The sequence below is a fragment of the Ranitomeya variabilis genome, chromosome 5 (genome assembly GCF_051348905.1).
Source record: "Ranitomeya variabilis isolate aRanVar5 chromosome 5, aRanVar5.hap1, whole genome shotgun sequence".
Classification (NCBI taxonomy): domain Eukaryota; kingdom Metazoa; phylum Chordata; class Amphibia; order Anura; family Dendrobatidae; genus Ranitomeya; species Ranitomeya variabilis.
This window is the reverse complement of record NC_135236.1, coordinates 506,138,222-506,282,400: the sequence shown is the minus strand read 5'-3', so window position 1 is coordinate 506,282,400 and position 144,179 is coordinate 506,138,222. Positions and strand designations below refer to the sequence as shown.

General features: G+C 45.4%; 3 protein-coding genes across 4 annotated transcripts; 2 read left to right on the top strand and 1 right to left on the bottom strand.

The window, feature by feature from the left end:
* Positions 1 to 64,297: 64,297 nt before the first annotated feature.
* ZNF346 (zinc finger protein 346) lies at positions 64,298 to 108,317 on the bottom strand. Its single transcript, XM_077265719.1, has 7 exons — positions 108,183 to 108,317; positions 103,857 to 103,960; positions 103,661 to 103,762; positions 91,589 to 91,736; positions 80,117 to 80,368; positions 75,083 to 75,176; positions 64,298 to 66,245 (listed from the first exon to the last, which is right to left on the bottom strand). Exons 1-7 carry the CDS (start codon positions 108,238 to 108,240, stop codon positions 65,918 to 65,920), a joined length of 1,086 nt encoding a protein of 361 aa, XP_077121834.1. The 5' UTR covers positions 108,241 to 108,317; the 3' UTR covers positions 64,298 to 65,917.
* A 33-nt stretch (positions 108,318 to 108,350) lies between these two features.
* LOC143776384 (uncharacterized) lies at positions 108,351 to 131,243 on the top strand. Its single transcript, XM_077265720.1, has 3 exons — positions 108,351 to 108,474; positions 129,878 to 130,031; positions 130,117 to 131,243. Exons 2-3 carry the CDS (start codon positions 130,018 to 130,020, stop codon positions 130,748 to 130,750), a joined length of 648 nt encoding a protein of 215 aa, XP_077121835.1. The 5' UTR covers positions 108,351 to 108,474; positions 129,878 to 130,017; the 3' UTR covers positions 130,751 to 131,243.
* A 5,133-nt stretch (positions 131,244 to 136,376) lies between these two features.
* Positions 136,377 to 143,482, top strand: LOC143776382 (uncharacterized). Of its 2 annotated transcripts, XM_077265718.1 has the most exons (3): positions 136,377 to 137,676; positions 138,235 to 138,381; positions 138,586 to 143,482. In XM_077265718.1, exons 1-3 carry the CDS (start codon positions 137,494 to 137,496, stop codon positions 138,817 to 138,819), a joined length of 564 nt encoding a protein of 187 aa, XP_077121833.1. In that variant the 5' UTR covers positions 136,377 to 137,493; the 3' UTR covers positions 138,820 to 143,482. The 2 variants fall into 2 exon arrangements, with proteins under 2 accessions (XP_077121833.1, XP_077121832.1); XM_077265717.1 differs by having other exon boundaries at positions 138,235 to 143,482.
* Positions 143,483 to 144,179: the final 697 nt, after the last annotated feature.

Sequence of the window (144,179 nt, the reverse complement as noted above, 5' to 3'; positions counted from 1 at the left end):
TCAGAGGTTTAGCAACGCCAGAAAAACCAGCTATAAATCGACGATAAAAATTAGCAAAGCCCAAGAATTTCTGGAGACTCTTCAGAGAAGTAGGCTGCGTCCAGTCGTAAATAGCCCGAACCTTGACAGGGTCCATCTCAATAGAAGAAGGGGAAAAAATATACCCCAAAAATGAAATTTTTTGAACCCCAAAAACACACTTCGAACCCTTTACACACAAAGAATTCTCCCGCAAAACCTGAAAAACCCTCCTGACCTGCTGAACATGAGACTCCCAGTCATCAGAAAAAATCAAAATATCATCCAAGTACACAATCATAAATTTATCCAAATATTCACGGAAAATATCATGCATTAAGGACTGAAAGACAGAAGGTGCATTAGAAAGGCCGAAAGGCATTACCAAATACTCAAAATGGCCCTCAGGCGTATTAAATGCGGTCTTCCACTCATCCCCCTGCTTAATTCGCACCAAATTATACGCCCCACGAAGATCAATCTTAGAGAACCACTTAGCCCCCCTTATGCGAGCAAACAAATCAGTCAGCAAAGGCAACGGATACTGATATTTGACTGTAATTTTATTCAGGAGACGATAATCAATACAAGGCCTCAGAGAGCCATCCTTTTTAGAGACAAAGAAAAAACCGGCTCCTAAAGGTGATGAAGAAGGACGAATATGTCCCTTTTCCAGGGACTCCTTAATATACTCGCGCATAGCAGCATGTTCAGGTACAGATAGGTTAAACAAACGACCCTTTGGAAATTTACTGCCAAGAATCAGATCTATGGCGCAATCACAATCCCTGTGAGGAGGGAGTGAACCAATCTTAGGCTCTTCAAAAATATCACGATAATCAGACAAAAATGCCGGAATCTCAGATGGAATAGATGACGAAATGGACACCATAGGAGTGTCCCCATGAGCCCCCCGACATACCCAGCTTAACACAGACATAGCCTTCCAGTCAAGGACTGGGTTATGAGACTGAAACCATGGTAATCCAAGCACCAAAACATCATGTAAATTGTACAACACAAGGAAGCGAATCACCTCCTGATGGTCTGGAGTCATACGCATAGTCACTTGCGTCCAGAACTGTGGTTTATTACAAGCCAAAGGTGTAGAATCAATACCCTTCAGAGGTATAGGGACTTACAGAGGCTCTAAATCAAACCCACAGCGCCTGGCAAAGGACCAGTCCATAAGACTCAGAGCGGCGCCAGAGTCCACATAGGCATCCACGGTAATAACTGATAATGAACAAATCAAGGTTACAGACAAAATAAATTTGGACTGTAAAGTGCCAATTGAAATGGACTTGTCAACCTTCCTAGTACGCTTAGAGCATGCCGATATAACATGAGCAGAATCACCACAATAGAAGCATAACCCATTTTTACGCCTATAATTCTGCCGCTCGCTTCTGGACATAACTCTGTCACATTGCATTTTCTCTGGCGTCTCTTCAGAAGATACCGCCAAATGGTGCACGGGTTTGCGCTCCCGCAAACGCCGATCAATCTGAATTGCCATTGTCATGGACTCATTCAGACCTGTAGGCGCAGGGAACCCGACCATAACATCTTTAACGGCATCAGAAAGGCCCTCTCTGAAATTTGCCGCTAAGGCGCACTCATTCCACTGAGTAAGCACAGACCACCTACGAAATTTTTGGCAGTATATCTCCGCTTCATCTTGCCCTTGAGATAGGGCTATCAAAGCTTTTTCAGCTTGAATCTCCAAATTAGGTTCCTCATAAAGCAACCCTAAAGCCAGGAAAAACGCATCCACATTGAGCAACGCAGGATCCCCTGGTGCCAATGAAAATGCCCAATTTTGAGGGTCACCTCGCAGCAAAGAGATTACAATCTTAACCTGCTGGACAGGATCTCCTGAGGAGTGAGGTCTGAGAGAAAGGAATAATTTACAATTATATTTGAAATTCAAAAACCGAGATCTATCTCCGGAAAACACCTCTGGTGTAGGGATTTTAGGTTCAGAAATAGGAGCATGTATAACAAAATCTTGTAAATTTTGAACCTTCGTAGCAAGATTATTTAAACCTGCAGCCAAACTCTGAGGATCCATCTTTAAACAGGTGAGCTCAGAGCCATTCAAGGATTATAAGGAGAGAAAGGCAAAGGCTGTAATTAAAGCTGAAATACAACTGATCCAACTATGGAGCAAGCATAGAGGAAAAAGGGAAAAAAAAAAAAATTTACAGACTTCTTTTTTCTCTCCTTTCTTCTGCCAATAAGTTTAACACTGGCCGGTCATACTGTCATGGTTCCCAATGGCAAGGGAACGTAAGAAACATATAAGTAACGAACGAGCTCTCGGGTGATGGAAACTCGAGTTGACCGTGAGCTAAATCTACCACACAACTAACAGTAGCCAGGGAGCATACCTACGGCTTCCTATATGCCACGCGCCAGCCGGAGGACTAACTACGCCTGGTAGAGGAAGAAACAGACCTGGCTTACCTCTAGGGAAATCCCCCAAAAGATGATAGCAGCCCCCCACATGTAATAACGGTGAATTAAGAGGAAAAGACATACACAGTATGGAAGTAGATTTAGCAAAGAGAGGTCCACTTACTAGATAGCAGAAGGATACAAAAGAGGACTTCATGGTCAACTGAAAACCCTTTCAAAAACCATCCTGAAATTACTTTAAGACTCCTGTGTCAACTCATGACACAGGAGTGGCAATTTCAGCCCGCAAGAGCTTCCAGCTACAGAGAATTACAAAAACTGCAAACTGGACAAAAGGTACAAAACAAAAGGACAAAGTCCACTTAGCTGATCAGCAGACTAGTAGCAGGAACATGCAACCGAAGGCTCTGGTTACAATGATGACCGGCAAGGAAATGACTGGAGAGCAAGGCTAAATAGGAAACTCCCAAACACTGATGGAAGCAGGTGAACAGAAGCAGCAAAGTGCAAACAAGTCACCAGTACCACCATCAACCACCAGGGGAGCCCAAAAATCGGATACACAACACTAAACGCGGTCGTTCTCCCTGATGCCAGGAACACTTTTTGACATAATGACCAGCCTGCCTACAGACGAAGCAGATTGGTTGTGGGTGTACGGAATGCAAGTTAGAGTCCACCCGAGAGACCTCCTCATGATCAGAGCCGGGGATTAACAAATTTTGGGGATAACCGAATCCTTTGTCTATAGTGGGCTCGCTCTAAACTTTGCTCAGTGTGTCAAAGATCGATGCGAGTGGGCACAGATATTAAGTCCTCAAGAGGAGTAGGAATCTCACTAGTGACCAAGGAATCCTTTACATGGTCATCAAGGCCCCTCCAAAATACGGGGATCAGGGCCTTATCAGGCCACTCCAACTCAGAAGCTAAAGTCCGGAACTGGATGGCCAACTGACTGACCAAAGTAGAGCCCTGGGTTAACGCCAAGAGTTGGAGTGCAGCATCATGGGTAATCAGAGGTCCCAAAAAGACCTTTCCCAGAGCGTCCAGAAAATGAGAGGCATTCTGGACCACCTGATCGTTATGCTCCCATAATGGCGTAGCCCACTCCAATGCCCTGCCAGTCTAAAGGGACACCACAAATCCCACCTTGGCCCACTTGGATGGGAATGGTCAGGCCAGTAGCTCCAGCTGAATAGAGCACTGGTTCACGAAATCCCTGCAAGCCTTGCTGTTCCCTGAGAACTTATCGGGCAGCGAATAGCGAGAAAAAGGTGGGTCAAGGGGCACAGCAAAAAGCATAATGGTGGCTTTGCTGGCTGCTTGTGCTGCCACTGCGGTAAGATCCACAGATGAAGTTGCCCACTCGAGAGTAGACAACCTGCCCTCTAACTGCTGGATGTACCGCTGAAGCCGCTGCTCATCTGCCGTTACTAGCCAGACCCTGGTGCTAATGTACTATTAGGGTTGGTGAATTGCACTAAATAAAATATAAAAATAAAGTGCAATCGCAACCCGGGGTCCACCTTGCAGAGAAGAACCCTGCTACTAGTGTGAATAATGACAGAACACAACAGCAAGCGTTACCTTGAACACACTGAGTTAACACCGCTCAGTGTGAACGGAACACTGAGTAACAAGCTCAGTTACTTCACCGAGAGGTACAGCACGAGTATGAGAAGTGCTATACCCTGTTAGCATCACAGGGAAAATAGCACGTGGTTTGGGCTAGCTCTGCAACTAAATAGTGTTAACCGCACATACGAATGAAGAGATGCTGAGACAAGAGAGAGAGGTACTTGACGCTAGGTACTATACCATGTCGCTTTCACTGAGAAGTATAGCATAAGGATTGAGATTGCTCTGTAACTGAACTGTGCCAATCGTGCACATGTACGAAACAGATGCTAAGCAAAGCAGCTAGTTACCACAGTCCTGACACTACTGAACCTACAGTACAGACCAAAAGTTTGGACACACCTTCTCATTTAAAGATTTTTCTGTATTTTCATGACTATAAAAATTGTACATTCACACTGAAGGCATCAAAATTATGAATTAACACATGTGGAATTATATACTTAACAAAAAAGTGTGAAACAACTTAAATTATGTCTTATATTCTAGGTTCTTCAAAGTAGCCACCTTTTGCTTTGATGACTGCTTTGCACTGCTCTTGTCATTCTCTTGATGAGCTTCAAGAGGTAGTCACCGGGAATGGTTTTCACTTCACAGGTGTGCCCTGTCAGGTTTAATAAGTGGGATTTCTTGCCTTATATATGGTGCTGGGACCATCAGTTGTGTTGTGCAGAAGTCTGGTGGATACACAGCTGATAGTCCTACTGAATAGACTGTTAGGGTATGTGTCCACGTTCAGGATTGCATCAGGATTTGGTCAGGATTTTTCATCAGTTTTTGTAAGCCAAAACCAGGAGTGGAACAATTAGAGGAAAAGTATAATAGAAACATATGCACCACTTCTGCATTTATCACCCACTCCTGGTTTTGGCTTACAAATACTGATGAAAAATCCTGACCAAATCCTGATGCAATCCTGAACGTGGACACATACCCTTAGAGTTTGTATTATGGCAAGAAAAAAAGCAGCTAAGTAACGAAAAACAAGTGACCATTATTACTTTAAGAAATGAAGGTCAGTCAGTCCGAAAAAATTGGGAAAACTTTGAAAGTGTCCCCAAGCGCAGTGGCAAAAACCATCAAGCGCTACAAAGAAACTGGCTCACATGAGGACTGCCCCAGGAAAGGAAGACCAAGAGTCACTTCTGCTTCTGAGGATAAATTTATCTGAGTCACCAGCCTCAGAAATCGCAGGTTAACAGCAGCTCAGATTAGAGACCAGGTCAATGCCACACAGAGTTCTAGCAGCAGACACATCTCTACAAGAAATGTTAAGAGGAGACTTTGTGCAGCAGGCCTTCATTGTAAAATAGCTGATAGGAAACCACTGCTAAGGACAGGCAACAAGCAGAAGAGACTTGTTTGGGCTAAAGAACACAAGGAATGGACATTAGACCAATGGAAATCTGTGCTTTGGTCTGATTAGTCCAAATTTGAGATCTTTGGTTCCAACCACCGTGTCTTTGTGCAATGCAGAAAAGGTGAATGGATGGATTCTACATGCCTACATGTACATGTGATGGTGTTGGGGGTGCTTTGCTGGTGACACTGTTGGGGATTTATTCAAAATTGAAGGCATATTGAACCAGCATGGCTACCACAGCATCTTTCAGCAGCATGCTACTCCATCCGGTTTGCGTTTAGTTGGACCATCATTTATTTTTCAACAGGACAATGACCCCAAACACACCTCCAGGCTGTATAAGGGCTATTTGACCCAGAAGGAGAGTGATGGGGTGCTATGCCAGATGACCTGGCCTCCACAGTCACCAGACCTGAACCCAATCGAGATGGTTTGGGGTGAGCTGGACCACAGAGTGAAGGCAAAAGGGCCAACAAGTGCTAAGCATCTCTGGAACTCCTTCAAGATTGTTGGAAGACCATTCCCGGTGACTACCTCTTGAAGCTCATCAAGAGAATGCCAAGAGTGTGCAAAGCAGTCATCAAAGCAAAAAGTGGCTACTTTGAAGAACCTAGAATATAAGACATAATTTAAGTTGTTTCACACTTTTTTGTTAAGTATATAATTCCACATGTGTTAATTCACAGTTTTGATGCCTTCAGTGTGCATGTACAATTTTCATAGTCATGACAATACAGAAAAATCTTTAAATGAGAAGGTGTGTCCAAACTTTTGGTCTGTACTGTATGTCTGACCGGCACCCTAATCATGTAGCAGACCAGAGACTAAGGCGCTGAGTCAAGTGTACAAAACCACATAAGTGTGCAACCTGCCTGCCAACGTGTACAATCTCTGAGCAAAGACACACACACAAAAATGTGCAGACAGAGTTGAATAGTAGCCACCCACACACACCAAACATAAATGTCACTAGCGTGCCTGAGTGCGCTGCTGAGAGCCTTTTATATGCTAGGCTCCACCCAAAACACTCATGCCCAGTTGGTCAAGACATTGCCTGTGGACCAATCCGAAGCTGCCACATCACCAGAGCAGCTAAGGTCCGACCACCAATAAGAAGACGCCACATCACGGACATGCTCAGAAAGGTGATCTCTGGACTTAGACTCCAGAGCGCAAGGCTGCACCTGCATATCACTGGTTACCATAGACTTGGCTGGAAAGCCAGAGGTAACCAAATACCATGAGCCTAAGCAAGATGCTGGGACCAACGTCTGTGCTGAGCAGCAACCGCAGCGACTGGACCCAAATGGGAGACCACAGCACCAGACAATGCTTGAGATCTATCCCACACAGTGGGAGAATCCTGACGCCTAACACATGGCTCCATTCATTCTGCCATTGATGCGTTGAAGTAGTCCTGTGCCCTTAGCAAAGAAACACCCCAAAACATGTTTCCACCTCCATGCTTGACAGTGGGGATGGTGTTCTTTGGGTCATAGGCAGCATCTCTCTTCCTCCAAACAAGGCAAGTTGAGTTAATGCCGAAGAGCTCATTTTTTGTCTCATCTGACCACAACACCTTCTCCCAATCACTCACAGAATCATCCATATGTTCATTGGCAAACTTCAAACAGACCTGCACATGTGCCTTCTTGAGCAGGGGGACCTTGGGGGCACTGCAGGATTTTAAACCTTTAGGGCGTAATGGGTTACCAATGGTTTTTGTAACAACTCTGCCGGCATCACTGCATGGCCTCCCATCCCTCACACACCATCTTACCCACTGCTCCAGGTCATGTTGTGGTCTCTGTCTGCTGCCGGCTCCATGCTCTGTGTCTTTTGCTTTCTGCCTGCTCTCTGCATGCTTCCTGGCTGTGTGCATAGGGGGGCGGTGCTAGAACTCTCTGGTTTTTATGGAATCAGGGTGCACCTGTCTAATGTGTCCCTGACCAATTACCAAGAGGCCTCCAGTATTTAGGGCAGCTCCACCCTGTGGATTGGGCCTGTGCAATATCTAAACTCAGTTAGTGTCTATCTTCTGAGCTGCCAGGCCTTGCTCTGTGTTCCTCCTTCTCTGGAGGCTCTACTCTTAGCTTTTCCTTGTTCTTGTTGGTCTGCCCTCTAGGAGGCTGTATATCCTGGTCTCAGTGTCTGTGTCCTTGCTTTGCCTTGTTTTGCTCTGTCTGCCCTCCAGGAGGCAGAATATCCTGGTCCATGTGTCTTTGTTCTTGTACCTTGTCTTGTTTCATTACTTTGTCTGAACTTTGTCATACCTCTGTCTCCTTGTCTGTGGCTTCTTTCCCTGCTGTGTCTTTCCTTATGTTCTTTCTGTTAGCTCTCTTGCAGCCTTACCTCTACTCCGCACTCCTGCGGTTCTGCTCCATTCTTTTCTGCTCTGCTCCTGCAGAAATCTCTTGCTGCATCTCCTCTCCGCATTCCTTGTGGTTCTGCTCTGCTTAGCTTCTGCTGCTGCAGAAATCTCTTGCTGCAGCTCCTCTCCGCATTCCTTGCGGTTCCGCTCTGCTTAGCTTCTGTTGCTGCTCTATCTCTTGCTGCTCTACCACTCCTATCCGCAGCATTGCGGTTCTCTTCCTGTGTGAACAGGTCCCAACATGTTCCTTCATAATTCTTTCCTTCCTTTTTGTTTTCATACCTGCATCTCCTGTGTGAACAGGTCCCAACCTGTTCCTTCATACTTCTTTCCTTCCTGCTTGTTTCCGTACCTGCATCTCCTGTGTGAACAGGTCCCAACCTGTTCCTTCATACCTGTTTCTTCCTGCTTGCATCCCTACCTGCACCTCTTGTGTGAACAGGACCAAACCTGTTCCGTCATTTACCACTCCTTCCTGTCTGTTCCGGTACTAGCATCTGCTGTGTGAACATGTCTCTACTTGTTCCCTCATACACCACACCGACCTGCCCTGTGTCTCAGCCGTGCCTGTCTACCCTGTGTCTCAGCCGTTCCTGCCATCCCTGTGTCTCAGCCGTGCCTGCCTGCCCTGTGTCTCAGCCATGCCTGCCTGCCCTGTCTCAGCCGTGCCTTCCTGCCCTGTGTCTCAGTCGTGCCTGCCTGCCCTGTGTCTCAGCCGTGCCTGCCAGCCCTGTGTCTCAGCCATGCCAGCCTACTCATCCAAGTTTCAGCCGTGCTCATCTGCCAGTCCTGCCTGATGCCCGCACCTGTCCTAGAGTTCCTGTTCTCCAAGCGGGATCAGCAGCCACAGCCAGACACCACCCTGGAGTAGCACCTGGCATCTGCCTGCCGCACAAGTCTGACCTCACCATTAGAGGCTTCAGAGAAGACCAAGGCAGATGTCCAAGTCACACCCCTTCCAGGGTAGTCTAGTTTGTGGCACAGTGGGGCCACAAACCCCCTGGCTCATGCTCACCAGTCAGGGTGTGAGCTTGACAGTTTGCACAGGCCATGGTCCCCGCTGAGTCCCATGTCCTTCCACTCGCATAGCATCATGAACTTTTTTCTTGCTCATATGAGCAACCTGGAAAATTTGTTCCACCAAGGGTGGTTCAGATTGAGGAGACTTCTGACCCAATCATAGTCTCTAATGCGCTCTACAAGCAACTTCTGGCCTATGAGGAGGAGCACGACCCAGCAGACCCGCCTAGGTTTTATGGGAATCCAGAAGAATGCCAAAGCTTCCTGGAACAGTGGTTGCGCTACATCCTGCAGAATGCAGCTTGTTTCCCCTCTGACCGGTTTAAGGTGGGTTAGATTATGTCCTACCTAGCAGAAGATGCTTTATTATGTATTTGTCCCCTCTGGGAAGCAGGGGATCCTATCGTCATGAACCTAGGGGCATTCCTGGTGGCCTTCCGTAGGGTCTTTGACATGCCTCGTCCTGCTGCTCATGTGAAGTCTTCCCCATCTAGATCCGAGAGGCGCTACAGATGGGTGAAACCCATGAAGAAACCTCCACGTCAAGCCATGACCGTCTGTGATCCTCCAGTTCCTCTACTCGTTAAGGTAGCTACCCAAGTGAAGCCTAAGAAGGTTGAAGAGAGTGGGCTGGCAAAGCAGCAGCCCTAAATCAGCCGTAAGAAGGGCATATGGTTTCACTGCAGTCATGAGGAACACCCAGACAGCCTCTGTCCAAAGTATCTAAAGCTCCAGAACCTTGGGCCAGTAGGAGAGACTGCCCTTGGTGAGAATAATTCCCTTCCGTTAAAGTCTGTGTCTGTTCCGGTCCCTTGTGGTAGCTTTGGCCCTGCAGATGTATTCAAGCTGCTAACCAGACAGAGTCTAAGTGTGGTTCCTGTTCCACTGCTCCAGAATCCTGTGAAGTTGTTTGGTGATGGCCGAGCCCTACTTATGAACAGTCCAGTGTCGAAGGGACAACTACAGCTCCAAATCAGAGCATTATATTCGAAGAAATTTGTTTTCCACTTGTTGACCAGTCTGCCCATCGGTCGTTCTGAACCGGATACTCTACTGCCCATTCCGGTCCAAAGACCCAGCGTGGTGTTGTGTTTGGAACTATCTATTCTCCAGAGGTTTCTTGTTCCTAAACTGCAAGGTCAATCTACAGTGTTGACATCCTCTCCACCTGATCGGCTGGCTATTGAGTCACGGTGTGCTGACTTCACTGAAGTAAAGGAAGCAGTGGCGCCCTCTCCGCACACCTCCAGTGACAATACCACTGACCAGTTCCCAGGAACATCCCTGTCTCTTAAACATTTTTCTCTGAACTATGGGCAGATGATGCTTCCTGTAAATATGCCTTTGAACTCCATTTGGCTGGTGGAAGAAGAAGTTGGAGCAGAAGCTCTTGTATCTCTGTTTTTCTCCGATCCGGTGGAAGAGGTGGTCCAGTTTGGTCAGGGTACCAGGCTGAAGATGCTACCTAAATGTATGCCTTCTGCTTGCAAGTGGCTACTTGGTGAAAATACCAAGACAGAAACTTACTGTCCCTCTAATCCGGAAGAGGTGGTCCAGTTTTTTCAGGGTACCAGGCTGAAGATTCTACCTGTATGTATGCCTCCAGCTTCCATGTGGTCATTGGGTGAAGATCCCAAGGCAGATGTGGGCTCATATCTGCTTTCCACCAGTCTAGAGGAGGAGGTCCAGGTTATTGTGGAGATTGATTCCGTCGGGCACCAAGAAATTTGGTACTCTGTGATTCCTGATGACATGCTCACTTCTTCCTACCTAAGGGATGTCGTGTCTACCTGGACTGTGTGTGGTCCCATACTCCTTCTACAGGTCATTTTAGCAGACTTGAAGAAGAGGGGCCGTAAAGGGGGGGTACTGCACAAACTCTACTGGCATCACTGCATGGCCTCCCATCCCTCACACACCATCTTACCCACTGCTCCAGGTCATGTTGTGGTCTCTGTCTGCTGCCGGCTCCATGCTCTGTGTCTCTTGCTTTCTGCTGCTCTCTGCATGCTTCCTGGTTGTGTGCATAGGGGGCGGCGCCAGAACTCTCTGGTTCTTATGGAATCAGGGTGCACCTGTCTAATGTGTCCCTGACCAATTACCAAGAGGCCTACAGTATTTAGGGCAGCTCCACTCTGTGGACTGGGCCTGTGCAATGTCTATCTTCTGAGCTGCCAGGCCTTGCTCTGTGTTCCTCCTTCTCTGGAGGCTCTACTCTCAGCTTTTCCTTGTTCTTGTTGGTCTGCCCTCCAAGAGGCTGTATATCCTGGTCTCAGTGTCTGTGTCCTTGCTTTGTCTTGTTTCGGTCTGTCCGCTCTCCAGGAGGCAGAATATCCTGGTCCATGTGTCTTTGTTCTTGTACCTTGTCTTGTTCCATTACTTTGTCTGAACTTTGTCCTACCTCTGTCTCCTTGTCTGTGGCTTCTTTCCCTGCTGTGTCTATCCTTGTGTCCTTTCTGTTTGCTTATACTCTGCACTCTGGCGGCTCTGCCTGCTTTGTACCCTAGTGACTTTGCCTGTGCTCTGCGCTCTTGCAGCTTTACCTCTGCTCCGCACTCCTGTGGTTCTGCTCCATTCTATTCTGCTCTGCTCCTGCAGAAATCTCTTGCTGCAGCTCCTCTCCGCATTCCTTGCGGTTCCGCTCTGCTTAGCTTCTGTTGCTGCTCTATCTCTTGCTACTCTACCGCTCCTATCCGCAGCCTTGCGATTCTCTTCCTGTGTGAACAGGTCCAACCTGTTCCTTCATACTTCTTTCCTTCCTGCTTGTTTCTGTACCTTCATCTCCAGTATGAACAGGGCCCAACCTGTTCCTTCATACTTCTTTCTTTCCTGCTTGTTTCTGTACCTGCATCTCCTGTGTGAACAGGTCCCAACCTGTTCCTTCTTACTTCTTTCCTTTCTGCTTGTTTCCGTACCTGCATCTCCTGTGTGAACAGGTCCCAACCTGTTCCTTCATACCTGTTTCTTCCTGCTTGCATCCGTACCTGCACTTTTTGTGTGAACAGGTCCAAACCTGTTCCGTCATTCACCACTCCTTCCTGTCTGTTCCGGCACTAGCATCTGCTGTATGAACAGGTCTCTACTTGTTCCCTCATACACCACACCGACCTGCCCTGTGTCTCAGGCGTGCCTGCCCTGTGTCTCAGCCGTGCCTGCCTGCCCTGTGTCTCAGCCGTGCCTTCCTGCCCTGTGTCTCAGTCGTGCCTGCCTGCCCTGTGTCTCAACCGTGCCTGCCCTGTGTCTCATTCGTGCCTGCCAGCCCTGTGTCTCAGCCATGCCTGCCTGCCCTGTGTCTCAGCTGTGCCTGCCTGCCCTGTGTCTCAGCCGTGCCTGCCAGCCCTGTGTCTCAGCCATGCCAGCCTACTTGTCCGAGTTTCAGCCGTGCTCATCTGCCAGTCCTGCCTGATGCTCACACCTGTCCTAGTGTTCCTGTTCTCCAAGTGGGATCAGCAGCCACAGCCAGACACCACCCTATAGTAGCACCTGGCAGCTGCCTGCCGCACAAGTCTGACCTCACCATCAGAGGCTCCAGAGAAGACCAAGGCAGCTGTCCTAGTCACACCCCTTCCAGGGTAGTCTGGTTTGTGGCACAGTGGGGCCATAAACCCCCTGGCTCACGCTCACCAGTCAGGGCGTGAGCGTGACAGTTTTCTTGGTGACTGTGGTCCCAGCTGCCTTGAGATCATTAACAACTTCCCCCCATGTAGTTTTAGGCTGATCTCTCACCTTACTCATGATCAAGGATACCCCACGAGGTGAGATTTTGCATGGTGCCCCAGATCGATGGCGATTGACAGTTATGTTGTATTTCTTCCATTTTCTTACTATTGTACCAGCAGTTGTTTTCTTCTCACCCAGCGTCTTACGTATGGTTTTGTAGCCCATTCCAGCTTGTGCAGGTTTTTGATCTTGTCCCTGACATCCTTATAAAGCTCTTTGGTCTTGACCTTGTTGTAGAGGTTAGAGTCTTACTGATTGAGTCTGTGGACAAGAGTCTTTTATAAAGGTGACTGTGTAAGACAGCTGTCTTTAATGTAGGTAACAAGTTGATTAGAAGCGTCTAACTGGTCTGTAGGAGCCAGAACTCTTAATGGTTGGTAGGGGATCAAATACTTATTTATCACCGCAAAATGCAAATAAATTTATATAATTTATACAATGTGATTTTCTGGATTTTATTTTTGATATTCTATCTCTCAATGTTAAAATTAACCTACCCTTAAAATTATAGACTGTTCATGTCTTTGTCAGTGGGCAAACTTACAAAATCAGCAAGCGATCAAATACTTATTCCCCCCACTGTATGTGCTATTTGCCTGGTTTGTGGTTCAATAAAGTATTGCCACACTGTTTTACCCTCACCCTGTGTTGTCTGAGTAGTATGAGGCTACGTTCACACGCTGCGGATTTTGCTGCGGATCCGCAGTGTTTCCGCAGCTGCGGGTCCGCAGCAGTTTCCCATGCGTTTACTGTACAATGTAAACCTATGGGAAATGCAATCCGAAGTGCACATGCTGCGGAAAAAAACGTGCGCAAACGCAGCGGTTTACATTCCACAGCATGTCAATTCTTTGTGCGGAATCCACAGCGGTTTTACACCTGCTCCATAATAGAAAACCGCAGGTGTAAAACCGCAGTGGAATCCGCACAAAAACCGCGGTAAATCCGCAGGAAATCTGCAGGTAAAATGCAGTGCCTTTTACCTGCGGTTTTCACAAATCCGCTGCGGAAAAATCAGCAGAACTCAAGAATACGTGTGCACATACCCTTGTGCCCATGGTAAAAGGAGAGAGGGTGTTCGGTGGGATGATCCCTGGTCCATGTGATTTCGGCTAGCGGACTAGAGCACCCACTGACCCTCTGTGTCTTCACAGTATCAAATGCTTATTTTCCCCACTATATATGTATGGGCAACTAAGACTGATTTCACGTCTGTGAAACAAAGACATTGTTTGGATTCCAATATCCGGTCTTCTGACCTGAGCTAACTGCCTTAGGCTATGTTCACACTTTGCGGTTTTTGCTGCGGATCCGCTGCGGATTTGACGCTGCGGATCCGCAGCAGTTTTCCATGCAGGGTACAGTACAATGTTATCCTATGGAAAACAAAAACCGCTGTGCCCACTTTGCGGAAAATCCCTTTAAAAACCGCGCGGAATTGCTGCAGAAAAAAAGAAGGTGCATGTCACTTCTTTCTGCGGGTTCCGCAGCAGTTTTCAACATGCACCAATAGGAAAGTGCTGTTGGAAACCCGCAGAGGAATCCGCAGAAGAAACCGCAGGAAAATCCGCAGGGAAAACCGCAGCGGATTTTCAATGCGGTTTTTCCAAATCCGCTGCGGAAAAATCCGCAGCAAAATCTGCAAAGTGTGAACATGCCCTCAAAGGCATAAATGACGCAGATAGCTCAGGTCCGGACACTTGTTGGTCAGTCAAGGTATTGCAATCCAAGCATAAGGTGTCACAGATGCAAGAAACTGTCCCTAGAAATAGTAATTTTAAAAACTTGAGGGAAGAAAAGAACTTAAATAACTCATATGGTTAAATAGCACATTTTATTTCATCAGGAAATGCGCTTGAAATATTGTGCTGATCCAATTAAACAAATTACTACCAAAGTGTGCAGTATATATATATATACAGTATATATATATATATATATATATATATATATATATATATACATATATATATATAATTACATTACACTGAGAAAACCACATTCCAGAAATGAAAAAAAAATGTTGACATAGCATGTGATGTTTATATCAGCTGTCAATCATTCTGTAGGCCTCTTTTTCAGAAGAAGTTAAGAAAACAAGGATTTGCTCTACACCACAAACTATAGACTCAGGTTCACACAAGGACATTGAGGGCAGCAGAGAAATGCACAATCTATTGCAAAATTAAAAATATATTAAGAAGTGTAAAATGTGCAAGTGGTGGGTGTTCCTATTAAAATCATTGTGGGTCCGTGCTACACTGATTCCCATACAGTCAGTGAAAAAGTAATTAAAATTATTAACTAACTTCATAAAACTTAAGATTAATGTTAAGAAACAAGAAAGTAATACCTCTAGGTCCTGGTTTTAGGTAGAAAGATATTGGGAGTGAATATTTTTAGGATGCAACTAAAAACACTGATCATAATAATGTTTCAGATCACAACATGACAAATCAAACTACAAGACAGGTTCTGGACTTGCTTATTGCTGGAAGACACATGCCTATGACAGAGCTTAAAATACTTACCGTATGTGACTCAAGAACAAGCAGTTGTCGTACATAGTTGATTCTTTTCACAGTTGGTCATGGCTGTCTTCTCCAAACCCAGTTTATCTGTCTTTGAAGGATCCATTTCTTGATTCATTTAACCCCTTAGTGACAGAGCCAATTTTGTACTTAATGACCAAGCCAATTTTTACAATTCTGACCACTGTCACTTTATGAGGTTATAACTCTGGAACGCTTCATTGTATCCCACTGATTCTGAGTTTGTTTTTTCGTGACATATTGTACTTCATGTTAGTGTTAAAAATGTCTTCCATACGATGACGACTTGCATTTATTTATGAAAAAAAATGGAAATTTTAATTACACAATGTTCCAAATTATTATGCAAATGACATTTTTCTCAGATTTTCCTAAATGGTCGGTGCAAATGACAGTCAGTCTAATAAAAGTCATCACCCGTTAGAGTATACATCGAATTTTATTGAAGAAACCTTCCAATGATAGTATAATCTCCAAAATGAATAAAAACTCAAAATGCACTGTTCCAAATTATTAGGCACAGTAGAATTTCTAAACATTTGATATGCAAATTGCCTCTTCCGAGAAAAAGAGGACTTAAACTCTATAGCGCTACCTGTTGGAAGTAGCGATCCTACAAGTCACAATCAACCTTTTAATGAGTCGTGCAATATGACTTAGGATAAAAGCCAAATCAGTATCTCAATTCGCAGACACGGTGTTTTGGGCTGTTGGCCCTCCTCAGTGCGAAGCATGAGAACTGATTTGGCTAGGTGAGAGGCTCTGGACTGAGGTCTGAGGGGTAACGTTTCTCCTTATGGAGAGTGACATACCAGATGGCTTGTCACTCTCCATAAGGAGAAACGTTACCCCTTAAACATTTGATATGTTTTAAGGAACTGAAAATGCTCATTTGTGGAATTTGCAGCATTAGGCCGGCGTCACACTGGCGAGTTTTACGGACGTAAGAGCGCAGAAATTACGTCCGTAAAACTCGCAAAATAAACGGCACAATTATTCTCAATGGGGCTGCTCCTATCAGCCGTATATTACGGTTCAGTATTATACGGCTTTCTACGGCCGTACAAAATCGCAGCATGCTGCGTTTGTCAGCGCATTGCGCAAAAAAATCGCCAATGAAAGTCTATGGGGGCGAGAAAAATACGGATTCCACACGGACCAGCAGTGTGACTTGCGAGAAATACGCAGCGGTGTTAGTGAAAAGTCGGTAATTCAATTGCCGGCTTTTCATTTCTCCTGCACAAACCCGACAGGATATGAGACATGGTTTACATATAGTAAACCATCTCATATCCCCTTTTTTTTTGCATATTCCACACTACTAATGTTAGTAGTGTGTATGTGCAAAATTTCAGCGCTGTAGCTGCTAAAATAAAGGGTTAAATGGCAGAAAAAATTGGTGTGGGCTCCCGCGCAATTTTCTCCGCCAGAATGGTAAAGCCAGTGACTGAGGGCAGATATTAATAGCCAGGAGAGGGTCCATGGTTATTGCTCCCCCCCCCTGTGGCTAAAAACATCTGCCCCCAGCCACCCCAGAAAAGGCACATCTGGAAGATGCGCCTATTCTGGCACTTGGCCACTCTCTTCCCACTCCCTGTAGCGGTGGGATATGGGGTAATGAAGGGTTAATGCCACCTTGCTATTGTAAGGTGACATTAAGCCAGATTAATAATGGAGAGGCGTCAATTATGACACCTATCCATTATTAATCCAATTGTTTGAAAGGGTTAAAAAACACACACACACATGATTTAAAAGTATTTTAATGAAATAAACACAGCGGTTGTTTTAATATTTTATTGCTCTCTCAATCCATTTGCAGGCCCTCGCTTGGCAAAATAATAAAAGTAAAAAAGTAAATTATGAAAGTCGGTGCCAATCCGACCAGTGACGCCTTTGTGGCGTCATGGAGGGATCGCGTCCCTGCAGATCGGGTGAAAGGGTTAACTCCAATTTCACCCGATCTGCAGGGACAAGGGGAGTGGTACTTTAGCCCTGGGAGGGTGACTTCACCCCCTCGTGGCTACGATCGCTCTGATTGGCTGCTGAAAATGAAACAGCCAATCAGAGCGATTTGTAATATTTCACCTATGAAAATGGTGAAATATTACAATCCAGCCATGGCCGATGCTGCAATATCATTGGCCATGGCTGGAAACCCTGATCTGCCCCCCAACAACCGATCACCTCCCCAGTCCTCCGTCCTGTGCTCCGCTCCCCTCCGTCCCCCTGTCCACTGTTGTGAATTCCGTTCTTGGGCTCCCTCCGGTGGTTGTAAGTAGCACTTTTGTGAATTCTGCTCTTGGGCTCCCTCCTGTGGTTTTGTGTTGTGTATCCGCTTTTTGGGCTCCCCTGGTGGTTGCTGGTGGTACTGGTGACTTGTTTGCACTTTGCTGCTTCTGTTCACCTGCTTCCATCAGTGTTTGGGAGTTTCCTATTTAGCCTTGCTCTCCAGTCATTTCCTTGCCGGTCATCATTGTAACCAGAGCCTTCGGTTGCATGTTCCTGCTACTAGTCTGCTGATCAGCTAAGTGGACTTTGTCCTTTTGTTTTGTACCTTTTGTCCAGTTTGCAGTTTTTGTAATTCTCTGTAGCTGGAAGCTCTTGCGGGCTGAAATTGCCACTCCTGTGTCATGAGTTGACACAGGAGTCTTAAAGTAATTTCAGGATGGTTTTTGAAAGGGTTTTCAGTTGACCGTGAAGTCCTCTTTTGTATCCTTCTGCTATCTAGTAAGTGGACCTCTCTTTGCTAAATCTACTTTCATACTGTGTATGTCTTTTCCTCTTAATTCACCGTTATTACATGTGGGGGGCTGCTATCATCTTTTTGGGGTATTTCCCTAGAGGTAAGCCAGGTCTGTTTCTTCCTCTACCAGGCGTAGTTAGTCCTCCGGCTGGCGCGTGGCATATAGGAAGCCGTAGGTATGCTCCCTGGCTACTGTTAGTTGTGTGGTAGATTTAGCTCACGGTCAACTCGAGTTTCCATCACCCGAGAGCTCGTTCGTTACTTATATGTTTCTTACGTTCCCTTGCCATTGGGAACCATGACAGTATGACCGGCCACGTGTTAAACTTATTGGCAGAAGAAAGGAGAGAAAAAAGAAGTCTGTAAAAAAAAAATTATTATTTTTTCCCTTTTTCCTCTATGCTTGCTCCATAGTTGGATCAGTTGTATTTCAGCTTTTATTACAGCCTTTGCCTTTCTCTCCTTATAATCCTTGAATGGCTCTGAGCTCACCTGTTTAAAGATGGATCCTCAGAGTTTGGCTGCAGGTTTAAATAATCTTGCTACGAAGGTTCAAAATTTACAAGATTTTGTTATACATGCTCCTATTTCTGAACCTAAAATCCCTACACCAGAGGTGTTTTCCGGAGATAGATCTCGGTTTTTGAATTTCAAATATAATTGTAAATTATTCCTTTCTCTCAGACCTCACTCCTCAGGAGATCCTGTCCAGCAGGTTAAGATTGTAATCTCTTTGCTGCGAGGTGACCCTCAAAATTGGGCATTTTCATTGGCACCAGGGGATCCTGCGTTGCTCAATGTGGATGCGTTTTTCCTGGCTTTAGGGTTGCTTTATGAGGAACCTAATTTGGAGATTCAAGCTGAAAAAGCTTTGATAGCCCTATCTCAAGGGCAAGATGAAGCGGAGATATACTGCCAAAAATTTCGTAGGTGGTCTGTGCTTACTCAGTGGAATGAGTGCGCCTTAGCGGCAAATTTCAGAGAGGGCCTTTCTGATGCTGTTAAAGATGTTATGGTCGGGTTCCCTGCGCCTACAGGTCTGAATGAGTCCATGACAATGGCAATTCAGATTGATCGGCGTTTGCGGGAGCGCAAACCCGTGCACCATTTGGCGGTGTCTTCTGAAGAGACGCCAGAGAAAATGCAATGTGACAGAGTTATGTCCAGAAGCGAACGGCAGAATTATAGGCGTAAAAATGGGTTATGCTTCTATTGTGGTGATTCTGTAACCTTGATTTGTTCATTATCAGTTATTACCGTGGATGCCTATGTGGACTCTGGCGCCGCTCTGAGTCTTATGGACTGGTCCTTTGCCAGGCGCTGTGGGTTTGATTTAGAGCCTCTGGAAGTCCCTATACCTCTGAAGGGTATTGATTCTACACCTTTGGCTTGTAATAAACCACAGTTCTGGACGCAAGTGACTATGCGTATGACTCCAGACCATCAGGAGGTGATTCGCTTCCTTGTGTTGTACAATTTACATGATGTTTTGGTGCTTGGATTACCATGGTTACAGTCTCATAACCCAGTCCTTGACTGGAAGGCTATGTATGTGTTAAGCTGGGGATGTCGGGGGGCTCATGGGGTGACTCCTATGGTGTCCATTTCGTCATCTATTCCATCTGAGATTCCGGCGTTTTTGTCTGATTATCGTGATATTTTTGAAGAGCCTAAGATTGGTTCACTCCCTCCTCACAGGGATTGTGATTGCGCCATAGATCTGATTCTTGGCAGTAAATTTCCAAAGGGTCGTTTGTTTAACCTATCTGTACCTGAACATGCTGCTATGCGCGAGTATATTAAGGAGTCCCTGGAAAAGGGACATATTCGTCCTTCTTCATCACCTTTAGGAGCCGGTTTTTTCTTTGTCTCTAAAAAGGATGGCTCTCTGATGCCTTGTATTGATTATCGTCTCCTGAATAAAATTACAGTCAAATATCAGTATCCGTTGCCTTTGCTGACTGATTTGTTTGCTCGCATAAGGGGGGCTAAGTGGTTCTCTAAGATTGATCTTCGTGGGGCGTATAATTTGGTGCGAATTAAGCAGGGGGATGAGTGGAAGACCGCATTTAATACGCCTGAGGGCCATTTTGAGTATTTGGTAATGCCTTTCGGCCTTTCTAATGCACCTTCTGTCTTTCAGTCCTTAATGCATGATATTTTCCGTGAATATTTGGATAAATTTATGATTGTGTACTTGGATGATATTTTGATTTTTTCTGATGACTGGGAGTCTCATGTTCAGCAGGTCAGGAGGGTTTTTCAGGTTTTGCGGGAGAATTCTTTGTGTGTAAAGGGTTCAAAGTGTGTTTTTGGGGTTCAAAAAATTTCATTTTTGGGGTATATTTTTTCCCCTTCTTCTATTGAGATGGACCCTGTCAAGGTTCGGGCTATTTACGACTGGACGCAGCCTACTTCTCTGAAGAGTCTCCAGAAATTCTTGGGCTTTGCTAATTTTTATCGTCGATTTATAGCTGGTTTTTCTGGCGTTGCTAAACCTCTGACGGATTTGACTAAAAAGGGTGCTGATGTTGCCAATTGGTCCCCTGCTGCCGTGGAGGCCTTCGGGAGCTTAAGCGCCGCTTTTTCTCTGCCCCTGTGTTGCGCCAGCCTGATGTTTCTCTTCCCTTTCAGGTTGAGGTCGATGCTTCCGAGATCGGAGCGGGGGCGGTTTTGTCGCAGAAAAGTTCCGACTGCTCAGTGATGAGACCTTGTGCGTTCTTTTCGCGAAAATTTTCGGCCGCCGAGCGAAACTATGATGTTGGTAATCGGGAGCTTTTGGCCATGAAGTGGGCATTTGAGGAGTGGCGTCATTGGCTTGAGGGTGCCAGACATCAGGTGGTAGTTTTGACTGATCACAAGAATTTAATTTATTTGGAGTCTGCCAGGCGCCTGAATCCTAGACAGGCACGTTGGTCGTTGTTCTTTTCCCGGTTTAATTTTGTGGTCTCGTACTTACCGGGTTCTAGGAATGTGAAAGCAGATGCTCTTTCTAGGAGTTTTAAGCCTGATTCTCCTGGGAATTCTGAACCTGCTGGTGTCCTTAAGGATGGAGTGGTTTTGTCTGCTGTCTCTCCAGATTTGCGACGTGCTTTGCAAGAATTTCAGGCGGATAGACCTGATCGTTGTCCGTCTGGTAGACTGTTTGTTCCTGATGAGTGGACCACTAGAGTCATCTCGGAAGTTCATTCTTCTACTCTGGCAGGTCATCCGGGAATTTTTGGCACCAGAGATTTGGTGGCTAGATCCTTCTGGTGGCCTTCCCTGTCTCGAGATGTGCGTGTTTTTGTGCAGTCTTGCGATGTGTGTGCTCGGGCCAAGCCTTGTTGTTCTAGGGCTAGTGGGTTGTTGTTGCTCTTGCCTATTCCGAAGAGGCCTTGGACGCACATCTCTATGGACTTTATCTCGGATCTCCCTGTTTCTCAGAAGATGTCTGTCATCTGGGTGGTGTGTGACCGTTTTTCTAAAATGGTTCATTTGGTGCCATTGCCTAAGTTGCCTTCCTCATCTGAGTTGGTCTCTCTGTTTTTTCAAAATGTGGTTCGCTTGCATGGTATTCCGGAAAACATCGTTTCTGACAGGGGTACCCAGTTCGTGTCTAGATTTTGGAAGCAAGTCTGTGCCAGGTTGGGCATTGATTTGTCCTTTTCGTCTGCATTCCATCCTCAGACCAATGGCCAGACGGAGCGAACTAATCAAACTTTGGAGACTTATTTGAGGTGTTTTGTGTCTGCGGATCAGGATGATTGGGTTGCCTTTCTGCCGTTGGCGGAGTTTGCTCTTAATAATCGGGCTAGTTCTGCCACTTTGGTTTCTCCTTTCTTTTGCAATTCAGGGTTTCATCCGCGTTTTTCATCTGGTCAGGTTGAATCTTCGGATTGTCCTGGAGTGGATGCGGTGGTGGATCGGTTGCATCGGATTTGGGGACAAGTGGTGGATAATTTGGAATTGTCCCAGGAGAGGACTCAGCAGTTTGCTAACCGTCGTCGTCGTGTTGGTCCCCACCTTCGCGTTGGGGACTTGGTGTGGTTGTCTTCCCATTTTGTCCCTATGAGGGTTTCTTCTCCCAAATTTAAGCCTCGGTTCATCGGTCCTTATAGGATTTTGGAGATTCTTAACCCTGTTTCCTTTCGTTTGGACCTCCCGGCATCTTTCGCTATCCATAATGTGTTCCATCGGTCGTTGTTGCGGAGATATGAGGTACCGGTGGTTCCTTCTACTGAACCTCCTGCTCCTGTGCTGGTGGAGGGTGAATTGGAGTACGTCGTAGAGAAGATCTTGGACTCCCGTATTTCCAGACGGAGACTTCAATATCTGGTTAAATGGAAAGGCTATGGTCAGGAAGATAATTCTTGGGTAACTGCCTCTGATGTTCATGCCTCGGATTTGGTTCGTGCCTTTCATAGGGCTCATCCAGATCGCCCTGGCGGTTCTTGTGAGGGTTCGGTGCCCCCTCCTTAAGGGGAGGGTACTGTTGTGTATCCGCTTTTTGGGCTCCCCTGGTGGTTGCTGGTGGTACTGGTGACTTGTTTGCACTTTGCTGCTTCTGTTCACCTGCTTCCATCAGTGTTTGGGAGTTTCCTATTTAGCCTTGCTCTCCAGTCATTTCCTTGCCGGTCATCATTGTAACCAGAGCCTTCGGTTGCATGTTCCTGCTACTAGTCTGCTGATCAGCTAAGTGGACTTTGTCCTTTTGTTTTGTACCTTTTGTCCAGTTTGCAGTTTTTGTAATTCTCTGTAGCTGGAAGCTCTTGCGGGCTGAAATTGCCACTCCTGTGTCATGAGTTGACACAGGAGTCTTAAAGTAATTTCAGGATGGTTTTTGAAAGGGTTTTCAGTTGACCGTGAAGTCCTCTTTTGTATCCTTCTGCTATCTAGTAAGTGGACCTCTCTTTGCTAAATCTACTTTCATACTGTGTATGTCTTTTCCTCTTAATTCACCGTTATTACATGTGGGGGGCTGCTATCATCTTTTTGGGGTATTTCCCTAGAGGTAAGCCAGGTCTGTTTCTTCCTCTACCAGGCGTAGTTAGTCCTCCGGCTGGCGCGTGGCATATAGGAAGCCGTAGGTATGCTCCCTGGCTACTGTTAGTTGTGTGGTAGATTTAGCTCACGGTCAACTCGAGTTTCCATCACCCGAGAGCTCGTTCGTTACTTATATGTTTCTTACATTCCCTTGCCATTGGGAACCATGACAGTTTTGAGTGGTATAGCTGCTTCTTGGATTTAGCATCAGCAGCTGCTTCCACTGATCGTCTTTCTGGCTCGGCTATTTTAGTCTGGCCTTATCCCTCAATCAATGCCAGTTGTCAATTGTTCCTGCTTGGAGTCACTGCTCTTTTGGATTTTCCTGACATTCTGACCCTTTCAGCAAAGATAAGTCCTTGCTCGTCCTTTTGCAGTCCATTTGTTGTGGACTTTATTGTTCAGCACATTCTATGTTTTGCTCATTTGTCCAGCTTATCAGTATGGATCTATTCAGCTAAGCTGGAAGCTCTGGGCAGCAGATTTTGCCCTCCACACCTTTAGTCAGGTGTGGAGATTTTTGCATTTCTCTGCGGTGGACTTTTTCTAGTTATTATTACTGACCGCACAGTGTTCTTTCCTGTACTATCTATCTAGCTAGAAGTGGCCTCCTTTGCTAAATCTTGTTTCATACTGCGTATGTCATTTCGTTCTCCTCTCACAGTCATTATTTGTGGGGGGCTGTCTATCCTTTGGGGATTTTCTCTGAGGCAAGATAGCTTTCCTGTTTCTACCTTTAGGGTTGCTAGTTCTCCGGCTGTGACGAGGTGTCCAGGGAGTGACAGGAACATCCCACGGCTACTGCTAGTGTTGTGTTAAGATCAGGAACTGCGGTCTGTATAGTTACCACCTGCTCAGAGCTAGTCGCATGTCGCTCCTAAATTACCAGTCCATAACAGTCCACTCCCCCGTCCTCCTGTCCGCTCCCCTCATGCTCCGATCCCACCCCCGTGCTCCGATCCCATCCCCCGTGCTCCGATCCCCCCCTCATACTTACCAAGCCTCACGGTGTCCATCCGTCTGCTCCATGGGCGCCGCCATCTTCCAAAATGGCGGGCGCATGCGCAGTGCGCCCGCCGAATCTGCCTGCCGGCAGATTCGTTCTACGTACATTTTGATCACTGTGATAAAACCTATCACAGTGATCAAAATAAAAAAAATAGTAAATGAACCCCCCCTTTATCACCCCCATAGGTAGGGACAATAATAAAAATAAAGAAAATATATTTACTTTTATTTTGACACTAGGGTTAGGGTTAGAACTAGGGTTAGGGCTAGGGTTAGGGTTAGAATTAGGTTATGTGCACATGCTGCGGATTTTGCTGTGGAACCACAGCGTTTCCGCAGCTGCGTGTCCGCAGCGGTTTCCCATAAGTTTACAGTACAATGTAAACCTATGGGAAACGAAATCCGCAGTGCACATGCTGCAGAAAAAAACGCACGGAAACGCAGCGGTTTATATTCTGCAGCATGTCAATTCTTTGTGCGGATTCCGCTGCGGGTTTACACCTGCTCCAATAGAAAACTGCAGATGTAAACCCGCAGCGGAAACCGCACTAGAAACCGCGATAAAGCCGCAGTAAAAACCGCAGCGGTTTTGCATTGCAGATTTATCAATTCCGCTGCGGAAAATTCCGCAATGGAATTTGCAGCGTGGGCACATACCCTAAGGCTATGTGCACACGGTGTGGATTTGGCTGCGGATCCACAGCGGATTGGCCACTGCAGATTCGTAGCAGTTTTCCATCAGGTTTACAGTACCATGTAAACCTATGGAAAACCAAATCCGCTGTGCCCATGGTGCGGAAAATACCACGCGGAAACGCTGCATTGTATTTTCCACAGCATGTCAATTCTTTGTGCGGATTCCACAGCGTTTTACACCTGTTCCTCAACAGGAATCCGCAGGTGAAATCCGCACAAAAAAACGCTGGAAATCCGCGGTAAATCCGCAGGTAAAATGCAGTGCATTTTACCTGCGGATTTTTCAAAAATGGTGCGGAAAAATCTCACACGAATTCGCAACGTGGGCACATAGCCTTAGGGTTAGGGTTGGAATTAGGGCTAGGGTTGGAAATAGGGTTAAGATTAGGCTTGTGGTTAGGGTTATGGCTAGGGATATGTTGGGGTTAGGGTTGTGGTTAGGGTTGTGATTAGGGTTAGGATTAGGATTAGGGGTGTTGGGGTTAGGGTTGTGGTTAGGGGTGTGTTGGGGTTAGGGTTGTGTTTAGGGTTATGGCTAGAGTTGGGATTAGGGTTAGGGGTGTGTTGGGGTTAGTGTTGGAGTTAGAATTGAGGGGTTTCCACTGTTTAGGCACATCAGGGGTTTCCAAACGCAACATACATTCCATCAAAGTCTGCATTTCTAAACGTCACTACTTCCCTTCCGAGCCCCGATGTGTGCCCAAGCAGTGGTTTACCCCCACATATGGGGTATCAGCGTACTCAGAACACAAAGGGCAACAAATATTGGGGTCCATTTCTCCTGTTACCCTTGTGAAAATAAAAAATTACTTACTAAAACTTAATTTTTGAGGAAAGAAAAATGATTTTTTATTTTCATGGCTCTGCATTGTAAACTTCTGTGAAGCACTTGGGGGTTCAAAGTGCTCACCACATGTCTAGATAAGTTCCTTGGGGGTCTAGTTTCCACAATGGGGACACTTGTGGAGGGTTTCTACTGTTTAGGCACATCAGGGGCTCTGCAAACGCAACATGACGCCCGCAGACCATTCCATCAAAGTCTGCATTTCAAAACGTCACTACTTTCCTTCTGAGCCCCGACGTGTACCCAAACAGTAGTTTACCCCCACATGTGTGGTACCAGCATACTCAGGACAAACTGGGCAGCAACTATTGGGGTCTTAAGTTCTCCTGTTACCCTTGTGAAAATAAAAAATTGCTTGCTGAAACATAATTTTTGAGGAAAGAAAAATGATTTTTTATTTTCACGGCTCTGCGTTATAAACTTCTGTGAAGCACTTGGGGGTTTAAAGTGGTCACCGCACATCTAGATTAGTTCCATGGGAGGTCTAGTTTCCAAAATGGGGTCACATGTGGGGGAGCTCCAATGTTTAGGCACACAGGGGCTCTCCAAATATGACATGGTGTCCGCTAACGATTGGAGCTAATTTTTCATTCAAAAAGTCAAATGGCGCTCCTTCCCTTCCAAGCCCTGCCGTGTTACCCCCACATGTTAGGTAACAGTGTACTCAGGAGAAATTGCCCAATAAATTTTAGGATCCATTTTATCATGTTGCCCATGTGGAAATGAACAAATTGAGGCTAAAAGAAATTTTTTGTGAAAAACAAGTACTTTTTCATTTTTACGGATCAATTTGTGAAGCACCTGGTGGTTCAAAGTGCTCACTATGCATCTAGATAAGTTCCTTGAGGGGTCTAGTTTCCAAAATGGGGTCACTTGTGGGGGAGCTCCAATCTTTAGGTACACAGGGGCTCTCCAAACGCGACATGGTGTCCGCTAACGATTGGAGCTAATTTTTAATTCAAAAGTCAAATGGCGCTCCTTCTCTTCCAAGCCTTGCTGTGTGCACAAACAGTAGTTTGTGACCACATATGAGGTATCAGTGTACTCAGGAGAAATTGCCCAACACATTTTAGGATCCATTTTATCCTGTTGCCCATGTGAAAATGAAAAAATTGAGGCTAAAAAAAATTTTTTGTGAAATTTTTTTTTTCATTTTTACGGATCAATTTGTGAATCACCTGGGGGTTCAAAGTGCTCACTATGCATCTAGATAAGCTCCTTGGGGGGTCTAGTTTCCAAAATGGGGTCACTTGTGGGGGTGCTCCAATGTTTAGGCACACAGGGGCTCTCCAAACGCCACATGGTGTCCACTAAAGATTGGAGCCAATTTTTCATTGAAAAAGTCAAATGGCGCTCCTTCCCTTCCGAGCCCTGTTGTGCGCCCAAACAGTGGTTCCCCCCCATATGGGGTATCGGCGTACTCAGAACATATTGTACAATAACTTTTGGGTTCCAGTTTCTCTTTTTACCCTTGGGAAAATAAAAAAAAATGTTGCTAAAAGATCATTTTTGTGACAAAAATAAAAAGTTAAATGTTCATTTTTTCCATCCATGTTGCTTCTGCTGCTGTGAAGCACCTAAATGGTTAATAAACTTTTTAAATGTGGTTTTGAGCACCTTGAGGGGTGAAGTATTTAGAATGGTGTCACTTTTGGGTATTTTCAGCCATATAGACCCTTCAAACTGACTTCAAATGTGAGGTGGTCCCTAAAAAAAATGGTTTTATAAATTTAGTTGTAAAAATGAGAAATCGCTGGTCAAATTTTAACCCTTATAACTTCCTAGCAAAAAAAAATGTTGTTTCCAAAATTGCGCTGATGTAAAGTAGACATGTGGGTAATGTTATTAATTAGCTATTTTGTGTCACATAATTCTCTCGCTTAACAGAATAAAAATTAAAAATTTGAAAATTGCGAAATTGTCAAATTTTTCACTAAATTTCCATTTTTTTCACAAATAAATGCAAAAATTATCGACCTAAATTTACCACTAACATGAAGCCCAATAGGTCACGAAAAAACAGTCTCAGAACCGCTAGGATCCGTTGAAGTGTTCCTGAGTTATTACCTCATAAAGGGACACTGGTCAGAATTGCAAAAAACGGCCAGGTCATTAAGGTCAAAATAGGCTGGGTCATGAAGGGGTTAAAGTGCACACATATAAATAACAACTCAAGAATAACAAGCAGAGAAAATGACTACTAGGTCAGTCAGTGCTCCTTCTCCTCAGTACTTGAAGAAGGCCGTTGGGTCGATATCGGTTGTACTTCATAATAACGTTTTATTGAGATTCTGCTCCAATTCTACATTTTCCTTCTCCTCCTAAAAAGTACGGCATAATTGACCTTCTAAACATTTGTTGATTCGCATTTCAGGCATCGTCTTTCATTTACGGCGGTACATTGCCCACACAAAGACTTACGGCAAGTCATACAATAGCCAGCAGATCTATTATTTTTGCATTTTTCTTTTATCTGGCAAATTTTTTTTTGAAGCATCACATCTGAAGATGTAGCAACTTGGGACATGCCACCCTTTCCCCTAGATATAACATAAGGACCACTCAGCTCTGTAACAAGCTTTTGCAAAAATGCCTTGCGTGACATTTTTTCGGGGGTCATCTCCTTGTATACTATCCAAGCATTTATACCCGCTAAGTCTAAGGTATTTTCAAATGCGTGAACAGGCCATCTCCTAGTACATGTTCTTGCGGTGTATTTGCGTGCCATCTCATCTACATCTACTCCATATTTTGTTTCATTATAAAACTTTACATTTTCTGGAGTTTTGTTAGCAGATTCAGAAGCAACAAGAACATCGGGATGGACGGAACTCAAAATTATCACATTTTTTTTTGGCTTACCTTGATACATGGTAAGGGTAAAATTATCTTCATTTATAAAGGCTATAAAATAATAACTGTTCTGCCACCTTCAAGCGTAGGTGGGCTGAATCAGTTGACAGACAGCTAAACTCTTTCCTAACAATTCATTGTGGTAGATGCAGGGGGTCCTTTACATCTTTTATTGCTAGGATCATTGTAAAACTACAACAGAAAATAGCAGTACTGGACATATATACAGTATATATTCATATAACACAGCATACAATGAGAATCACCAGTAACATATCCCTGCTGTTCTGTTCGCTACCACTATACAAATATAATGTTCGGTGCTCAGTCAGTGCAGGAAGCGGACGGCGGGGGACGCGAAGGTGAGTATGTACCGTTTGTTTTTTTACATTTTACACTGGTAACCAGGGTAAACATCGGGTTACTAAGCGCGGACCTGCGCTTAGTAACCCGATATTTACCCTGGTTACCATTGTAAAACATCGCTGGTATCATTGCTTTTGCTGTCAAACACAACGATACACGGCGATCTGACGACCAAATAAAGTTCTGAACTTTAATCAACGACCAGCGATATCACAGCAGGATCCAGATCGCTGCTGCGTGTCAAACAAAACGATATCGCTATCCAGGATGCTGCAACGTCACGGATCGCTAGCGATATCGTTTAGTGTGACGGTACCTTAAGGCCATGTGTACACGTTCAGGATTTTTCGAGGTTTTTTCGCTTTTTTTGCTATAAAAACGTGATAAAAACGCGAAAAAACGCTTACATATGCCTCCTATTATTTACAGGGTATTCCGCATTTTTTGTGCAAATGTTGCGATTTTTTCCGCGAAAAAATCGCATAGTGGAAAAAAAAGCAACATGTTCATTAAAAATGCGGAATTGCGGGGATTCCACACACCTAGGAGTGCATTGATCTGCTTACTTCCCGCACGGGGCTGTGCACACCATGCGGGAAGTAAGCAGATTATGTGCGGTTGGTACCCAGGGTGGAGGAGAGGAGACTCTGCTCCACAGACTGGGCACCATATAATTGGTCAAAAAAAAAGAATTAAAATAAAAAATAGTCCTATACTCACCCTTTGATGGCCCCCGGAGTGTTCCCGCCTCTCCGGTGCATGCTCTCTCTTCGGTTCCTATAGATGGTGTGGTTCAGGACCTGTGATGACGTCACTGTCTTGTGATTGGTCGCGTGACCGCTCATGTGACTCACGCGACCAATCACAAGCCGCGACGTCCTGAACCACACCGGCATCTATAGGAACGGACGCCGCTGAGGAGATCGTCTGGGTGAGTATAACCATTTTTTATTTTTTTTTTATTTTTAAACATTCTATCTTTTACTATAGATGCTGCATAAGCAGCATCTATAGTAACAAGTTGGTCACACTTGTCAAACAGTATGTTTGACAAGTGTGACCAACCTGTCAGTCAGTTTTCCAAGCGATGCTACAGATCGCTTGGAAAACTTTAGCATTCTGCAAGCTAATTACGCTTGCAGAATGCTAAAAAAACGCGAAAAAAACGGGAAAAAAAACGCAAAAAAAAAATGCGGATTTCTTGCAGAAAATTTCTGGTGTTCTCCAGGAAATTTCTGCAAGAAATCCGGACGTGTGCACATACCCTAATAGAACCAGGTAACACAAGGAAAATGTGAAAAGTGGACATCTGAATTGAACTACATCTATATGAACATCAGGGTAAATAAGATACAGTGAAAAAATTATGCACAAAACTTTACAGCAACATTTAGTGACAAAAGGACAGCAAAATAGTAGATAGTCAAAATGACTACCTTTAGTAGTTAAAGGTAAATTTTGAAAAAAACGCACAATTTTTTTACCAAAATTATTTATTGTCGCAAAATCTTTTTTCAAATCCTATTTGAGGAAAAGTCACCGAGTCTCAAGCCGGAATTCCGAAAAATGTAGTCACAGGAGAGAAATAAAAAGTGCAAGTAGTCAAAATGACTATACCAGTAGTCCTAGTGTTTTTAATAATGTGGAACATCATTTTTAAGTAGTTTTCATTTAATTAGAATCACCTGGAAAACTAATTATCACGTGTGTTTAAGATTGATTTCAGTGATCCATTGAGCCTTGAGACACAATACCATCCATGAGTTTATTTGAAAGACAAAACAATTAAATCTTTATGACACTTAAATCCAATTTGCATAATAATTTGGAACACAGTGTATTGTGCCTTTAAATCAGAGAGTCATATCGCGCAAAATAGCTAATAAATAACATTTTCCACATGTCTACTTTACACCAGCACAATTTTGGAAACATCATTTTTTTTGCTAGGATGTTATAAGGGTTGGGCTATGTTCACACTTTGCGGTTTTTGCTGCGGATCCGCAGCGGATTTGCAGCTGCGGATCCGCAGCTGTTTTCTATGCAGGGTACAGTACAATGTTACCCTATGGAAAACAAAAACCGCTGTGCCCACTTTGCGTTTTTCCGCTTGAAAATCAGCGCGGATTTTCTGCGGAAAAAAAGAAGTAGCATGTCAATTCTTTCTGCGGATTCCGCAGCGGTTTTCCACCTGCACCAATAGGAAAGTGCAGTTGGAAACCCGCAGTGGAATCCGCAGTAGAAACCGCACAAAAAAACGCAGAGAAAACCACCGCGGTTTTGCACTGCGGATTTGTAAAAAAATCCGTAGCAAAAAAAGGATAGTGTGAACAAGCCCTTGAAAATTGACCAGCGAGTTCTAATTTTTCCAACAAAATTAACAAAATGATTTTTCTGAAATGAATTTGGGGGGTCAATATTACAGAAAATACCCAAAAGTGACACCATTTTAAAAACTGCACCCTTCAAGGTGCGCAAAACCATATTCAAGAAGTTTATTAACCCTTCAGGTGCTTCACGAGAATTAAAGCAATGTAGAAAGAAAAAAATGAACATTTTACTTTTTTATTTTCACAAGGGTATCAGGAGAAAATGGACTCCAAAATTTGTTGTGCAATTTTTCCTGAGTAAGCCGATACCCCGTATGTGGGGGAAAGCCACTGTTTGGGTGCATGGCAGGGCTCAGAAGGGAGGGAGCACCATTTGACTTTTTGAATGCAAAATTGGCTAGAATCAATGGCGGGTGCCATGTCGCGTTTGGAAACCCCCCTGATGTACCTAAACAGTGGAAACCCCACAATTCTAACTCCAACCCTAACACAGCCCTAACCCCAACAAAACCCATAACCTTATTCCTAACCACAACCTTAACCCCAACACCATTACCCTAACCAACACAACCCTAACCCCAACCCTAAAGCCAACACTAACCCTAGCCGCAACCTAACCCTATCCCAACCCAAACCCTAGCTCTAACCCTAGCCCCAACTCTAGTCCTAGCTCTAACCCCAACCCTAGCCCAAACCCTAATCCTAGCCCCAACCCTAACCCTAGCTCTAACCCTAGCCCCAACCCTAGATTTCTTTTTGCGGTTTCCGTGAATAAACAGCAATCACAACACTGTGGACAGTAAAAACCGACCCAAATCATGTTCTCCGGGGTCTCAGCTACCCCAGGTAACCAAGACTCCAGAGATTTTCCGACGCTGGGGGACGCTATAACCTTATTTCTCAGCACCGTTAAAAAGCAGAGCTGAGGAATATGTACCCATAACTGCCACCATTATAAGGCATATAGGCAGTCATTAACCCTTTCACCCCCAAGGGTGGTTTGCACGTTAATGACCAGGCCAATTTTTACAATTCTGACCACTGTCCCTTTATGAGGTTATAACTCTGGAACACTTCAACAGATCCTGGTGATTCTGACATTGTTTTCTCGTGACATATTGTACTTCATGATAGTGGTAAAATTTCTTTGATATTACCTGCATTTATTTGTGAAAAAAATGGAAATTTGGCGAAAATATTGAAAATTTCGCAATTTTCCAACTTTGAATTTTTATGCAATTAAATCACAGTGATATGTCACACAAAATACTTAATAAGTAACATTTCCCACATGTCTACTTTACATAAGCACCATTTTGGAAAAAAACATTTTTTTTTGTTAGGGAGTTATAAGGGTTAAAAGTTGACCAGCAATTTCTCATTTTTACAACACCATTTTTTTTTAGGGACCACATCACATTTGAAGTCACTTTGAGGGGTCTATATGATAGAAAATACCCAAGTGTGACACCATTCTAAAAGATGCACCCCTCAAGGTGCTCAAAACCACATTCAAAAAGTTTATTAACCCTTCAGGTGTTTCACAGGAATTTTTGGAATGTTTAAATAAAAATGAACATTTAACTTTTTTTCACACAAAATTTACTTCAGCTCCAATTTGTTTTATTTTACCAAGGGTAACAGGAGAAAATGGACCCCAAAAGATGTTGTACAATTTGTCCTGAGTATGCTGATACCCCATGTGTGGTGGTAAACCACTGTTTGGGCGCATGACAGAGCTCGGAAGCGAAGGAGCGCCATTTGACTTTTCAATGCAAAATTGACTGGAATTGAGATGGGACGCCATGTTGCGTTTGGAGAGCCACTGATGTGCCTAAACATTGAATCCCCCCACAAGTGACACCATTTTGGAAAGTAAACCCCCTAAGGAACTTATGTAGAGGTGTGGTGAGCACTTTGACCCACCAAGTGCTTCACAGAAGTTTATAATGCAGAACCGTAAAAATAAAAAATCATATTTTTTCACAAAAATTATCTTTTCGCCCCCAATTTTTTTTCCCAAGGGTAAGAGAACAAATTGGACCCCAAAAGTTGTTGTACAATTTGTCCTGAGTACGCTGATACCCCATATGTGGGGGGGAACCACCGTTTGGGCACATGGGAGGGCTCGGAAGGGATGGAGCGCCATTTGGAATGCAGACTTAGATGGAATGGTCTGCAGGCGTCACATTGCGTTTGCAGAGCCCCTAATGTACCTAAACAGTAAAAAAAACCCACAAGTGACATCATTTTGGAAAGTAGACCCCCTAAGGAACTCATCTAGATGTGTTGTGAGAGCTTTGAACCCCCAAGTGTTTTACTATAGTTAATAACGCAGAGCCGTGCAAATAAAAAATATTTTTTTTTCCACAAAAATTATTTTTTAGCCCCCAGTTTTGTATTTTCCCAAGGGTAACAGGAGAAATTGGACTCCAAAAGTTGTTCTCCAATGTGTTCCGAGTACGCTGATACCCCATATATTGGGGTAAACCCCTGTTTGGGCGCACGGGAGAGCTTGGAAGGGAAGGAGCACTGTTTTACTTTTTCAACGCAGAATTGGCTGGAATTGAAATCGGACGCCATGTCGCGTTTGGAGAGCCCCTGATGTGACTAAACAGTGGAAACCCCCAATTATAACTGAAACCCTAATCCAAACACACCCCTAACCCTAATCCCAACGGTAACCCTAACCACACCTCTAACCCAGACACACCCCTAACCCTAATCCCAACCCTATTCCCAACCGTAAATGTAATCCAAACCCTAACCCTAACTTTAGCCCCAACCCTAACCCTAACTTTAGCCCCAACCCTAAATGTAGCCTTAACCCTAGCCCCAACCCTAGCCCCAACTCTAACCCTAGCCCTAACCCTAACCATAGCCCTAACCCTAGCCCTAACCCTTGCCCTAACCCTAGCCCTAACCCTAACCCTAATGGGAAAATGGAAATAAATACATTTTTTAAATTTTTTCCCTAACTAAGCGGGTGATGAAGGGGGGTTTGATTTACTTTTATAGTGTGTTTTTTAGCGGATTTTTATGATTGGCAGCCGTCACACACTGAAAGACGCTTTTTATTGCAAAAAATATTTTTTGCGTTACCACATTTTGAGAGCTATAATTTTTCCATATTTGAGTCCACAGAGTCATGTGAGGTCTTGTTTTTTGCGGGACGAGGTGACGTTTTTATTGGTAACATGTTCGGGCACGTGAGATTTTTTGATCGCTTTTTATTTCGATTTTTGTGAGGCAGAATGACCAAAAACCAGCTATTCATTAATTTCTTTTTGGGGGGGGGCGTTTATACCGTTCCGCGTTTGGTAAAATTGATAAAGCAGTTTTATTCTTTGGGTCAGTACGATTACCGCGATACCTCATTTATATCATTTTTTTGTGTTTTGGCGCTTTTATACGATAAAAGCTATTTTAAAGAAAAAATAATTATTTTGACATCGCTTTATTCTGAGGACTGTAACTTTTTTTATTTTCTCGCTGATGATGGTGTATGGCGGCTCGTTTTTTGCGGGACAAGATGACGTTTTCAGCGGTACCATGGTTATTTATATCCGTCTTTTTGATTGCGTGTTATTCCACTTTTTGTTTGGCGGTATGAGAATAAAGCGTTGTTTTTTGCCTTGTTTTTTTTTTTTTTTTTATTACGGTGTTCACTGAAGGGGTTAACTAGTGATATAGTTTTATAGGTGGGGTCGTTATGGACGCGGCTATACTAAATATGTGTACTTTTATTGTGTGATTTTTTTTTTTTATTTAGATAAAGAAATGTATTTATGTGAATAATTTTTTTTTTTAATTTATTTATTTAGGATTTTTTTTTTTTTTTTACACATGTGGACATTTTTTTTTTTTTACTTTTTTACTTTGTCCCAGGGGGGGACATCACAGATCGGTGATCTGACAGTTTGCATAGCACTCTGTCAGATCACCGATTTGACTTAGAGCACTGCAGGCTTACCAGCGCCTCCTCTGAGCAGGCACTCGGTAAGCCACCTCCCTCCCTGAAGGACCCGGATGCCGCGGCCATCTTGGATCCGGGACCTGCAGCGAGGAAGGAGGTAGGAGACCCTCGGAGCAACGCGATCACATCGCGTTGCTGCGGGGGTCTCAGGGAAGCACGCAGGGAGCCCCCTCAATGCGCGATGCTTCCCTGTACCGCCGGCACACCGCGATCATGTTTGATCGCGGTGTGCCGGGGGTTAATGTGCCGCGGGCGGTCCGTGACCGCTCCTGGCACATAGTGCCGGATGTCAGCTGCGATAGGCAGCTGACACCCAGCCGCGATCGGCCGCGCTCCCCCCGTGAGCGCGGCCGATCGTGCTGGACGTACTATTCCGTCCTTGGGAAGTAGGGCCCACCCCACATGGACGGAATAGTACGTCCAATGGCAGAAAGGGGTTAAGGGGTTAAACAAATTAACTTTTTTCCCCTCCTATGTCTGTATATTTCTATGTAGTTCATTTTCAGTGTGTTAATATACTCACCTATCGCTGTCTTCTCTGGCATGCAGAATGTTACAGTCTTACTCTAAGTAGAGATGGGCGAACCCGAACAGTAAAGTTCGGCGTCCGGCCTGAACACCTACCATTCGGGCAAGGACACTGAACATGGACTTCACAAGGAAGTCCGAATGCTGTTTGGGCTCGGCCCCCAAACACTGGGTGTTTGTCACATTGTCATGTGCATGACAGCGCAGCAAACACTGCTTCTGATCTCTGGTGAAATCATCACCTCTGGTCAGACAGTCACGTTCCCACTGTCAAATGACAGCGTAACCCAGCAGCTATGATCAGAGGTATAAAGTTTACCTCCGTCATTGGTGTCGACTGATGGGACTACTGTTCCCATGAGCTGCCACTAATAACAGTGAGAGCAGGAATGGCTGATGGGATTATTCATCAGCAGGCGCCTGCGCTGGAAATAAATATCCATTACTAATCCTATATATGTATGGTAAATAAAGACACAGCCAGAGTAAAGTCTTTTATTTGGAATAAAACACACTTTTACTTTTTTACTTAAAAATAAACACAGTTATACTTACCTAACACCCATTCCATTGAATTCCTAGTCTCCTGTAATAAAACAAAAATAAAAAAAACAACAATATCCCTCGCCTATCCGTTGTTCTGTCCCATGCCATAATCCATATCTGGGGATAAACAGTTTTCAACCTGGACAGTGCCAAGATGCGACCGTCCAGACAGAGAACCACTGGTGAATGAGCTGCTGCAAACACAGCATCAGTGACAATGACTAGCAGTGACTCCATCAAGGTTACTGCCTGTCACTGAGGCTGCTTTCCCAGCTGGGAAAATTAACAGGAAATGAGGGATTCAATGGAATGGGTGATGACGTGAGTATGACTTAATTTAGAATCATTAAAGGAGTCTTTATGATTTTTTCAATTATAAGCCTTTTTACTGGCTGTTTATTTACACTATAACTATAGGATTAGTGATGGATAGGAGTATTATAGGCTCTTTTCCATTACTAATCCATGGGCTGACAATACAAAGGTGACATCAACCCTACAAATATGACCCAATTGTCACTGATACAGGGCAAGTGGAAAGAGCTGGGCAAAGCACCAGAATTGGCACATCTAATAGATGCTATTTTAAGCTTGGGGCCAATATCCATGGCCCTTACCAGTCTGAGAATACCAGCCCCTAGCTGTCTGCTTTAGATTGTCTGGTTATCAAAAGTGGGGGGACCCCACATTGTTTTTTTTAATTATTTATTTAAATAATTTAAAAAATTGAATTGGGGAACCCTCTATTCTTGATTACCAGCCTTCCTGAAGCTGATAGCTGAGGGTTACAGCCCCCAGCTGTGAGTTTTTGCCTGGCTGGTTATCAAAAATACAGGGGAACCCACGCCAGTTTCTTTTTTAACTATGTATTTACATTGCAGACGCCGGCTGATGAATACTCACATCAGCAGCTCCTGCTCTCACTGTTATTATCAGCAGAAGGCGTAGGCTGATGGGAGCAGTAGTCTCATCAGACTGTGTTAGTGACCCAAGGTAAACTTGATACCTCCGATCACAGCTGTGTGCTCACACTGTCTTTTGACAATGTGGGAACCACGTCTGCCTGACCGGCGGTGATGATTTTACAGCCGATCAGAAGCAGTGTTTGCTGCACTGTCATACACATGACAGTGTGGCAAACACTGGATGTTCGGACCCCCCATTTAAGTGAATGCGGTCTGGGTCCGGGTACTGTTCCGGTACCTGAACCCAAACATTTTATAACTGTTCGGCCAATCCCGAACATCCAGGTGTCCGCCCATCTCTACTTCTAAGTCATGTCACCGCTCTGCAGACTCTCTGAATCACATTTTACTCTGAGTGACCCAAACGTGTCTTTTAAAATGTAAGCCTATGGAGTGTCAGAACAAGGCTCCATTGACTTACTGTGTAAAAGAGACTTCCAGTTCACACATAGAGTGATGCGAAGCATCTGAGCGGTGACGTCACGGAGAAGAGGAAAGGAACAGTGCTGGATCCTGCAGACGATGGCAGTGACGCTACACTATATACACATGTGTACAGATTTAGGGGAAAAAGTTAATGGGAGCCCTTCTTTAATGAATTGTGGGTACTCACCTCGTGCATAGTAACAAAATTATACAGCTACACACAAATGTGAAAGGGTGAAACACTTAAAGCTAAGAAAAAGCCACCAGTGGAGCGTGCATAGCAGTCATCCGGTAAAATAGTCTCCTCAATATTGAAAATGGAACACCAACTAAGAAAAGTCGTGGAGTTATTGAAATTTCAGGATACATCTGTTAATGATATGTAAATGATGAAAAAATGGAAACAAAATATTAAAACATCTCAATTTATTCAGTATGGCGTATGAGCGCCACGTCCAAAAATTCACATACTTACATGCCTTGTCATATTATTATTGAGGTTATTATTGGTTGTCTGCGAAACATTCTGCCACGCTGAATGAAGTTGGGATACGGAAATCATCATCCGCAGCTGGCAGCTCCCTTTTCAATTGCTGACCAATAATGTGAATGGGTTACAAGTGCTGAGAGTCTGAAGGCCTTAGAAACATATGCAACATACGGTCTGGCATTGTTATTTGGAAAAACTGCTTTTTGGACATTTTTGAGAAATGGCTATACCACTGGTTCAACGATAAATTTAATTTGCAGTACAGAATTAATCAGACGTCACATACCAAGTCTAAGGCATCAAACAGTGTCTACACAAACCATCAGAAGGCATTTGCACGACATTGACATTGGGCACCGAGCCAGACGACCAGCTACATTTGTTTCATTGACCTCATGCAACTGCTCTCAAAGTCTCTTATGGTGCAAAGCGAGACATCAATTGAGGCAGTTATTGAGGTCTATCCCTTTCAGCAACAAGTCCTGCTTTTGACTTGGATGCAATAATAGCCAGTGATTGGTCTGGATCCCACATGGGCTACACTAAAAGGAGGCTTTTATGAAGGACTGTCATACTGGTCCTACTTTCAAGATTATGGTGTAGGATGGCATAATGTACGGTAACTTGACCCTATTAATCTTCATTCCAGCTACACTAATAAAACAGTTTTACATTAATTTGGCAGTAAAAACAGTGGTATGGTAATTTCTCCAAAGTGCTTCAGGATCTGTTTATCAATGCAATGTCAAGGCTACTGTTGTTTGCCAATCATGGCCTGCAGCGTGTCTAGACTGGTCTCCTATTGAGTACATCTAGGATGCCATTGCTCAGAAATTGCAAAGGGAGCTGACAGCAGCGGATCTTGTGCTTTCACACTCGTGGTAGCATGAGAAGGACTCTACAACCCACACAAGTGGCTCAGGTAGTGCAGCTCATCCAGGATGGCACATCAATGCGAGCTGTGGCAAGGTTTGCTGTGTCTGTCAACATAGTGTCCAGAGGCTGGATGCGCTACCAGGAGACAGGCCAGTACACCAGGAGAAGTGGAGAGGGCCGTAGGTGGGCAACCCAAAAGCAGGACCGCTACTTCAGCCTTTGTGCATGGAGGAACAAGAAAAGCACTGCTAGAGCCCTGCAAAAATACCTCCAGCAGGCCACAAATGTGCATGTGTCTGCACAAACGGTTATAAACCGACTCCATGAGGATGGTCTGAGTGCCCGACGTCCACAGATGGGGGTTGTGCTCACAGCCCAACACCGTGCAGGATGCTTGGCATTTGCCACAGAACACCAGGATTGGCAAATTCGCTACTGGCACCACGTGCTCTTCACAGATGAAAACAGGTTCACACTGAGCACAAGTGACAGACGTGACAGAGTCTCGAGACGCCGTGGAGAGTAATCTGCTGCCTGTAACATCCTTCAGCATGATCGACTTGGCAGCAGTTCAGTAATGGTGTGGGGTGGAATTTCTTTTGAGGGCAGCACTGCCCATGTGCTCACCAGGGGTAGCCTGCCTGCCATTAGATACCCAGATGAGATCCTCAGACCCCTTGTGAGACCATATGCTGGTGCGGTTGGCCCTGGGTTACTCCTAATGCAGGACAATACTAGACCTCATGTGGCTGGTGGGTCAGCAGTTCCTGCAAGATGAAGGCATTGAAGTTATGGACTGGCCCGCCCGTTCCCCAGACCTGAATCCGATTGAACACATCTGGGACATCTGGCACCATCTACCAACGTCATGTCGCACCACAGACTGTCCAGGAGTTGGCGGATGCTTTAGTCCAGGTCTGGGAGGAGATCCCTCAGGAGACCATCCGCCGCCTCATCAGGAACATGCCCAGGCGCTGTTGGGAGGTCATAGAGGCACATGGAGGCAACACACACACAACCGAACATCATTTCCTTGTCTTGAGGCATTTCCACTGAAGTTGGATCAGCCTGTAAATTGATTTTCCATTGAAAAACCGGCGCCAAACAATCAAATGACGTCTAATTTCAAAGTTCATGATGAAAGTCTTTACCCCGGATAGGTATAATATTGTTTTAAATTTGTTGAACTGATTAATTAAACAATGCACACAATTTAATCATTTAATAATATTTTAATAATATTTTTATAAGACAAATAAATGTATTGTTAGACCAGTGAGGTTCAGACAGGAGGCAGAAAGGCTTTATCTGAGGTGCAATGTGAATGAAATTATAACAGGATCGATTTGTTAGTATGTTGGTTGTTTGCTGTTTTCGATCAGACCCCCTGTGAAGTAAATGAGGTTTATTTACTGGTAATTTTATTTTTAGCTCCAGTTTTCCATAGATTTCATAATGATAAGAGTAACACAAATCGCAGGATAAGAACCACATCCATGGATGCGGTGGTTTTGTTGGACTAAGATAGGTAGAGAGGTTTGTGTTCAACTAGGCCCTTGAAGTTCAGCGGTTAATTGTTTTTGTTTGTTTGTTCTCCTGTGCATCTTAGGGTACCGTCACACAGTACCATTTTGATCGCTACGACGGTACGATTTGTGACGTTCTAGCGATATCGTTACGATATCGCAGTGTCTGACACGCAGCAGCGATCAGGGATCCTGCTGAGAATCGTACGTCGTAGCAGATCGTATGGAACTTTCTTTCGTCGCTTGATCACCCGCTGACATCGCTGGATCGTTGTGTGTGACAGCGATCCAGCGATGTGTTCGCTTGTAACCAGGGTAAACATCGGGTAACTAAGCGCAGGGCCGCGCTTAGTAACCCGATGTTTACCGTGGTTACCAGCGTAAACGTAAAAAAAACAAACAGTACATACTTACATTCCGGTGTCTGTCCTCCGGCGTCTCAGCTTCTCTGCAGTGTGAGCGCCGGCCGGAAAGCACAGCGGTGACGTCTGACGTCACCGCTGTGCTTTCCGGCTATGGCGCTTACACAGTGGAGAGAAGCAGAACGCCGGGGACAGACACCGGAATGTAAGTATGTACTGTTTGTTTTTTTTACGTTTACGCTGGTAACCAGGGTAAACATCGGGTTACTAAGCGCGGCCCTGCGCTTAGTTACCCGATGTTTACCCTGGTTACCGTGGACTTCGGCATCGCTCCAGCGCCGTGATTGCAACGTGTGACCGCAGTCTACGACGCTGGAGAGATATTCATACGATCGCTGCGACGTCACGGATCGTGCCGTCGTAGCGATTAAAATGGTACTGTGTGACGGTACCCTTAGATTGGATAAAGGTTGTTGTTACGTGAACTAAGACAGGCGGAGAAGCATGGACAGATAATGGATGTACACGATGGAGTGTCGTGTTATACTGTGTGCTTAGACCTTGAAGTTTGGATGGATAGCATGGTTTAGTTTAAAACGTGATGCAGGATACAATTAAAAAGAGTGTACCTTAGTTTTACATTTAGTTTTTTTAAGGGTGTTGAGGTTTTTCCTTTAATAATAGAGCCCCATCCACGGATGCTCTGATTTTGTTGCTTGAACTAAGATTGGTAGAGGGGTGTGGGTTCACCTAGGCCTTGAAGTTTAGCAGTTAAAAATGTTTTTTTAGTTTTCTGTGCATTTTGGATTGGAGAAAGGGTGTTCTTACGTGAACTAAGACAGGCAGAGAAGCATGGACAGATAATGGATGTACACGCTGGAGTGTCGTGTTATACTGTGTGCTTAGACCTTGAAGTTTGGATGGATAACATGGTTTTGTATAAGAGCTGATGCAGGATACAACTAATGTCAGTGTACCTTATTTTACGTTTAGTTTTCCTAGTGTGTTAAGTAGCTGCAAGGGTTGTATGTTACTCTTTTTAACTGTGGAAAACTGGAAGGGGTGTCTGTATAGGAAACAGAAGCAATTGACTAGGATTGTACTAAAGGAGAATTGCATTTAACTTTGTGGCATTCAGGGGAGTCGAGACATTAGCTAATTACTGGGCAGCTCAGGAAAGGTTAACAGGGGGAGGTCACCCTGAAGTTAAAGCATAAAGAATGAGTGAGTTTGGTGGGACAGGGAAGCATAAAATAAGGATGTTTATTAATTGCACTGGGAGATCTCCCAGAGTGTATTGTTCCCTTTGTCCCATTTTAGGTATCGATGTAGAAGAGCACCTATCACTCCAGAGAAGACATGACCTTTGTCCAGATGCCCCTAAGAGACTCCAGAAGATCCCTATTACGTTTGGTGCCGAGCTGAAACATCTCCTCTTAGATTTCAGTCATGAGGAGGAGAATGTAATAAAACCCAACACCACTTCTTCCTGTCATTTTCCTCCTGGTCACTATTTTATATATATTGGACTGTTTATGATCTGCAGGAGGACCAAAACACTGGACACCCAACTGCACGGAAGTCAGGCTGAGCACCATTAACTCAGCCGAAGAAGGGGGTTAAGGACATAAGAAAAATCCTGTCCTTTACCCCAAATCCAATATATATACACTCCCTGACAGAAGTTATGTCGCTTATCCATGTTATGTAAATATAAGCTTATAACCTGACGTTAAATTCATCCATTGGCTGTATAAATTATTCTTTTGAAAGCTGAAAAGGTGAAGAAAATAAATTGGCATCAATGCAGAAATATTGATCAGTTAATGGACACAGAATGGTCAGATTTTGGCAAGACAAAAGTTTTGTCACCTGTCATTTAATGCACCCAATCCTAGTTTACATCCTTACCTGTGCTCAGTAAATGATCGGTTAATTAGTGTGTGTATAAAAAGAAACCCGGCACCCCAGACCTTCACTTGAACTGCAACTTGAGCTCTGACAACATGCCAAAAATCCACCCTGCGACCAAAGCCTGGATTATCAAGAGGCTGAAGACCAGATCCACTGCAGAGGCGGCTGGCACCTTTAATGTGTCTCAGAGTTAAGTACAAACAATTAAAAAAAGATTTGAAGAGACTGGAGATGTGTTTGACAAGCCCAGGTCTGGCAGACCCCGCAAGACAACTGCTCAGGAGGAACGTTTGTTGGTTAGAAAATCCAAAGCAAGCCCCTCTTCCACCTCAGGAGAGCTCCAACAGGCCTGTCACCTCAAGTCCCTGTGTCAACTAGAACAGTTTGTAGGATTGTCTCGAAATGGCCTCCATGGTCGAATCAGTGCCCAGAAGCCAGCACTAAACAAAAGGCAAATAAAAAACCGTGTGGCATTTGCAAAGTCCCACAGCCTGCTAAACAGATGGATGCTGGAAAAGTGGCAGAAGGTCGATTTCTCTGACGAATCTTCAGTAGAATTATACCACAGCCACCGCAAATACTGCAGGAGACCTACTGGAGCCCGTATGGATCCAAATTACACCCAGAAAACAGTTAAATTTGGTGGTGGAAAGATCGTGGTCTGGGGTTACATTCAGTATGGGGTGTGCAAAACATTTGCAAGGTGGCAGGCAATATCAATAGCTTAAAATATCAAGAAGTATTAGCTACCTCTTATATTCCAAATCATAAAAGGGGCCAAATTCTGCAGCAGGATGGTGCTCCATCTCATACTTCCATCTCTACTAGGGTTGAGCGAAACGGATCGTTCATTTTCATAAGTCGCCGACTTTTGGTAAAGTCGGCGTCTCATGAAACCCGACCCGATCCCTGTGTGGGGTCGGCCATGCGGTACGCGATCTTGGCGCCAAAGTCGCGTTTCGTATGACACGTTTAGCGCCATTTTTACAGCCAATGAAGGAGCGTGGGCAGAGTGATGACATAGGGGTTAGGGCGTGCACGCCTATCATCATTTTATCGCTTGTGCGCAGTAGCGATTTGGAATGTGTAAAACGAAATTTTCTGTGCTGGGACGGAGGGGGAGAGAGAGAGAGAGAGTGAGAGAGAAAAACAACAAAAAAAACCCATTGACGTGCATAGGGTTTTGTGTTCCGGCCGATCCTCGACTTTGCGCAGTAATCGGCCGATTTCGCCCGACTCGACTTTTCCAACAGTCGGGTTTCGTGAAACATGACTCGACCCTAAAAAAGTCAAGGTCGCTCAACCCTAATCTCTACAACCAAGTTCCTCCAGGCAAAAAAGATTAAGGTGCTCAAGGACTGGCCAGCCCAGTCACCAGACATGAACATCATTGAGCATGTTTAGGGTAGGATGAAAGAGGAAGCTTGGAAGACAAAACCAAAGAATCTAGATGAACTCTGTGAGGCATGTAAGACTGCATTCTTTGCTATTCCTGATGACTTCATTAATAAATTGTATGAATCATTGTTGAACCGATTGGATGCAGTCCTTCAAGCTCATGGAAGTCACACAAAATATTAAATATGACTCTAATAGCACCACAACTTCATTCACCAATGTTATGCAACATACATTTGTATTTTAAATTAATTATTTGTTTGAATATCACATTACTTTCTGTGGGCGACAAAACTTTTGTCTTGCCAAAATCTGACCATTCTGTGTTCATTAACTGATCAATATTTCTGCATTGATGCCAATTTATTTTCTTAACTTAAACCACATTTTGGAGTGTTTCAGCTTTCAAAAGAATAATTTATACAACCAATGGATGAATTTAACGTCAGATTCTAAGCTTTTATTTACATAATAATAATAATAATCATCTTTATTTTTATATAGCGCTAACATATTACGCAGCGCTTTACAGTTTTCACACATTATCGTCGCTGTCCCCGATGGGGCTCACAATCTAAACTCCCTATCAGTATGTCTTTGGAATGTGGGAAGAAACCCACGCAAACACGGAGAGAACATACAAACTCTTTGCAGATGTTGTCCATGGTGGGATTAGAACCCAGGACTCCAGGCTGCTGTGCTAACCACTGCGCCACATAACATGGATAAGCGACATAACTTATGTCAGGGAGTGTATATTGTATATAAATAATTATGTCATATTCATTGCAGTGTTACGGTGTAGTAAATTCCATATGTGTGCATATAGACACTTTAGGTGTAAGTGCAGGGCTACCTGTACATGGACATACTCAGTAAGTGTGTTCATGTGAAGGTGTCCATGCATTTACAGCCAGTAGATAACTCCAACTGCACATGGATCAATGATCTGCATGTGCATTATGGATCGTTAGCAGCCATGCTATTTTAGCTTAAAGGGAACCTGTCACCCCGTTTTTTCAATGTGAGATAAAAATACCGTTAAATAGGGCCTGAGCTGTGCTTTACAATAGTGTATTTTTTGTCCCCTGATTCTCCACCTATGCTGCCGAAATACCTTACTAAAGTCGCCGTTTTCGCCTGTCAATCACGCTGGTCCGGTCAAATGGGCGTTGTGAAATCACTGTTTCTCCCCCACCTCTTGCTTTTCCCTAAGAAATTTCTTCCCGGCGTTGGCATAGGGTTTTGCGCCTGCGCATTATGCTTTGCCCAACTGTGGGCATAGCATACATTACATACTGCGCATGCGCAAGAGCCGAATGCACTGCGCAACTGAAAAAAAAAGAGCGCGATCTGTGGTATTCACAGATCTATTTATGTCAGACACGCCGAGGAGCAGGGGGAGAAACAGTGATTTCACAACGCCCATTTGACCGGACCAGCGTGATTGACAGGCGAAAACAGCGACTTTAGGTATTTCGAGTCCAGTCGTGTGAAGTGCCTGAGTTCCCAAGGCCCCCCCCAAAAAACAACCTGTGACATCCAGCAGTCTCGTCTCCCAGACATAGTAAAAATCCTGCTGAATTAAGCTATAGGAGAGTAACGTGAAGTCTGGCAGGGTGACGGGTGCACACAGGATGATGTTGACTGGCCTATGGACTATGAGGGTGAAGCCGTTCCAGAGTCTGACCAGTCACAACTGGAGAAAGATGGCTTTGGGAAAGGTGGACACCTGAAGAATGACAATGACATGAATGCAAAAAAGACAGGAACAAAGAGACTGAAGACTGCAATAAAGGTACCGTCACACGAAGCGACGCTGCAGCGATAGCGACAACGATGCTGATCGCTGGAGAGCTGTCACACAGACCGCTCTCCAGCGACCAACGATGCCGAGGTCCCCGGGTAACCAGGGTAAACATCGGGTTGCTAAGCGCAGAGCCGCGCTTAGTAACCCGATGTTTACCCTGGTTACCAGCGTAAAAGTAAAAAAAACAAACAGCACATACTTACATGCGTCCCCCAGCGTCTGCTTCCTGACACTGACTGAGCTCCGGCCCTAACAGCACAGCGGTGACGTCACCGCTGTGCTTTCACTTTCACTTTAGGTCCGGCGCTCAGTCAGTGTCAGGAAGCAGACGCTGGGGGACGCATGTAAGTATGTGCTGTTTGTTTTTTTTACTTTTACGCTGGTAACCAGGGTAAACATCGGGTTACTAAGCGCGGCCCTGCGCTTGGTAACCCGATGTTTACCCTGGTTACCAGTGTAAAACATCGCTGGTATCGTTGCTTTTGCTTTCAAACACAACGATACACAGCGATCGGACGACCAAATAAAGTTCTGGACTTTATTCAGCGACCAGCGACATCACAGCAGGATCCTGATCGCTGCTGCGTGTCAAACGAAACGATATCGCTAGCCAGGACGCTGCAACGTCACGGATCGCTAGCGATGTCGTTTCGTGTGAAGGTACCTTAAGACTCCAAGAAAGAAGAGGGTGTACTCTGTGGATAGAGGTGTGGGTTACGGTGAACGGCAGGGAAGAGCTGATGGTCATGTGGATGATGTCTAGGTACCTAAGTGCCTAGGAAAGAAAGGAAAGAAATTCCAGCATCCGCAAAATGTGAAGATATTAAAACATGACTCTAAGGCTATGTGCGTTTTTGATGCGTTTTCGCTGTCTTTTTTCCGCACCCAAAAGGGCCAAAAATGCTATGGAATCCTTATGTAAGCTTATTCAATGACAACCCTGAAGTGTTGTTCACATGATCAGTAAATTTTCGTGCGTATTTGCAGTGTGTTTTTTTTCTGCAGCATGTCAATTCTTTTTGCGTTTCCACAGTGTTTCTGTACCCATTGACTTCAATTGAGTCAGTCAAATCCGCAGCAAAAATGCAGGTATGAAAATGTTTGCGGATTTGCGGAGTTCTTGTTTTGCGTTTTACCATCTACCTATGGTGTTTGCCACGCTGTCTTCTGTGTGACAGCGTGGGAAACACCAACGCGATGTTTCCTATCGGCGGTAACACTACTGCCGGTAAGAACATCGGTCAGAGCGCTACGGGATCATGCTGTCAGATGTCAGCATAACCCCGCAGCTGTGACTGTGACCCGCTGGCTTGGGACATGAGACTACTAATTCAATCAAGCTACATCTGCTGTCACTGATAACAGTGACAGCAGGTGCCGCTGATGGGAGACGTAGTCTTATCTGCCGATGCCTGTGCTCACAGTTTACAAAAAAGTAAAATTACATACCTGTTCAAATGAAAAAAAATTATACTCACCTTAACACCCAATCCCCGATGCCCTCGTCTCCTAGAAATAATGTAAAATAATAAACCAACATATACTCATCTGTCCGTGATAGTCCAGGTAATAAAGAGTGTCCCACTGCGATCTCACGTGTAAAACAGTCACATAGGAAGATGTGACCGCTCTACCCGGCCGTGGGAGATACACTGACAGGAAGTAATCGCTCCCGCAGTGTATCACTGAGCTGCCGTGAGAGTTTACCGGAGTTCATCAGCTCCGATGCTCTCACTTATGGCACCGCTGCGTGAAAACTTTCCCACACAGCATTGGTGCCATAAGAGATCACAGGTGCTGATCAGCTGAGGAACTCTCTCACGGCAGCTCAGTGATACACTGCAAGAGCGATTACCTCCTGTCAGTGTATCACCGGCTGTCTTTGAGAGCAGTCACATCACTGATGTGACTGCTCTCAAAAGTGATCAGGATCGTCGCAGGACATTATGGATTATCTTCTCTGCGGACAAGTGAGGAATATTGTGGTTTATTATTTTTTGTCGCAGGAGACGTTGGCATCGGTGGATTAGGCGTTTGGGGAGTATGGTTTAATTAAGATTATTAACCCCTTCATGACCCAGCCTATTTTGACCTTAATGACCTGGTCATTTTTTGCAATTCTGACCAGTGTCCCTTTATGAGGTAATAACTCAGGAACGCTTCAACAGATCCTAGCGATTCTGAGAATGTTTTTTCGTGACATATTGGGCTTCATGTTAGTGGTAAATTTAGGTCGATAATCTTTGCAAAAACGGAAATTTGGCGAAAATTTTGAACATTTTGCAATTTTCAAATTTAGAATTTTTTATTCTGTTAAACCAGAGAGTTATGCGACACAAAATAGTTAATAAATAACATTTCCCACATGTCTACTTTACATCAGAAACACTGACGGCGGCTGCAGATCGCCGCTGTGAGTCGGTGGGGGGGTCAGATCGGGGTCTCCAGCCATGGCCGATGATATTGCAGCATCGGCCATGTCTGGATTGTAATATTTCACCAAGTTTCATTGGTGAAATATTACAAATTGCTCTGAATGGCTGTTTCACTTTCAACAGCCAATCAGAAGTACCACTCCCCCTGTCCCTGCAGATGGGGTGAATTTGGAGTTAACCCTTTCACCCGATCTGCAGGGACGCGATCCCTCCATGACGCCACATAGGCGTCACAGGTCAGATTGGCACCGACTTTCATGACGCCTACGTGGCGTCACAGGTCAGGAAGGGGTTAAAGGTGTCTATGTAATTATTTAAAATAAAGGACTTTATTCTGGGTGTCTGTGCTTGTATACACTATCGCTATGGGGTTAGTAATGGATAGGTGTCTTAAAGAGCCTTTCCACTACTAACCTCTGGGTTTGATGCCACCTGACAATACAAAGGTGACATCAACCCCACAAATATGAACCCCACTTGCCACCACTACAGGGCAAGTGGGAAGAGCGAGGCTAAGTGCCAGATTTGGCGCATCTTATAGATGCGCCTTTTCTGGGGTGACAGAGCTGATGTTTTTAATCTGGGAGGGGCCAATATCCAAGGCCCCTTCCTAGGCTATTGATATCAGCCCGCAGCTGTCTGCCTAGCCTTTGCTGGTTAGATTTTATAGGGGGGCATTACGTCCATTTTTTTCTGGGGTTCCCCTGTAAACTAGCCAGTAAAGTCTAAGCAAACAGCTATGAGCTGATATTAATAGCCTGGGAACCTTTATGGCTATTGGCTCCTTCCCAAAACATAACATCAGCCCACAGCCGCCGGCTTTCCCTCTGCAGGTTACTAAAATTATGTTGGAGCCCACGCAGTTTCTTTTTTCTTTAAAATTAACAGTTGCTGTATGGTTACAGCCTATGTACGATCGTTCTGTTAACGCTCCTACTTTGGCTGGTGACAATGTGTGTGTAGGTTTGTGTTTACCTATCAGCTTAGGGTACTGTCACACAGTGCCATTTTCATCGCTACGACGGCACGATTCGTGACGTTGCAGCGTCGTATAAGTATCGCTCCAGCGTCGTATACTGCGGTCACACGTTGCAATACACGGCGCTGGAGCGATAATTTCATGACGTATTTGCGATGTAGAAGCCGTTGGTTACTGTGCGCACATCGTATACAACCTGTGTCACACAATGCAATCATGCCGCCACAGCGGGACACCAGACGACGAAAGAAAGTTTCAAACGATCTGCTACGACGTACGATTCTCAGCGGGGATCCGGATCGCAGTAGCGTGTCAGACACAGCGATATCGTAAATGCATCGCTGGAACGTCACGAATCGTGCCGTCGTAGCGATCAAAATTGCACTGTGTGACGGTACCCTTAGTAATGAGGGTGAGGGGCTGACACCTTTTCATTACTAAGCCTAGAGCTAGGTGTCAATGACAGCTGCAGACACCAAGCCCTACTACTGCATCAGCATGAAAAAGGTGGTGTTGAACAAAGAAATATTGCAAAACCTTTTTTGAAAATATTTTTATTTAGCTCAAAAAAGAATTTATTGCTGTACAAAAACGCTGCAAAAATGCACTCAAAATATGGCAAAAACGTGAGTTTATTCAGCAGCTTCTATCCTGTCGAGAGATGCAGAAACTTTGCAGAAATTTCTGCAAGCAAATACCATGCGCACATAGCCTAATAGTGACATTTAAAATATCCAAGATAAAAAAAGTCAAGACTAAAATAAAAATGGGGGAGGGGAAGTCTATGCATTTAAGGCTCACCATCCCTTAGTCCTGGACTGAGGATTTGTGAGACTGAAATGCGTAGACCTGTGTCCTCCCTTTGTCCTTGCCCACCCGTTATTTTATTCTTGATCTTAGATATTTTTAATGTTGCTAATAAAAGTCATATTTTAATATCTTTACCTTTAGCGGATGCTGGAATTTCTTTCCTCGTGCTATTCCTGTCCAGAAGTCAGTCTAGAGTCCATGCACTGCTTCATTTATAGAAGTAACATTTTTTTTCCCGCTCTTGGTGAGCGGATCTCTCTTTCACCTCCCCCCACACAATCAATTTGGAGAGCCCATGTTTTGCAAATTGTCAATTCTACGTTGCTTGATCTTGGATAGGTAACCCCAAAAAAATTTTATATGCACCTGAAGGTAAAACGAAAGACATTTACCAAAAAGAAATACAATAGACAGCTGTGTATCTATAAATCAATCTTACGCCTTTGTCCGTTAGCCACAGTTGCACTATACTACCCCCTCTTAATTTGTTGTTGTGAAAGGAGAGTAAATTTTAATTTTTTTTTCTTTTAAAAAGCAGTTGTCCGCCTCAGTGTTACGACAAATTTGTAAAAATAAACTGTTTAAGACAAGCAAAAAAGAACAGTTTAAAAAAATATTACTCTGAAGATGTCAACTTCAGGGTAAAACTGAAAATGTAACCCTAGCCAGCGTAGCCAACAACTTAACATACAGTAGGTAAAAAAAAAAGTATTTGATACACTGACAGTTTTCTATTGCACAAATCAGGGCACAAATAAGGCCTTCGTGGAAGAGTCATCAGAAGGAAACCTTTCCTGCGTCCTCATCATAAAATTCAGCATCAGTATGCAAAAGAACATCTAAACAAGCCTGATACATTTTGGAAATTTGGAAATTTTTTTGTTCAGAAAACGATCGCCAAACATAAATTCGGCACGAATATTGCACATTACGATTCGTGATCGGAAACCCGAGCAAAAAAAGTGCGGGAAAATATTTACATTGCCACAAAATGTATTTTCAGCACTTTAGCAACGATAATGGTGGTGTATCATGAGCAACTGGCACGTGTTTGATGAGGGGAGGGGGTTTGCAAGGCTCAGAGGTACGGCGTTCTTGTAAAGTCATTTTTTTCCTAACTTTATGTGTGCACATTGTGGCTAGCCAATAAGTGTGCATGAAATACCCGCAATGTCCTGACACAACGGCTTGTCATTGGCTGCTGAAATCACATGTCCCTCTCCATATAAATAGCGGACAGCGCAGAGAGGCTGCTCCTGACACTGGCACTGTTAGCAGCAAGATTTTAGCTAGTTAGCTAGGCGGTTGTATATCAGTCAGATATTGTAGCTAGCTAGTGGCCAGTGTGGCTGTTAAACATACAGTACCTTCCAGCATTTTTTTTTGCCATTACGGAGGTCCACAGAAAGCCAGCAGGGCACTATTCACACAAGTGTGCTGTGCAATGCTTCTATTGTGCTCCTTGCATAAGTATAGCAAACTGTCTGCAGATCTAAGGCACATAAAAAAAATATATAATTTTTCAGTTGAAAAAAGATAGACAGCCTTCGGTATCCCACTTTGCCATTTTGTTGGGTTGAAATTAAGCTGTAGCGGCCTGATCCAGAGGCCACCCAAAAATTCTTGAGTTCCTAACGTCATACAGTAGGGGACATCTGACTTTCAAATGTTTGTAGCATATCTTTGTCATACAGGCCTCATCCACACTCAAACAATTCTTTCTTCTGTGACTAACACGATACAGCACGCCATATTTCACCTTGGAATTCTCTGTCGCTGAAATTCAGCTGTTTGCAGAGGTGGTGCAGAGTTTAAAATCTATTTCTTTGTTGCTAATACTGTGCTCCTACCACACTATCTGAGCAACATGACAGGGAAAAAGCGAGGCCATGGCGGAACGGGAATTAGACTTGGTGTTCAAGGTGTACATGTAGGCGGTAATATTTGTGAAAGAACTAGTGAACCAACGTCACATCCTATGCAAAGACAATTGACAACTACTGTTACTGGATGGACTACTCCACTACCTTTCTTTGTCAGACGCACAGCGGAACGCCTTGTTGATGAGGTCTAGAAAGAGCATGTGCTCGAGTGGATGGCATGCACAGCTTCAAGTGGCCTCTCCTCCTATTCCTCCACCTCAACATTGGCACCAAAATTCCCCTTACTTCCAAAATCTCCAACCGTACAACTGACTGTACGGAACCACAGATGAGTGAGTCTGAAGAGCTGTTCACACATTCTATGAAATGGTCATCAGAAGTGTGCTCAAAAGCTTCAGAGTCAAGAGGAGGAAATCTGAACCAATGCTCAAATTTTTTTTTAGCTTGGATGCGGGGCAGGATGAAGTAGGGTCCGAACAGCATCCTGACCCTCGTCATTAGACATTAACCCCTGGGGGGTGATCCTGATGAGACTGAAACATCTGAGGCTCACATGGACTGTACTGTGCTGTCAGGACAGGAAGAGGGTGACTCCAAGGGCAAGGAATGTGATAACACAGAGGATGATGATGTGTTAGATCCCAGTTGGCGTGAACATAGAGGCAAATCACTCACTTGTCCAGCTCATGCAAATATTGAATGGAGCTGAAAATAGAATAAAATATTGTCCTTTATTAGTGCATCATATAAGCAAGCTGACGCGTTTCAGGCAGTACTGGCCTTAGTCATGACTAAGGGGAGTACTGCCTGAAACGCGTCAGCTTGTTTTTATGATGCACTAATAAAGGACAAGATTTTATTCTATTTTCATCTCCTCCATTCAATATTTGCATGACCTGGACAAGTGAGTGATTTGCATTTTCACCTGGGAGTCGGCCGGCAGGAACTTGGTGGTGATCCATGCTCTGCACATGTCTATTGACAATTGGACTCTAATACGTCTGGTTAGGTGAGCTGATGAAATCCTAGTATTTGCTTGAGAACACAGAGGCACACAGTTGGGTAGGTCATCTGAGAAGGAAGACGAAAAGGTTATGTTGCGCCGTAAGTTGCTGACACATAGTGATGCAGCCACAATGAGCAATGCATCCTCAGCCACAACTGTGGCTGTGACCAGCAGCGTCCGTGGGTTTGCAGCTCGCAGGGGTGGCAAGGGTTGCCTAGCCTGGGCCTTTTTAGATACTGCAAAGGATGAGAAACTAGCAAAATCTGCCAACTTTGCAAAACAAAAAAAAAGAGTTAAGGTAAAAAGTGCAATAATTTGACTACTACATGTATGAACCTTCACATGGGCAATCAACATGCTTTACTGTGGGAATCTCACTATGCTAAAATGCGCACCAGTGGACCTCAACAACCATCAGCCTCCCCCATCAATCGCATCTGCTGCTTCTTCCTCCTCCTCTATTACCGTGGAAACTATTAAGACGCAGGTCTTTGACTGCAGAACCTTGGATTCTATGCCCGCTCAAGTCATTCTGACAGAGCCCACCATCAGCTGTAACGGAAGTGGACAAGACTACTGGTTTTGACAGATCTCAGAGAACGAGCACACCACAACTTTCTCAATCCCCCGTAACATCTCCGCCTGCACCTTTCTCACGGTCCAACAGTTTATCCAGTTCACCATACTCCATCCTCTCTCAGCACTGCAGCCAGCCCACGGTTACGAAGTTGTGGTCACGTAAAAGATTGTTTCCTCCTACGCATAACAAAGCTAAGAGGTTGAACTCCACCATCTCCAATCTGTTGGCCACGGAAATGCTGCCTTTCCACCTAGTAGATAGACAGTTTCCAAAAGCTGATGGCCATCGCAGTCAACCAGTACCAACTGCCCAGTCACTATTAGTTTTCTAAGATGTGCCTGCGCTACACCAGCATGTCGCAGACATCACCCGTTCCTTGACTAACTATCTGTCTGCCAGGGTGCATTTCACCACAGACACTAGGACAAGTAAGCATGGCCAAGGGAGTTACATCTCGATGACTGGGCACTGGGTGACTCATGTGGTTGTGGGGGCAGGCGCTGCTCCCTAAGTCTTGGAATCCCCAAGGATTGCAGGACAAACCTCTACGTTTAACACTTCCTCCACCGCTTCTGCCTTCTCCATCTCCTTTAGGGCCTCCCACCTGCACCCTAAACCTCTGCCTTAATGAGAATTGTGTTCCAACAGTGCAGAGAAAATCCCCATTACCTCCGTACTGCGCAGCCAGGGCTCACAGCAATCAGGCAGTGTTAAAATTGATATACCTTGGAGATCGCAGTCATACAGCTGAAGAGTTGTGGACAGCTCTCCAGGCTGAGTTTGAGCAATGGCTGTCTCTGCTGAACCTGCATCCAGGGAAGGCCGTGTCTGATAACGATGCGAACCTGGCGGCTTTACGACTAGGCAAGCTCACACACGTGCCTTTAATAGCTCATGTCCTCAACCTGGTGGTATAGCATTTTTTCCACCATTATCCTCGCTTGGGTGAGCTGCTCCAGAAAGCACGTAAACTGTGTGCTCATTTCCGCTATTCACACCCCTCAGGTCATCGAGTTGCATCGATACAGAGGTCTTTGTCCATGCCAGTTAACAGGTTGATATGCGATGTGCTGACACGGTGGAATTCCACTCTGCACATGTTGCAGCAACTGTGGCAACAGCAACGAGACCTGACGCAGTATGTCATGCCGCATAGCCTGGGCCAATGCAGTACAGATGTGGCGCATATCACGTTTACAGAGTGGGCACAGATTAAGGACCTCTGCACTCTTCTGCACAGTTTCGAAATGGCTACTAAGATGGTTAGACGCAGTCATCAGAATCACTATTCCGGTCATCTACAGTATATGCTGGAGCAGACTTTGAATAGCCTGCGGGAGGAGATGGTGGTCCCAGAAGCAGAGGAGGAAGCAGAGGAGGATGCAGAAGGTCCAAGAAACAAATGGAGGAAGAGGTGATAGGTGGGCAACTGTCAGATGAAGAGGATAATCCTCCACTCTCTGTTCACGGTTTGCGGGAAGGGACGGAGGAAACGAGCCTCATTTTTACCCAGCCATTACCATAGCATGGGCTTGGACCTCATGGTAGAGCCTGACATATGAATGCCTTCTTGCTGCACTATCTGCAACATGATCCCTGTATAGTTAAGATTAGGAATAGTGCTGACTGCTGGGTTGCCACTCTGTTAGATCCACATTATAAAACCAAATCTTGTCAGATGCTTCCCGCCCTGGCAAGGGACCTGTGAATGCTGGACTTTCGAAACACGCTTTTACACAACCTTAAAGGGAACCTGTCACCCCCAAAATCGAAAGTGAGCTAAGCCCACCAGCATCAGGGGCTTATCTATAGCATTCTGTAATGCTGTAGATAAGCCCCTGGTATATCCTGAAAGATGAGAAAAAGAGGTTAGATTATACTCACCCAGGGGCGGTCCCGTTCCGGTTCTGGTCCAATGGGCATCGCAGTCCGGTCCGGGGCCTCCCATCTTCTTACGATGATGTCCTCTTCTTGTATTCACGTTGCGGCTCTGGCGTACTTTGTCTGCCCTGATGAGGGCAGAGCAAAGTACTGCAATGTGCAGGCGTCGGGAAAGGTCAGAGGCCCGGCCAGAAACGCAGCGTGAATACAAGAAGAGGACATCATCGTAAGAAGATGGGAGGCCCCGGACCGGACTGCGACGCCCATCGGACCAGAACCGGAACGGGACCGCCCCTGGGTGAGTATAATCTAATCTCTTTTTCTAATCTTTCAGGATACATCGGGGGCTTATCTACAGCATTTAAGAATGCTGTAGATAAGACCTTGATGCTGGTGGGCTTAGCTCAACTTCGATTTTGGGGGTGACAGGTTCCCTTTAAGAGAGCTTTTCCCCAAGACAGCAGTGAGGCACACAGTTTGCGTTGCAGCTCTAGACTTTCAACCTCCAGCACGTCTATTCGTCAATGTCAAAACATTAGCAGAAGCAGGAGGGTGTAAGTGGAAGAAGCAATTTCTGTGAGACCTGACACTTTTTTTTTAGACCAGCTCGTGTACCAGCACAACAGAGTCCAAGTCTTACACGTGGTGAACAAATCGTGAGAATGGTGTAGGAGTATCTAGAACTGAATATCAATACCATCAGGCATGGTTTGGACCCTTTCACATTTTGGTCTTCCAAAATGGATGAGTGGCCTAAGCTCGCCTCACACGCTTGGGAGGTTTTATCGTGCCCGGCAGTTACAGTTCTCTCAGAACGTGTCTTCAGTGCTGCTGGTGTACTGATGGACAAGCGCAGCTGGCTGTCCCCTGAAAGTGTAGACCGCCTAACTTTCATTAAGATGAACAAGTCATGGATCTCCAAGGACTTTTGCACCCCAATCGCAGACTGTACAGACTAAATGATATTGCATTTTTTTGTGTGATGCATTAATATCACGTAACGGCAACTGCACTCTGATATCTTTAGTGTGGCTTCTGTGCCTCCTGCTGCTGATGTTAACACAAATTTGTGCAAATATGAACAGTCATGGTTGGTCTACATCTGCTGGGTTAGCTGTATTGGAAGACGTGTCGGTACCAATTATACTATTTCTATTCTCATGACAGTTATTTCACTTTGGTGGTGTCAAGCCCTCATTTTTTAACATGCGAAACCTCCAGGTTGGGTGTTCATCTGCTGGATTGGGCATAGTGAAAGACCTGTCAGTCCCTATTATACTATTTCTACGGTGGTGAAATTGATGCCACTTTTGTGGTGTCTGCCAGTAATTTTTTGGAAATGTGAACACTCCTGGTTGGGTGTCCATCTGCTGGATTGGGTTTAGTAGAAGACCTGTCGGTCCCTATTATACTATCTATACTGTGGTGAAATTGATGCCACTTTGGTATTCTCTTCCAATAATTTTTGGAAATGTGAACACTCCTGGTTGGGTCTCCTTCCTGCGTGTTGCCTGTAGCAGTAGGCCTCCGAGACCATCATCTGGCCTCCACTTCCTTGGACTGAACTACCCGTGTTACTATCCTTGAATTTTTCTGACAATGGTAGTCTACAAAACTGATGTTTGTGGCACCTGAGTGTGGCTCAGCATGAATAAAGGTAGAGGTGTTGCATGTGGTATCAGGGCTCCCAGCAAAGGAGGCCTACACCGATCCCTCACCCACCTCGTCTTATTAGAACGTTCAATTGAAAGGTGTTAATACTGTCTCAGACCCCGATACCTCATGCCTGGCTGATTGCTGCAGTGCCATGCTACAATTTGTAATGTGGGTAAATTGAGGACACGTTCTTTGGTGTCCCTCATTTGATGGGTTTTGGCAGCATTTGGGGCCATTATAAGGTGTTGTGCATGTGTTTATTTTTGCCTCCGATTGGCCTGAAAGGCATTTAGTTATGTTTGGCGAATATTCAACAAATTAATCAGGGTATATTGCAAATTCTGCGATTGTAATCCGAAACGAACAGTGAAATATTCGCTCATCTCTAACAAAGGATCAAAGGTATGTGTGGAGAAAAAAGTGCACAGAATTTCAGGAAAAGAACATCTCGCCAACCATTAAGATTCTTGGCTGGTTACAAAAATTTTTTAAAAGCTGTGATACTTTCAAATAGGGGTGATACTAGATACTAACCATGCAGGGTTCACAAACTTTCGTATCAGACTATTTTCTTTTTTGTTATTTTTAAAATGTAAAAGATGAATATATATTTGGGGGGGGGCTTAAAATAAAAAAAAGGAAATGTGCCTTCTTTAACTTTAAGCCTTTAAAAAATTATTTCATCTTCTACTTGCTTAACTGCTCAAAATAACAGTAATTTTGATCAGGGGTGCCCAAACTTTTAAATGCCACTGTATGTACAGCAGTGGCTGAAACCGCTCCCATGGCACTGACTAACAGCAGTTCCTAATGCTGAGCTGTTGTCAGTCAGTGCTGAGGTGCGTTTACATCTGTTGTTCTCTATACACAGAAGGATGACTGAACGCACGCTGGTGCCACCCCCGTGAATGAAACCCAAGTGCTGCCGGGAGGAACAAAGGTTAATATTCTCCCGGCAGAGGGGCTCTAAGTGTAGGGGCCGGGCAAGTTCAGAATGCCATTAACCTGCAGATTAGCACAATATTTGCAGGCTAATCGTGTATTTTCATTTGACAGGTTTCTTTTAAAGTGACCCGGTTACCATGAAAATACACTTTGATCTGCAGGCACCAAGTTATAGTGCAGGTTGTGCTGAGCAGATTGATATACAGTTTTGTGACAAATCTATTAGTACAATTTGTGTTTTTATAATTTAAAAGTCTTTCTGGGATTTTTGATCCGATGTGCGGTCCTGTAAGTGACTGACAGGTATTTCTGTATGCATACTTATACGAAAAATGATGTCAGTCACTGATAGGCCTGCCCACTGGACCAGAAATCCCAGAAAGAACAAGAGATTAAATGATAAAACAAAGGTTACGTTTAATTATTTTCACAAAACTATATAACAATTTGCTCAGCTCCCTCTGCTCTAAAACATGACTACAGATTGAACTGCATTTTCATGGTGACAGGTTCCCTTTAAGAAAGGTTCTCTGAATATTTTATAGCTATATAGTCCTTTAAAACAAACTATTCTTGAAACAAAAAAGAAAATACACAATTTGAAACAAAAAAAGGTCTTTTAATTTACAACCACAAGGGGTATTTAACAAGGTGGAATGCACATGAAGACATTGCACATTTCAGCTTAGCGTATGTTATCCCATCCTTTAACAATGGCTTCACAGCTTATTGTTCGCAAGAAAAAAAATAAACAGGTGATCCCTTACAGAACATGAACCTTGACAGGAAAGATACATGCAACTAGGTCTCCTCTAGGCATCCATAAATGTGTGCATCTATTAGGCATTAACAGGAGGTGGCATAACTACATGGAACAAAGTTGTACCAACAAACTTGATTTAGGTTTCCATAAGTTATATAAGTGTAGACTATGGACTAGACAGTACACCAGATTCATCCACCCTCTCACAGAACCTTCACAGCTGCTCCTGCAACAGGTGTCAGCAGGGTAGACAACAGGCACCAGTAGCCTCCTGGTTAACGGGAGAAGGATTCCAATCTGATGCAGTCACCACTTTACTCCAGGGATATTCAGGCAAGAAGCAACCATGGGAAGATATCCAGGGATAGAAGAACTCCAAATGAAACCCAGTCATCAAACCTTTTGCTGCCACAACAACAGCTACCAGTGACGGAGATTTGCATTAATCAATTTATCCAGATTTGCACCTCAAAATGATGAATCTGCAGCTGCAAAGCCAACATTACCCTTACTGGAGAATTAACAAATAAAGCCTTTTGTGAACAAGCTGGAATTGTATGATGGTATTTCAGTGGTCAAAGATACAACTTCAAGGGGTTCACCAGAATTAGGGAAAGAAAAGTTTTCTCCCAGAAGCCAGTCGAAATAGCTGTTGACTGAACTGAATGAATGTTTGGCTGATACTGGTCACGATTGGTGACATCTGGCTATCGGTTGCAAGCAACAGCGTGGAAAATAATCTCACTTTTGGGAAAAAAAAAAAAAAGTCTAAAACATAAGTAAATGTAATAAAACTAAAGCCAAGTGTTGCCTATAGTTCTGATTTACCACATGCAGTTAACTCTTGGTCTTCCTATTCTAAAATCAATGCCTATAAAAGGTATGGAGCTACCTGTCCAGGGTAAATACAAGTCAGAGCTTTTCATTCTTAGTGTACTTCGTCCACAAGGATTGACAGAGCTGAAAGAGTATTATCACTTTATATATACTGTACATGTCCAATACTCCTCTGGTCAGTTCAACCATTTACAAATATCTCCTGTAAAAACCCTATAATTTACCAAATAAAAAACACATCAAAAACAAAAAAAACGCAATAGCCATTCCATAGTAAAACAGTGAAATTTCTTGAAATCGGAAATCTGAATCTAGAAAATCCAGTCAAAAAAAACAAACATTTTTTTACGTTTTCAAGACTGGAAGCAGAATGAAGCAACTAGGAACACTCTCTGCAAATTCTACTACTACATGTCAGTGTTATTTTATTCTAGGCTCTTTTCGAGAAGTTTTACCAGATCCCGTTGATAGCAGATTAAAGAAACTGAAATAGAAATTAAAAAAAAAATGTTGGGAAAAAAAACACAGTTCTACATAGGTATCTTCCAATGATGCTGTTGCTTAATCTTAAAAAAAATAGCATGCCATCAAATCAATAACTTCTGTTTTTTGGTTATGTTCATACGAGACAGACGAGGAAAAAAAAAAGAAATTATGTGACGCAAATGAGTTGTAGATGTCTTTGATTTTCTAATCTATGTGGGACAATTTGTCATTGCTTTGTGCATAGTTGCATGACCACACAATCATTAATTACAACGTGATAATGCAATCAATGAAAAGTGACCGGGGTAGGCCTAGCCTAAATCACACAAGTGTCAGCAGGTTTGTATAGCCAATCCACCTTTCAGAAAAATATTAGCTCTGAAGACATCAAGAAGCCAATTGTTGGATTGTCTCTGCCACCTAGTGACCGATTACAAAAAACACACCATTGCAATGACACTGGTAAAGAGGATTACACATTAGGCACTTCTACAAAATGTGGAAGAAAAGCCAAGCAATTTGGCATTCAGGTCCTATTTACTTCACCAATGATATCCATCATATTTTTCCCATTTTCGAATCCATGAGATTATAATATAGCATAATAATTAGAGGACGGTGAATCACGTTCGTCTGTGAGCATACTTTCTACACTGGACAGGAGAAGGCCAGCTCATCCTTATTCACTCGCTGCAATTCTTCCCTTAGTAACAGGCACACAGAGAAAAAACAGTGATTGTGATCTTCTAAAACAACCCAAAGGATCCATTATATGGTGCACTTGTTGCAGAAACTGCTGTGACTGCCCCTTGAATATCATTCGGGTTTTAAACATCCCCGTGCTTGTAGTCAAATCAGCCGCATTTAGATGAATGGAATGGATTTTAGGACGCAAATGAGCAGCTTGCTTGCGGATCATCGGTCATTTAACAGCCTGTTTACACAGGGAGACCGCTTTTATGTCTGCACACTGAGCAACCTGCAATAGATCATTCAGTGTGGATAGGCAGACTTATCTCAGCAGTGCAAGTCCTATAGTCACACAGGATGATGAGCTGCAAAGAACCAGGATTTTTTTTTTTGGAGAACAACCTGAGGAACGAGCATATTTACACGTTCCTCTGGTGATTGTCAGTCTGTTTTGTACTAAAAAAAATTATCATGAAATGTGTATACCTAGGAATGTTGGTTTATAACATTGCAGCATAAATGGCCCTTTAAAGTGGTTTTATTTACCGTAATTTAGACATTTTGTCAGCTGTTGCAATCTCAGTGGTGTCAAACTGTAAATTGGGAGGGACACTGCATGCAACTGTGTGATGAACTGAAGGCGACTAAGGCTACTTTCACACTTGCGTCGGTACAGGTCCGTCGCTATGCGTCGGGCCGAAGTACGTTGTGAAATTTGTGCACGACGTGGGCAGCAGATGAAGTTTTTCAACGCATCCGCTGCCCATTCTGAAGTCCGGGGAAGAGGGGGCGGAGTCTCGGCCGCGCATGCGCGGTAGAGAATGGCGGACGTGACAAAAAAAACAACGTTCTCTTGAACGTTTTTTTCGTGCCGATGATCCGCCAAAACACGACTGATCCATTGCACGACGGACGCGACGTGTGGCCATCCGTCGCTAATACAAGTCTATGGGAAAAAAATGCATCCTGCAGGCACATTTGCAGGATGTTTTTTTTCCCAAAACGATGGATTGCTAAAAACGCAAGTGTGAAAGAAGCCTAAGTAGTGCAGGTTATACAAAAGCGAGCTCACCGCTTTGCTTATAAAGTCTGTAGTGTGCCAATTTGTAGATAACTAGTAATCACTACGAAGTTGTGACAGATGGGTGTCCATCAACTAAGGAATTATCAGATGAGAGGTTAAGGTTTTCAGATGGAGGTAAAGGAATAGATGTGACTGACCAGACAGATTGTCTGGTGAACATAAAAACGCAGCATATCTGTATTGTCTGCTGCTGCATGTCTCCATATGTAGTAGGTGTAATATTATTAACAGATATCTACAATTAGAAATGTAGTATATAGTTCTTCTGATAAGCTATGTGGCTTACCCCAAAGCAAGTGACAGAGTGAATCAGAAGAACTATACTAAGTTTCTAATTGGAAGTATTTGCTATTATTACACCTGGTACCTGTTGGAATAGGATATTGGAGATGGGAATACCCCTTGTAATGCAGAGGGTTTGGTTCAGTGTGACAGACAGTGACCACAGGAAAAGTTCACAGCAAATGTGTTTTTAATGTCCACACACACAGTGTACAGCACACGGTATCCTCCAGATCGCAGCCAGGAAACAAAGCATTCTGTGGGAGTCCGGTTGGCGAGGGCGCCACCGTATCACGTTGCAGGGTGCAAGGAGTTCGTTCTGCTGGATCTGTGTTAACTCACGAAGGCTGCGCTTCTGCAGAGCCGTCCGCTCCGCAAGTTGCACATTCTGAACTGACATACCCAAACCCTTTCTGCAGAGTTTTTTCTAAACTAGAAAGTGTGGCCATGGGCCGCTTGTAAGTGTAAGGGGTTACAATGAACAGTATCAGCATCTAACCCCTTTTTAAAGCACGTCCAGGTACAATGTAAATATGGTTAGGATTGTACAATTCTCTTTGTCTAGTGCTGTATACATATGTATAGTATTTTAGCTTTTGCGGCACAATGTTTAATGTGTGATTTTAGGGAAAGCGCAGTGCTAAATTTAGCCACTAGATGGCACAGAGATCATTGCACTGTATACATTATAGTAGGAATAAGGGAATTAGCTTGTGAATAGTTAAGTTAGGAGGGGCCAATGTGGGATAAGACAGAGAGCTTCCTGTTTTTTAGCTCAGTGTAGCCTGGGAGCTGAACAGCTCAGGAGGGGCCAGAGTGCCCTGACAGTCCAGATGGGCTTAATGCCAAGGACAACACAGTGGCCACGTAACGTTGCCAAGGGAGAAGCCCAGCCATCCAGGACAAGCAGCAGTGATAGCATTTGGTGAGAATTGGAGCTGCAGGAAAAGTCCACAGCAGCAGACTACAGCAGTGTTGGAACAGAGGCTGAAAGAAAGGCCAGGACAGTACAGGGACGCAGGTGGCTCCATTATGTGGCAACTTATCGCATGGGCTGATGCCCTCAGTTCCAGGTCATAACGGTTGAGGGACCCCCCTAGCGCAGTGAGTTTCAACAGGGAGAACGCTGCGTTACCGCTAAAGGCAGTATGGCCCCATAGTGTATTGAAGGCAGTAGGAAGAACAGCAGGAGAAGTTACACCAGCACAGAAGGACAGGACGCTCATCATTTTGCAGCTGACTTCGGGGGCTTTAGTTCTTGTGTCTAGGGCGAAACAGACTGCAGGACGCCTGAGCGTGACAGAGCTAAAAATGGAGGAATCTGAGGAACCGTATGAGACTGTCTGACCCAGATACGTGCTGTGTGATAGAAAGAACAGGGAAAGAGGAATGTGCATTGTGGAATCTGATGTTCACACTGTAAAGAATATGGATGTGCTGCGTACAGAACCAAGTAAAGCTGTTGTTGTTAAAGTTGAGCTGGACTGTCTCTCTTTGTGCAGTACCATCTGTAAGGAGCCTTAGGCAGCCCAGAGTGGACCCTGACAGTGCTTAGACCCAGGTACACAGAAGGATAGACATTATTGTATTGTGAGGGGAGGCCAGGGTGTGATACCGAGATTGCTCTCAGCCATGACTGCCGCCCTGGCTCACCCTCATAAGATCTGGCCTTTAGGAAACGGACCGGCCCCACTACCTTCCTGCAGTCCATTAAAAAAAATAAAAGCCTATAATGGGTTTTCCTGAACAATGTCTTGGCCAAATAGCTTGACTAGGTTCATGCTTACTTTTATTTTGCCTTGTGACCACAAGGCACTCCAGCGGATCTAATAAGCTTCTGAGCGCATCCTGGGGGACAGACAGCAACCCTTGCAAATAAAACCGGTTGCTGCCTCACACCCTTTATTGTCCGTTTACACAAACCGACAGCACTAAATGATGCACACTGAACAATTGGTAAGAGATCGTTCAATGTGCCTAGGCTACCACTGTTTTCGACAACACAAAGGCCACTTACACAAAAAGAAGTGATGCCAGGAACGACTATTCTTAAGGAAACAAAATCATTTCACCCCAAGAACAAGCGACTGGCAGCCTGATTACACTGCACGCTCATTCACAATCATTCAGTGTAGATGCATCTTTAGTCTGTGACTTGTAAGTATTACTGAGAAATAAAAATGAAAACAAGATTAACTTTTAAAACCAAAAGTATAATTTGGATGGAAAGCCAAAGTTTACCAATATAAAGTTGGATTACATAAGTAGATTTTATGAAATGGGCTAATAGGGTTATGTGGATAAGTAAACATCCTGCAGGTTCAGTAATGGCTTACAGTAACTGGGAACTATTCAGTGTCACAGTCACCGATAGTTTATCTTCAAATATTGCAGCTTTGCATGAAACAAATCTGCTAAGAATATGAGATTAAAGAAGATGCCCACTGCAACATGTAGTGGGCAGATCAATATAATCCTAGAAAATAAGGCTTTTTTCAAATATCTTGACTATCCAAATGTGAATGTGAGAAGCACAATCGCTGTGCACTCACCCCCATCACGAGACCCCCAACTGCAGCTGTCTCTGATGTCACGTCATCTTCTGGAATAGGAAGCTGGCTCGGAATCACTGAGGCAGGACCCAGTCTCCCTGTGGGCAGAGCTTCAGCACGTCACCGGTAGCCCAACATCATGTGCGCTTGCACTTGTGCTTCCACTCTGCTAATCAAAGCAGTGCAGGAGAGAACTTGCGTGATGCCGGGCTTTGACGTGCGGTGAAGCTTCCAGTTTTGGACGTTGACATGACATCACCAGCATCAGAGGCAGCTGCAGCCGGGGATCACGTAATTGGGCTTAGCGGACAGCGACAACGCTGCTTATAGGCACATTTGGGACCACAAGGTATTTGAAGAAAGGTTTAAATCGATCTGCCCACTTACACATTGTAGTGCGCAACCTCTTTAACAAAAATTCTCATCTACACGTTGCTTGGGATTTCGGCACAAAAATCTGCACTGCAGGTGTACACTATGTTTGTTATGGTGCAGAATTATTTGTGGATTTTCCGCCTTGCAATGAAATGAGTAAAATCTACAGTAAATTTACAACAGAATCCACAGCAAATACAAATGTAACACAATTGGATTTTACAGCCAATACTCTGTAGAAATGCTGCAAAAATCCTGCAGCAAATCTGCTACATTTGCGCATACCCTAAAAAATAAACATATAAATGCATCTTCTTCACAAAACATCCAAAGAACTTCAAACAAATAACATTAGATGGATGATATATTTCAGTTTCTCCCTTTTGAAACTCTCATTTTACGTACACTGTAATCCACGTGTAATGTTGCCAAATGTTGAAAAGGACAGTAGTAAAAAAAACCCAAAACAAAACTAATTAAAATTAAAAACAAAACAAAAGGACACCATCATTAATATTTGTGGCTTCCTAACGTAGATTCACAAAACGGTTTCAAAATTTCTACAACTCAAAATCTGTTCCATTCATCTCCGTGTCGTTTGGTGGTAAGCACATGGATCTCTGTAAGCTCCATTGAGGTGTATGGAACAGTCGAGGTCATTTCTGTAAGGCGGGGGCACACTTGCCAGAGCAATGCGAGTCTCACGCCCTAATACCCGGCACTGTCGCCGGCAGTCTGTACCGGAGCGTGCGGCTGCATAAAAATACATGCAGCTACACACTCCAGTGCCGATTGCCGGCGACAGTGCAGAGTTTCTCACAATATGACCCCCGGCCTTACAGTGTGAATTCACTCAAGCAACCAAGACATACATAGTAGCATTATCTAGTTGTTTTGATGGAAATAATTGTAGTTATCAGACCCCATCATGCTCTTCATAAATGGTTGCTGGGTCTGTGGAGCATAAGGGGGTAGTGGAAGTAAAGCCTCGCTAGGAGCTGTACGTCCTGTATTTGACAGACCATACGATGAGGAGAAGTTTCCAGTGAATGATGAGTAATTCGAAAGTCCATCTGCAGATGATGAGAAACCAGTAGCTGTGGAGGGAGCGCTTGAGGACAACGGGGATTTGGAAAATTTATTACCGCCATATGATTTACGCTTGAGGCCAGGCGAAAAGTTGTCCAAGTGTGGCGTTTTCATGGCCTTTAAGCTGGAGAAAGAAATGTGAAATGATCGTGAGCAAGACGTCCACCAAGAATACACAGTATAATTACTAATGTCCATATATGTATACATGGAACATTTTTGCAAAGTAGCACTTCATTGATAGCATACATTATCACAAGCTACCGGTACATACTTTTGTATTTAGTGCACTTACTTCCCAGTGGTTCAGTCTCGTCTTTGCTGCTGTTTAACCTCCATCCTGATTCCCAAATTTCACCTTGCTCATTTTTTCTCTATAATGAACATCACATGGGCAGCAGAGCCCATACCATCTCTGTCTGAGGTGGTAACACTGATTAACTTTCCCTCTATAGTCTCTTAAATTAGCTAATTAACTACATGTGGACAAGCAGGGAGGCTGAACTAACATCAACTTCATAATAAATGTGTGACAGGAACTGCATAATCATTAATAGTAACTGTGATTATAAATTTCAACCATTTAGTAAATATACGGTGTAATCATCATACAAAAACGTCTTATGTTCGTTCCTTCAGAAAACATACAGGCATGCAATTCCCAGATGGATCGCCATCTGATTGCTTGACCCATCTAAAGATAAAAAGTTTCAAATTATTAGCTGAATAATATAGGAGGGCATGAGCTATACAATGAAATCAGTAGCCCAGTTTATGCTCCTCATCAGTCGGTTTGCAAGTAGAACAAGAGTTGTAGTGCCAAACTGCTTAAAAGAAGATGTGTCGCCTACATTTTACTTTACTAGACAATAGAACGTGATTTTTTTTTACTGTTTTTGTACATAACTATGGTAGAAACAACTTTGCATTTACAGCATTTAGAGATAACAGCTACATGGACCACAGGAAACTTTAGTTTGGAGATGGTTGTTAATATCCATGGGAGAGTCTCCTAGACATGCTCTGTGATATGTGCAGAGGTCACTGTGCAGGGAGAGAGGAGGGGGAGCTGTGTCTACTATCTATTGAGAATTGTGCGATTCTATGCTATTTAGAGCATTAAGGGTCACAGGCTAAATGGACGTGAAAACTGCAAAAAAAAAAACTGACATATTAGAAACAAAAAAGTTTCATTTTCAAAATCCATTTAAAAAGTCACTTCCGTCTTTCTGTCTGTCCTTCTGTCACGGAAATCCCAAGTCGCTGATTGGTCGTGGCTGTTTTGCCGCCACCAATCAGCAACGGGCACAGTCCGGCGGCAAAATGGCCGCTTCTTACTCCCCGCAGTCAGTGCCCGCTCTATAATCCCCTCCACTCAGCTATGCCGCGGTGTAACGCACTCCGTTACCGCTGCTATTAACCCTGTGTGACCAACTTTTTACTATTGATGCTGCCTATGCGGCATCAATAGTAAAAAGATCTATTGTTAAAAATAATTAAAAAATAAAAAATCGTTATATACTCACCGTCCGTCGACCCCTCGGATCAGGAACCGGCCTTTCCCGCTCCTCGCGACGCTCCGGTGACCGCTACATGCATTGCGGTCTCGCGAGATGATGACGTAGTGGTCTCGCGAGACCGCTACGTCATCATTTCGCGAGACCGCAATGCACTCTTGGGACCAGAGCGTCGCCAGGAGCGTCGGTAACCGCTTCGCCTGCATCCGGGGGCCAACGGAAGGTGACTATATAACTATTTTTATTTTAATTCTTTATTTATTTATTTTTTAACAGGGATATGATGCCCACATTGCTATATACTGCGTGGGCTGGGCAATACACTACGTGGGCTGGGCAATACACTACGTGGGCTGGGCAATACACTACGTGGGCTGGGCAATACACTACGTGGGCTGGGCAATACACTACGTGGGCTGGGCAATACACTACGTGGGCTGGGCAATACACTACGTTGCCTGTGCTAAATACTGCGTGGCCTGCGTCATATACTGTGTGCGAGGGCTGTTATATACTACGTAGCCTGTGTCATACGCTACGTGGCCTGTGTTATATCCTGTGTTATATACTGCATGCGTGGGCTGTTATATACTACGTGAGGTGTGTTATACGATATGTGGGCTGCGCTATGCACTCCGTGGGCTGCGCTATGCACTCCGTGGGCTGCGCTATGCACTCCGTGGGCTGCGCTATGCACTCCGTGGGCTGCGCAATATACTACGTGGCTGCGCAATATACTACGTGGCTGCGCAATATACTACGTGGCTGCGCAATATACTACGTGGCTGCGCAATATACTACGTGGCTGCGCAATATACTACGTGGCTGCGCAATATACTACGTGGCTGCGCAATATACTACGTGGCTGCGCTATTTACTACGTGGGCTGTTATATACTACATGGCCGGCCGCGAACAATCAGCGACAGGCGCAGTCCGGCTGTGAATTGGCGCGGGATTTGAACCACGCTTCGCTAATTGGACGCGGCTGGCCGAATCCTGTGTATTCAATGTATTATTCTATAATCTTCATAAATAAACTACATACATATTCTAGAATACCCGATGCGTTAGAATCGGGCTACCATCTAGTAAATAATAATTTCAATTTTTTTTCCTGACTATACATTCTTTTTGAGCACTTTCCTGATTTAGAGCTAACAGTCGGTGTACAGAAAAATACCGTATTTTTCGGATTATAAGACGCACCTTCTCCAAAATTTGGGAGGCAAATGGGCGCCTTATAATCTGGATGTTCCACCTGTGGCTGTAGATGGGGGGGAAGAGAGACGTGACGGCTGGGTGGGCGAGTCGTTCACAGGAGGCAGGAACTGGCTGCTGTTAAAAAAAAAAAAAAAAAAAAAAAAAAAAAATCACTGCTTTTCACACACATAGCCCCACCCATTTCTATGCACTGAAGTCAGCGCAGAGAGGTGGGAAGGACTATTGGCATGTGGAGCAGTGAATATTCATCTTCTGTAATAGTAGGCACAGTGTTAGCTGCAGCCTTCCTGCAGTGGCTGGGCGATCACGTGTGCCTGCCATTAAAGAGAGAGAGAGTGAATATTCACTACTTCCCACATCCATGGGAGTGGAGATCCATGAATATTCATTGTCTTTAACCCCTTCAAGACCTTGCCCTTTTTCAGTTTTGTGTTTTTGTTTTCCAATCCCTTCCTTCCCAGAGCCATAACACTTTTATTTTTCCGTTAATGTGAGGGCTTATTTTTTGCGGGACAAGTTGTACTTTTGAACAACATCATTGGTTTTAGCATCTCGTGTACTAGAAACTAGGAAAAAAATTCCAAGTGAGGTGAAATTGCAAAAAAAGTGCAATCCCACACTTGTTTTGCTTTTTTGCTAAAAAAAAAAAAAAAAATTGCGCAATTTTCCAATACCTGTAGTGTCTCCATTTTTCGTGATCTGGGGTCAGGTGATGGCTTATTTTTTGCGTGCCGAGCTGACGTTTCTAATGATACCATGATGGTGCAGATACGTTCTTTTGATCGCCCGTTATTTACATTTTAATGCAATGTCGCGGCGACCAAAAAAAACCCTTAATTCTGGCGTTTTTTATTTTTTTCTCGCTACGAGGTTTAGCGATCAGGTTAATGCTTTTTTTATTGATAGATCGGGCAGTTCTGAACGCGGCGATACCAAATATGTGTAGGTTTGATTTTTTTTTATTGTTTTATTTTGAATGGGGTGATTTAAACTTTTATATTTTTTTATTTTTTTCATATTTAAAACTTTTTTTTTTTTTTTTTTTTTTTTTTACTTTTGCCATGCTTCAATAGCCTCCATGGGAGGCTAGAAGCTGGCACAACTTGATCGGCTCTGCTACATAGGAGAGATGCATAGATCGCCCCTATGTAGTAGATTTACTGCATTGCTATGAGCACCGACCACAGGGTGGCACTCACAGCAATCCAGCATCAACAGCCATAGGTCTCAAGGAGACCTCTGGTTGTTATGCCGACGCATTGCTGACCCCCGATCATTTGACGGGGGTCAGCGATGCACGCATTTCCAGCCCCATGGCTGGAAGCGATAGTTAAATGCTGCTGTCAGCGTTTGACAGGGGCATTTAACTAGTTAATAGCGGCGGGTGAATTGCGATTCCACCCGACGCTATTGCGGGCACATGTCAGCTGTTCAAAACAGCTGACATGTCCCGGCCTTGATGAGGGCTCACCGCCGGAGCCCACGTCAAAGCAGGGGATCTGACCTCTGCAGTACTAGTACGGTGGAGGTTGGTAAGGGGTGGGGAGCATGAGTATTCCAGCAGCTTATCTCGGCATAATCAATTTCCCTCTTCTAAAGCGTTTTATAGTTCGGTGGGTCTTATAGTCAGAAAAATACAGTATATTGCATTAACCTTTCTTCAGTCGATCCTGCACCACACCATGTTTTGTAAGGCTAAGTTCACATTTGCGTTCGGGGCTTTGCGAAGGGCTGCGTACGTCCTCAGTTAAGCCCCGCCTACTTTACATGCGTCCTGCGTACCTATCTTTAGCATTGGGTAAGCAGGACATGCGGATGTGTTTTGACAGGCTGGCCGACCGCACAGGAACGCAACAAGTTGCGTCTTGTGCAGACGGTGGGTGCGTCAAAACGACGCATCCGCATACATCTGCATGTCCTGAGTACCCAATGTTAAAGATAGGAATGCAGGACGCATGCAGAAGTATGCGGAAGTAGGCGGGGTTTAACGGAGGATATACGCAGACCTCCGCGAAGTCCCCGAACACAAATGTGAACCCGGCCTAAGTCACAGCAGTGTTCACAATTGTGCAGATTGATACTAAACTCAGTTACTAATTGAACAGACATCTACTAATAGTCCAACAAATATAAAATACTAGATGGAGGCCCGATGCGATAGGGTGGTGACGTCCCAATGGGGACAGGCTTTGCAGCACTCAAGATTCTCTCGTCCCCAAGCCCCATATAAAGCGGCATAAAGGTTGATTATGGCCCCATAAGATGCTCCATAGAAAATGTGCCCCATATAAGGCTGCATAATGGTTGATTATGGCCGAAAAAGATGCTCTATAGAAACATGTGCCCCATGTGCTGCGATAAAAAAAACCAAAAACAAAAAAAACATACTCACCTCTTGTCCTGAGCAGGCCCCCCGACACTTGCGATATTCACCTGTTCCACCGCCGTCTTCCGAGTCTCTGCAGTGACTGTTCAGGCAGAGGGCGGCACACACTAAACACGTCATCACGCCCTCTGACCTGAATGTCACAGCCAGAGGACACGGAAGACCGAGCGGCGCACTGCGGTGTACCCGGGACAGGTGAATCGGAATGCTCACCCTCCCCCCGTTATACTCACCTGCTCCCGACGCGGTACCTGGCAGCTTCTCACTGACAGATGGTCTCCGTGAGCCGGCAGCTTCTTCCTATGTTCAGCGGTCACATCGTTGCGCTGAGCACAGGAATAAGCTAACGGCGCCGGAGAAGCAGGGACATGCAGAGACGCGCCGGGAGCAGGTGAGTATAATGGACAGCTGCCGCTCCCCCGCCGACCCGGAAGGTCCGGCGATGACCCGTTGGTGGTACTGTGCAAGGGCCTGGTACCACCAGCGGGTGGCATATTGGAATACCCATCACTTGTGTATTCCAATATGGCGGTCGACGTACTTCCGGTGCGGCGTGGTGAATTGTGCGATTCGAGGCCCTCCAGACGGAAGTGGATGACAGACAATTTAAGGCCATTATATAAATAGACTAATAACTTTTCCAGTCCTATTAGAGAACAACTGGCCACACCGGTACTACAGTGAAGGACTAGTCTACCAGACACTGCTTGTTAAGGTCTCCCTGCTTTGGCTGGTTACTGATTAGCCTCATAATATCCATATGTTCTAAAAAGCAAAAATAGATAACTAAATGCATACTTTCAACCCCTTCGCACTGCGGCCAAATTTTATTTTTGCACTTTTGTTTTTTCCTCCTCGTCCTCAGAGAATGATAACTTCTACAAAGAAAACATTTTTTTTTTAAAAAAGCGCAATTTCCCATTGAATAGGACACGAGCGTGCTTGGACAACATCAAACTTGATTGTAGATATTGTTGTCTACACCAGCAGTGGGGAACCTTATTTCTATCAAGGGCCATTTGGATATTTATAACATCCTTTGGGGTCGTACAAATCATGCCCTAACTCCGCTCACAAAGTACGTCCTCATGCTAACACTGGCGTCAGTATGTAATCTTTCATTGCACGCAGGTCAGCGTTCAGTAGTGAACACTGCGTGCGCGAGATCGGAGAGCAAAAATTAATGGGCCCAAGGATGTCAAAATACAGCTGTCAGCCAAAGCATTGCGGTCTCTTGGAATCTGCCCAAGGGCCGAAGAAAAGGTTATCGAGGGGCCGTGAATGGCCTATGGGTCTGAGGTTTCCCACCCCTGGTCTGCACAATCCTCAACAGAACGGATATGCTGTGGATCCAAAAATCCTTGCTACGTGTAAATTTCTGGTCGGAAAATGGTCGGCATTTAGATGAGATTAGTAACAATTATTCTCACGATTGGCGGGGAAGCAGTGAACTCCTGAAGACCTACTGACTTTCTGCTTGCTGAGTGTATAACGGGTGTGCACCAGATGATTGACAGTTTGGACCATTGGCATGGCTTAATAGTTGGCCCAAGCCACGCTCTCCCAGATGCTACAGAGAAAGCTTCCCTCTGGAGCATCAAAAAAGCGCAGGGGAACTGAAAGGAACTGAAACTGTTTAAAATCAGAACAGTGACCAGAAGCTCTACAGGAGAAGTCTTTACGCGCTGCGCTCCTTGTCTAGGAAACTGGCTACCTCTGAGACTGGACAGAGAATGATGACCTACAAGCTGTTCTCAAAAAGGAGGGATTTGTAATTTTATTAAATACAAAGAGGATTTTTAGCAAGTAGTAAATTATTTTGCTTGTTTTTTCAAGCATGTTACAATTTTGCCTATTCATCATGAGGAGAAAACCCTTAAAAGGGGTTGACCCATGAACAAAGTACATTTTAATTAATAGATCATATGTTAAAAAATGTTCCTGCCACGAGATATTCCTCTAAATGTACCCTTCTGTGGATGTGTCCATCCAATAGGCAACATGGTCAGATATACCACAGCTCCTAGGCAGGGGAGGATGCAAAGGATTATACAGACATTACAGCATATAATTGCAGCTTATTCTTTCTGTGAGGTAAAACAAGTTTTTAAGAAGGCAGCGAAATATTTTACCTCACAGAAAGAATCAGCTGTGATACCGTGATGTAATGTCTATAAACTCTTTTTCTACCTCCTGCCAGGAGCTGTGGTATAATCAGACCATGTTTCTGCACGGTCAGACACAGCCATTACACAGAAGACAGCAGGGGCACATTTGTAAGATTATCTCAGCACAGGAACATTTTATTTTAAACATCCAATTGTGGAAGTTATTATTATTTCAAGATCTATTGATCAAAGTGTACTTTGTTTATGGGGAAAACCCCTTTGATTTACATAACAGTAACAGAGCCAGCTTCTTTAGGCTATGTGCACACGTTGCAGATTAGGCTTAGGAATTTCTGGTGCGGATTCTGCATCTCTTGGCAGAAAACGCAGGTGCGGATTTGATGCGTTTTTTGTGCGGATGTACTGCATTTTTTACCCCTGCGGATTTCTATAATGGAATGGGTACAAAACCGCTGCAGATCCGCAAAAAAGTAGTGACATGCTACTTCTTTTAATCCACAGCGTTTCCGCACGGAATTTTCCGCACCAGTAGCACAGCATTTTTTTTTGCCACTGATTTACATTGTACTGTAAATCACTTGCAGATCTGCAGCGTTTCTGCACCGCAAAAACCGCTGCGGATCCGCAGGAAATCCGCAACGTGTGCACATACCCTTAGCAGTTAAAATGAGTTATCCATAGAATAGGTGATAAATATATTACACCATTCTGACAGCGAATGAGAGTTACCCTTTATGTCACAATGTGGGGGCCTAATGGTCTGACACCCACTGATCAATAAGTTGCCACCTATCATGAGATCACTTGTTTTCATCGGCAAACATATTTAAGCATATATAGCCTTGATTTGGTCCCAAAGTCTAACACTTTGAGCAGAGAAAAATTGTCATTCATATAGACTTTCTTTTATTGCTCAATTATTTTGTGCTTGAAAAATTAAATCTGTGATGAAATTGGCTGCTATTTTAGCCATGTCTGGGTCAAGTTGAGTTTAAGGTAGACCACAAGCTAAAATGGAATTGTGGGCGTATAGTACACCACTAACTCCAAAAGCAACCTGCCGTATATTAGAGATACAGTACCCCCACAAATCATAGTAATGATATACTTTATTAAACATGGCCATAAATGGTTTACACATAACACCTTCTGGGAGAAAGTTTTGAGGAGTCAAAAATACTGTCCTTACTGATCAGGATTCTCCCACTGCACTTTAGATTTAATACTTAGTCGCTTCCGTGAAGATAAACAGAATCTGACAAAAGTCTGACAGCTTAGTCTATACAGTTAGTCCTCGGGTTACAACGGTCTCGAGTTACATCGTTTCGTGGTTACGACGCTTTATACGACCTCATTCCGACTTACGTGGTTTTGCGTCGTAAGTCGAACTACGTGCAACTACGTGTAGTGGCGGAAGAATAGAGTCCAGTACTGTACACTGTACCCGGTTACACGAGGAAAACGAGTCTCCTGCACGCCATAACACCCTAATTATGTTGGGTACGGTGTTAGGATAGGTGTTTGGATAGGCTGTGTTTGCAGTACTGTACTGTTATTATGGTACAGTACTGTATGAACGTATGGTCCGACTTGCATCGAAATTCGGTTTACGACGCCGCGTAGGAACGGATCAACGTCGTAAGTCGAGGACTACCTGTATAGGTAATGTAATAGGAAGAGTAATGTGATACTAAAATAATACTTACTTGTTCTTGTGTTTGGATCCACTGACGTGAGCCTCATACTGCTCTATAGAATTCAGAACAACATTGCATGTATCACAGCTGTACCAGTTTCCGGCTGAAAGACACAGGAATGGCAAGTATTTATTATGACCTGCTACCCAAAAGTTTATGGATAAAAGACACAAGAAAAGGATGAATCACAACGGCAAGTCTGTCTGCAATGCTGGACTACTGCTGCTGCAGACTCTGGAAACAATTCTAGGTGCAGTTCCAAGATGGCCTACTAACGAGTATCTTTTTTTTTTTTTTTTTTTTAAAGACTGGTTATAAAAGGTAATTTAGTACAAAAGCATTTACCACCTAATATATAGAGGACTTCTGTTTCCTCAGCCACAGAATTGCACATAGGAGTTTGAAGGAAGCAATGGTAAAGCATATGCCCTGCCACTTCAGTGCTCAGATGTTTCACGGCTTCCATCTCAGAGTAAAAAGAAACCAACAGGCTTTATGTCAGCAACTTTGTGCCATCTTACATTACCGGCAAAATCTATATGACAAAAACAATTCTCAGAAAGAAAAACAAAACAAAACAAAAAAACTTTAAACCAAAGCAGTTTTCATCCAACCTGTTGGTGATAAATGTTGCACCACCCCTTAGGGTATGTGCACACGATGCAGATTTAGTGCAGTTTTGAAGCGTTTTTTTCTGCAGCAGAAACGCTGCAGAACTGCACTGTGATTTACAGTACAATGAAAATCAATGTGAAAAAAAAAAGCTGTGCACATGGTGCAGAAAAATCCACGCAGAAACGCTGCAGATTTCAAAGAAGTGCATGTCACTTCTTTTGTGCAGTTCTGCAGCGTTTCTGCACCCCTCCATTATAGAAATCCACAGTGGTAAAATCTGCACAAAATCCGCATCAATTCCGCACAAAAAACACACTAAGGGTATGTGCACACGCTGTGGATTTTGCTGCGGATCCGCATCGGATTTGACGCTGCGGATCCGCAGCAGTTTTCCATACGGTGTACAGTACAATGTAACCCTACGGAAAACAAAATCCGCAGTGCACACGATGCAGAAAAATCCATGCGGATTCTCTGCGGAAAAAAAAGAAGGAGCATGTCACTCCTTTCTGCGGATTTCAACTTGCACCAATAGGAAAGTGCAGTTGAAAACCCGCAGAGGAATCCGCAGAAGAAACCGCACAAAAATCCGCAGTTAAAACCGCAGCAGTTTTGCACTGCGGATTTTGCAAAGCCGCTGCGGAAAAAAAACGCATCAGAATCCGCATCGCGTGCACATGGCCTAAAACCGCACCTTGGGATTCCGCCAGGAGATACAGATTTAGTGCAGAAAATACTGCACCGCATTTCCTACGTGTGCACATAGCCTTAATGTATGATCACTAGCTGTTTTTGATGGCACGCTACTTGTGAATATTCTGAAATGCAAGCAGTAACTCACAAGTTACCTGATTTTCAGGTGCAAACCCAAAGCTTGTTCGTTTTCATACTGTGAATTTAAATTCCACATATTACAGCCAGATTAGGTTCTTTTGTTGCTTTAATTTTCAAAAACTGTGGCAAAAAACTCCGGTTTTGTGCATTTGTGGGAAAACACAGTAAAAACTGCACCCCAATAGCTAAACGTTAGAAGGTGACCAATTACTAAAATTACATGAAAGGGGCTGGTGGTTTAAGAGCCTTAAATCAACATCAGAAAAATTATGTTAGCGTAAAGGTGGTGGCCAAACGCTAAGTGGACAGTCACTTCTTACCCCAAATCCCCATACACACATGCACGTTCCGCTGAGCTAAGCATCAAGGCCTTCTCAAAGGGAAAAGGATGGAAGCCGCTGACAGACACTAACATGCCCAATCCTTCTTTCTTCTGATATCTGACTTTAGGAGGGACTCGGAACACTCGCTAGGTTGTCGGTGGGCCCTGCCTAAACTATATTATGACCACCTCAAAGTCTGACACTTTGCTTAGTAAACTTACAAGACACACAATTTGAAAGGTGTCGAAAAAGTAACCTGAGGGTAAACATGTTACCTGTATTTTTGTTGCACTTGCTTGGTCTACTGCAAAACTTTAAATACAAACACTGAAAAACTTTAATATGGCTGACATTTGTGCCATTACATGTGTTGCTACAGCATATGTAGTATCTAGAAGTATTAACGCAGTTTACCACAGTATCTTAATGGGAGCTTCCCATGCCTTACATGTGGTACCACATGTCATATGTAAGAGCATAACCATCGAGTCTCCTTTGTTACCAACTAAGAGCAAAGAACAAAAAGTAGTAGAGGAAAGGCAATATTCCCTACATACATCAGCATTGAGCAAAGGCTGGAAATCCTGCTTGCATTACACACCAAGGGTCAAATTTGTCAAGACCAGCTTTTTTCGTGCCGGTCTTTATGAGGGGGTGTGCCGGAGTCAGACGCTCCTTATTCATGTGGAGGGCACTTCTGTGTGCGCTCGCCACAAATCCCAATCTTTTTCTGCTAGATTTGTGTAGTAGCAAACGCTGCCACCTGTCATGAGTTTGACGAGTAGTAGTCACCACGTCCCATTCACTTTGCCGAAGTTGGGAAAAACTGACGTAAAGATGCCAAAAGTTGGAAAATTTAGGCGCAACTCCAAATTGAGCCTAAATTTTGCAAGTTTTTAAAGCTTCTATGCCAGAATTTTTAAACACCTCCAACATCTGCCATCAGGTGAAAGCTCCCAACTATGATAGCAGAAATGGGCTGTTTTGTCAGACAGTCATCTAATGTGTATGCCAACCTTTAGGGCCCCTTCACACTGGTCGATTCTGCTACGATTACGACGCATTTGCGTCATATTCGACATCGCAGTACGAGCTCGTAGCCAGCGGTCACACTCTACGATGTTAACGCTTTTTCTGACGTAGTTGCGATGTGAACGTCACGCGTCGCAATCGTACGCTACCCTTCACACCGCCATAGTCCTACGACTCCGAGCGTGACGTATTACCAGCATGGGCGTGCTAAAACGTCACGCCCAATCAGGAGACAGGTATGCGGAAGCCCAACCCACGTAGTCGCATTACGAGCTCGTATGACCGCCGTCACATACTACGATTTCGACCGCCACAGCGAGACATTTACGACGAAAGAAAGTTCTGCTCTTTCTTTCACATCGTACGATGCTGGGCTGCGTCGCAAATCGTAACGCCATGTCACACTTTGCAACCTCGGAACGAGGACGGATAAACGTCACAAATCGAACGCTCGTTCAGACTTTGATTGCACAGTGTGAAGGGGCCCTTAGACTTAATAAGCCTGTATTGTGGAGAACAAAGACTACAAGCTTTGCGGTGAGAGTTCATTCCTTATACAGGCAGCTTGTAATTGGTCTAAATTGTTAATAATAGGTCGAATCCAAGGAACCAAGCATGCATTTAAGATCTGATACACCAATATTTACCAAGTGAGAAACACATTTAACATCCCACAAGAACTTTATTATTTGAAGTGCTTAAATTTACATTTTGTTGCTGAGAAGCTAGAGATGACTTATTTTTACTATATTACCAGTATATTAAAAATAATCGTTTTAAAAAAATAATAGACAAATTGTGCGTTTAAAAACATTAACACTTTTTATTTCTTGACGAATTCAGGAAACAATGTTTTATTTTTGAGGAAACACAATCACATCTTCCAAGTGATTCAAACCTACATTATCTATTCAGTACAACAACACATTTACATGTACCGGTTACTGACTGGCATTAAAGAAGAAATCAGGGTAAGAACATAAATGTTAGCCCCAAAGAGCATTCCCAAGCTGCCCAACTGTCCGAAATCTGAGTGGGAACCATTACGCCACATTTGTTCAAAGAAATCCCTCCAATGCAAAGAAAAATAAAATGTACTTGTGGTTTCAGAAAAAGAAAAAAAATAGCTAACAGGAGTCATAGGATTTAAAAGATTAGGGATTATCCTAGGTGCAGGGGGCACTCTTCTCAATCATTGCCCTCAGTAGTCACATGCCTGTAAGATCACGGAGGACAGTAACTGGCCGCAGCCGTTATGAGCAGGACAGTGGGGTACCACTGAATAATGGCACTGGAACAGGGGAGCTAATACAATTTTTTTTGTATTGTTTTATACATTTTCTGACCTGAGCCCAATTTTGAAAAACCCTGAACAACCCATTTAAATGGCCTTTGTAAAAACCTTAAAATTATATAAAAAGGAAAATTAAAATTGATGCAAGTTAACAGGCAAGACAGCAAAAGTAAACCACCTAAAATAAAGGCCCGACAACAAATGAATGAAAGCTAAACCAATGTGTGAGTATTCAGGCTACTAGAACAAAAAGCAGTAAATGTAACTAAAAGATAAAAACCTAAAATTGGAATTTGTGAGCTGGATGGCGCTAATCTTGACTATGCAATTCAATCCCAGACCACACTGGTTATATAATAGCTTCCTCAGGATAAAATGAACATTGATGTTATCTAAGTTTTGTGCAGCTAACAATCTCAGGCCATAGTCATATTTTCATATCCTCATAAGCCACAAACAAGAGGAATTATTTCATTTTACGCTTGTGTTAATGAATCTTATCCTCATAGTAATACGTCAAAACTAAGAAAAACACCTCAACATCACTGAATTCCTAGTTCTAAGATGGATAATCATCTATTTAGAATAGAGTAGATTCTAACAGTATGAACAGTTTTAGGATTAGTACGCCAACACAAAAAGGTATAACTTACAGGCACACTAGCAGAATCAGGTTGCCATCTGCCAATATATGGTAAAGTGTAGAAGAGACTAGCTGTTCATGCAGTACATTAATGTAGAGGTACTGAGGAGAAGCCAGGAAAAAAAAAAAAAACAAAAAAAAAAAAAAACAGATTTCCGTTTATTTTAAGCCCTAATATAAAGCTGGACTAAGTGAGCAAATAAAATTCTTACTGAAACAAAAATCTTTTCTACTACAAAACTGTTAATCATCCAAGAAAAAGACAATGGGTTTTTCAAAATCAGGCTCAGCATAGGACTCACTTGCTCCAGAGCCTGGCGTTACTGGATTGAGGGGTGCATTTTTCGGAAGCGTGTTCCCAGAGCTGCTGTAAACAGTCATGAGCTTGGTTTTAGTCTCCTGCTTCAGGTGTCTCCTGCCCTTGTAATGCTGCTCTGCCATGTGAGGATTATTGAAGGTAGCACTGCAGAGCTGGCAAAACTTTTCAGGGTCAGATTTATCTGTATTTTCTGGAATTACACGTGGCGCAGCAGGCTTGGGAACCCGTGGTACACCTAAACAAACATACAGAAGAAGAAGAATTATTCAACAGCTCAATTTTGCATATTGTAAAAGTCACCAAAACTATACCAACACAATATACAGGAAATTGTGGATAGAATTAGGAAAGATCACAGTTCAGTCATTGCATTCATTTCTATCATGGCTAAGATTTGAATACCCCTTCACATTCTTGTTCACAAAGATTTATTCTAGATTGCCAAAATCAGGGCAAAAAAACTGCAGCGCATGAACAAACTTTAACTCCTTAATGACCGATGATACGCATTAAAACGGAGGTCATTAAGGGTACTTATTCCCTTATGACAGCTGACACCCTGCATTTTCTGGCCCCAGAAGCTTTTGCGACTGATCGGGGACAGTTAACCCCTTTTTGCCATCGGACGGAATAGTACGTCCGATAAGATCCCCTGCTTTGATGTGGGCTCCGGCAGTGAGCCCGCATCAAAGCCGGGACATGTCAGCTGTTTTGTACAGCTAACATGTGCCCGCAATAGCGGCGGGTGGAATCGCGATCCACCCGCCATTAGTAAGTAGTTAAATGCCGCTGTCAAACGCTGACAGCAGCATTTAACAAGGGCTTCCGGTCATCGGGCCAGAAATGCACGCACCGGTGACCCCCGTCACGTGATCAGGGGTCATCGGTGCGTTGGCATAACAACCAGAGCTCTTCTGAAGACCTCTATGGTTGTTGATGTCAGATTGCTGTGAGCGCCACCCTGTGGTCGGCGCCCATAGCAATGCAGTAAATCTGCTACATAGGAACGATCTTGCGCATCGCTCCTATGTAGCAGAGCCAAATCACCCCCCTTTTGCCCCATTCAAAATAAAACAAAAAAAATCAAATATACACATATCTGGTATCGCCGCAGTCAGAATCGCCCGATCTATCAATAAAAAAAAAATAAAAATTAAACTTGATTGCTAAACGACGTAGTGAGAAGAAAAAAAAAAATTCAACACACCAGAATTACATTTTTTGGTCGCCACGATACTGCATTAAACTGCAATAATGGGCGATCAAAAGATCGTATCTGCACTGAAATGGCATCATTAAAAGCGTCAGCTCAGCGCGCAAAAAATAAGCCCTCACCCAACCCCCACGATGAGAATTACGGGTCCCAATGGTAAGGCACCATACTCACTACACCCCTAGATGAATTCCTTGAGGAGTCTAGTTTGCAAAATGGGGTCACTTGTGGAGGTGTCTACTGTTTTCATGCCAGGGGCTCTTGAAATGCGACATGACATTCATAATCTATCCCAGGCAAATCGCGCTCTTTCCTTTCCTAGCCCTGCCATGTGCCCAAGCAAAAGTTTTTGACCACATATGGGGTATAGTCGTGTTCGGGACAAATTGCACAACAAATTATAAAGGTCCATTTTCTCCTATTATCCATTGTGAAAATTTAAATATGGGGCGAAAACATTTCCGTGAAAAAAAATGATGAAACTTTTCAATATGATGACCTAATATCAAATTCTTTGTAGTACCTGTGGGTCCAAAATGCTCACTATACACCTGGATGACAGCCTTTAGGGGTCTAATTTCCGAAACTGGGTAACTTGTGGGTTTGTTTGTTTATTCACTGTTTAGGCACATCAGAGGCTCTCCAAACGTGACCTAATGCCCGCAGACCATACCATTAAAGTCTGCATTCCAAAACGTCACTCCTTACTTTAAAAAACAAAACAAAAACCAACCATTACACTTACCTTCCTGCGCTACCTCGCAGCGTCTTGTTCCCATGCCACCTGCTGCTTTATGCTTGTAAGCAGAGCATGGCAGGGACGTCATGCGCTGCTTACAAGCCTAGGACAGCTGCTGGAATACTCACTGTTCCCCACGCCAGGACTATGTGCATGGAGGGCAGTGAGTATTCATTGCTCTTTAGGCTATGTGCACACTCTGCGGCGTGCTCTGCGGGTCCTCCCGCAGCGGAATTGATAAATCTGCAGGGCAAAACCGCTGCGGTTATCCCTGCAGATTTATCGCGTTTTGATTTGCGATTTCCGCTGCGGGATTACTCCTATACTATTGATGCTGCATATGCAGCAATATGCAGCATCAATAGTAATGGTAAAAATAATAAAAATTGGTTATACTCACCCTCTGATGTCCGGATCTCCTCGGCGCTGCACGCGGCGATCCGGTTCCAAAGATGCTGTGCCGAGAAGGACCTTCGTGACGTCACGGTCATGTGACCACGGCGTCATCACGGTCATGTGACCACGACGTCACCGCAGGTCCTGCTCGCACAGCAACCAGACCGGACGGCCGCGTGCAGCGCTGAGAGGTGAGTATAGCATCATTTTTTATTTTAATTTTTTTTTTTTTTACACTATTTATGCTTCCCAGGGCCTGGAGGAGAGTCTCCTCTCCTCCACCCAGGGTAGCAACCGCACATTATTCGCTTACTTCCCGCATCGTGGGCACAGCCCCATGCGGGAAGTTAGCGGTTCAATGCATTCCTATGGGTGCAGAATCGCAGCGATTCTGCACAAAGAAGTGACATGCTGCGGGTTGTAAACCGCTGCGTTTCTGCGCGGTTTTTCCTGCAGCATGTGCACTGCGGTTTGCGGTTTCCATAGGGTTTACATGTTAATGTAAACGCTATGGAAACTGCTGCGGACCCGCAGCATCAAAATCGCCACGGATCCGCGGTAAAAACCGCGAAGTGTGAACATGGCCTTAGTGTCAGCTGCAGGCTTCCTGCACATACCGGGCTTTCAGGTGTCCGCGCTACTTAAGGCAATGAATATTCACTTCTTTCCACTTCCATAGTGGTGGAATGTGGTGAATATTCATTGCATTAAGTATCGGGGACATGTGAAAACACGGCAGCTTCACGAAGCTGGCTGCTACAGCTGACACTGTACTCGCTATTAAACAGCAATGAATACTCACTGCCCTCCATGCACATAGTCCTGGCGTGGGGAGCAGCGAGTATTCTGGCAGCTGTTCTTCCGCTTGTAAGAAGCACATGACGTCCCTGCCATGCGCTGCTTACAAGCATAAAGCAACTGCTGGATTTTTTTAAATGTTTTTCTGATGGGGCCACGCATACCATGATGGCGTCAATCATACCAGGATAAGGATGAGACCCTGAATACCAGGATAGGGATGAGGGGTGACCATTCCTACCAGGATGGGGATGAGAGGGGCCATACACACCAGGGTAGGGATGAGGGTGCCATGCATACCAGAGTAGGGATGAGGGTGCCATACACATCAGGATAGGGGATATTAAGTACAGAATTGACCACATTTTTTGCTTCAATTTTTTTTTTCTTATTTCCTCCTCTAAAACCTAGGTGCATTTTATGATCCGGTACATTCCTTGAGGGGTCTTGTTTCCAAAATGGGGTCATTTGTATGGGGTTTCAACGCATCAGCGGCTCATGCGACACGGCGCCTGCTTTCGATTCAAATAATCTTTGCGTTCAAAAAGTTAAACAGTCCACCTGCTGTGCACCCAAATAGTATTCCCCCCACATATGGGGAATCTGCACAACAAATTTTGGGGTTCATTTACTCCTGTTACCCTTGTAAAAATAAAATTTGGAGCTAAAGTAAAAAAATTTTTGTGAAAAAAGTTATATGTTCATTTTTTCTTTCCACATTGCATTAGATCCTGTGAACAACCGGGAAGATTAATAAACTTCTTGAATGTGGTTTTGAGTACTTTGAGGGGTGCAGTTTTTTTATTTGGAAAGGTGTCACTTTTGGGTATTTTCTGTCAAATAGACCCCTCAAAGTTAATTCAAATGTGATGTGGTCCCTAATAAAATGGTTTTGTAAATCTTGATGGAAAAATTAGAAATTGCTTATCAATTTTTCACCCTTCTAATTTCCTAACAAAAAAAAAAAAAGTTTCAAACATGATACAGATGTAAAGTTGACATGTGGGAAATGTTATTTATTAACTATTTTATGTAACATAACTTTCTGATTTAAGGGAATAAGAATTAAAAGTTTGAAAATTGCAAATTTTTCACCAAATTTCCAATAATTTCACAAATAAACGCAAGTAGTATTGAAGAAATATTACTACTATGAAGAACAAAATGTCACAAGAAAAATCTCAGAATCAGTGGGATCCGTTGACGTGTTGGTCAGTAAGGTCAAAATTCGCTCAGTCACGAAGAGGTTAATATTGAACAAAGATGTGATAGAAAAAGATAGGCTAAAAAACTTGTGGGGGTAGATGGGAGGGGGCAGGGAGACCAGCCGACAGCCACTGTACACGTACTCCATATGTGGGCGAGATGTAAATTTGGAATTACTGTTATCAAACTGACCAGGTGAAATAAGTTAGACGGTCATTGTTACTGCATAATAAAGGCTATAAAAGCAAGAGCCAAACCCAAAGGCGGATTTGCGCATTTCACTAAATAACCCCACTTAGAATGTTGATTGACACTATTCACTGTATCACAATCTACTGAAGTTTTTTTTGTAAGTGATCTAACAAAAAACAGGATTTTTGGTTGCTTACCGTAAAATCTGTTTCTTGGAGCCTCCATTGGGGGACACAGGAACCATGGGTGTATGCTGCTGAATCTAGGAGGCTGACACTATGCAAATAAAGTTAGCTCCTCCTCTGCAGTGTACACCCCACCGACTGGCATTATACTCTTCAGTTAGTGAGAAAGCAGTAGGAGATAAATAACAAGGTTGAAAATCATAACCACAAACTTGAGAACTGTAATCGTGAGAACAGTCATAGAACATAAAACAGAAACTGAGAAACGTTGGGAGGGTGCTGTGTCCCCCAATGGAGGCTCCAAGAAACAGATTTTACGTTAAGCAACCAAAAATCCTGTTTTCTTTATCGCCTCTCATTGGGGGACACAGGAACCATGGGACGTCCCAAAGCAGTCCCAAGGCCGGGAAGAAACAGACTTCCATCAGGCCAGAGGACTCACCACTGCCGCCTGCAAGATCCTTCTGCCTAGGCTGGCGTCCGCCGAAGCGTAGGTATGGACCTTGTAAAATTTGGTGAACGTGTGGATGGAAGACCAGGTTGCCGCTTTGCAAAGCTGTAGGGCGGAAGCCCTGTGGTGCACCGCCCAGGAGGCGCTGACTGCCCGGGTAGAGTGAGCCTTGATCCCAGGAGGGGACACTCTGTTCTTGACCCGGTAAGCCTCCAGAATTGCCGTTCTGATCCAGCGAACAATAGTAGCCTTAGAAGCCGGTTGGCCTCTGCGCGAGCCATCAGGAATGACGAAAAGAGAATCCGTCTTCCGGAAAGTGGACGTTCTATCCAGGTAGATCTTCACTGCCCCGACGAGGTCCAGCTTGTTCAACGATCGCTCCAGAGGATGAGTCGGAGCTGGACAAAAGGAAGGTAGAACGATGTCCTCGTTGAGGTGGAAGGTGGAAACCACCTTAGGAAGAAAAGAAGGCGGAGGCCTGAGGACCACCTTGTCCTGGTGGATGACCCATAACGGAGGACGGGAAGACAGAGCCGCCAACTCGGAAACGCGGCAGATAGAAGTGATGGCCACAAGAAAGGCCACCTTCCAAGATTGAGCCTCTCAGGGAGGTCCCCCTGTCAGTTCTAAGAGGGAAACACTCAGAACGTCCAGTACCAGGTTTAAATCCCATGAATCCACAGGGGCCCTGTACGGAGGGACAGAATGGCTACTCCTTGAAGGAAGGTCTTAACCTGTGGTCGGGAAGCTAAAGTCTTCTGAAAAAGGATGGAAAGCGCAGAGACCTGGCCCTTCAGGGAATTAAGAGCTAGGCCCGAATCCACTCCTGCCTGAAGGAAAGCCAAAATGGAAGGCAGGGAAAAGGACATAGATGAAACGCGGTTGGACTCGCACCAACGGAAGTAAGCCTTCCAGGTACGATAGTAGATCCTGGAAGACGAAGGCTTCCGAGCCTGAATCATGGTGTGAATCACCCAGTCCGAAAGGCCGGACGCTCTTAGAACTGCGGTCTCAACAGCCACGCTGTTAAACTGAGCGACCGAGAATTCGGGTGGCAGATCGGACCTGTCTGGAAGGCGCCAGGGAGCGTCCGCGAGAAGATTGACGAGCTCCGCGAACCAAGCTCTCCTGGGCCAATCCGGGGAGATCAGAATGACCGGCACTCCTTCCGCTTTGATCTTTTTCAACAGTTTGGGAAGTAATGGAAGGGGTGGGAACAGGTAGGGCAGCAAGAACTGTGACCAAAGAATGGCCAGAGCGTCGACACCCACTGCAAGAGGATCACGAGACCTGGAGACGAACTGCGGAACCTTCCTGTTCGAGACGCTGTGAGGTCCACGTCCGGAGTCCCCATTCGAAGACAAATCTGATGGAAGACCTCCGGATGCAAGGACCATTCCCCTGCCGCGAGACCCTCACGGCTGAGGAAGTCGGCAGCCCAATTGTCCACGCCGGGGATATGCACCGCGGATATCACAGGAACCGTTGCCTCCGCCCAGAGGAGGATCTTGGATACCTCGCCGTGGCATTGTCCGTCTGGATTCGGATTGGAAGGCCCCTGAGAATCCCTTCCCAGTGACGAAGGGACAGAAAAATGGCCCGGATCTTGAGGACATTGATCTGCAAGGTTGACTCCTGCGCCGACCAGCGGCCCTGTACAGTCAGGTGGCGAAACACCGCACCCCAGCCGAGCAGGCTGGCATCCGTTGTCACCACTTGCCAGTGAACTGGAAGGAAGGACCTACCCTGGGAGACAAGAGGTGACGTGAGCCACCAGTTGAAAGACCGTTTGACCCGGGGAGAGAGTTGGATCGGGCGGTCCAGGGAGAAGACAGACCTGTTCCACTGAGACAGGATGGCTTGCTGAAGAGGTCGCGAGTGAAAGTGGGCGAAGGGAATTGCTTCCAATGTTGCTAGCATCCTCCCCAAAACCTTCATGGCCGATCGGAAGGAGGGAGACCGAAAGCCCTGGAGCACGCGTATGTCCCGAAGAAGAATGGATCTCTTGTCTTCGGGAAGAAAGACCTTGGTCTGACGAGTGTCGAAGAGCATGCCCAGAAAGATGATACGCTGAGAAGGAATAAGGCGGGCTAGGGTGTCGAGAACGATGGACAGGCTTTCGTGGGCCTGAGAAAAGGACGGAGCCTTGATGAGGATGTCGTCGAGGTATGGAAACAGAACCAGGCCTCTGACCCTCAAGATGGCCATCAGCGCCACCATGATCTTCGTGAAAACTCTTGGGGCGGTTGCAAGACCGAACGGCAGGGCGACAAACTGAAAATGTTCCTGAAGCACTGCAAAGCGCAGGTATCGGGGATGCCCCGGGAATATCGGAACATGGAGGTAGGCGTCCTGAATATCTATGGAACACAGAAATTCCTGAGCCTCCATGGAAGCAATTACTGAACGAAGGGATTCCATCCTGAAGTGCTTCAGACGAACTCTCTTGTTCAGCAATTTGAGATCCAGAATGGGACGCACCCGGCAGTCTTTTTTCGGTACCACAAAAAGGTTTGAATAGAAACCTGTGAACCGTTCTTTTTCTGGGACGGGAACAATTACCCCGGCTTTGAGGAGAGAAGTGATGGCTGCAAAGAAACCCGGAACTAGAGCGGGATCTCTTGGAGCTCGGGATTCGAAAAAATGATCCTGGGGTCGTGAAACGAACTCTATCGCGTATCCCGAGGATACAACTTCCCTGACCCATGCGTCCTCTACTGAGAAGATCCAGACGTCCCTGAAGAGGAGACGGCCGCCCAGCCTGGGAGCTGGGCTGACGACTAGCCGAGAGTCATGCCGAGGTGGTTCTTCCAGTCTTGGACCTGGAGGATCTAGCCTGGGAGTAGCGAGGACGCCAGGAAGGAGTGGGCCTAAAGGATACCGTCTTCTTCTCTTGATGTGCCTGTGGCCTCTGTTGCTGCTGGGAGAAGGAGTTTGATGCCGCGAAGCGACGAAAAGACCGAAATTGATGTCTAGGAGGAGGGCGACGAGGCTTGGCCTGGGGAAGAAGGGAACTTGTGCCCCCTGTAGCGTCCTTAATGATTTGGTCCAGCTTAGAACCAAAGAGACGAGACCCCTGAAAAGGCAGGCTGGTAAGGGACTTTTTAGAAGACAAATCCGCCTGCCAGGCCTTAAGCCAAACGGTCCGGTGGATGGCAACCGCGTTGCTGGACGCCTGAGCCGCACAAGATGCGGCGTCCAGGGAGGCGGAGACCAGATATTCACCCGCGTGAGAAATCTGGTTGGCAAGTTCCACCAGCTGTCCGGATGGAACCCCGTCCAGAATGCCCTGACGGAGCTGTTTGGCCCATTTGGATATGGATTTTGAAACCCAAGTGGAAGCAAAGGCCGGGCAAAGACTAGCTGAGGCCGCTTCAAAGGCTGACTTCGCGAAAGATTCTATGACCCTATCGTTAGAATCCTTCAGAGATGCTCCGCCGGACAGTGGGAGGACCGTGTTGGTGGACAGTCTGGAAACTGGAGGGTCCACCGAAGGAGAAGCAGTCCAATTAGCGGTGAGCTTCGGAGAAAAGGGATATAAAACGCCAAGTCGCTTTCCTCTCTTTCTCTGGTCATAATCTCCTCAAATTCCGGGTGAGGAGCGAAAAACTTGGAAGGTGGTTTAGCCCGTCTAAACGAAACCGCCTGATCTGCGGGTTCTGTAGAGGACTCCTTGATGCCACAGGTTAGATTTATCGCTCCAATGAGATTCTGAACCATATCCCTCATGGTAGCGATTTGGTTCGAATCCAGCTCCGAAACATCCTCCGAAAGCACATCAGAGAACGCCTCGCCTGACTCAGGAGAGGAGGATCGGGAGGATGCCGACCGCAGAGGAGGACCGAGTGGCGAGATGGAGCGAGAAGAGGACTCAGACCGATGTTCCTGTCTGGACCTTTTGCGGCTAATCAAGGAAGGATCGGGAGGATCCTGCGAACCGCTGGCTGCGGGGGTCTGCAGAGGTAATCGGTCCAGCACGGACACCAGGGTTTGAGACACCCGTGTAAGATCGGCCCCCGATTGTGCCAGAGAGGAAGCCCAGCCTGGGATGGGGTATCACTCTCGGGCGGATCGGCCGGGGGATCCTGGGCGGTGGGAACAATCGGGTTGCTGCAGTCCTGACAGAGCGGAGAGGACTGACCTGAGGGAAGTTTGCTTTTACAGGACGAACATGCAAAGTACTTGACTAAGGCAGAAGAGGAAGAAGTAGGAGGACGAGAGCGGCCCCCTTTAGAGTTAGACATATTGAAGAGGTCCCTGAAGAAAAAGCCAGCGGGTTAGGGGACAGCGGGGCAGAGGGGGGTGTCAGTCTGCAGTGCAGAGCTACTCACGGCAGACGAGAAAACGGACACCAGGTTGCTGCCGGCCTGGATGTCCCACTTGCGGTGGATCTCCGGAGAAAAAAGTGGAGCTCCTGCCCTGCGGCCTCTGGTGCTGCAATCCGCGCAGATGGTGTGCTGTGCCCCCAGAAAAGAGCACTCTGCGGTGCTCTTTGGCGAAAATGCGGGGCACGTGTGGAATCTCCTGCCCTGTGAGTCAAGCAGCGGCGTGGAGGAAGGGGCGGAGTCAGCCGAGATGGCAGGGTACAGTTTGTCGGGCGGGAGAAAGCCCGCCCGAAGAAAGCGGAAGTGGAGGAGCGCGGTACTGGAAGTAGGCCCCGGCAGAAGCCGGGACCTAAATTAGCGGCAGGCGCCGCAGGAAAAAAAAAAAAAAAGACCGCGGCCCCAGAGCAGTGCGCCGCAGAGCAGCGCGGCAGCCTGCCAGGGCCTCCCGAGGGAACTGAAGTGTCAGGGTCGCGGCGCCGGAAGTAGGCCCCGGCCGGAGCCGGGACCTAAATTAGAGGCAGTCGCCGCCAGAGAGAGGATCGCGGCACCGAAGCCCGCAGGGAGTAAGTAGCGTGGTGGCCTTGGCAGGTACAGGACGCATTGCGGCCGCAGGGATGCCCCTGTAAGAGGAGACATTGCGGCCGCCGAGCAGTGCGGCTGCAGGGAGAGCACTGACGCCCTGGTGAAGGGGATAGCTCAGGAGGATGGGCCACCGCACGAAGAGATACTGCTCGTGTTGGTGCCCCTGGGATCCCTATTAACAATAAAGGTCAGCGCGGCCATAAGAAAATCGTGCAGCGCATTTAGGGACTTCTACTCCCCCACACTGCGAGGGAGGGCAGGGGAAGAGCTGGGAAAATTTAGGGGAAATACTCACCTAAACATCCCACGCAGTTACTAACCTGAGGGGAATGAGACGTCCACGGAACTGTGATGGACGTCCTCGTCTCCTCCAACCGACAGGCTCTGGTGGGCGAGTGGGTGAGGGACAGAGCCAGGACCGGACTTCTAAGCAAGCTTGTGTGCTAGGCTCTTGGTCCTGGAGAGGGATCTATGAGGATACGGGGTGGCAGTACACGCCGTACTCATAGTCCGTATTATGGGACTACAGGTGCGACTGTTCACCCTGTATCCCTCTGGAAAAACCTGAAAAGAAACGACGCACATTGAGGTAGATAAGGGTCTAATGAAAGACCCGTGTCCACCTCCTACTGACACTAAGCTAAACTGAAGAGTATAATGGCAGTCGGTGGGGTGTACACTGCAGAGGAGGAGATAACTTTTTTATTTGCATAGTGTCAGCCTCCTAGTGGCAGCAGCATACACCCATGGTTCCTGTGTCCCCCAATGAGAGGTGATAAAGAAAACAAGCCCCCATACTACAATAAGATCACCACCACCATTCTGACATGGATTTTCACAGCAATTACACCAGCTTCATTGGGTATATATTTACTTTGTAAAATGTGAGTGTGTTGTGAAATTTTGCAATAGATCTACTATAAAAACAGATAATTTTCTGATAACAAGTTCTCATTAAATAAAACTTTTTACACAAAAATAGCACACTCTAAGGCTAGGACCACATTATGTGTGTGAACACTGCCTGGCATAAAACCTCAGGAGTCGTATGCTCGCCAGTGTGCACCCACCCATCATAAGGACCCATTGTATTTAAAAAAAAAAGAAAAAAAAAAGTGTACCACATTGTGTTTCTTTGCAATGTCCCTCTGCATATGAAAGTGCAGCCTAATGAGTTTTCCTATTCTGCTAAACAAAAAGCATGCTTACACTTTCCAGCTAGACAAAGGACAAAAGAAGCCTTCATTTGGTGAACGGTCATCTGTGATGACTCTACAGAACATATCTGACAGGTGTATATTCTAGGCTATGTTGGCAAACGTAAGGTGGGCCTAGCCTTAATTACAATTGCTTCCTATGAATTCCTACCTTGGGAAACCCCACCCTGTTCCAACATTTTCAAATTCTTCGAATGCGTTTTTCCAATATAGTGAGACATAGCAACCACTGGAGATGAGAAGGTCATGTTGCAGACTGGGCAGCACTTGTTTCTGTCTGCGTTATCGCTGGCATTTTGCTGATGTGAAAGAAGAAAACACTAGCTGTAAAGTAATATAAACAGAACTACAGTATTTTTAATATAAAAAACTACTAAAATCTAATAAGTAAAAGGAAGAAAAACCACAAGTGATCTGTGGACCCATCATGCATAAACTGAATGGCTATTTTAATAGTGACACCTGCCCCCTTTCAGGATTGGTGTGTTCCTCAGTAGAACAAGACCCATGACTCAGAGTGCAGCATAAAATCAAGTCAGCAGCTTTTCTGCAGATCAATTTTAGGACGATTTCTCATTAAAGCTACAACTCAATACCATACTGGTGGCTCCATACACAATTCATTGCTACTTGGCTCAGCAGAAGCCCAGATTCATCACAATTAGGCTATGTGCCCACGTTGCAGAAATCCTGCGGAAATGTCCGCAGCATTTCCACAACTCCCTGCCGCGGGTAAAACGCATGCGGAATTCACATGCGTTTTCCCGCAAAACACAAGCGTTTTGCAAGCAGTTTTCCAAGGGATTTGAAGCATCGCTTGGAAAAGTGATTGACAGGTTGGTCACACTTGTCAAGCATGGTGCCTGACAAGTGTGACCAACTTTTTACTATTGATGCTGCCTATGCAGCATCAATAGCAAGAGATAGAATGTTAAAAATAAAAAAATATGGTTATTCTCACCTTCCGACAGCCCCCAATCTCCTCAGCGGCGCTCCTGGTACGTTCCATTCCCAGGGATGCTTTGACGTCACAAAGGTCCTTCGCGCAATGCATCCCTTGGAACGGAAGCCGCCGCGTGCACCGCTGAGAGGCGGGAGAATTCAGGGGGACATCAGAAAATATGAAAATATCCCTATCTCTTTTTTTTTTTCACATTAATATGGATCCCAGGGCCTGCAGGAGAGTCTCCTATCCTCCAGATCCTGGGTACCATCCACACATGAAGCGCTCACTTTACGCATGGTGGGCATAGCCACATGCGTAAAGCGAGTATATCAATGCAATCCTATGGCTGCAGAATCGCCGAGATTTCGCAGAAATAATGAACATGCTGCAGATTTTACCGCTATGCGATTCCGCAGCGGGAAATTCCGCAACATGGGCACAGCAACTGCGGAATCCCATAGGATTGCATGGGAATGAGTTTTTTTAGCGTTTCCGCTGGGGCAAAAACGCATAAAAAACGCAACGTGGGCACATAGCCTTACTGTCTAAAAGCCTATAGTGGACCGAAGAACACAAAAAATTGTATCACTGAGCAGTGGAATAAAAAAAAAAAAGAAAAACTTGCCAGCTCAGATGAACCCAAATTTCTGTTGCACCATGCTGATGGAAGGGTCAAATTTGGTACAAACAACATTGATTGATAAGGCTGCGTTCACACATTGTGACCACATGGTGTTTTTTTGCCACCATCTTGGTAAAATATCAGTATTTTTTAAAACTGTGGCAACGGGAAAAACAAATGCATGATGGCCGCAATGTATGAACGCAACCAAAGCTCTCCGTTTCAGGTGTAAACAGTTCAGGTTGGTGATGGAAGAGTAATGATATGGGGAATACCCTGCTTTCTATGATAGCTGTAAATTGATATTTGAATAGTAGGGCTTTCCTAAGCAATGTGGTCGACTAAGTTTATTGCTTCATGGTAGAGGTTTACGTTATGGAATTCAGAGAAGGTGCACTCAGCAAGGTAGGTTGGTGCTGGCTGAACAGGAATAAGTCCAACTAAATAGTAGGAGAAACAGCCGCACTCATAGGTGAATGCTAAATTTTTATTACAGTGGTCACCGCACGAGAACCTCTACCCAATTCCGTACCTTAATCTCTGTTCTACCCCTTGTTACATACAATTTTTTCTGTATCTTTACTCACAACATCCAGATCCTCTATGCAGACTTCACATGAGCTGTAGTATGTATGTATGTACCGTATATACTCAAGTATAAGCCGAGATTGTCAGCCCATTATTTTGGGCTGAAAGTCCCCCTCTAGGCTTATACTCGAGTCATACCCAGGGATCAGCAGCAGGGGAGCGGGGGCTGTCTAATTATACTCACCTGCTCCTGGCGCGGTCCCTGGTTCCACGGCGCCGCAGCTTCTTCCTGCACGGAGCAGTCACATGGTACCGCTCATTACAGTAATGCAATATCCGGCTCCATCTCCCATAGGGGTGGAGCCGCATATTCATTACTGCAATGAGCGGTAACAGTGACGGCTCGGTGCAGGAAGAAGCTGCGGTGCCGGGGAACCAGGGACACCGCACCAGGAACAGGTGAGTATAATGGGGAGGGGGAGCGCTGCCCGATAGTCACCTTTCCTCATTCCGGTGCCGCTCCGTCTTCAGCAGTGACGCTCAGGTCAGAGGGCGCGGTGATGTGGTTAGTGCGCGCCCTCTGCCTGAACGTCAGTGCAGAAGACGGATCGGCACCGAAACGAGGAAAGGTGAATATTGCAAGTGCCAGGGGCCTGAGCGACGAGTATGTGATTTTTTTTTTTTTTAAATCGCAGCAACAGCAAATGGGGCAAGTGTCTATATGGAGTATCTTATGGGGCCATAATCAACGTTTGTGCAGCACTATATGGGGCAAGTGTCTATATGGAGCATCTTATGGGGCCATAATCAACGTTTGTGCAGCACTATGAGGGGGCAAATATGTCTATGGAGCATCTTATGGGGCCATTATTAACCTTTATGCAGGATTATATGGGGCATATTTTAATATGGATCATCTTATGGGGCCCATCACAAACTTTATGGAGCATTATATGGGGCTCTTTATTCAATATCAATATTCAAAAACACTTAACCTACTGATATCTCAATTAATTTTACTTTTATTGGCATCTATTTTTACTATTGACATTTACTGGTAGCTGCTGCATTTTCCACCCTAGGCTTACACTCGAGTCATTAAGTTTTCCCAGTTTTTTGTGGCAAAATTAGGGGGGGTCGGCTTATACTCGGATCAGCTTATACTCGAGTATATACGGTATATTTAATTTCTTAACATGTAATGTATATTTATTTGCCTATTGTTTTGCATTCATAACACATTACTGTGTACCTTTTCTTGTAGCATTGCTTGAAAAAGACTCAGGATTGGGTTGGAACATTGCTTGCTTTCTGCTATCTTCAGAATCCTCTATTTTTATTACATTTCTAGTGTGGTGACCACTGTAAATAAAATTTTGCACATTTTGCAATCATCTACTGTATGAGTGTGGAGGTTTACGTTATGGCAGAAAGAGGGATTTTTGTGTACTCACCGTAAACTCCTTTTCTCCGAGCCAATCATTGGGGGACACAGACCGTGGGTGTTATGCTGCTTGCCACTAGGAGGACACTAAGTGATACAAAGAAAGTTAGCTCCTCCCCTGCAGTATACACCCTCCTGCTGGCTCCCAGCTAACCAGTTCGGTGCAAAAAGCAGTAGGAGATCAGTAACAACATATTAGCTTACAGCATGTCATATTATATATGAGAGTATAGGATATCAGATTATAAAAACATGCATAAGCAAATACCAGGGTGGGAGCTGTGTCCCCCAATGATTGGCTCGGAGAAAAGGATTTTACGGTGAGTACACAAAAATCCCTCTTTCTCCTTCGCCTCATTGGGGGACACAGACCGTGGGACGTACCAAAGCAGTCCCTGGGTGGGGACAACATCAGATCAGGCCCTGTGTAACCGCTACTTACAAGTGCGCCACCGCGGCCTGCAGAGTCCGCCTGCCCAGACTCACATCTGTGGAAGTCTGGGAATTATAATGCTTGAAGAATGCATGCGGACTGGACGAATCCGCAAGCTTGCAGGCGTGTCTTGTCGACGCCTGGTGCCTAGAACCCACGATAGACAGGGAGATAGATGTCAGCCTAACACGGAAGGACTCCTGGATGGTGAAAGGAATACACCAGGCTAAATGGTCGATGAAGACGGCTAAACCCTTCCTGTAAACGTCAGGAAGCCTTCCCCTTACCGTCAGGAAGCCCAAGATACAGTGTCCAACCTTCGGAAGGACGCCGTCCTCGAGACATACCTACTCAGAGCACTCGCTTCGTCCGGAATATGGGGAACTGATTCCATTTTGTGGACTGGTGCTGAAAGAGATGAGGGAAGAACTATGCCCTCATAACAGTGGTAATACAATACCACCTTGGTAACAAGGGACGGGGAAGGCCTGAGGACGACCTTGCCTTGAAGGAAATAAGGGAACAAAAAGTCTGAAAGGACCCGTTAGCACCGAAGACTCGTCAGGATGAGGATATCGCCGAGAAAAAAGGGGCGACCTTCCCTAATAGAATAGATCCCAATGATCTAACGGTATGCGATAGAGAAGAACTACAAGTGAAAACTTCCTGCGAGGTGGTCCCTACTTGCAGTTTTGTTGCAGAAAGGCAGAAAAGCTACCAGCTCCGCAAGCAAACAAACTGACGTGGTCAGTGCGGATTTTCGAGGATCACTGGGGCCCTTTCTGCTTTTGAAAAGCTTTCGGAAGTAGTGAACGGGGAGTTGTGGAAACTGGTACCGCGGAAGAACCAGAGCATGCAGTGCGATGGCTCTTGGATCTCGAGGCCGAACGACAAACTCGAGTACACAGGCGATCAGTCAGGACGCCATCCGAACTACAACTGGAGAGCTCCAGTGAAGGCAGGTCTGATGGAAGACTTCCGGGTGAAGTTCCCACTCACTTGAGGCGAAACCCTGACGGCTGAATATGTTCGCAGCCCAGAGTTATACTCCTGGGATATGTACTGCCGAGATCACCGAGTGATAGATCTCGGCCCATGTGAGGTACCTCGGCCATGGTGCCTGACCGTGGGTACCTGCTAGATGATTGACGTATGGCACAGCCGTGCCATTGTCCAATTGAATTCAGATGGGTTGACCCGCCATAAGGCAGTGGACCTACTGTAGGACTACCTTTCGGATCTCCAGAGCAATGATCGGGAGAAAAGGACTGGCATTGGAAGCTACTAGTAACCATTGAACCGGGAGAAAAGCCCTGGATGAAGAAGGAGCTCAGAGACTATCGTCTGAAAGTCTGCTTGACTCGCTGAAAACTAACGGAGCGAAGGAAACTGCTTCCATTGTCGTCTCCATTTTTTCCTCAGAACCCTCCCAGCAAATCGAATGAAATGAGGGGATGAGTGAGCAAGTGCGCGAGCTCCCTGTTGAAGGACCATGACCTTGTCTGGAGGGAGATATACCACCCTTCTGGAAGAGTACCGGATCATCCTCAAAAAGGATATCTGCTGGGATGGAAATGAGAAGTTGTCTAAGTCTAGCCACCAGCCCAGGTGAGAGGGTATCGCAAGTGATATAGACGACTTAGCGTAGTCCTGCAAGGGCAGGTAAACAGTCGGCCAAACAGGGCAGGACGACCACGCCTCTAGGTGCAAGAGGAACATGACAGCCGCCATGACCCTTGCGAACACTCTGGGTGCGGTAGCAAGGCCGAAGGACAAGGTCGTGACTTAAATGCTGTTCACGAATGGAAAAGCGACGGAATTTTTGAAGAGGGTAAGCATCCCGAATGTCGATGGATGCCAGAAACTGCACCTTTTTCTGTTGAAGTAATGGCTGAGCGGAGGAACTCCATTCGAAGAAGAAGAACCTTGTGAAAGGTTGTTAGAAGTTTGAGGTCCGGGATCGGTCCTACTTCTCGTTCCCCTTTTAGGAACCAAGATCCCTTAGATCTAGACTGTCCCGGACTACCCTTTCACTGTTGGTCGGGGCTGTAGGAACGTACGATCCTTCGTTAGTCTCCCTCTCAAAAGATTTGATTGACCAGCTGTACTGTCTTCAGGAAAGGGTTACTGGTGTGAATCAAAGTAGTTAAGGTCTCCAGGCAAGAGACCGTTGCTCTAGCAATCCATGTGGCGGCTAGGGAGGGTAGAGGGCTGGACCCGTAGCCGCAAAACGGAACAAACCAGATTTGCTATTTGACAGATCGTGGCATTTTTAATTGATGACACATCGGGCAGGGATACTGGTAGGTAAACCACAGGAGATTGTACCCGGTTAATCTGCCAAGTGGCAGAATGCGCGGCTGCTTCCAGCAGGTCATTGCAGAGTTAAAAATTAGGAACCCTCGATCCACCATCCTCTTAACAGGGAAGTGGAGAGGGAACATCTGCCTTCTTGCATCTTCTGTTAAATAGTGGTGATGCAGAGCGGGGTGCTCAGACGCCCGAAAAGGGTGCCTCTGTACATCCACAGAGTTCAGGTCTCCGGGTGGACAGGACAGGTTGTCTGGCGTTAGGCCTGGATGCAGAAGAGGATACCTGGAGGCGACACTCCGTGTGCCCGTCTGTTGATGGTGTGGGGAGATGGGCGCCCTTTAAAGGGCCTGTCGCCCTTAAAAATCAGACCAGGCATGGAGCCCCACGTAGAGGCTTCTGTCCAGTGAATCGCATATCCGGACTGGATGACAAATGCTCTACGAGGGAGTTTAGTCTCCGTATGAGGGACACTGTAGTCTAGAGCAGGACCGGAGTCCTCGTCAATGTACAGAGATTGGATGATGATATAAATAGGCGAGTCATCCTTTACTGAAACTCTGGCAAGTCCAGGTCCAAGGCAATATCCGATCCGTGTTCAGAGTCTTGTTGTCAGCAAATCCTTGGAGAGAGATCATGAAATGAGAACTTCCGTTTTGTAGATGCCTGTACGTTTCTGGAATACTCGCGGCCCCTGCTAGCCGACGGATCCCATGTAGGAGAGGGACCATGTATATCGGTCCTGCGAGCACTCCGAGCCACGGAGGGATCACGGAGGGATTCAATTTCTTGGTCAGAAATACCATGGGTTGCGGCAGTGACGAAGTCCACTGAGGGAACTAGTTACACTGGGATAAACTGGGATCAGCGGCAGAGGGCTCCTCATTTATGACCAGCTTCGGATTGGTCGTGTGCCTTTAAGACCAGGGAATACTGGTCGTGTGCCTTTAAGACCAGGGAATACTGGTCGTGTGCCTTTAAGACCAGGGAATACTGGTCGTGTGCCTTTAAGACCAGGGAATACTGGTCGTGTGCCTTTAAGACCAGGGAATACTGGTCGTGTGCCTTTAAGACCAGGGAATACTGGTCGTGTGCCTTTAAGACCAAGGAATACTGGTCACGTGCCTTTAAGACCAGGAATACTGGTCATGCGGGTTTAGGTCAAATCTCGCAGCGAGCGAGAAGCGCCAATTCAGGGGGCGGAGCCACAGGCACGACGTGGGCGGAGCCTCGAGACTTCCATGAATAGGCCCAAGCCGGGGGCTAAATTTCTGCAGCCGGCGCCAGCGTAGAAGTGAGGGGCGTTGCTCGAGAAAATTGAGCACTTCCGTGCCAGGCGAAAAGCACCAGGAAAAAAGGCAGAGCTGCCTTAGGGCGCCACAGTGCGCTTCCGGGGTGCGGCCTACACATCGGCCGAAGCCGGGGGCTAAATTTTGTAGCCGGCTGGAGCGTTACCTCAGGGAGGTGGGCCACAGGGAAGCCTGAGACTGCCTGTGAATATCCCGCTGCAGAAGCCCATCGCTGGCAGGATCCACTCACCAACGGTGCGCGTCCCGGCATGGAGCCGCCGCGGATGTCGGGTATTGCAGCGTGGACGGTGCAGGGATAGAGGGATAAACCTCAATCCATCATCCCTTTTGTTAGGGAGGTGGAGAGGAACCGTCCGCCTCCTTGTGCCATCCGCTTTCACAGTGGTGGGACAGTGGGGGCTGCTCGGACGCCATAGAGAGGGGCCTTTGTACATCCACGGAGTTCAGCCCTCGGGTGGACAGGGCCAGTTGTCCGGCATCGGGACCGTGAAGGCACCGTCGCCCCTGAAGTGAGCTGGGCGGGGCTCCGGCGGTTGGCGGGGATTTCAACTGCGGCCTAGTCCGGCTGAAAAAGCCGGGGACTAAATTTATGGAGCCTGCCGGTGGAGCGCGTCGGCGGGCCGCAACGTAGCGCCGAATGATTGCCGCTGGCGTACCGGCCAGCGGCACCTCTCCCCAGGGACCAGGACCGCACCTTCCACGCAGGCAGCGTGAGGAAGGAAACTACTCACCACCACCGAGCAGAGATGCAGCCTCTATTGCGAGGGAATAAGCTCAATCGATCCTCCCTTGGCCGGGGGATGGAGAGTCTCTGTCCATCTTCATATGTGCCTGCCGCAGGGGACTTACGGCTACTGTGGGGACTACATGACGCCAACAGGTGAGGGCTTAATTGCGGAGGAGCCCGGGAGACGCACATAAGAGGTATACTCTATGTGCTCGCCATCTTACAGGGGGGAGATCGGGACCGTATAGGAACCGTCGCCCTAGCGTAGATTAGGCGTGCCCCAGTCGTCGCAGGAAAGGTACGGGGAGGTATACTCGCCGTGCTTGCCTGTTGATGGTTCGGGGGAGAGCGGACCCTAGAAAGGAATCCGTCGCCCCCTTCACTCCGTTAATTAAAAAATAAAAATTTACAGAAAATAAAAATAAAAAATGTTGGGGTCTGAAAACAGACCCAAGTGCCTCCTACAGACACTAAGCAAGAACTGGGTAGCTGGGAGCCAGCAGGAGGGTGTATACTGCAGGGGAGGAGCTAACTTTCTTTGTATCACTAAGGCTACTTTCAGACATAGCGCATTTTTGAGCGCTATTTTGCGGGCGCTTTTCAAAAATGCGCAATGTCATTTTCGTCTGCCGGCAAAGTGAATGAGAAATTCACTTTGCCGTTCAGACACACCGCAAAAAAACGCGGCGCTTTTGTCTGCAAACACGCCGGCGTAAAAAGAATTGACATGTCAATTCTTTACGCAGCGGCGTGTCTGCGTATCCCCCTAGGGCCCCATATTACCTTCCACACACAGCGCCTTTGTCCTGGGTGTCGGCGTCTTTGTACGGAGGGGTTGACACCCAGGACCGGACGTGACGTCGGACAGGAAGAGGGAAGCCCCCGCCCCCCAGTGAAGCAGCATGGAGTGTGTGAGTGTATGTGTGTGTGTGTAGCGTGTGTAGCGACGCTGCAGCGATAGAGACAACGATGCCGATCGCTGCAGCGTCGCTGTTTGATCGCTGGAGAGCTGTCACACAGACCGCTCTCCAGCGACCAACGATGCCGAGGCCCCCGGGTAACCAGGGTAAACATCGGGTTACTAAGCGCAGGGCCGCGCTTAGTAACCCGATGTTTACCCTGGTTACCAGCGTAAAAGTAAAAAAAACAAACAGTACATACTCACCTGCGCGTCCCCCAGCCTCTGCTTCCTGACACTGACTGAGCGCCGGCCTTAACAGCACAGCGGTGACGTCACCGCTCTGCTTTCACTTTCAGTTTAGGGCCGGCGCTCAGTCACTTTGATACGTGGCACGTGGCACTGAAATATGTGGCACTGAAATATGTGGCACGTGGCACTTTGATACGTGGCACTTTGATACGTGGCACGTGGCACTTTGATACGTGGCACTGAAATATGTGGCACGTGGCACTTTGATACGTGGCACTGAAATACGTGGCACTGAAATACGTGATACGTGGCACTTAAATACGTGGCACGTGGCACTTAAATACCTGGCACGTGGCACTGAAATACGTGGCATGTGGCACTGAAATACGTGGCACTGAAATACGTGGCACTGAAATACGTGGCACTGAAATACGTGGCACTGAAATACGTGAAACGTGGCACTTAAATACGTGGCACGTGGCACTTAAATACGTGGCACGTGGCACTGAAATACGTGGCACGTGGCACTGAAATACGTGGCACGTGGCACTGAAATACGTGGCACTGAAATACGTGGCACTGAAATACGTGGCACTGAAATACGTGGCACTGAAATACGTGGCACTGAAATACGTGGCACTGAAATACGTGGCACTGAAATACGTGGCACGTGACACTTAAATACGTGGCACGTGGCACTGAAATACGTGGCACGTGGCACTGAAATACGTGGCACGTGGCACTGAAATACGTGGCACGTGGCACTGAAATACGTGGCACTGAAATACGTGGCACTTAAATACGTGGCACTTAAATACGTGGCACTTAAATACGTGGCACTTAAATACGTGGCACTTAAATACGTGGCACTTAAATACGTGGCACTTAAATACGTGGCACTTAAATACGTGGCACTTAGGCTATGTTCACATTTGCGTTGTGCGCCGCATGCGTCCTTTTTTTGATTGATTTTGGACGCAGCAAAAATGCAACTTGCGTCCTCTGCGGCCGGATGCGTGCGCTGCAGTGACGCATGCGGCGCAAAACGCAAGTGCGACGCATGTCCATGCGCCCCCATGTTAAATATAGGGGCGCATGACGCATGCGGCGCCCGACGCTGCGGCGCAGACCGCAAATGTGAACGTAGACTTAAATAGCTGGATAGAGCTGGATCCGCGGGCTGTGATCTGGCCTACGCTCAGCACTCTGCGGAGCGCTGTCATTCAAAACACGTCCACTCATTTTGGTGTTTAGTCCCAAAATGAAGGATGGAAGAAGAAAAGGGTTGGACAAGGAAATGACATCATTTCTTTTTTTTTTCCCCCACTGCAGTTAAAGCTTTATTTGTGTCAAACACAGACAATCTGCAGAGAAAACTGCATAAAAAACCGCACTAAAAACCGCATCAAAAACGCACCAAAAACGCACCTGCGTTTTCTGCCAAGAGCTGCGGTTTTTGTCCTGAAAAAAAAGGATTGAAATCAGGATCGTGTGAACATACCCTTACCGTACAGGGTTACGAGGGGGGGCGTCTGACTGACGCCTGCCCTAGTAACCTGGGGTTAGTGACAGTGGGGTTAGTAAACCCCAGCTGATGTCTGTTCCGCTTGCTGAGGCGTCTTTGGCTCAAGGCCATTGCAGCTGGCAGAATCGACATGATGTTAACTCCAGTGTGTATTGTATTCTGAGTCATAAAGACAGGAAATGACCTCAATGACTTTTTTTTTTTTCCCCTTTTTTTTTTTTCAAACAAACTTTATTTTCAGTACACAATGCTGAAAAAAACGCAGCTGCAAAAAACGCAGCAAAAAACGCTGTGTGTGAAAGCAGCTGCGTTTTTTGCCTGCGTAAAAAAACGCAGGTAAAGCAGCAGCAAAATACGCGCGCGTAAAAATACGCAGCAAATATGCTGTGTGTGAAAGTAGCCTTAGTGTCCTCCTAGTGGCAAGCAGCATAACACCCACGGTCTGTGTCCCCCAATGAGGCGAAGGAGAAATAGACTTTTCAGCAGGCCAAATATTCATGCTCCACAGGTCATTTACTCATGGATTCGTTCCAGAAACATAACAGCTAGTTTTCCTTGTGTACCTGCATAGTCACCAGATCTAGACCCTAAAGCGGCATGTCTGATCGTGACATTCTTTGAGTACCCTGTTCTATCTCCACCTAATTTGTGGGAAGTTATCCTGTCCACATTTGTCAATTCATATACAATTTTATTTTTGTATGGTTAGAAAATCCTATCTGAGCCTATAAAAAGAAAAATGTCTTTATATGGCCCCATACTTCCTAGAGGTTGTACAGGGGTACATGCAATGCTGACCTCCTCTTGAACAACCATGTGTTTACTGGAAGTTTATTAAACTAGACCCTTCAATCTCAAAGATTGCCTTCATGAGGCGATCACTTTGAAGAGATCACAACCCATTATCTGCAGAATAGGTGATGATTATAAATTAGAGGTCCGATCTGTAAATAGGTAATTCGTTTTGCATCTGATCTCAGGACAATCCTATTAAGGATACTGAAGAGACATGGAGGAGGATTCCAATTGCTCCCTTTAACCATTTAAATACCAATTAAAACTTTGATGACCAAAGGATCTTTTACAAGTATAGAATTGGTCAGATTTACAATCTAGATAGTTACAGTGCACAATGTGCTTTATAAATTAATTAGTAAAATTTGTCCTTTAATGCTCAGAGCTATAACCTACAAATCTTCATCCCTGTTAATAACATTAGACATTTTACCACAGTATCGGTATCATCAGCTTTCATCTTTTTTGCTGGCGTAAAATCTTCTCCTTGGTGAATAGACGTATAGCGTCGGTATTTATTTGCATGTTTCTTGCTCTTTTCGGGAATGGAAAAAAATGGAAAAATTACATTTGTGTAAGCCAACATCACATTTTTTTTTAACAAGAGGATTATGAACAGAATGTGTCACCTGGTAATGTGCAAGCTTCTGGGACTCTGATATTAAGACAGCGCTGCATACTTTACAATGCGAGTCAGAGAAAATGTGACTGTTCTGCTGGATAAGGCGATTTACTAGAAAACAAAATCGTGAGAATACATCAGATGTGTCAAGCATGAACATTGAAGTAGATACACAAAAGGAAAAAAATAAAAAAAAGATTAAAGGGAACCGGTCACCCCGTTTTTTCCGTATGAGATAAAAATACCGTTAAAATAGGGCCTGAGCTGTGCATTACAATAGTGTATTTTGTGGACCCCGATTCCCCACCTATGCTGCCGAAATACGTTACCAAAGTAGCCGTTTTCGCCTGTCAATCAGGCTGGTCTGGTCAGATGGGCGTGGTGACATCGCTGTTTCTTCCCCCAGATCTTGCTTATTTTTCCGTTGGTGGTGTAGTGGTTTGCGCATGCCCAAGGTCCCGAATCCACTGCACAGGGGAGGGAAAAGAGCGCGATCTGTGCTATTCCCCTGGTGATCGGTGGGGGCGGCCATCTTCCTGTGGCCGCGTGCGCAGATGGAGCGCGATGGAGATGCGAACTCTGCTTCAGGAAAATGGCCGCCGCGATCTCCATCTGCGCACGTGCGGCATCCCGCGGCCATTTTCCTGAAGCCCCGGGCAGCAGAGCGCTCCATCTGCGCACGCGGCCACAGGAAGATGGCCGCCCCCACCGATCACCAGGGGAATAGCACAGATCGCGCTCTTTTCCCTCCCCTGTGCAGTGGATTCAGTCACACAGTCCGTGGAAACACACTGAATGGCTCTACATGTGCAAGTGTCTCCGGTACGTGTGTAAACTGCTACCATACGTACCGGACACACAGACATCTGAAAGAGGCCTTAGGCCGTTTTCACATTTCCTGATATTTCCGGTACCGGATATATCAGTGTGAGTACCACACGGACGGTAGCCGGGGAAGAAGCACCACAGTAAGTACTGTTCCCCTGCGTGTGGTGCTGAAGCCAGCTGTCATCCCTTCTCCCCTGCATGGCCGGTAGCTGAGACCCCAGAGAACACGATTCAGTTCGGTTTTTACCGTGCCCGATGTTGTGATCGCCGTTATTAATGGTATAACGACGACCATAAAGAAAAAAAAAAAGTCAGATTTTCCATTTAATTTCTGTCTCCTCTGATGTGATCGCACATCAGAGGAAAGAGAAACAGGGTCCCCTGATGCCCCCTGTACCTCTGGAGTCCCTGAATTCCCTTGTGATGCCCCCTGGGCTGCCGGCATCTTCTTCCGGGAGAAAACGGCAGGCAAATGCGCAGTGCGCCCGCCGAGATCTGCAGGCCATCACCCGGCAACAATAGGAAATTCGTTTTATTGGTTCATTTTGATCACTGTGATAGTCTATCACAGTGATCAAAATAAAAAACATTGTAAATAAAACCCCCTTTTATCATCCCCTTAGTTAGGAAAAATTAATGAAATAAAAAAATTTATTTATTTCCATTTTTCCGTTAGGGTTAGATTTGTTGCTAGGGTTATGGTAGGGATTAGGCTTCTTTTACACTTGCCGTGTATTTTGCGGGCTGTAATTTTCACGGTCTGCCGCAAAAAACTTGCGGATCGACGTTTTTCGGGTTTTGAATAGTAGGGAAATAGGTGGGGGAAAAAAAAAAAGGCGTTCCGCAAATACGGTCTTCACGGTGCACCGCAAAAACAAGCTTCCGTTGTTTTTGCAGCCCCATTGATTTTCAATGAGGGCTGTGTCTGTAAAAAATATCGAGCAGGCTCGATATTTTTTCTCGCCCGTAAATACGGCCATACGGCGTACCGGCAAATTTTTGGACCCCATAGAAATCTACTGGGGCCGCAAAAACACAGCAAGTGTAAAAGAAGCCTTAGGGTTAGGTGTGCATTAGGGTTAGGTTTGTGGTTAAAGTTTTGGTTAGGGTTGGGATTAGGGGTGTGTTGGGGTTAGGGGTGTGTTGGGGTTAGGTTTTTGGTTAGGGTTGGGATTAGGGCTGGAGTTAGAATTGGGGGGGTCCACTGTTTAGGCACACCATGGGGTCTCCAAACTCGACATGGCGCCACCATTGATTCCAGCCAATTTTGCATTCAAAAAGTCAAACGGTGCTCCCTCCTTTCTGAGCCCTGCCATGCGCACAAACAGTGGCATTCCCTCATATATGGTGTATCGGCCTACTCAAGAAAAATTGAACAACAAATTTTGTTGTCCATTTTCTCCTGATACCCTTGTGAAAATAAAAAAAAGAAATGGTTCCAAAGTAAATTTTTTGTGAAAAAAGTAAAATGTTCATTTTTTTCCTTCAACATTGCTTTAGTTCTTGTGAAGCACCTGAAGGGTTAATAAACTTCTTGAATGTGGTTTTGCGCACCCTGAGGGGTGCAATTTTTAGAATGGCATCACTTTTGGGTATTTTCTGTTATATTAACCCCCCAATCTCACTTCAAATGTGAGGTGGTCCCTAAAAAAAAGTTGGTTTGTAAATTTTGTTGGAAAAATTAGAAATCCCTGATCAACTTTTAACCCTTAATATCATCCTAGCAAAAAAAAAAAAAATGTGTTTCCAAAATTGTGCTGATGTAAAGTAGACATGTGGGAAATATTATTTAATAAGTATTTTGTGTGACAACTCTCTGATTTAATGACATAAAAATTCAAACTTTGAAAATTGCAAAATTTTCGCTATATTTTAATTTTTTTTCATAAATACACGCAAGTCATATCTAAGAAATTTTACCACTAACATGAAGTAAAATATGTCACGAAAAAACTCTCTCAGAATCAGTGGGATTCATTGAAGCTTTCCAGAGCTATAACCTCATAAATTGACAGTGGTCAGAATTGTAAAAATTGGCTCTGTCACTAAGGGGTTAAAGCTTCCTCTGGATAGAAACACAGGGTGATCAGGGCCTTCGCCTTAGGCTATGTGCACACGTTGGGGATTTGGCTTCGGATCCGCAGCAGTTTTCCATACGGTGCACAGTACCATGTAAACCTATGGAAACCAAAAACTGCTGTGCACATGCTGTGGAAAATTCCGTGCAGAAACACAGCGGTTTATTTTCCGCAGCATGTCAATTCTTTGTGTGGAAACTCAGCGTTTCTGCACCCATTGACTATACATTGAGTCAGGCTTCTTTCACATTTCCGTCTTCTGGGGGCCGTCGCAATCCGTGGTTATGGCAAAAAAACAGATCTTGCAAATGTGCCCGCAGGATCCGTTTTTTTGCCATTGACTTGAACTAACGACGGATTGCGACGGATGGACACACGTCGTTTTTGCGGTCCGTCGAGACGAAAAAACGTTCAGTGTAACGTTTTTTCGTCCGTCGAATCCGCCAGTTCCGACCACGCATGCGCGGCCGGAACTCCGCCCCCTCCTCTCCGGAACTCACAATGGGCAGCGGATGCATCGTAAGACTGCATCCGCTGCCCACGTTGTGCACAATTGTGCACAACGTCCGTCGGGCCGACTGTTTGGGACGGCCCCGTACCGACGGAAATGTGAAAGAAGCCAAAGGCAAATCTGCACATCAAAAAACGCATACAAGCCGAAACAAATCAGATTTCCTGCAGATATGCAGCGTTTTTTTCCGCGCAGAAATGCTGCAGATCTGCAAGTGATTTACAGTGCAATGTAAATCAATGGCAAAAAAAAATAAATAAATGCTGTACTAATGGTGCGGAAAAATCTGCACGGAAAATGCAGCAGATTAAAAAAAGGAGCATGTCAATTCTTTTGTGCAAATCTGCAGCGTTTCTGCACCCATTCCATTATAGAAATCCGCAGGGAAAAAAAAAATGCATCATGGGCACAAAAATTGCGGAATGCATTAGAAATGAATGGGATGCTGTTTGTAAGAGTTTTTTAAGCGATTCCGCCGCAGAAAATCGTGGCAAAAACGCTTAAAAAAACGCAACATGGGCACATAGCCTACAGCAATGGGTGGGATGGTTTGGGGCACACCATGCGGTGTACGTGGAGGCAACCTAGCGTTCATGCTGCAGTGCTTGTCCCATGTGATCACTGCCATTACTGCATTACACACAGGGAGAAGAAAGCCCTTGGCCGTAGTAACATGGGGTGTGGAAAGCCATACAGAAGCCAGCGGAGAGTATCCACAGCACGAGTACACCCGGCCGCTCGCCCATGCTCTAATCCCCCCACAGCCCATAGCTGCGTGTACAGGCCGCACAAGCGCTGGCCTCCTCCTCCACCACAAGCTGGCCGATGATGCCGGGACACTGCGCCAGGCACCCTCGGCCTACCCCGGTTACACCCACCTAAAACCAGCGCTAACTTATACGTCGCATTCAGCTACCTGCATCCTTTCCCACCGGCAGATTCATATCGCCACCGTTCCCGAAGTCTTCTGCCATTTTCCCGCTGGTAGCAAGTGATATAACCGCGCACCGCACCACACGCAACGTCAAGAAAGAGAACACGCGTTGAGAAGCAAAAAAAATCTCGCGAAATTTCCGCAGACTCTCCCAAATCTCGCGAGATTCGAACACCCTCAGCTTGTCCTTTGTATGAAAACAAAACTTTATTGACAAGAACAGCATTGCTCGTGTTTTGTGGTAGCGCAAGGCTCCCTAATAGTGTGGTAACTGGTAAGAGATTGTCACTGCAGCAATATATACTGTTAGCACATCTGTCCTACATAGCAAAGCGTAATTTGCATATTGGGGATGTAAGAATGCGCATGTTCTACCTCAGGTACCTGCACTCGTGTTCTATGTTGTGGATTACCTCAGGTACCTGCACTCGTGTTCTATGCTGTAGATTACCTCAGGTTACCTGCACTCGTGTTCTATGCTGTGGATTACCTCAGGTACCTGCACTCCTGTTCTATGCTGTGGATTACCTCAGGTACCTGCACTCGTGTTCTATGCTGTAGATTACCTCAGGTACCTGCACTCCTGTTCTATGCTGTGGATTACCTCAGGTACCTGCACTCCTGTTCTATGCTGTGGATTACCTCAGGTACCTGCACTCGTGTTCTATGCTGTGGATTACCTCAGGTACCTGCACTCCTGTTCTATGCTGTGGATTACCTCAGGTACCTGCACTCGTGTTCTATGCTGTAGATTACCTCAGGTACCTGCACTCGTGTTCTATGTTGTGGATTACCTCAGGTACCTGCACTCGTGTTCTATGCTGTGGATTACCTCAGGTACCTGCACTCGTGTTCTATGCTGTGGATTACCTCAGGTACCTCCTCTCCTGTTCTATGCTGTAGATTACCTCAGGTTACCTGCACTCGTGTTCTATGCTGTAGATTACCTCAGGTACCTGCACTGGTGTTCTATGCTGTAGATTACCTCAGGTACCTGCACTCGTGTTCTATGCTGTAGATTACCTCAGGTACCTGCACTCGTGTTCTATGCTGTAGATTACCTCAGGTTACCTGCACTGGTGTTCTATGTTGTGGATTACCTCAGGTACCTGCACTCGTGTTCTATGTTGTGGATTACCTCAGGTACCTGCACTCGTGTTCTATGCTGTAGATTACCTCAGGTACCTGCACTCGTGTTCTATGTTGTGGATTACCTCAGGTACCTGCACTCGTGTTCTATGCTGTGGATTACCTCAGGTACCTGCACTCGTGTTCTATGCTGTGGATTACCTCAGGTACCTCCTCTCCTGTTCTATGCTGTAGATTACCTCAGGTTACCTGCACTCGTGTTCTATGCTGTAGATTACCTCAGGTACCTGCACTGGTGTTCTATGCTGTAGATTACCTCAGGTTACCTGCACTCGTGTTCTATGCTGTAGATTACCTCAGGTACCTGCACTGGTGTTCTATGCTGTAGATTACCTCAGGTACCTGCACTGGTGTTCTATGCTGTAGATTACCTCAGGTACCTGCACTCCTGTTCTATGCTGTGGATTACCTCAGGTACCTGCACTCGTGTTCTATGCTGTAGATTACCTCAGGTTACCTGCACTCGTGTTCTATGCTGTAGATTACCTCAGGTTACCTGCCCTCGTGTTCTATGCTGTAGATTACCTCAGGTTACCTGCACTCGTGTTCTATGCTGTAGATTACCTCAGGTTACCTGCACTCGTGTTCTATGCTGTAGATTACCTCAGGTACCTGCACTGGTGTTCTATGCTGTAGATTACCTCAGGTACCTGCACTCCTGTTCTATGCTGTGGATTACCTCAGGTACCTGCACTCGTGTTCTATGCTGTAGATTACCTCAGGTACCTGCACTCGTGTTCTATGCTGTAGATTACCTCAGGTACCTGCACTGGTGTTCTATGCTGTAGATTACCTCAGGTACCTGCACTCCTGTTCTATGCTGTGGATTACCTCAGGTACCTGCACTCGTGTTCTATGCTGTAGATTACCTCAGGTTACCTGCACTCGTGTTCTATGCTGTGGATTACCTCAGGTACCTGCACTCGTGTTCTATGCTGTAGATTACCTCAGGTTACCTGCACTCGTGTTCTATGCTGTAGATTACCTCAGGTACCTGCACTCGTGTTCTATGCTGTAGATTACCTCAGGTTACCTGCACTCGTGTTCTATGCTGTAGATTACCTCAGGTACCTGCACTCCTGTTCTATGCTGTGGATTACCTCAGGTACCTGCACTCGTGTTCTATGCTGTGGATTACCTCAGGTACCTGCACTCCTGTTCTATGCTGTGGATTACCTCAGGTACCTGCACTCGTGTTCTATGCTGTAGATTACCTCAGGTACCTGCACTCGTGTTCTATGTTGTGGATTACCTCAGGTACCTGCACTCGTGTTCTATGCTGTGGATTACCTCAGGTACCTGCACTCGTGTTCTATGCTGTGGATTACCTCAGGTACCTCCTCTCCTGTTCTATGCTGTAGATTACCTCAGGTTACCTGCACTCGTGTTCTATGCTGTAGATTACCTCAGGTACCTGCACTGGTGTTCTATGCTGTAGATTACCTCAGGTACCTGCACTCGTGTTCTATGCTGTAGATTACCTCAGGTACCTGCACTCGTGTTCTATGCTGTAGATTACCTCAGGTTACCTGCACTGGTGTTCTATGTTGTGGATTACCTCAGGTACCTGCACTCGTGTTCTATGTTGTGGATTACCTCAGGTACCTGCACTCGTGTTCTATGCTGTAGATTACCTCAGGTACCTGCACTCGTGTTCTATGTTGTGGATTACCTCAGGTACCTGCACTCGTGTTCTATGCTGTGGATTACCTCAGGTACCTGCACTCGTGTTCTATGCTGTGGATTACCTCAGGTACCTCCTCTCCTGTTCTATGCTGTAGATTACCTCAGGTTACCTGCACTCGTGTTCTATGCTGTAGATTACCTCAGGTACCTGCACTGGTGTTCTATGCTGTAGATTACCTCAGGTTACCTGCACTCGTGTTCTATGCTGTAGATTACCTCAGGTACCTGCACTGGTGTTCTATGCTGTAGATTACCTCAGGTACCTGCACTGGTGTTCTATGCTGTAGATTACCTCAGGTACCTGCACTCCTGTTCTATGCTGTGGATTACCTCAGGTACCTGCACTCGTGTTCTATGCTGTAGATTACCTCAGGTTACCTGCACTCGTGTTCTATGCTGTAGATTACCTCAGGTTACCTGCCCTCGTGTTCTATGCTGTAGATTACCTCAGGTTACCTGCACTCGTGTTCTATGCTGTAGATTACCTCAGGTTACCTGCACTCGTGTTCTATGCTGTAGATTACCTCAGGTACCTGCACTGGTGTTCTATGCTGTAGATTACCTCAGGTACCTGCACTCCTGTTCTATGCTGTGGATTACCTCAGGTACCTGCACTCGTGTTCTATGCTGTAGATTACCTCAGGTACCTGCACTCGTGTTCTATGCTGTAGATTACCTCAGGTACCTGCACTGGTGTTCTATGCTGTAGATTACCTCAGGTACCTGCACTCCTGTTCTATGCTGTGGATTACCTCAGGTACCTGCACTCGTGTTCTATGCTGTAGATTACCTCAGGTTACCTGCACTCGTGTTCTATGCTGTGGATTACCTCAGGTACCTGCACTCGTGTTCTATGCTGTAGATTACCTCAGGTTACCTGCACTCGTGTTCTATGCTGTAGATTACCTCAGGTACCTGCACTCGTGTTCTATGCTGTAGATTACCTCAGGTTACCTGCACTCGTGTTCTATGCTGTAGATTACCTCAGGTACCTGCACTCGTGTTCTATGCTGTAGATTACCTCAGGTACCTGCACTCGTGTTCTATGCTGTAGATTACCTCAGGTACCTGCACTCGTGTTCTATGCTGTAGATTACCTCAGGTACCTGCACTGGTGTTCTATGCTGTAGATTACCTCAGGTACCTGCACTCCTGTTCTATGCTGTGGATTACCTCAGGTACCTGCACTCGTGTTCTATGCTGTAGATTACCTCAGGTTACCTGCACTCGTGTTCTATGCTGTGGATTACCTCAGGTACCTGCACTCGTGTTCTATGCTGTAGATTACCTCAGGTTACCTGCACTCGTGTTCTATGCTGTGGATTACCTCAGGTACCTGCACTCGTGTTCTATGCTGTAGATTACCTCAGGTTACCTGCACTCGTGTTCTATGCTGTAGATTACCTCAGGTACCTGCACTCGTGTTCTATGCTGTAGATTACCTCAGGTACCTGCACTCGTGTTCTATGCTGTAGATTACCTCAGGTTACCTGCACTCGTGTTCTATGCTGTAGATTACCTCAGGTTACCTGCACTCGTGTTCTATGCTGTAGATTACCTCAGGTTACCTGCACTCGTGTTCTATGCTGTAGATTACCTCAGGTACCTGCACTCGTGTTCTATGCTGTAGATTACCTCAGGTTACCTGCACTCGTGTTCTATGCTGTGGATTACCTCAGGTACCTGCACTCGTGTTCTATGCTGTAGATTACCTCAGGTACCTGCACTCCTGTTCTATGCTGTGGATTACCTCAGGTACCTGCACTCGTGTTCTATGCTGTAGATTACCTCAGGTACCTGCACTCGTGTTCTATGCTGTAGATTACCTCAGGTACCTGCACTGGTGTTCTATGCTGTAGATTACCTCAGGTACCTGCACTCGTGTTCTATGCTGTGGATTACTGTTATGACCCCAATGGCGAGGGTCTCAGAGGAACGTGGAAGTCTGCAGAATACAAAAAACCAGCTCATAGGGCAGTGGTAACTGGGTTGACCATATATCTACTCCTAACGCCAACACTAGAAGTAGCCGGGGATCATTCCTACGTTGATTCTAGATGACACGCTCCAGCCGGAGAATCTAGCTACCCCTAGTAGAGGAAAACAAAAGACCTTTCTTGCCTCCAGAGAAGGGGACCCCAAAGCTGGATAGAAGCCCCCCACAAATAATAACGGTGAGGTAAGAGGAAATGACAAACACAGAAATGAACCAGGTTTAGCACAGAGAGGCCCGCTAACTGATAGCAGAATAAAGAAAGGTAACTTATATGGTCAACAAAAACCCTATCAAAATCCACACTGGAAATTCAAGAACCCCCGAACCGTCTAACGGTCCGGGGGGAGAACACCAGCCCCCTAGAGCTTCCAGCAAAGGTCAGGATATAGATATGGAACAAGCTGGACAAAAATACAAAACCAAAACAAATAGCAAAAAGCGGACTTAGCTGATATAACTGGAACCAGGATCAGTAGACAAGAGCACAGCAGACTAGCTCTGATAACTACGTTGCCAGGCATAGAACTGAAGGTCCAAGGAGCTTATATAGCAACACCCCTAACTAACGACCCAGGTGCGGATAAAAGGAATGACAGAAAAACCAGAGTCAAAAAACTAGTAACCACTAGAGGGAGCAAAAAGCAAATTCACAACAGTACCCCCCCCTTAGTGAGGGGTCACCGAACCCTCACCACGACCACCAGGGCGATCAGGATGAGCGGCATGAAAGGCACGAACTAAATCAGCCGCATGAACATCAGAGGCGACCACCCAGGAATTATCCTCCTGACCATAGCCCTTCCACTTGACCAGGTACTGAAGCCTCCGCCTGGAGAGGCGAGAATCCAAGATCTTCTCCACCACGTACTCCAACTCGCCCTCAACCAACACCGGAGCAGGAGGCTCAGCAGAAGGAACTACAGGCACAATGTACCGCCGCAACAAGGACCTATGAAATACATTGTGAATAGCAAACGACACAGGAAGATCCAGACGAAAAGATACAGGATTAAGGATTTCCAATATCTTGTAAGGCCCAATAAAACGAGGTTTAAATTTGGGAGAGGAGACCTTCATAGGAACAAAGCGGGAAGAAAGCCATACCAAATCCCCAACGCGTAGTCGGGGACCCACACCGCGGCGGCGGTTGGCAAAGCGCTGAGCCTTCTCCTGTGACAACTTCAAGTTGTCCACCACATGATTCCAGATCCGCTGCAACCTATCCACCACAGAATCCACCCCAGGACAGTCAGAAGGCTCCACATGACCCGAAGAAAAGCGAGGATGGAAACCAGAGTTGCAGAAAAAAGGCGAAACCAAGGTGGCGGAACTAGCCCGATTATTAAGGGCAAACTCAGCCAACGGCAAGAATGTCACCCAATCGTCCTGATCAGCAGAGACAAAACACCTCAAATAAGCCTCCAAAGTCTGATTGGTTCGCTCCGTCTGTCCATTAGTCTGAGGATGGAAAGCAGATGAAAACGACAAATCAATGCCCATCCTACTACAAAAGGATCGCCAGAACCTGGAAACGAACTGGGATCCTCTGTCTGACACAATATTCTCAGGGATGCCGTGCAAACGAACCACGTTCTGGAAAAACACAGGAACCAGATCGGAAGAGGAAGGCAGCTTAGGCAAAGGAACCAAATGGACCATCTTGGAGAAGCGATCACATATCACCCAGATAACGGACATGCCCTGAGATAGCGGAAGATCAGAAATGAAATCCATGGAGATATGTGTCCAAGGTCTCTTCGGGACAGGCAAGGGCAAGAGCAAACCGCTGGCACGAGAACAGCAAGGCTTAGCTCGAGCACAAGTCCCACAGGACTGCACAAATGACCGCACATCCCTTGACAAGGAAGGCCACCAAAAGGACCTGGCCACCAGATCTCTGGTGCCAAAAATTCCCGGGTGACCTGCCAACACCGAGGAATGAACCTCGGAAATGACTCTGCTGGTCCACTTATCCGGGACAAACAGTCTGTCAGGTGGACAAGACTCAGGCCTATCAGCCTGAAATCTCTGCAACACACGTCGCAGATCCGGAGAAATAGCTGACAAGATAACTCCATCTTTAAGAATACCAACAGGATCAGCGACTCCAGGAGCATCAGGCACAAAGCTCCTAGAAAGAGCATCGGCCTTCACATTCTTTGAACCTGGTAAATACGAGACAACAAAATCAAAGCGGGAGAAAAACAATGACCAGCGGGCCTGTCTCGGGTTAAGGCGTTTAGCAGACTCGAGATACATCAGATTTTTGTGATCAGTCAAGACCACCACACGATGCTTAGCACCCTCGAGCCAATGACGCCACTCCTCAAATGCCCATTTCATGGCCAACAACTCCCGATTGCCCACATCATAATTTCGCTCGGCAGGCGAAAACTTCCTAGAGAAAAAGGCACAAGGTTTCATAACAGAGCAACCAGGGCCTCTCTGCGACAAAACGGCCCCTGCTCCAATCTCTGAAGCATCCACCTCAACCTGAAAGGGAAGTGAGACATCGGGCTGGCACAAAACAGGCGCCGAAGTAAACCGGCGTTTCAACTCCTGGAAAGCCTCCACGGCAGCAGGAGCCCAGTTAGCCACATCGGAGCCCTTCTTGGTCATATCCGTCAAAGGTTTCACAATGCTAGAAAAATTAGCGATAAAACGACGGTAGAAGTTAGCGAAGCCCAAGAACTTCTGAAGACTCTTAACTGACGAGGGCTGAGTCCAATCAAGAATAGCTCGGACCTTGACTGGGTCCATCTCCACAGCAGAAGGGGAAAAAATGAACCCCAAAAAGGGAACCTTCTGTACACCAAAGAGACACTTTGAGCCCTTGACAAACAAAGAATTTTCACGCAAAATTTTAAAGACCAACCTGACCTGCTCCACATGCGAATCCCAATTATCAGAAAAAACCAAAATATCATCCAGATAAACAATCAAAAATTTATCCAGATACTTCCGGAAAATGTCATGCATAAAGGACTGAAAAACTGAAGGCGCATTGGAGAGCCCAAAAGGCATCACCAAGTACTCAAAATGACCTTCGGGCGTATTGAATGCGGTTTTCCATTCATCACCTTGCTTAATGCGCACAAGGTTGTACGCACCACGAAGGTCTATCTTGGTAAACCACTTGGCACCTTTAATCCGGGCAAACAAGTCAGACAACAGCGGTAAAGGATACTGAAATTTGACAGTGATCTTATTTAAAAGCCGATAATCAATACAAGGTCTCAAAGATCCGTCCTTTTTTGCCACAAAAAAGAATCCCGCACCAAGAGGGGAAGAAGACGGACGAATATGTCCTTTCTCCAGAGACTCCTTGATATATGAACGCATAGCGGTATGTTCAGGTACCGACAGATTAAACAGTCTTCCCTTAGGAAATTTACTGCCTGGGATCAAATCTATAGCACAGTCACAGTCCCTATGAGGAGGCAGTGCACTGGACTCAGACTCACTGAAGACATCCTGATAATCAGACAAATACTCCGGAACTTCCGAAGGCGTAGAAGAAGCAATAGACACAGGCAAGGAATCCCCATGAATACCCCGACAGCCCCAACTTGAGACTGACATAGCCTTCCAGTCCAGGACTGGATTATGGGTCTGTAACCATGGCAGCCCTAAAACAACCAAATCATGCATTTTATGTAAAACCAGGAAACGTATCACCTCGCGGTGTTCAGGAGTCATGCACATGGTAACCTGTGTCCAATACTGCGGTTTATTTGCTGCCAATGGCGTAGCATCAATACCCCTAAGAGGAATAGGATTTACTAATGGTTCAAGAGTAAAACCACAGTGCTTAGCAAATGACAGATCCATAAGACTCAGGGCAGCACCTGAATCTACAAACGCCATGACAGGATAAGATGACAGTGAGCAAATCAAAGTTACAGACAGAATAAATTTAGGTTGCAAATTACCAACGGTGACAGGACTAACAACCTTAGCTATACGTTTAGAGCATGCTGAGATAACATGTGTAGAATCACCACAGTAGTAGCACAAGCCATTCCGGCGTCTATGAATTTTCCGCTCATTTCTAGTCAGGATTCTATCACATTGCATTAAATCAGGTGTCTGTTCAGACAACACCATGAGGGAATTTGCGGTTTTTCTATCACATTGCACCGAATTAGGTGTCTGTTCAGACAACACCATGAGGGAATCTGCGGTTTTGCGCTCCCGCAACCGCCGGTCAATTTGAATAGCCAGTGCCATAGTATCATTCAGACCTGTGGGAATGGGAAAACCCACCATAACATTCTTAATGGCTTCAGAAAGGCCATTTCTAAAATTAGCGGCCAGTGCACACTCGTTCCAATGTGTCAGCACGGACCATTTCCGAAATTTTTGGCAATACACTTCAGCCTCGTCCTGCCCCTGAGACATAGCCAGCAAGGCCTTTTCTGCCTGAATCTCAAGATTGGGTTCCTCATAAAGTAAACCGAGCGCCAGAAAAAACGCATCAATATCAGCCAATGCCGGATCTCCTGGCGCCAGCGAAAAAGCCCAATCCTGAGGGTCGCCCCGTAAGAACGAAATAACAATTTTTACTTGCTGAGCAGAGTCTCCAGATGAACAGGGTCTCAGGGACAAAAACAATTTACAATTATTCATGAAATTCCTAAACTTAAACCTGTCTCCGGAAAACAGTTCAGGAATCGGTATTTTAGGTTCTGACCTAGGATTTCTGATAACATAGTCTTGTATGCCCTGCACACGAGTAGCCAGCTGGTCCACACTTGTAATCAAGGTCTGGACATTCATGTCTGCAGCAAGCATAGCCACTCTGAGGTAAAGGGGAAGAAGGAAGAGAAAAAAAAAAAAAAAACCTCAGAATCTTCTTTCTTATAATCCCTCTTCTGCAATGCATTAAACCTTTAATACTGGCCTGGCAAACTGTTATGACCCCAATGGCGAGGGTCTCAGAGGAACGTGGAAGTCTGCAGAATACAAAAAACCAGCTCATAGGGCAGTGGTAACTGGGTTGACCATATATCTACTCCTAACGCCAACACTAGAAGTAGCCGGGGATCATTCCTACGTTGATTCTAGATGACACGCTCCAGCCGGAGAATCTAGCTACCCCTAGTAGAGGAAAACAAAAGACCTTTCTTGCCTCCAGAGAAGGGGACCCCAAAGCTGGATAGAAGCCCCCCACAAATAATAACGGTGAGGTAAGAGGAAATGACAAACACAGAAATGAACCAGGTTTAGCACAGAGAGGCCCGCTAACTGATAGCAGAATAAAGAAAGGTAACTTATATGGTCAACAAAAACCCTATCAAAATCCACACTGGAAATTCAAGAACCCCCGAACCGTCTAACGGTCCGGGGGGAGAACACCAGCCCCCTAGAGCTTCCAGCAAAGGTCAGGATATAGATATGGAACAAGCTGGACAAAAATACAAAACCAAAACAAATAGCAAAAAGCAAAAAGCGGACTTAGCTGATATAACTGGAACCAGGATCAGTAGACAAGAGCACAGCAGACTAGCTCTGATAACTACGTTGCCAGGCATAGAACTGAAGGTCCAAGGAGCTTATATAGCAACACCCCTAACTAACGACCCAGGTGCGGATAAAAGGAATGACAGAAAAACCAGAGTCAAAAAACTAGTAACCACTAGAGGGAGCAAAAAGCAAATTCACAACAGATTACCTCAGGTACCTGCACTCGTGTTCTATGCTGTAGATTACCTCAGGTTACCTGCACTCGTGTTCTATGCTGTGGATTACCTCAGGTACCTGCACTCGTGTTCTATGCTGTAGATTACCTCAGGTTACCTGCACTCGTGTTCTATGCTGTAGATTACCTCAGGTACCTGCACTCGTGTTCTATGCTGTAGATTACCTCAGGTTACCTGCACTCGTGTTCTATGCTGTAGATTACCTCAGGTACCTGCACTCGTGTTCTATGCTGTAGATTACCTCAGGTACCTGCACTCGTGTTCTATACTGTAGATTACCTCAGGTACCTGCACTCGTGTTCTATGCTGTAGATTACCTCAGGTACCTGCACTGGTGTTCTATGCTGTAGATTACCTCAGGTACCTGCACTCCTGTTCTATGCTGTGGATTACCTCAGGTACCTGCACTCGTGTTCTATGCTGTGGATTACCTCAGGTACCTGCACTCGTGTTCTATGCTGTAGATTACCTCAGGTACCTGCACTCGTGTTCTATGCTGTAGATTACCTCAGGTACCTGCACTCGTGTTCTATGCTGTAGATTACCTCAGGTTACCTGCACTCGTGTTCTATGCTGTAGATTACCTCAGGTTACCTGCACTCGTGTTCTATGCTGTAGATTACCTCAGGTACCTGCACTGGTGTTCTATGCTGTAGATTACCTCAGGTACCTGCACTCCTGTTCTATGCTGTGGATTACCTCAGGTACCTGCACTCGTGTTCTATGCTGTAGATTACCTCAGGTTACCTGCACTCGTGTTCTATGCTGTGGATTACCTCAGGTACCTGCACTCGTGTTCTATGCTGTAGATTACCTCAGGTTACCTGCACTCGTGTTCTATGCTGTAGATTACTTCAGGTTATCTGCACTCGTGTTCTATGTTGTGGATTACCTCAGGTTACCTGCACTCGTGTTCTATGCTGTGGATTACCTCAGGTACCTGCACTCGTGTTCTATACTGTGGATTACCTCAGGTACCTGCACTCGTGTTCTATGCTGTAGATTACGGTACCTCAGGTTATCTGCACTCGTGTTCTATGCTGTAGATTACCTCAGGTTACCTGCACTCGTGTTCTATGCTGTGGATTACCTCAGGTACCTGCACTCGTGTTCTATGCTGTAGATTACCTCAGGTACCTACACTCGTGTTCTATGCTGTAGATTACCTCAGGTTACCTGCACTCGTGTTCTATGCTGTAGATTACCTCAGGTTACCTGCACTCGTGTTCTATGCTGTAGATTACCTCAGGTTACCTGCACTCGTGTTCTATGCTGTAGATTACCTCAGGTACCTGCACTGGTGTTCTATGCTGTAGATTACCTCAGGTACCTGCACTCCTGTTCTATGCTGTGGATTACCTCAGGTACCTGCACTCGTGTTCTATGCTGTAGATTACCTCAGGTTACCTGCACTCGTGTTCTATGCTGTGGATTACCTCAGGTACCTGCACTCGTGTTCTATGCTGTAGATTACCTCAGGTTACCTGCACTCGTGTTCTATGCTGTAGATTACTTCAGGTTATCTGCACTCGTGTTCTATGTTGTGGATTACCTCAGGTTACCTGCACTCGTGTTCTATGCTGTGGATTACCTCAGGTACCTGCACTCGTGTTCTATACTGTGGATTACCTCAGGTACCTGCACTCGTGTTCTATGCTGTAGATTACGGTACCTCAGGTTATCTGCACTCGTGTTCTATGCTGTAGGTTACCTCAGGTTACCTGCACTCGTGTTCTATGCTGTGGATTACCTCAGGTACCTGCACTCGTGTTCTATGCTGTAGATTACCTCAGGTACCTACACTCGTGTTCTATGCTGTAGATTACCTCAGGTTACCTGCACTCGTGTTCTATGCTGTAGATTACCTCAGGTACCTGCACTCGTGTTCTATGCTGTAGATTACCTCAGGTTACCTGCACTCGTGTTCTATGCTGTAGATTACCTCAGGTTATCTGCACTCGTGTTCTATGTTGTGGATTACCTCAGGTTACCTGCACTCGTGTTCTATGCTGTGGATTACCTCAGGTACCTGCACTCGTGTTCTATACTGTGGATTACCTCAGGTACCTGCACTCGTGTTCTATGCTGTAGATTACGGTACCTCAGGTTATCTGCACTCGTGTTCTATGTTGTGGATTACCTCAGGTACCTGCACTTGTGTTCTATGCTGTAGATTACCTCAGGTTACCTGCACTCGTGTTCTATGCTGTAGATTACCTCAGGTTACCTGCACTTGTGTTCTATGCTGTGGATTACCTCAGGTTACTTGCACTTGTGTTCTATGCTGTGGATTACCTCAGGTTACCTGCACTCGTGTTCTATGCTGTAGATTACCTCAGGTTACCTGCACTCGTGTACTATGCTGTAGATTACCTCAGGTTATCTGCACTCGTGTTCTATGCTGTGGATTACCTCAGGTTATCTGCACTCGTGTTCTATGCTGTGGATTACCTCAGGTTACCTGCACTCGTGTTTTATGCTGTAGATTACCTCAGGTACGTGCACTTGTGATCTAAGCTGTGGATTACCTCAGGTCATCTGCACTCGTGTTCTATGTTGTAGATTACCTCAGGTTACCTGCACTCGTGTTCTATGTTGTAGTTTTGCCTTTTGTGTGCTACACGTGTGTTCTGTCTGTTTCACCTATATGCCAGACTTGCTGCATGCATGTTTTGCCTGTTGGTAGTTTTAACCCTTTTTCAATTAGGTGATTTTATTTTTTTGCCCATTTTTTTTCTTTCTACCTTTCTTCGAAGAGTCAAACTTTTTTTATCTTTACTTCATCATATCCGTTTGAGTGCTTGTCTGTTGCGTGATGAGTTGTAACTTTTAGGTAGTTAGTGTATCATATAATGTACTGAAAGCCGAAAAAAAAAATAGTCTCTTGAAATGGTGAAAAACGTTAATTGTGCGGTAAAGTAGCCTGCAGATGTGACCCTAAAGGGTTGTTTCATTATAGTGATAACACAAATTTAAAGGGAATTTGTCAGCAGACTTTGGCTTTGTAATCTGAGGACAGCATGAGAATGGGTTAAAACACTCAATTCAGGGTTGTTGATTATCAGACTATTTACATCTAAAATCTCTGTCACAACTGCTGCATGTCAGGATGGGTGACCCGGGACTCCTTCCTTGTCCCTAACCCCTAACGCTAGGGGGTGCCCTTCCCCCCCCCCTTTTCCCAGGTTCCTTGTGAAGGTGCTGGGGCCATGTACCTTGCTTTATCTCCAGAATCTGCCCTCCGTCTGTACCCTTCCCCCACCAAGGGAAGAGGGGAGTATCAATGCACCATAGTACACCAACCAGACGAACAAGGTAACAGGAATGGGGAAATGGAAAATACTAGGCATACAAATATTCACTCGCATATTATAACAGAGGAATGCATCGGGTAGTGGAGGATAAGGTAAAACCAAAGTAGAAGAAGGAAGGGAATTATCACTTACTAAACCAAGCGACAGTCACAGATAAACCCACCAAACTCCTTCTCATATAACCACCAAACAACTCTCCTCCAAGCCATGCAGCATAAGCTAGCTCTGACAAGGTGTGTGTGTCAGGACCCATATTATATAGGATATTGGAGTGGCTAACGGAGCTCAACTGACAGCTCAGACTCCCAGCGCTCTCAACATGGCCAATTAACCCCTGTACTGCCAAAATAAATTTACACCATTAAAAAAAAAAAAAGGGGAAATGCTTCTTTTCAGCGCAGGAGTAGGATCAATCAGACGCTGCGATCTTCTGTTGCAGTAACCCCGTGACACTGCACCCAGTAAACTAATTGATGAATCTTTGGAAACAGGGTCTCTTTGTCTACATTATGCTGCTCTCAGGTGGGGTAGCAAAAACCTGCTGACAGATTCCTTTTACGTGGTTAAAAAAAAAACTGAACGTTTTAAAAATGTAAATTTTTTATATTAATTTTATTTTGCTCAACATTGCCAATTTCTGAGATACTCGAGTATAAGCCGACCCGAGTATAAGCCGACCCCCCTAATTTTGCCACAAAAAACTGGGAAAACTTAATGACTCAAGTATAAGCCTAGGGTGGAAAATGCAGCAGCTACTGGTAAATTTCAAAAATAAAAATACCGTATTTTCTGGCTTTTTAACCCCTAAAAATTGTCCCAAAAGTCGGGGGTCGTCTTATACGCCGGGTACGGGTGCACAGAGCGATCCTGGATGGTTCCCAGGGTCTGAAGGAGAGGAGACTCTCCTTCAGGCCCTGGGATCCATATTCATGTAAAAAATAAAGAATAAAAATAAAAAATATGGATATACTCACCCCTCCGACGGACCGTGGACCTCAGCATTGCAAGCGTCTGCCTCCGTTCCTAAGAATGCAGTGAGTGAACAGGACCTTCGATGACGTCGCGGTCATGTGAGCAGTCGTGTGACTGCGACGTCATCGCAGGTCCTTCACTCACTGCATTCTTAGGAACGGAGGCAGACGCTTGCACCGCTGAGGTCCAGGGTCCGTCCCTCCGAGTGAGTATATCCATATTTTTTATTTTTATTCTTTATTTTTTACATGAATATGGATCCCAGGGCCTGAAGGAGAGTCTCCTCTCCTCCAGACCCTGGGAACCACACGCCGTATAAGATGACTGGGCGTATAAGATGACCCCTGTCTTATACGGCGGGTATATCCCAAATTCCATATTTTATGTGGAAAAGTTGGTGGTCGTCTTATACGCCCAGTCGTCTTATACACCAGAAAATACGGTAGATACCAATAAAAGTAAAATTAATTGAGACATCAGTAGTTTAAGTGTTTTTGAATATCCACATTGAATCAGGAGCCCCATATAATGCTCCATACAGTTTATGATGGGCCCCATAAGATGCTCCATACAAAATATGCCCCATATAATGCTGCACAAATGTTGATTATGACCCCATAAGATTCTTCATACAGATATTTGCCCCTATATATCATGCTGCACATGGCCCCATATAATGCGGCATATGGCCCCATACAGATATTTGCCCCATATCATGCTGCACATGGCCACATAAGATGCTCCATACAGATATTTGCCCCATATAATGCTGCACATGGCCACATAAGATGCCCATACAGATATTTGCCCCATATAATGCTGCACATGGCCACATAAGATGCTCCATACAGATAATTGCCCCATATAATGCTGCACATGGCCACATACAGATGCCCCATACAGATATTTACCCCCATATCATGCTGCACATGGCCCTATACAGATGCCCCAGACAGATATTTGCCCCCATATCATGCTGCACATGGCCACATAAGATGCCCCATACAGATATTTGCCCCCATATCATGCTGCACATGGCCACATAAGATGCCCCATACAGATATTTGCCCCCATATCATGCTGCACATGGCCACATAAGATGCCCCATACAGATATTTGCCCCATATCATGCTGCACATGGCCACATAAGATGCTCCATACAGATATTTGCCCCATATAATGCTGCACATGGCCACATAAGATGCTCCATACAGATATTTGCCCCATATAATGCTGCACATGGCCACATAAGATGCCCCATACAGATAGTTGCCCCATATAATGCTGCACATGGCCCCATACAGATGCCCCATACAGATATATGCCCCCATATCATGCTGCACATGGCCACATAAGATGCCCCATACAGATATTTGCCCCCATATCATGCTGCACATGGCCACATAAGATGCCCCATACAGATATTTGCCCCCATATCATGCTGCACATGGCCACATAAGATGCCCCATACAGATATTTGCCCCCATATCATGCTGCACATGGCCACATAAGATGCCCCATACAGATATTTGCCCCCATATCATGCTGCACATGGCCACATAATATGCCCCATACAGATATTTGCCCCCATATCATGCTGCACATGGCCACATAAGATGCCCCATACAGATATTTGCCCCCATATCATGCTGCACATGGCCACATAAGATGCCCCATACAGATATTTGGCCCATATCATGCTGCACATGGCCACATAAGATGCTCCATACAGATATTTGCCCCATATAATGCTGCACATGGCCACATAAGATGCCCCATACAGATATTTGCCCCATATAATGCTGCACATGGCCACATACAGATGCCCCATACATATATTTGCCCCCATATCATGCTGCACATGGCCCCATACAGATGCCCCATACAGATATTTGCTCCATATCATGCTGCACATGGCCACATAAGATGCCCCATACAGATATTTGCCCCCATATCATGCTGCACATGGCCACATAAGATGCCCCATACAGATATTTGCCCCCATATCATGCTGCACATGGCCACATAAGATGCCCCATACAGATATTTGCCCCCATATCATGCTGCACATGGCCACATAAGATGCCCCATACAGATATTTGCCCCCATATCATGCTGCACATGGCCACATAAGATGCCCCATACAGATATTTGCCCCCATATCATGCTGCACATGGCCACATAAGATGCCCCATACAGATATTTGCCCCCATATCATGCTGCACATGGCCACATAATATGCCCCATACAGATATTTGCCCCATATCATGCTGCACATGGCCACATAAGATGCCCCATACAGATATTTGCCCCCATATCATGCTGCACATGGCCACATAAGATGCCCCATACAGATATTTGCCCCCATATCATGCTGCACATGGCCACATAATATGCCCCATACAGATATTTGCCCCCATATCATGCTGCACATGGCCACATAAGATGCCCCATACAGATATTTGCCCCCATATCATGCTGCACATGGCCACATAAGATGCCCCATACAGATATTTGCCCCCATATCATGCTGCACATGGCCACATAAGATACCCCATACAGATATTTGCCCCATATCATGCTGCACATGGCCACATAAGATGCTCCATACAGATATTTGCCCCATATAATGCTGCACATGGCCACATAAGATGCCCCATACAGATATTTGCCCCATATAATGCTGCACATGGCCACATACAGATGCCCCATACAGATATTTGCCCCCATATCATGCTGCACATGGCCCCATACAGATGCCCCATACAGATATTTGCTCCATATCATGCTGCACATGGCCACATAAGATGCCCCATACAGATATTTGCCCCCATATCATGCTGCACATGGCCACATAAGATGCCCCATACAGATATTTGCCCCCATATCATGCTGCACATGGCCACATAAGATGCCCCATACAGATATTTGCCCCCATATCATGCTGCACATGGCCACATAAGATGCCCCATACAGATATGTGCCCCATATGCTGTTGCTGCGATTAAAAAAAAAAAATATATTACATACTCACCTCTCCGGCCCCCGGCACTTGCTATAGTCACCTGCTCCCCGTTCCACCGCTGACCGCCGCTGTGTCTTTACATCCTCTGCAACGACGTTCAGGAAGAGGGCAGCGCTCACTAATCGCGTCACCGCGCCCTCTGACCTGAGAGTCACTGCGGAAGACACAGCGGCGCCGACGGTGGAACGAGGAGCAGGTGAATATCGCGCACTGCCCCCCGCCATACTCACCTGCTCCTGGCGCCGTCGCTGCACGTCTGTTCCCCGGCATCGCACTTTCTTCCTGTAGTGAGCGGTCACCGTTACCGCTCATTACAGTAATGAATATGCGGCTCCACCCCTATGGGAGGTGGAGCCGCATATTCATTACTGTAATGAGCGGTACCATGTGACCGCTCACTACAGGAAGAAACTGCAGTGTCGGGAAGCAGGGACCGCGCCAGGAGCAGGTGAGTATTATTAGACAGCCCCCGCTCCCCCTCCTCTGCCGCCCCTAGGTATGACTCGAGTGAGTATAAGCCGAGAGGGGACTTTCAGCCCCAAAAAAGTGGGCTGAAAATCTCGGCTTACACTCGAGTATATACGGTACCTTTTTTTTCCCTTGATAGAACTGTGTGAGAGCCTTTTTTCAGTTATTTTTGAAAAGATTGTCCACTACTTGGACACCCCCTTCTGATTCCTATTGCCTCAAGTGCTGGCACCATTCCAGTGGTTTTGGTACTTGCTTTCCTGGGACTCAAATGAGGTTGCCTGGTGCCCAATCCGCACTGGCGTTACTGTTCCCACCTTCAAATGTATTGAACATCAATAAGAAGTCAGGGTTACAGGTGCTCTCTGACTTCCTCTTGATGTTTGATTTGTCCGAAGGCGGGGACAGTGACGCTAGTGCTGATTGGGTACCAGGATCACGTCATAACAATCTCACATTAGCCAAGGAAATGAATGCTAATGCCAACACCTCGAGAACGGCACTGCCACGGGAGGTGACTATAGGTGTTTTTATTTTAACGTGGCCAAACATGAAGGATGAGAAGGGGTTGTCGAAGTAGTGCGCATGACCGGCCACCTGCAGTCCAGATCTTTCACCAATGGAAAGATGAAATGAAAATTCCAGCTAAAGAAGACCCAGGACTGTTGAGCAATTAGAATCCTACATCAGGCAAGAATGGGACAAAACATTTCTCTCAAACCTCCACTGATTGGTCTCCTCTATTCCCAGACATTTACTGTGCATACTATTTTAAACTTTGATACACATGGCGATAACCCTACTTTTTTTTAGATGTTGCTGCCATCAATTTCTACTGTTCAGTTCATTAAGTATGCCTACGAGATTTACAAATCATTGCATTCTTGTTTTCTTTACATTTTACACAGCATGACAACTTATCTTGGAACTTGGGTTGTATATAGAAAAGTATAAAGTGGGTTTAACATAATCACCATAACGATGGACTGGACCAGACCAATGAGGATATGGGACAGTAACATGATCAGGGATGCCACTAGGAACTTCAGGCCCTACACTGGCAAAATTTTTGGACCTCCTTAAGACTCCACCCCAGCTCCGCCTCCATACCTCGAACCTTCCACAGTTCCACCGCCCCTTATGGAAAAACTCGACTTCTGCACCACATCCTCAACAAACAGATATTAACAGTTCCCAGCAAACACCTTATCACATACATAGCCAGCAGCTTTTGTTTTGGCCAAAAGATTTTTTAACCCCATTCTGACATCAGACGTAATAATCCGTCCCCTGCCCTGGGCCTATTTGACCAGGGACGTATTATTACATCTGAGCGATCTCCTGCACACTCGAGGGGGTGTGCGGGCGATTGCCGTCGGATGTCAGCTGATTCTGAAAGCCAGCACCCGAAATTAAGTGCCAGGAGCGGTCACTGACTGCCCCCGGCACTTTAACCCCTCAAATGCTGATCGCAGTATACCGGAAGGCGGCAGAGGGCTGACGGCCCCTCTGCGTTTGCATCGGAGACCCCTCGGCGTGACGCGGGGTCCAGTTCGTTGCCATGGTGACTCGATGTCATCATGACAACATTCGGGTCACCAGACCTAGCAAACTTGCTGATCATGCCCTGTGCATGATGTGCAACTTTGTCAGTGCAGAGCTGACAGTTTCTATAGTACTAGATGGAGGTCCGATGCTATCTCATCGGGAGGGTGATGACATTCCTATGGGGAAGGCTTTGCAGCACTGAGAATCTCTTGTCCCCAACCCCCATATAATGCTGCATAAAGGTTGATTATGGCCCCATAATATGTTCCATAGAAAATGTGCCCTATATAATGCTGCATAATGGTTGATTATGGCCCCATAAGATGCTCCATAGCAAATGTGCCCGATATAATGCTGCATAATGGTTGATTATGGCCCCATAAGATGCACCATAGAAAATGTGCACCATATAATGCTGCCTAATGATTGATTATGGCCCCATAAGATGATCCATAGATAATGAGCCCCATATAATGCTGCATAATGGTTGATTATGGCCCCATAAGATGCTCCATAGAAAATGTGCACCATATAATGCTGCCTAATGATTGATTATGGCCCCATAAGATGCTCCATAGATAATGTGCCCCATATAATGCTGCATAATGATTGATTATGGCCACATAAGATGCTCCATAGAAACATGTGGCCCATATGCTGCTGTTGCGATAAAAAAAAAAAATGACATCCTTACCTCTTGTCCTGAGCAGGCCCCTGGCACTTGCGATATTCACCTGTCCCCGTTCCACCACCGGGCGTCTCTCCCATCTTCCGCTTCCTCTGCAGTGACTGTTCAGGCAGAGGGCGGCGCACACTAACCACGTCATCGCGCCCTCTGACCTGAACGTCACAGCCAGAGGACGCGGAAGATGGAGCGGCGCACAGAGGTGGAATGGGGACAGGTGAATATCGGAATGCTTACCCTCCCCCGTTATACTCACCTGCTCTCGGCGCGGTCCCTGGCATCTTCTCACTGACAGATGGTCTCCGGGAGTCGTCAGCTTCGTCCTATGTTCAGCGGTCACATCGCACTGCTCATTACACTAATGGATATGCGGCTCCACCCCTATGGGAGTGGAGTCGCGTCCATATTCATAGTCCACATGACTATGTAAAATGTCAATAAACTTGTTGATCTAATGTGCGCAATGTCCTTATACATTATTATTGCATTAAAAGAGGTCTGGATACACATGATGAGAGCATTATACTGCCTCTGTACAAATCCCTAGTTAGACCGCACATGGAGTACTGTGTCCAGTTTTGGGCACCGGTGCTCAAGAAGGATATAATGGAACTAGAGAGAGTACAAAGGAGGGCAACAAAATTAATAAAGGGTATGGGAGAACTACAATACCCAGATAGATTAGCGAAATTAGGATTATTTAGTCTAGAAAAAAGACGACTGAGGGGCGATCTAATAACCATGTATAAGTATATAAGGGGACAATACAAATATCTCGCTGAGGATCTGTTTATACCAAGGAAGGTGACGGGCACAAGGGGGCATTCTTTGCGTCTGGAGGAGAGAAGGTTTTTCCACCAAAATAGAAGAGGATTCTTTACTGTTAGGGCAGTGAGAATCTGGAATTGCTTGCCTGAGGAGGTGGTGATGGCGAACTCAGTTGAGGGGTTCAAGAGAGGCCTGGATGTCTTCCTGGAGCAGAACAATATTGTATCATACAATTATTAGCTTCTGTAGAAGGACGTAGATCTGGGGATTTATTATGATGGAATATAGGCTGAACTGGATGGACAAATGTCTTTTTTCGGCCTTACTAACTATGTAACTATGTAATTATTGTCTGTCATTGCAGTTGAAGATGTTATGAGACACTGGCTCAGCATCCGCGACCAATATAGGCGTGAACGTCAGCAGCGGGCCAGGAGTGGGGATACAGCACCGACCAAGAGCAAATAAATATATTTTGACCGACTGGCATTTCTGGCTCCCATTATGGATCTGAGACCGTAAGTACTGTACATACATCACACCACATTACACATATGCTTTTTACGGTCATATGTCTAAAACTTTTATTCAATTTCCTAACAGAACTCAGTCCAACCATACTGGGAGGGAGACAGGATCTGATTCTGAGTCCATTATTGATCAGGTCGGGGAAGGTGAAGAGGTGGCTGGTCCATCTTCTCAGCCTTCCAGCTGCATCACCCAAGCTCCACCTGCACCAGCACCAGTAGCTGCAACAGGACTTGGACCAGCAGCTGCACCAGCACCCTGCAACCTTGATGAACCAGGCTACAGCAGCAGCCCTACTGTTCCTCTGGAGGCCTCCCCCCAGCCTGCTGTCATATCCCGCCGTAGGCGACGAAGGCGAGACATCCCTGCCTCTGATACAAGGAGGCATGTTGACACGGGGGTGCTGAATTACCTGTCCAGGGCTGCCCGGGATGAGGATGCATATTCCCGCAGTCTGGCCCGGTACTTACGTGCCCTACCCCGTGAGGTGAGGCTACGTGTGCGAGGATCACTTCAGATCCTCATTGATTCATGCACACCCCCCAATACCTCATATGAGTTACTTGAGTTCTTGGAGGGGTGGCATCGGTCACCCCATAACCTGCTCCGAGTTAACCCCAACCCAGATGTGAATGGGCAATATGGATCTGATGCACCTCCTCCACTGGTGCCTACACCTCAACCCATTCCTCCCCAAAACCAACCTTAGCCACAACAGGCCCAAATGGCATCTTATAACCCACCTGCCCAATATGGCCACTTGTACAGACCCAGTGTAGGAGGCTGGTCCCAACCTGGGTTTCGACTACATGGTCATATTGGGGGGTATGAGTCACGTGGCTTCCAGAATCCCCAGGAGTATAATGTAAATTATCCCTATGGACACTTTGCCACTCACTAATTTGATCCTGGCCACAACACACATCATGGCCAAGATTATGCACCCACACAGGGCGAAAGCCAAGTTGTACACCAAAGCCAGAAAGAAAGATAGGCTGGACTCCCGCCATCACCTCCATCAACATTCCAAAATGTATAATGGATTTTGTTATCTGATTTTGCTATAGCAAATTACTGTTGATGTTTCATTGTTATGTTTTACAACATTTGAAAAAAGGGTATGGCCTCAAAAGCCATATGACAACTTTTTTTTTTTCTTAAAACCAGATTTATCTTTTGGCTTTATAAAAAATTTAAAAATGCCAAGTTTTGTCTCTTCTTAAAATAATTAATACAAGATACAAAATGAAAAAAAAACCATAACAAATAAAATGAGCACACACAACAACTTAAATGAAAAAAGTATAAGTTTATATACACAAACATTTTAAACTTACAGCATAGATACAGCATGCTCTTGCCAGGGAGTAGCACCCTGAGGTGTCACAAAATAATTAGTAAAAATATCATGTACTTTCAGTCTGGAAAGCGCACGACGATGAGGGATCACATGTGATCTAGGTCTACCCACATTGCCCAACACACCTTCAGCACCATCAGATGAGGAGCATTCATGAAGTCGGGTGAAATTATGTAGGACCACACATCCTTTGATGACCTCATTTACGTTGGCTTTACTCAGCTGAATGGCTGACTGGAGGACCCGCCTTTTGGCACAAAGAATGCCAAAGGCGCACTCCACCAGTCACAGTGCGCGTGATAGGCTCCGGTGGTCCAGGTTTCGACAGGGATATGGCCTCATTACATGCCTGGTTAATTGAAAGGCCTCATCTGAAACAAGGACATAAGGCACAGAATCTTGATTGGAGCCTGGAAGCTGACGAGGTGGTGGTAGGTCCAACTGGTTATTGCGCAGACGCTGACCCATAATGGAAGAATTAAAGACTTTAGAGAGTCTCCCGTTCTCCCATAGGCCCTAATGTCTACAATTATAAACCTGTAGTGAATGTCAACCAGAGCTAACAACACTACAGAAAAATATTGTTTATAATTATAGAATTGGGACTCTGAGTTCGGCGGCTTACACGCACGGATGTGTTTCCCATCAAGGGCTCCAATACAATTGGGAAATTGGCAGTGTTCCTCAGATCCCCAGGCCATCCGCAACCAGTCTTCCATCTTGGGCTCAGGCACGACCACCTGATGAAGTCGGGACCAGATTACTGAACAGGTAGACCAGACTATGCCTGAGATTGTAGACTTCCCAATCAAAAATTCATGATGGAGTGCAGCATAAGATAGACCAGTTGTAAGGAAGCTAAAATTAAAAAAACTGTTTAAAAAAAAAAAAAAAAAATTAAAACTGGTTCAAGGTTTAAAACAATTCATATAGAACATAAGTACTGTGTGGAACTAACAAGCCAGGCTATCACTACCTTAAAAAAATGTAACACTGCCTATGTGAATGTCACATTAATAACATATTGTTACTACTAAGTGTAGAGATTTGAGATATATTAAGAATAAAATAAGAGAAACTGGTAAGCAGAACTAGCTAAGACATTTAGAGACACGTCATCAACATAGAGTACAAGGAGGAGGAATAAAACCGTAACGTAAGGAGAAGACGCTCCTCAGCAGATATACATTTGCGCATCCTGGTGTCCTGAAAGGTGATCCCAGGGTGCACTGTCTCCAACAAAAGATCAAAGGTGGCAAGGCTCATGCGGCAATATTGATAAAACTTGTCTGGATGTGTCCGCAGAGATGCATAGAGACAGTGGAAATGGCCTTTAGTGAGCCGTTGCCTCAAAAGTGGATGGACCCACATTTGTCTCCTCCTCCTTGGATCCACTATCACTGGGTATGGCTGGCCAAAGCGGCGTGACAAAACCCAGTTGTATAGAACACGCTCAGTTGGGGTGAACCTAAGTATGTCTGACATGTTGCCAACAAACCACCAATACACCAACACAAGCACAGCAACAAAATGGCCAGATTGGAGGCTTCCACCTGTTGTAGAGGCAATAAATAGGGTTACTGATGATGATTTAAATTTTTTGCAGGCCTCATTACCGTTAAATATCCATTTTGGAAGGTTGGGATAAAAAGAAAACGCTATACGGATGACATATGGAGGATTATATGCGCAAAATACACAGCCACACCTTGCCAACGGATGACATACGGATCACTGTTCAGGGAACATTTCTGCATATTACGACCGTAAAAAACGGACCATATTTTTATACGTTAGGTGTGACCCAGGCCTAACAGTAAAATCTGGCGCCTCTTCCCTTCTGAACTTTGCACTGTGCCTGAAAAGTAGTATTCGCATACATATGGAATATCGGTGTACTCAGGAGAAATTGCACAACAAATTTTGGGGTCCATTTTTCCTGTTACCCTTGTCAGAATAACAAATTTGGGATCTGAAGTAAAATTTTTTGGGAAAAAAAAGTTAAATGTTCATTTTCTTTTCCACATTCCAAAAATTCTTGTGAAGCACCTGAAGGGTTAATAAACTTCTTGAATGTGGTTTTGAGCACATTGAGGGGTGCTGTTTTTATAATGGTCTCACTTTTGGGTATCTTATATCATATAGACCCCTCAGAGTGACTTCAAATGTGATGTGGTCCCTGTAAAAATGAGATATCGCTGGTCAACTTTTAACCCGTATAACTTCCTAACAAAAAAAAAGTTGGTTCCAAAATTGTGCTGATGTAAAGCAGACTGTCAGGACTCTGAACATTTTTTACCTTTTGTGCATTACTGCCCTTTTCCAAGATGGCGTCTTTGGTCTCATGTGCACTTTGTCTTGCTGCTATAAAACTCCACCCCAGCCTTCAGTCTGTGCTAGAGTATTCTGCCTTGCATCCAGCTCCTGACCTCTGATTACTCCCTGGCTATACACCTGCTCCTGTGAACCTGTGTGGTGATCCTGCTACTCTGCTCTGAGTTCCTGCTGCATACACAAGTTTCCAGTAATCCTCCTTCATCTGCTGCTCGTGTTTACTTCCATCTGCATATGCTGGACATGTAAGCTGTTTCTGCTTTGCAAAAACCTGAGACTATTAACCAGGCCTCCCTGATTGAGCTAAGATATGATTTGAACTGCCTAATAAGCATATCTATCTGTGCCTGGACTAAGACAAGGATTTATTCGTGTCAAGTATCCTCAAGAATAACTGTGCTTCATAGACTTTCTGCTTGATTGCATTTTCCTCTGAAGTTTCCTATAGACTGCTAAGCTGCGTTTATTATTTGCACCAAGTGTTGTGGACTTGAGTTTCTCTCTGCACCTGTTTGAATCACCGTGTGATAATATAGACTTTACCACTTAGAAAACTGTGTCCTGTAGTTGTCTTGTTCCACGCAAAGAGTCTCCTGAGTTATCCCCTATAATTATTACAGAATACTCTAGACTTAAAAAAAAGGAGACTGCTGGAACAATGACTGCAGAGAGCAGATTAGAGCAGGTGTTTTCCATAATTAGATCACTGCAGAAAGATGTGGAAGGTCTGCAAAAGAAGTTTGGAAGCTTTGAACACAATCAACAAGTGTTTGGACAAACTTTGCAGGACTTGAGCAACCGCATGGCAGCCCAGGAAAACAAACTTGCTGGCATAGAGTCCCAGTATGGACGGGCTTTTCAGGACATAAGCACGCAAATAGCTGCACAAGTGACTTTACCCTCTGGGCAACCGCCATCAGCTAGCCACCTAAGTTGCCCCCATTCAGATTTAATGGTGATCGCGACAAATTTCGTGGCTTTGTGAATCAATGATTGCTATATTTTGATGTGCATGCTGACCGTTTTCCTACTGATAGATCCAAAGTATTGTGTGTAATAATGCTACTGACCTCATGAGCGCTAGCCTGGGCGAATCCGATGATTGAGTCTCGTGACCCACGGTTAAATGGCTTGGATGATTTCTTGGCCGCTATGGCATTAATGTTTGATGACCCTAATCGCCATGCAACCGCTGAATCTGCTTTGTTGTCTTTACGCCAGGCTAAACGTTCTGTTATTGAGTATGCCACTGAATTCAGGAGATTGGCGGTAGATACCAATTGGGATAGTTATGCACAATTGCCTATGTTTAAAAGGGGTCTGTCTAGTATTGTAAAAGATGAACTAGCCCGCTCTGAGTCACCACAAGAGCTAGAGACATTTATACAGCATTGTGTGCGCATAGACATTCGCCTTACTGAGCGTAGGCAGGAGAAATTTGCTGCATATAACCGTGTTTCTAACTTTTCCCTTCCTTCCAAAGAGCCTGCAGGTAAAACCTTTCGGGAGGTGGAGGAGGTGCCCATGCAAATTGATTCCGTTCAGAGGCGCGAGATCAATGAGCGCCGGGAGCATCGCCTTCGTGAAAGTCTATGTTTCTACTGCGGCCAGTCTGACCACTTCTTGATCAATTGTCCTAAGTGTCCTAGACGGCCTAACAAGGTGCTAGCAGCAATAGGGGAGTATGACAACTGTGATGATTAATCTGACATCTCTGAATGTAGCCTGCCTTTAAACGCTGTATTCCATTCACTTTCTATGACTTCACCCCCCAAGGAGCTGAAGGAAAAGAACTCTCACTGTTCTCTCCCTATTAAGATCCTGTGTTCAGGACAGTGGATTTCCAGTTCAGCTATGATTGACTCTGGTGCAGGTGGCAATTTCATGGATATCGCATTTGCCAAGGAACATGGTATTAAAATTCAGCAAAGAGCCTCTCCAATTACCATGGAAACAGTGAATGGGTCACCTTTAATCTCTGGGCCTGTGGATCAGGAGACCGTACCCCTTGAAATTTTGTTGGAGCCTAATCATCAGGAGCAACTTTCTTTCTTGCTAATTTCTTCTCATTTTCCTGTGATTTTAGGCATTCCTTGGTTGCGTTCTCAGAACCCAATTATCAACTGGGAGACCAAGGACATTATCTTCCCAACAAGGAGCAACTCAGCGTTAACAGAAGCTGTCCCTGAGTCCACGGCTACGGAACCACATGTACAGGTATTTTCTTTACCTCCAGCTTATAGAGTTCTCTGACATCTGTGACAAGAAGAATGCAGATCAGCTTCCTCCACACAGGCATTATGACTGTCCCATTGAGCTGCTTCCTGGGGCAGCCATTCCTTTTGGTAACTTATACCCTTTTGCGTCACCTGAGCTTCAAGCCTTAAAAGAGTATATTGATGAAAATCTGGCCACAGGCTTCATACGTCCTTCTTCCTCACCAGCAGGGGCACCTATCTTTTTTGTAAAGAAGAAGGATGGGACCCTGAGACCCTGTCTTGACTATCGAGAACTCAATAAGGTAACCGTACAAAACCGTTACCCTTTGCCTCTGATTCCCGAATTACTGGAAAGAGTCCGCCATGCTAAGGTGTTCTCTAAACTGGATCTTCGTGGGGCTTATAATTTGGTGCATATTCGTCCAGGGGATCAGTGGAAGACAGCATTCAGATGCCGGTATGGACACTTTGAATCTCTTGTGATGCCCTTCGGGCTTTGTAACGCCCCTGCAACATTTCAACACCTTGCTAATGACATTTTCAGAGATTTGTTGAAGCAGTTTGTAGTGATCTATTTGGACGATATACTAATCTTTTCTGACTCTCTACGGGAACATGAAGAACATGTCAAAACTGTTTTAAGACGTCTGAAAGAGAACCATCTGTATATTAAGCTGGAGAAATGCGAGTTCCATCGTTCTGAGATACAGTTCGTAGGTTATATCATCTCTCCCCAGGGGCTGAACATGGAATCTGGTAAGATTCAGGCTATCCTTGACTGGCCGATACCCAAGAACGTTAAGGAGGTCCAACGTTTTATTGGTTTTGAAAATTTCTACAGACGCTTCATTCGAAATTTTTCTGATATTGTCCGTCCCATTACTTCCTTAACAAAGAAGGAAAAGCCCTTTAAGTGGTCATCACAGGCTCAAGAAGCTTTTGATCGGCTTAAGATCTGTCTCACATCAGCACCGCTGTTGATACACCCAGATCCAACACTTCCTTTCATTGTGGAGGTGGACGCTTCTGATAATGCTTTGGGGTCTATTCTCTCCCAAAGAACTGGAGAGAAGAGTTTGCTACATCCTTGTGCTTTCTTTTCCCGTAGACTAACCTCAGCACAGAAGAATTACGATGTGGGAGACAAAGAATTGCTGGCTATTATTGCGGCTTTCAAAGAATGGAGGCATCATCTGCAAGGAGCTGCACAACAGATCATAGTGCTAACTGACCATCGCAATCCTTAGATCCGCTAGATGTCTTTCTCCTCGTCAGGCTCGTTGGAACTTATTTTTAAATCAATTTAACTTTGTTATCTCGTACCGTCAAGATTCTCGTAATGGGAAAGCTGATGCTTTATCCCGAATCCATGCTGCGGATTCCGTACCTGGAGCCCCGTCCAAGACCATTCTATCTGATGCCAATTTCATCGGAGTTATCCACGATCAGGACTTGTGGAAGGAGTGCAGGGAGGCCTATGAAGGTGATGTATTTCTGGCTAACCCACCTGTGGATATTAATCTTGTCTTTAAGGGTGGCATGTGGTTCAGATATCGACGTATCTACGTCCCGGAGGTCGTCCGTCTGCAGATCCTCAAGTTGGTACATGACTCCAAGTTGGCTGGTCACAGGGGGGTACAGAAGACACAAGAGTTCCTGAGCCGATTCTTCTGGTGGCCAACTTGCCTGAAGGATACCAAGGACTATGTTCTCTCTTGCGAGGTATGTGCCCATTACAAGACTCCTCATGTGGCACCTACGGGTCTTCTACAACCATTACCTGTTCCGTCCTGCCCTTGGGGGTCTATATCAATGGACTTTATTGTGGAGCTGCCTACATCGGGGGGCATGAATACAATCATGGTGGTAGTTGATCGCCTGACTGAAGCTGCTCATTTTGTTCCGTGCACCGGCCTCCCCTCAGCTAAAGATACAGTGAACTTGGTTATACAGAATGTCTTTCGGTTGCACGGGGTTCCGGATGAGATCATCTCTGACCGTGGAGTACAGTTCACTTCAAGATTCTGGAAGGGGTTTTGTTCTGCACTCAATATTAATGTCTGTCTCTCTTCTGCTTACCATCCCCAGACAAATGGTCAGACCTGAGCGTACCAACCAGACGCTGGAACAATATCTAAGATGTTATGTCAGCCATCTCCAGGATGAGTGGTTGGAGTTGTTGCCGTTAGCCGAATTTTCATATAATAATTCTCAGAGCGCCTCCACTAAATTTACACCTTTCTTTGCCAATCTGGGTTATCGTCCGTGTATTTTACCTAGGTCTCCAATTCTCCGGTTCCGGCAGTGGAGGAAAGGCTGACTGCGATGAGACAGAATCTGGAGGTTCTGAAGGAATCCCTGACCACAGCTCAAGAACGTTATAAGAGATCGGCTGATAGATTCCGTAAACCTGCACCCATGTTCAAGGTAGGAGATTCCGTGTGGTTAGCAACTAAGAATCTGAAGTTAAATGTTCCTTCACAAAAACTTGGACAGAAATTCATTGGCCCTTTCAAGATCAACAGTATTGTGAGCTCTGTGGCCTGCCGGCTGAAGCTGCCTAGGACAATGAAGGTACACCCAGTTTTTCATGTATCTTTACTAAAGCCTGTATCTCCTAATACCTTCCAGGGACGTGTTGTGCCACCTCCGCAGCCTGTGGTGATTGATGGGCAAGAACAATTCGTGGTGGAGGAAATTATTGATTCCAGGGTTCGCAGGAATCGGCTCCAATATCTGATAAGATGGCAGGGATATCCCCCTGAGGAAGACTCTTGGGAACCTGTGGAAAACATCAATGCCCAACAGAAGATTTCTCATTTTCATCAGAGATTCCCTCAGAAACCAGGTCCAGGATCGTCCTGAGGCCGCTTCTAAGGAGGGAGTAATGTCAGGACTCTGAACATTTTTTACCTTTTGTGCATTACTGCCCTTTTCCAAGATCGCGTCTTTGGTCTCATGTGCACTGTCTTGCTGCTATAAAACTCCACCCCAGCCTTCAGTCTGTGCTAGAGTATTCTGCCTTGCATCCAGCTCCTGACCTCTTATTACTCCCTGGCTATACACCTGCTCCTGTGAACCTGTGTGGTGATCCTGCTACTCTGCTCTGAGTTCCTGCTGCATACACAAGTTTCCAGTAATCCTCCTTCATCTGCTCGTGTTTACTTCCATCTGCATTTGCTGGACATGTAAGCTGTTTCTGCTTTGCAAAAACCTGAGACTATTAACCAGGCCTCCCTGGTTGAGCTAAGATATGATTTGAACTGCCTAATAAGCATATCTATCTGTGCCTGGACAAGGATTTATTTGTGTCAAGTATCCTCAAGAATAACTGCTTCATAGACTTTCTGCTTGATTGCATTTTCCTCTGATTTTCCTCCTATAGACTGCTAAGCTGCGTTTATTATTTGCACCAAGTGTTGGGAACTTGAGTTTCTCTCTGCACTTGTTTGAATCACCGTGTGATAATATAGACTTTACCACTTATAAAACTGTGTCCTGTAGTTGTCTTGTTCCACGCAAAGAGTCTCCTGAGTTATCCCCTATAATTATTACACAGACATGTGGAAAATGTTACTTGGTAAGTATTTTGTGTGACATATTTCTGTGATTTAAGGGCATGAAAATTTAAAGTAGGAAAATTGCAAAATTTTTGCCAAATTTCCGTTTTCACAAATTTTTCACATAAATGCAAGTCATATCAAAGAAATGTTATAACTATCATGAAGTACAATATGTCACGAGAACACAGCCACAAAATCACCAGGATCCATTGAAGCTTTCCAGAGTTATTTCCTCATAAAGGGACAGTGGTGAGAATTGTAAAAATTGTCCTGGTCATTAACGTGCAAATAACGCTCAGGGGTAAAGGGGTTAAGCCACCACCATGACAACGCAGACTCTTTTGGCCTAGCTCTGTTCTACTCTAACCTACTAAACATTTCTTAAAAATCCAAAACACTTTTTTGGTATATTTTTCTTTAAGGGAATGAGTCACATATTTTTCAGAATGACCATTAATACCACATACAAGGGACAAATACCGTCACACCATGACCAGACTATATATTGCCACCATATAGTGACCGAATACTACCACATACAAGAGAGAAATACCGCCACACCATGACCAGACCACATAGTGACCGAATACTACAACATAAAAGGGAGAAATACAGCCACACCATGACCAGGTCACATATTACCATGGCATAGTGACCGAATAATACCACATACAAGGAAGAAATACCTCCACACCATGAACAGACCACATATTACCACCACATAGTAACCGAATACTACAATACTGATCATTAATTAAAAAAAATACAATACTAATTGCAATTATACACAGGAGCTCTGTATTTACTGTCAATGTACAGGTAATACAGTGATCACTAGTGCCATACACAGGAACTCTGTATATAGTGTCAGTGTACAAGTAACACTGACTTACCAGTGACGTCTCTAGTTGAAGTCCTTCGCTTTTCTTTTTCATGCAGTGCAGACCACCATCACTTCTTCCAGCCAGTACTCGTCTATATATATAATTGTCTAAGGGTCTGTTTGTCTGTAACCGAAATCCCGCGTCGCTGATTGGTCGCGCCCGGCCGGCCTCGACCAATCAGCGTTCATAAATAATCTACATACATATACTAGAACGAGAATAGCATGTTATTCTCTGTGAGGGAGAGAATAACATGGAGAACAGTCTGTGAGGGAGAGAATAACATGGGGAGGACAGTCTGTGAGTTAGAGAATAACATGGAGGTCAGTCTGTAAGGGTGAGAATAACATGGAGGACAGTCTGTGAGGGAGAGAACATGGAGGACAGTCTGTGAGGGAGAGAATAACATGGAGGACAGTCTGAGGGAGAGAATAACATGGAGGACAGTCTGAGGGAGAGAATAACATTGACAGTCTGTGAGGGAGAGAATAACATGGTGGACAGTGTGTGAGGGAGAGAATAACATGGAGGACAGTCTGTGAGGGAGAGAACAACATGGAGGATAGTCTGTGAGGGAGAGAACAACATGGACGATAGTCTGTGAGGGAGAGAATAACACGGAGGACAGTCTGTGAGGGAGAGAATAACATGGAGGACAGTCTGTGAGGGAGAGAATAACATGGAGGACAGTCTGAGGGAGAGAACAACATGGAGGACAGTCTGTGAGGGAGAGAATAACATGGAGGATAGTGTGAGGGAGAGAATAACATGGAGAACAGTCTGAGGGAGAGAATAACAAGGTGGACCATCTGTGAGGGAGAGAATAACATGGAGGACAGTCTGTGAGGGAGAGAATAACATGGAGGACAGTGTGTGAGGGAGAGAATAACATGGACGACAGTCTGTGAGGGAGAGAACAACATGGAGGATAGTCTGTAAGGGAGAGAATAACACGGAGGACAGTCTGTGAGGGAGAGAATAACATGGAGGACAGTCTGCGAGGGAGAGAATAACATGGAGGACTGTGTGAGGGAGAGAATAACATGGACAGTCTGTGAGGGAGAGAACAACATGGAGGACAGTCTGTGAGGGAGAGAATAACATGAAGGATAGTGTGAGGGAGAGAATAACATGGAGAACAGTCTGAGGGAGAGAATAACAAGGTGGACAGTCTGGGAGGGAGAGAATAAAAATTTTCCCCGTTTTTAAGTTTATCATATGGTAAAATAAATGATGTCTTTGAAAACTATAAGTCATCCTGTAGAAAACAAGCTGTCATACAGCGATAGATGACTAATAAAGTTTTGACTCTTAAAATAAAGACAGGAGAAAATCAATGGCAGTATGTCCAATGGGTTAAAACATAAATGTAAGCACCAATGTTTATATGAATACTAGATGGTGGCCTGATTCTAACGCATCGGGTATCTACTATATAATCATCTAATTCTGTCTGTCTGTAACGGAAATCCCGCGTTGCTGATTGGTCTCGCCTGCTGCCTGCGACCAATCAGCGACAGGCGCAGTCCGGCCACGAATTGGCACGGGATTTGAACCACGCTTCTCTGATTGGTCGCGCCCGGCCAGCCGTGACCAATCAGCGATATTGTCGCAGTCCGGCCGCGAATTGGCACGGGATTTAACCCCTTAATCCCATATGACGTACTATCCTGTCGAGGTGGGGTGGGTTTTAATTCCCACCAACGGGATAGTACGTCATATGCGATCGGCCGCACTCACGGGGGGAGCGCTGCCGATCGCGGCCGGGTGTCAGCTGACTATCGTAGCTGAAATCTGGCACTATGTGCCAGGAGCGGTCACGGACCGCCCCCGGCACATTAACCCCCGGAACACTGCGATCAAACATGATCGCAGTGTTCCGACGGTATAGGGAAGCATCGCGCAGGGAGGGGGCTCCCTGCATGCTTCCCTGAGACCTTCGGAGCAACGCGATGTGATCGCGTTGCTCCGAGCGTCTCTTACCTCCTATCCCTGCAGGCCCTGGATCCAAAATGGCCGCGGGGCTGCATCCGGGTCCTGCAGGGAGTGGCTTACCAAGCGCATGCTCAGAGCAGGCGCTTGGTAAGCCTGCAGCACTGTACTGTAGGTCAGATCGCTGATCTGACAGAGTGCTGTGCCAACTGTCAGATCAGCGATCTGTGATGTCCCCCCTGGAACAAAGTGAAAAAGTAAAAAAAAAAAAAAAATCCACATGTGTAAAAAAAAAAAAAATCCTAAATAAAGAAAAAAAAATATTCCCATAAATACATTTCTTTATCTAAATAATAATTAAAAAAAACAATAAAAGTACACATATTTAGTATCGCCGCATCCATAACGACCCAACCTATAAAACTCCCACTAGTTAACCCCTTCAGTGAACACCGTAAGGAAAAAAAAAAACGAGGTAAAAAACAACGCTTTATTATCATACCGCCGAACAAAAAGTGGAATAACACGCAATCAAAAAGACAGATATAAATAACCATGGTACCGGTGAAAACGTCATCTTGTCCCGCAAAAAACAAGCCGCCATACAGCATCATCAGCAAAAAAACAAAAAGTTATAGTCCTCAGAATAAAGCAATGCCAAAATAATTATTTTTTCTATAAAATAGCTTTTATCGTATAAAAGCGCCAAAACATAAAAAAATGATATAAATAAGATATCGCTGTAATCGTACTGACCTGAAGAATAAAACTGCTTTATCAATTTTACCAAACGTGGAACGGTATAAACGCCTCCCCCAAAAGAAATTCATGAATAGCTGGTTTTTGGTCATTCTGCCTCACAAAAATCGGAATAAAAAGCGATCAAAAAATGTCACGTGCCCGAAAATGTTACAAATAAAAACGTCAACTCGTCCCACAAAAAACAAGACCTCACATGACTCTGTGGACCAAAATATGGAAAAATTATAGGTCTCAAAATATGGAGACGCAAAAACATTTTTGCTATAAAAAGTGTCTTTTAGTGCAGGGGTGTCAAACTGCATTCCTCGAGGGCCGCAACCAGGTCATGTTTTCAGGATTTCCTTGTATTGCACAGGTGATAATTTAACCACCTACACAGATAATGATTCCTGCACCTTGTGCAATGCTAAGGAAATCTTGAAAACACGCATGGTTTGAGGCCCTTGAGGAATGCAGTTTGACACCCCTGTTTTAGTGTGTGACAGCTGCCAATCATAAAAATCCGCTATAAAAAACGCTATAAAAGTAAATCACCCCCCTTCATCACCCCCTTAGTTAGGGAATAATAATAAAATTAAAAAAATGTATTTTATCCTTCGCCACGACAGCACCCACAATGAGAGAGGGACCCACCCATAGGAACAGGAAACCTACAGAGATAAAAAGGGCGGTCCCCCTCTCCTCCTCAGTTGGTTTCCTGTTCCTATCGGAAATCCCTGGAATACCTACATGGAGAGAGGTGGTTGGAGCACCTCCATATTACCTGGCCCGTGCACCCGCCTGTGTGGTCTCCGAGCGAACAGCAGGGGCTGCGGCGTCAGTAGCAGCGTCGGGGGAGCCACTGCATGCAGCCTCCCCCCTCGTCTGAGCACATTTCCGGCAGGTTCCGGGCAGCGAGCCTGGCCTATGGAGTGGAGGAAGCGATCGTTACTAGGAGGCAGCGCCGGCGGCATTCCCCGGGTAAGTGCGCTCTGCCTCATTGAACCGGAAGTAGTAGGATCACTTCCGGTTCGCGGCCCCAGAGAGAAAAAAAGCGCACAGTTCAAATTTGGCTGAGACACGGAGCAATTGTGCTCAGAATGGC

Bases quoted from the DNA above. Each gene is read 5' to 3' on its own strand.
- ZNF346 (XM_077265719.1), bottom strand. From the start codon at position 108,240: ATGGCAGAAGACTTCGGGAACGGTGGCGATATGAATCTGCCGGTGGGA. The intron at 103,763-103,856 runs GTGACACATTCT...ATTCCCGAAAAG, and splicing joins AGAAGCTTGCACATTACCAG to AGCAAGAAACATGCAAATAA. The intron at 80,369-91,588 runs GTAGGAATTCAT...ATGTTTGTTTAG, and splicing joins ACAGGGTGGGGTTTCCCAAG to GTGTACCACGGGTTCCCAAG.
- LOC143776382 (XM_077265717.1), top strand. From the start codon at position 137,494: ATGTGGTTCAGATATCGACGTATCTACGTCCCGGAGGTCGTCCGTCTG. The intron at 137,677-138,234 runs GTATGTGCCCAT...TATTTTACCTAG, and splicing joins ACTATGTTCTCTCTTGCGAG to GTCTCCAATTCTCCGGTTCC.